Source organism: Dromiciops gliroides, chromosome 1 (genome assembly GCF_019393635.1).
Source record: "Dromiciops gliroides isolate mDroGli1 chromosome 1, mDroGli1.pri, whole genome shotgun sequence".
Taxonomy (NCBI): domain Eukaryota; kingdom Metazoa; phylum Chordata; class Mammalia; order Microbiotheria; family Microbiotheriidae; genus Dromiciops; species Dromiciops gliroides.
Window position 1 is genome coordinate 52,326,740 of NC_057861.1, and position 142,869 is coordinate 52,469,608.

Below are 142,869 nucleotides of genomic sequence, written 5' to 3' on the forward strand. Positions count from 1 at the left end.
TGTGAGTTTCAAAAGGTCATGAGGGTGGGTCACCAGGAGGTCTGGGAGTAGAGTCCATGCCAGAGTCTATGGTCAACCAATCTAATATTGAGGCTCTGAGTATTGAGAAACAACCTTTAGGACCTGGCTCAGTGGTAGGTGAGTCATGAGTTCATCTAGCAGCATTGTTATATTTGGACATGAACTTGGTGGAACCAATGGTACTATGAAATGACCAATGAAACTGTGTAAGTTTGAGCCCACTCTCCCCAGAAGCAGAGATGGTATAGGGGACAGTCTACTCTATTATATTTTTGTTCTTGTTACATCTGCAAAGTGATATCCCTTCATAAAAGCTAATTGATGTCAATTGATTAAACTAGGGTGCTAGTAATTTGGAGGTTCATGGGGGGACCACACTGAAATGGGGGCTCAAGTCAGTAGCATTAGATAAGGCCTCAAGCCCTAAGGGGTACCCCTAGAATGGTTAGAGGGAGATTTATCTGGCCTTCCTCTAGGAGAATGAGGCCAGAGAATACTTGCTCCATGCTAGCTTCAGATGGGGAGATTCCAGGCCCTTGTCCCCATAGCATCATCTTTCTCTTCTCACTGGACGCCATCAGGCAGGAAGAAGTCACCTGAAGAGAAGGGAACCACTATTCCACCAATGACTTCTGAATGTATTCTCAGCTCTGTTTATATGGCGAATCATATGGTAAGTGGACCCAAAACTGGTATGGAATGTCTATGCATACTCCAAAGCATCTACAAGATTTTTCCATTATACATCACCCTAACCCTCTCCAGGAAGCAGCCTCCACAGGCTGTTCTATGTGAAGAATTACATCTGGTACATTTTATAAATGCTTATCAGTATTGGGCTCAGTAGCCAGTCTACTATTGTGTGATGTCGAAAATCTAAATGTGGGTCCTAACCTGCCCCCCCCCTGTTTTTTTGGGGGGGAAGCTGGCCAAAATCACTGATAAATTCAGTAAGAGTTTAGGCTTTTAAGGATTTATTAAAGTGTATTAGAAGTTAGTGAAGAGACAGTTGGTATAGCCAGAGAGAAATCCTTGCTTTTCCTAGTAGTCCATGTGAAGTTCCTCACCATGCCAAAGTCCTGGACGGAAAGGGGGACCCTCTTGTTCTCCATCTCCCACCACCAAACCAGTTCTGGACGAAAAAAGAGGGAGATCCAGCGAGCCAGCCTCAACTTCCTAGTTCCTGTCTCCCTCCCCAAAAGGGGAGGTCCTTCAAGCTGATTGGTTGAAGGTCGTCTCTGGCTGACCTCAGTAGTCCACAGCCTCTGAGAACAATACCCCCCTCAGGGCTAGCCAGGTATAGTGTCAATCATTCTTTTTTTTTTTTTTAAGGCATTGGGGGTTAAGTGACTTGCCCACAGTCACACAGCTAGTAAGTGTCAACTGTCTGAGGCTGGATTTGAACTCAGGTACTCCTGAATCCAGGGCCGGTGCTTTAACCACTGCACCATCTAGCTGCCCCCAATTTAATCATTCTTAAGTAGGTACTCTGTCAGTTTCTCAGTCTCACCCAATTCAATCAATTCTAAATCATCTTCAGGTGGGGCCCCTGGGCATCTGCCAAGTCCCATTATTTTATCACAATTGTAACCATCTACCTACCTATTGAACATAAATATATATAAAGCAAATAAATACAAATATATACAAAGTAGTTGGGGAGGGAGGATGCTAGCTTTAGGGGAGGGGATCAGGAAAAGTTTCATGCAGAATGATACTCGAACTCTGTCTACTCTCTGATGTGGAGGTTAGGAGGGATTCTCCTATTTTAGGCACGGGGATGGGCGGTACAAATTCAGAGATGGAAGATGGAATGTCATGTGTAAGGAATAGAGAGGACCAATTTGGCTGGATTGCAGAGTACAGAACAGTAGAGTAATTTTTATTAAAAAAAAAATTAACTAACAAGTATTTCTTTTGTTTCCCACTTGCACCACTAGGAAAAAGAGAAACAAAGCCTTTGTACCAAACATGGAGTCGTAACAAATTTCTGCAATGGTTGTGTACAAAAATATGTCTCATTCTGCATCTTGAGTCCCTCTTCTTTCTGTCAGGAGTTGGGTAAGCAAGTGTCTCCACTGGTCTTCTGGAGTTGGGATTAACTACTTTATTGATCAAAATTCTCAGATCTTTCGAAGTTATTTTTCTTTGAATGTAGTTTTTGGAGAAATTGTTCTGTTTTTGCTCACATCCCTCTTGGGTTTCTCTGAAACAACCCTTTTGTCATTTCATACATGACAAGGGTATTTCATTTCATTCATAAACCCTAATTTGTTCATTGATTCCCTAATTGATGGGCACTCCGTTTCTAGTTCCTTGCAACTACAAGAGCTGTTATAAAAAAACCTTGCATATACATGTATAACCCATATCTGATTGTTTGCCGTCTCAGGGAGGGGGGAAGGGAGGGAAAGAGGGGGAAAAATTGGAACCCCAAACTATAAAGTTTGTTAAAAAATAAATTTGAAAAAATATTTGTATATAGGAGTTTTTTCCTTCTTTCTTTGATCTCCTTGGGGAATAGGCTAGTAGTTGTACTGTTGGGTCAAAGGACTTTGGGGGCATAGGTTTAGTCTGCTTTCGCAAAAGGCTGGACCCATTTACAGCCCTACCAATGGTGCCTGTTTTCCTGCAGCCCCTCCAACATTTGTCATTTTCCATTTTTGTCATCTTTGAGCAAATATAATTTATCAGATCAGAGAAATTGAGAATCTGATTAGTAAAAATTAGGTAATAGTTAGAGATAAGATAAAGTTGGAGATAGCAGGATGACTTGAGAACAGAAAAGATAAGGTAAAATACTCACTGATCAGGGTCACAGGGCTGGTACCTTTGGTTCTTGGTGGAGTTGGAAGCTGGAGAGCAAGGATGGTATAGAGATGGTTGGGAGGGACAGAGTACTGGTATTATGAGAGAACACATTTCAGAAGTTCTCAGAATTCAGTGGCAGGAAAATTCTGTCTTTGCTGGTGACCCTGTTTGGTGTTGGTTTTTGTAGCACTCTCCCATCTCCATGTGCACAGGTAGTTGGGGCTCCAGAGCTCAGCTACCCATCCCCTCAGGGTTCTAAGCTAATGCTATATCCCATGATCCCCCACTGGTTGTTCCCTTCTCCCCACTGGTACAGAGCTCCCTCCCCACAAAGTCTGTGAAATACTGGGAGGAGACAGAGACCAAGTCCTGAGCTGATGCTGGGGCAAGGACTCCTCCCAGTCCCCAGCTGGTTGGTGTCTTGCTTGGTTTTGCTGAACTGAATTTGAAAATCTTTATTGCAAGAGATAGCTTGCTGTGTAGGGGAAGGAGGAAGAATATATTTAGAAGTGGATGTGATATAATCAATAAAACATCAATAAACATTAATTTTAAAAAATCTAGCTACTTAATACATGCTTCTTGAATTGCCAGAGAATTCAAGTGACATTTACACACCTATGAAGTATCAGAGCTGAGATTTGAATCTCGTGTTTTCCCCCATTGATATTCTACTGATTTCCCACTGAATTTGGAGTCAGAACTCCAGAATTCAAATTCTTCCTGCTACTTGCTTTTGGGCATGTTACTAAACCTCTCTTGGGTCTCACATGCCTCTTCTGTAAAAATGAGGCAGAGGATGTTGGACTACACAGTAATGATTGACATATACAGCATCTTAAGGTTTTTTTTTTTTTTTTTTTTAGTGAGGCAATTGGGGTTAAGTGACTTGCCCAGGGTCACACAGTTAGTAAGTGTTAAGTGTCTGAGGCTGGATTTGAACTCAGGTACTCTTGACTCCAGGGCCGGTGCTCTATCCACTGCACCACCCTAACCTTAAGGTTTTTAAAGCACCTTATATGTATTCATATCATTTGATCCTCACAACAACCCATTTGTAGATGGGGAAGCTGAGGCTCAGAGAGGTCAGGTGACTTGCCCTTAGTAGGGTCACAAGGCTAGTAAATGAGGCAGGATTCAGAGCCAGGTCTTTTTTTTTTGTGGGGCAATGGGGGTTAAGTGACTTGCCCAGGGTCACACAGCTAGTAAGTGTCAAATGTCTGAGGCCAGATTTGAACTCAGGTACTCCTGAATCCAGAGCCAGTGCTTTATCCACTGCGCCACCTAGCTGCCCCCTGAGCCAGGTCTTTTTTTTTTTTTTAAACAAGTTCAGTGCTCTATTCATTACTCCATACTGCCTCAGCTTCTTTCTACCTAAAACTTTACTCCACACCCAAAGGTCCAATTTTATATAAGCTAGAGCTTATCATAAGCCTTATAGAGCAAAGAACAGATACAGGGTTCTCTTCAGAGGCACTTACAGTTAGAATTTCCAATTATCTGTGGGCCACTCCTGGATATTTGGGGGTCAGTCTCACTTTCTCTCATAGTACTGAAGTAATACTAGCAACCTACACCAGCTTTTGACCTGTCTTCTCTTGGCCTACAGAAAGACAGTATCACTTTACCATTAACCAGAAATGGGAATGTAGTTATAATTTTGCCCACCAGGTGGCACTCTACTCCACCCACCATCTCAGTGGTTGATGTAAACACCAGGCAGCCCACCCTAGACAAGCTAACAGCTTGAAAAGGCCTAGAAAGAAAGAAATATTCACTGATCTGGGTAATGAATGAACACAGGGCACGAGAAAATGTTACTGCATAGGATTCTAAAAATCAGATTGTTAATGGCATTAGTGCCCCCATCTTCACTCTTTAGGATATAGCCTAGCTCAATCTCTCCCCTCTAGGTCGATATTACAGAAGTAGTCAGCTTTTCTGTAATTCTATGGTTAATTAAACATAGTAAAATTGTAAGGAAACCATGAAGTGCTCCCCTCTTGGGATTCACTTTGCCATATTGTCATCTCTACCCCCTCCCCTGACCTCCTCCTGTCCCTTCCAAGGCTATAAAAATGAGTAAGGTGTGTGTGTTGGGTGGGGGGGGTGTCTGTGTGTGTGAAATGGGATGAATGACACAAGTGGGGGGGCTGGCCTTGGCAGAAAGGTTTACCTCTTCTTTCAAGCCTGGAGCAAACAGGAAAGAAAGGGGAATTCTTGAAGGGATTAAAGAACTGGGGAGATGGAGCTTGAAAAAGAGGGTCTTCCATTTTCTTGGTAAAATGTGTGTGATGTTCAGTCGAGAGGACAAGGTGAGGGGTAGGAGTAGGTGTCTTGATAGAAGAAAAGAGGTGGGGGGGACCAGGAAAGACTAAAAAGACTGGGGGACAGCAGTGATTAGATAACATATACTTGGATGGTCCCACACTGAATTGTGTAACTTTCTCTAGCACTTGAAGCAGGAATGGAAATGGTCAATGGTGGAGGAGTTATTCAGGTAGGGCTGAGGAAGATGGAGATGAGGAACAAGAGTGGCAGCAGGGGAAGTGGGTTTTCCTATAGCCAGCAACTCTCAATTGTGGGAATTTGGAGTGGAAGAGTGTGTGGTAAAGGATCACCATGGGTTATCAGCTTCCTCCTCCCTTACTCAGTCCTTGAAATCTAGAGAACATAGATTTAGAGGGGAAAGAGACCTAAACCTAACTCCTTTCTTTTACAGATAAAAGAAACTGAGGCTCAGAGAAGTGACTTGCCCAGGTTTGGGATTTGAACTCAGGCCACCTTAAAAATAAAAATTTATAAGGAAAGCGGGGGTGGGGTGGGTTGTTAAGTATTGCATTGACATCTTTTATTTTCATATCATTTCTATTTCCAGACTGCTCTAAGCCATTCTTTGTAACAAAGAATAAAAAAGAAAGGAAAAAACCCAAGAATTTATCAAAACCAACCAACATTTCAACCAAGTATTACAATCATTCAGGGTTCCATACAAGGTCCCCTATGTCTGGGAAGATGGGAGGGAAGGATGTTTTGCATCTCTTTTTCAGGATCAAATTTGATTATATTTATACAGAATTTAGTTTGCTTATTTGTGGTTTTTTCAAACGACATTGTTGTAGTTATTATCTATATCAAAACTTCTTAAACTGTGGGTCTCAAAACTGAATGTAGGGGTCACAAAAAATTTGGCAGTGAATGTTTAATTTGTATACCTATTTTATATACTTATATAACCAGAGTTGCATAAAAATTTCTCAAGTGAAAAGGGGTCGCAAGTGAAAAGCCCTGGTCTATATGATTTTCCCGGTTCTGCTCACTTCACTTTGCATCAGCTCATATAAATCTTTCCATTATTCTCTTTATTTTTCATATTGTTTCCTATGCTGTAGTAACATCTCATTTTATTCCCACACCATGGTTTGTTTAGCTGCTTCAGAAACCATGGGCATCTAACTTTATTCTTAGGCCTTTGCTACTATGAAATGTACTGGTGCATTTGGAACCTGTGGACTTACGTCCTCCTAAGTCCATGTTAAGAATTCCTAATGGGGCAGCTAGGTGGCGCAGTGGATAGAGCACCAGCCCTGAATTCAGAAGTACCTGAGTTCAAATCCGGCCTCAGACACTTAACACTTACTAGCTGTGTGACCCTGGGCAAGTCACTTAACCCCAATTGCCTCACTAAAAAAAACAAAAAAACCCCCCAAAAAACCAAAAAACAACAAAAAACCAGGATAACAAAGGATACAGACTTCCATTACATAAGGGATGACTTACTAGGGGTGTGTGTGTGGAACATATATACTGAAATTAATATAACAACAAAATGTATCAAAAAATAGTTTTGGGTTTTTTTGCGGGGCAATGAGGGTTAAGTGACTTGCCCAGGGTCACACAGCTAGTGAGTGTCAAGTATCTGAAACTGGATTTGAACTCAGGTCCTCCTGAATCCAGGGCCACTGCTTTATCCACTGTGCCACCTAGCCGCCCTAAATAGTTTTTTTTGTTTTGGTGAGGCAATTGGGGTTAAGTGACTTGCCCAGGGTCACACAGCTAGTAAGTGTCATGGGTCTGAGGTCAAATTTGAACTCAGGTCCTCCTGAATCCAGGGCCAGTGCTCTATCCACTGCACCACCAAGCTGCCCCAATAGCTTTTTATTTGTTTTTTTTGTTTGTTTTTATTTTAGTGAGGCAATTGGGGTTAAGTGACTCGCCCAGGGTCACACTGCTAATAAGTGTTAAGTGTCTGAGGCCAGATTTGAACTCAGGTACTCCTGACTCCAGGGCTGGTGCTCTATCCACTGCGCCACCTAGCTGCCCCCCCAATAGCTTTTTAAAAGACTGAAAATATCCCCTATCCCTTCTCCAGTAGCCCCCAGTATTGTGGGGCAATGGAAAGAGTTCTAGATTTGGAGTCAGAAGAACAAAGTTCGAATCCCTGCTCAGTTATAATTAGTACTGGTGTGGCCTTGGGTAAGTCATTTCCCTTTCTTTGAGTGGTTGTTCCCCCTTTGTAACATGAGATGTATGAGGGGGTCTCAAGGTCTCTTCCAGTTCCAAACGTGATGACCTTATGACTTCTCCAGAGCTATCTGGGGGGCAGGAGCACATTACATGACCTGGTTGCAGAGCAGGTTGAAATAAGAGACAGTCAGGGACGTTGGCGCATGACTACTTGTCAGCTTCTCTTCCGCTGTGCAGCTACACATTCTGGACAAACTCGATCACAGTTGGGGAGCTTACTTAAGCCTCAAAGCCCCATAATTAGCACAAACCAATCCAACCAGTCTCCAAGGGGACACAAGGGCTTTTTTTTTTTTTTAAAGTACAAGGTATAACCTTTATTACAACTTTTTTTTTTTAAATTTTCATTCATAGGTATACAACATCTGAGAGACAGATATGGAGGAGGGGAAGGGAAGGGATATTATTATAAAATGTCACATTTATTGCTACATTACTGTTATATACAAGACAGTTCTCAAAATCTACTTAAAAAAGTTAGGATTATTTAAAAATTCCAAATAATCCAGCCAGCTGTTTTGACACTTGTATAAAATTACTTTTTTTTAAAAATGAGAAACAAAACAAAAACCATTCATCTTGAGGCACTCAGAGACACAATTTCCCCCTAATTGTGAATTCCCCTCCCCACCCCTCCCCATTTTTTTTTCCTTTTTGCTGGGTTAGGAATATATATATATATGTGCATGTATATGCATACATATACACACATATGCACACACACACGCACATATATATATGGGATAGTTAAAAACTATAATATGTTATCTGATTTAAGCACAAGGTTCCTCAGTCATGAAGCACATCTGGATTTACACGCAGGCAACATCAACACCACAATTGGGACCCAAAGACGACGCCCAACAGAACAAAAATACATGCTCCCCTTCCCCAACAAAAGATTATGGAGGGAAAAACCCACAAACAAAACTAAAGAAAAAACCACTGGTTTCTCAGTCTTCCTCCCCCCAGTTTTTCTCCTGAGACCTGGGCTCCCAAGAGTTCATGGGCTGAGTGACTGGAGGGGAAAAGCTCTGTGTGTGTGTGTGTTGGGGGCAGAAATTGGGGAAGTTTTGTTCTCTGCTGATGGTCTCCACTCTCTGGCTAGGGAGGAAGGAGGGAAAAGAGGTAGGGCTCGAAGGGAGATTATCCATTTTGTCCCGACCCACTGAAAAATGAGGCAAGCAGCATTGAGGGCAGCACCCCCAGAGGGAGGTGCAGCTAGGGGACAGAGGGTATCTGCTTTTTCAGGGGGTGGAGTCAGGTTGGGAAACACTGGCAGACGGATGATGGTATTTTCTCTGACCCCTTGTTCTAAGTACATCAAAGTAGAAGAGATGCCAGCATCTCCTTGCTTCCCAACACCATGAGTGGCAAGGGAATTACTGTTCCTCCCTCCTCTCCTTGCCCCACCAAGACTTTCAACTCCTTTCCCACAGTTTAGCCCAAAACATTCTTCCACACCTAAAATGGCTGAGTGACCTGTGCTCCCCCATCCTTTGGTAAAGACAGCTCACCTCTGATGGCAAGCCATGAAGCCCACCCATGGGGAGACATTTCTAGGGAATAGCTTATTATTCACTAGCTGTGTGACCTTGGGCAAGTCACTTTTTCTGGGCAGCAGTTCCTTTATCTCCTCTGAGATCCTCCCCATCTCCAGATCTACTAACCTATAATTGCCTGAACACCACTGGGACTTAAGGAGTGGCCCAGTGCTAACTGTCCTTAAAGGAATTCCCAGACAAAGTCCTGACCCTCAAGAGTCAAGATAAAAATGGAAGGTTGGTTCCTTTTATAGGCAGTAGTTTAATTCTCTGCTCGGGCTTCTCTCCAAGGTGTCCAAAGGGGGAAAGAATGGTGGGCTTGCTCATTATTTCCTGGCTGACACAGACAAGAATTCCTGCAAGTAGAGGGCAAGAAGTGGCCTCTCTTTTTCATTGAACAGGGCCAGGCTCCTTGTCCCTTCCTGACCATGGGACAGTTAGAATGTCCTTCAGGCTAAATGTATGCATGCCCCGACTTGACCCAGAGAAAGAAGTCTAAGAAAGGATAAGGAAGGGGCTCCCCTTTAGTCTGGAATGGTGGGTCCGGCCATCCTGGACACAGAACCGTGGGACATGGGGACATGCTCACTAAGAGATCTGAACAACTTCTGTCTGGATAAGGGTGGGTGGGTATTTAGGGGGAAGGAAAACAAGAGAGTTATTAATGCTACAAAGCCAGATCACAGACTCAACAACTCCTACTTCCAGGGTTCTCTCATTTAGCAGGAAAACACTATCCAAGGGCATATCTTATGGTGGCCTTGGTAGTTCTGTAGCGGCCAAAGGCCTCTTGGGCCGAGGCCAGAAAACAGCACTGTTCTTCTCTTGGTGGAGCCTCTGGGGCCTGAGCTGATCCAGAAAGCAAATGCGCATTCTAGGAACTGGACCAGGCTGGGCTTTGGCATGACTGGGCCCTGAGAACTTGGGGTGCTCTTCCTGGTTTTGTGTGTGTGGGAACAAAGACCGATTGCTTCTATGGTCTTGTCTATTGGGGAGTAAGGGTCATGAATGGGTGTGGGAGGAGGGGGAGGTGTGCTCATTGGGCATAGTCTTTGGTGTCCCTACTGGGTGTTTTCAGCAGAGGTGACCAAGCAGGGTCAGCCATGGGAGACCGGGTGTGCCTCATGTAGGTTAGTTCCACATGGGGTTCATTCTTCATCCAGGGGGATCTCCCAAGATTCCTTTCTTCCAACTTTCCTCCCACAATTCCTTTCTCCAGGAGTCTCTAACTCTTCCCTGAAGAGATGTTTTCAAGGGCCCTGATGACTGATTCCTTCTTGGGAAAGCTATAATAACGAACTGTTTGGCAACCTACCTATACCCCAGGGTCATCCCTGGCTTTCTTGAAGGGAAAGGGGTAGTGGGGAGAAAGCTAAACTACTATTCTGAGAGACTGATGGTAGGGGCAGAGAAGGTAGCCATCGCTGATGTGAAGATCCCCAGCAGACCTTCATAGGAGCAAGCCTGGAAGCAAACTCTCTGATGTAGGCTGGGGTAGGTCACACTGGGTAGAGCTTTCTAGCCAGGAATCAAGTCTGATGCTCTCTCCTGAAGCCTGAATCTAGCATCCCTGTCGGAAACTAGAAGGCCAAATTTCTCTGCTGGGTACTACAGAGCTTCCTGGCTTAGTATCTTGCCCTTGCCATTCCTCCTCCTCACTCAGGTGGGTGACCCTCCTGCCTGATCTATTTCCACATCCTCATCGAGGCTCTTTTCCATACCAAGTCAGGGTCTCCTTTTTTGTGGGATATGAACAGGATCCTGGACAACTCCCTCTAGAGCCACTGGACGCTGACATCTTTTCAGCAACTTATAATCTCAGAACTCAACGTGGAACTGGCCAAAATGGCCTCTAGATTGTGACTGGGTCTATGATTTCACTGATTTAGAGAAACCATTACTGAGGCAGGTATCTTCCTTTTCTGCACCGCAGCACGAGTTGCCTAGTGACTTGCCCTGGGACACACAAACCAAGATGGGGATAGAAGTGGGATATGAGCAAGGCAGCCAGGTGTAGCGGATATAGGGAGGACTATGCCAGTTATACTTGTTTTGGTGGGAAAGGGAGGAGGGAGAGAGAAAGAGCAGCAATGTTTGTGGTCCCCCCTCCCAGCCCCATCTAGTCCTGAAAAACTCCCTACACCAAGAAACCAGGGAATGGGGAGCCTCAGGAAGCTCAGACCTCTGGGAATCCAGGGGAGGGAGTAGGGAAGAGAATGGAATCGCTCCCTCTGCCCCCTCCCTTCCAATTCGAGGTGGCTCAGAGCAACCAAGTGTGTTCAGTCCATGAACTCTACATGGAAGATAAATGTAAGATGTAGGGAACACAAGACTTCAACAGCTGGGGGAGGGAGGGGGGAAGGGGGGAAAGCAGAAGGGAGCCTCGGAAGAAATTTGAAAAAGAACAACACAGGAAAAAGTCCTCTAAATAAAACCACTAAAAAAAAGAAAAAAAATCAAGCCCAAACAGAAAACAAAAACAAAAACAAAAACCCCAAACCCAACAACAAAAAAAAGCCAACAAAACAAAACAAGATGAAACCGAGAAACACCCACATGGCTCCATTCACACTGAGAGGCTTCCCGAGGAGTCAACCTTGCTTTTTAACCCAGTCTCTTTTTAATACAACTTTTAATAATCTGGTTGATCAGAGAGGCAACATTTAACTATAGAAACAGCAGCAGAAAAGCATGGGACACAAGACGGTTTTTTTTATACAAAAAAATTTGTCGCTTACAAAACATACGCAAAAGAAGCTTTAAAAAAAAAAACCCCAAAGGTATCGCTATTTTCTTCTACATAAAAAAATCTCATGACTAATGTTCTTTTATTCTCTTTTAAAAAACAAAACAAAAACCAGCAAACAGAAAATATTAAGCTTAGGCACAATTTGCTGCTGGCTGTTTGTGAACAAGCCAAGTTTAATACAGCGTCTCCCCTTCTTAACTGAGTGATATGTATTGACTCTTCCATTCTTTATACTTAAGGCAATTTTTTTTTTGACGAAGTGTTTATTTTCTTTCCTTCTTTCCTTTTTTTTCTCCTTTCTTTAAAAAACAAAACAAAACAAAACAAAAAACAAAAACCAAAAACCAGAACATTGCTCCTTACGGCGTGTACCAGAGTCTCCCATCTCAGGCACAGGCGTCGGCAGAAGAAGGGCTAGGATTTTCCACTTTAGGAAGATGGGCAAGTCACAAGGCTTCCTGGGGTGGCAGACCTAGGAGAGAAGGAAGGAGTCAAAGATCCTGGTGAGATGGGAAGGTTGGTGTGTTGTAATGATCAAATAACAGCATGGGGAAGATCTTTTTCACATGGAATTTCAGAGTTGAGAAGGGCCTTGGGGTGCCAAATGTCAGAACTGGAGGGGGAGGGGCCATCCTGTTGTGGTTAGACCACATTTGGAGAAGGGTGGTCAGATGCAGAGGCCCTCCTTTGGAAAGGGTAGTGCTAAACTGGAGAGAGGCCGGAGGAAGACAACCAGAACGGCTCTAGGACTACGAAAGGACCTTAGAAATCATCTGGCTCAAGCCCCTTAGTTTACGAATATGGAAGAGGTGGTGAAAGAACTTAGATGTGGGTTGCATAAGAACCAAATGAAGGAAATGGGAAGGGGGGTTCATTCTTTTTTTGTTTGTTTGTAGGGCAATGAGGGTTAATGACTTACCCAGGGTCACACAGCTAGTAAGTGTCAAGTGTCTGAGGCCAGATTTGTTTGTTTTTCTTGTGGGGCAATGGAGGTTAAGTGACTTGCCCAGGGTCACACAGCTAGTGTCAAGTGTCTGAGGCCGGACTTGAACTCAGGTACTCCTGAATCCAGGGCCGGTGCTTTATCCACTGTGCCACCTAGCCGCCCCTGAGGCCAAATTTGATCTCAGGTTCTCCTGAATCCAGGGCTGGAGCTTTATCCATTGCGTCACCTAGCTGCCCCAAGGAGGGGAGGGTTCATTCTCAAGAGGAGACTAAGGAAACATGGTAGCTATGTATTGGGAGGGCTACATGTGGTAGAACTGGGAGTAGCGAGGAGGTGGCTAAAAGGCAAGTTTAGACTCCGGGACATCAGGCAAAGGTTCCCCAACAAATCAAGCTCTCCACACATGGATTGGACTGCCATGGGAGGTGGTGGGTTCCCCTTCCTTGGAGGTCTACAAGTCAAGGCTGGATGGCTACATAGCATTGTTGTAGCAGCACTCTTGCTAAGGTACAGCTAGATGACCTTGAAGATGCCTCTCAACCCTGTGGTTCTGTGACCTTTGAGAATATACAATGTTGGGGCTGGGAAGGACGTGAGAAGCGAGGCAACGTGGTACTACATTCAGAGTTAGAGGACCTGGGTTCAAATCTCCGCTCACAACCCTTACTAGCAATGAGACCTTGGGCAAATTATTTCACTTCCTTGGGTCTGTTTCATCTACAAAATGTGTGTGTGTGTGTGGGGGGGGGAGGGTAGGGGGCTGGACTTGGGAGCCCTTCAAGACAGGACCCTATATGGGGCAGCTAGGTGGCACAGTGGATAGAGCACTGGCCCTGGATTCAGAAGGACTTGAGTTCAAATCCAGCCTCAGACCCTTGACACTTACTAGCTGTGTGACCCTGGGCAAGTCACTTAACCCCAAATGCCTCACCAAAAAAACAACAAAAAAAACCCCAGTACTAATACAGGACCCTATATGATAGATGTGGAAGTGAACCCAGAGGTCCTGCACATGAATGGGCACTGGACCCTACTGTGCAAATATAAGCAATTGGCATTTCTGGGTTACGTTTTGGAAATAACTGTGCCCATGTCGCGTTTCCACTTCCCTTCTGTACTATGGCTCACCTGGGCTCTGGGCTCTCCTCTGGGGCCTCTGGGGGTGGTCAGAGGGTGGAGCTAATCTCTCCTCCCAGAGAATGATTCAGGATCCCAGGATGACGGATGCCTCAGGGCATAGTGGCAGTAGGGATGGAGGTGGGTGTATTGGGACAGAGATAGCTTTGCTTTGGACCCAGACCAAGAGCTGGCTGTGTTGTGGCCAATGGATACAAAGACAGTCCCAACAATTACCCAATCTCTTCTGGGTTTGATTCTGACAACTGTGAGGTCAGAAATTCAGACAAGAGAGGGAGGGGACAAGGTGGGCAGGTGGGTGTTTGACTCAATAGGAGCTGTCCAAAAGTAAAATGAGCTGGGTTGGGAGGCCGAGAACTGTTACTGAAGACCAAGTGGTGGCAGCATGATCTCTCGTCTGCCATGTTGTAGAGGTAGCTAGGAGGTGCAGTGGATATAGCTCTGGACCTGGAGTCAGCAAGACCTGAGTTCAGATCTGACCACGGACAGTTTCTAGTCATGCGACTCTGGCCAAGTCACTTAACTTGTCTGCCTCAATTGCCTCAGCTGTATAAAAATACCATAAAAACTGTAAAAAATAATAGGACCATCACCTCCTGGGTCTACGGTGAGGATGAGATAAAATTTGTAAGGTGCTTTGTAAATGCTACTTGTTGTTATTTGCCCCCTGCCTCTGGATCTATGCTGAAACCAAGATGGCTGGTTGTTCATGGGATTCTCATTCTTAGGTCTGGAGGAAACTCTCTGGTCTGGGATGGTAGAGCAGACGGGATTGGCCTTCGAATCACCTGGGTAGTAGGCAGCAGAGTTTTGATTCAAACCCCAATCCTTGGGTTCTGAATTTGGGTACCACTCTACCACACCTGGCTGGCCTGCTTACTTTTTCAAAGGAGGGGGAAAAAAGGGGAAGAAAAAGATCTGGGTTCAGTCTGAAAGATCCTAATCATGTATTTTTATTTGTTTGTTGCAGGGCAATGAGGGTTAAATGACTTGCCCAGGGTCACACATCTAGTATGTGTAAAGTGTCTGAGGGCAGATTTGAACTCAGGTCCTCCTGAATCCAGAGCTGGTGCTTTATCCACTATGCCACCTAGCTGCCCCATCCCATGTATTTTTGAGAAAGTAATTTCTCTCTAAGCCTCCCTCTAAAAGGGGGTTAATACAGTGGTGCAGTGTATAGAGCACCTAGCTTGGAATCAGGAGGACCTGAATTCAAATCCAGCCTCAGACCTTAACTGTTTGCCCCTGGCCAAAGTCACTTAACCTGTCTGCCTCAGTTTCCTCACCTATAAAAGGAGCTGGAGAAGAGAATGGCAAACCACTTTGGTTTCTTTGCCAAGAAAACCCCAAAAGAGAGTCATGGAGAGTCAGACATGACTAAAACCAACAGAACAACCATTCATCATTCTGTCTATATTGGCTGAAAAAGAGTTCTTAAGGAAACATAAGCCAGGTAACATGGATGGACAAAGTAAGAGTCCCGAGTTTGATTCTTGGCTCTGGTATTTAATAGATGAGAGCCCACATAGATTCCTTTATCTCCTCAAGCCTCAGTTTCCTTTAACCTGCACTTCTTACCTAGGAGTGCCACTGAACAAAGAGGAATCTGTCAGCTGGAAAGCCCTTCAGATATCGGGTTGTTGTCACTTATGTCAGCTCTGGTCACTAGATTGGTTCTAGACTTCACGTCACCCCCAGAGTGAGGTCTGATTCAATTCATTCTTCCCATAAATGAAACTTAGCTCCTTTTACTCAATCCACAGGGGACAAGAGCAGCTTAGGTTGGAGTCTCGAGACTTGTTTTGGGGCTGGCAAGCAAACAGCCGGGGGGCTCTGAAGGAGGGGGAGGCCACCAGCTATCTGGCATCTCATCTAGCAGCTGACCAAACAAACAAGCCACTGTGCTGTCCCTGAGGGAGGAAGAGACACACCCCAGCAGGAGTCGCAGGCTATTGCTCCAAGGGGCTGGGTGCTGTTCTACATACCACAGGGATGTGTAAGGACCAGGTGCTTTCTGGGGCCATGTTTTCAAATGACGGCTTGTTGTTATCTCTTACCACATACAGACTCTTCTCAGTTATCTGAGATAGAGATAATCCCAAATACTCAAGGATCCAAACTAATGGTTTGGGAGAGAAGGCAACCTCAGCTCAGAGAATGGCCCTTCTAGAAGGGCTGTCAGAGGTTATCTAGTTCAACCCTTTCATTTTACTGATGGAGAAATTGAGGCTGAGAAAGGGTAAGTGGCTCTTAATACCATTATTGTCTCCAGGAGCCCACACTCACCAGTCACTGATAAAGGGCCGGTACAGGGGCAGCTAGGTGGCACAGTGGATAAAGTACCAGTCCTGGATTCAGGTAGACCTGAGTTCAAATCAAGCCTCAGACACTTGACACTAGCTGTGTGACCCTGGGCAAGTCACTTAACCCTTATTGCCCTGCCCCCCCGCCCCCCAAAAACTAGTCTGTTGATGAATTATACTCCTTTACTTGAGTCTCAGGAATGACTGAACATAGCTTAGTCTTTACTGGATGGCACAGAAAGTTGCATCAATAACAATAGGAGGGGGCAGCTGGGTGGGGCGCCGGTCCTGGATTCAAGAGGACTAGAGTTCAAATCTGGCCTTGGACACTTGACACTTACTGGCTGTGTGACCCTGGGCAAGTCACTTAACCCTCATTGCCCCACGCAAAAACAAAACAAAGGAAAAAAAACAAAAACAAAAACCAATAAGAAATGTTTATATTATAGCGCTTTACAAATGCCATCTCATTTCATCCTCCTTGGGAGGCAGGTGCAATTATTGTCCCCATTTTGAGGATGAGGAAACTGAAGCAGACAGAAGCTAAGTGACTCATCCAGAGTCACACAGCTAGTAAGCCTCTGAGGCTGAATTTGAACTTAGGCTTTCCTGACTCCAGGTCAGACACTATCCACTGAACCACCTCATTCTCAACATCAGGGCTATAACATGAAGCCTGTAAGGATGTTTGTTCCTCCCCTGAATATACCCACAAACTACTATTCTTTTTGAGTTCTCATGTATACTTTTCTTTTCTTTTGGTGAGGCAATGATGGTTAAGTGATTTGCCCAGGGTCACACAGCTAGTAAGTGTCAAGTGTCTGAGGCTGGATTTGAACTCAGGTCCTCCTGACTCCAGGGCCAGTGCTTTATCCACTGCACCGCCTAGCTGCATCCCCCCATCCTTTTTTTTTTTTTTGGGTGGGGCAATTGGGGTTAAGTGACTTGCCCAGGGTCACACAGCTAGTGAGTATTAAGTGTCTGAGGCCGGATTTGAACTTCTGAATCCAGGGCCGGTGCTCTGCCACCTAGCTGCCCCTCCCCATCTTTTTTTAATCTATGCTTTTCAGAGGCTGCCTCAGACCCTTATGAGCTGTTTAATCCTTTCTCCTCATTATAAACATTCTTCTATGTCCTACCTCTGACTGTTATCAGTTTAATGACATCTAGCATTGGTCCCCAAGACCTTTCCCAACTGACTGTGGGCTCGGTAACCAGATAACCCAGCTGGTTCTATCTCTATGTAAACTAAGAGTAAACAGGTCCCTGAAGATCTGGCTTTCTCTTGAGAGTGTCTGCACTTTGGTGCAAGGCCTTATACCCCATTTGGCTGTTGCCCATAGGGATTTCTGGTGGGGTTCCAGATGGGAGAAATCACCAGATGAGTGAGATATTAATTTATTATTTATAATCAGGTAATCAGTATGACAAGAGCAAGGTTTGAAGGGTTTTAGAAGGTCCTCCACACTGACTTCATGGGTTCCACCCATGTGAATGGATGACGGTGGCTTGCTCTCCTTGACCCCACAGGGCATTGCCATCCATTGATATAGGTATTATGCCTTTCCTGAGCTGACAAAATGATGCACAAAGAGCTTTACTCACATGATTCCAACTTAGCCTCACAAGCAGACTGGGAAATGAGCACGACTGGTATTTTTATGTACCTAGAGTGGGACTGGAAGCTGGGCTTTCCCCCCAGGTGGCATCCCCCGTGCAATGAGGCTGTCCCACTTCTGCCAAGAGCGGGCCAAGGCCGCTCAGAGTTAGGCCAGCTGGCCAAGGGAAGGCTCCCGGGGTAGGAGAGTTCACAAAGGGGCCCAAGCAAAACAAGAGAAACTGAACTGGAAGGGACCTGGGACCTGCCACTCCCTCCCTTTCCATGCCAGGACCAGCAGTCATCCAGCCTCTATTTAAAGAGCCCCAGGAAGGGCCAAGGAATCCATGACTTCCCAAGGCGACCCATTCTGCTTCTGGGTAAGTGGAATTGGTAGGATGCTCCCCCCAAGGGCAAGCCTAAATTTGCCTTTTTCTAGTCCTTCTTTCTCATGCCTGCCCTTCAGATACCAGAAAGACAGCCATCATGTGCCTTGAACTATCTCTTCTCTACCATTGTACACATACTACACATGTAGTGCACACACAATGCCATATCACATTATGGTGAAGGTGTGGTGCTCTCAAATTCACTTCCAGGCTTTTTTCAGACAAACTGTCCTCCCTGTCACTCTCTTCTGTGATTCAAGAAGTTGACTTTTCGTTCCCAGGTGTGAGGTTTTCCATTTAGCCCTATTAAATCCCAGCTCAGTAGATGTGGTTCATTGCTCCAGCCTTTTGGGGAGTTTGGCTCTGGCACCCAGAGTGTCCAACCTGAGTCACCTCCCATGGCAGCTATCCAGATAAGCATATGAACCAAAAGACGGCCAATTCTACAAACTGGACAAGCTCCACAGCCAGCCGTATAACTGCTCCAAACAGTGTCTGGACACTCAGGGCATGAGACCAGGTCCCGCTGACTTCAGGGGAGGGGGCAGGCACTATACCTTTACATGTGTCCAACGGGGTTATGACCATCGCCCAGGCCCGGATGACCAGCTGAAAGCGTCATCTGAGGGTCACCAACTACTCCGGATACTTTCTCTTCTTCCCGACGTTTCAAGCAAGCAGCTTTGGGGTTCAGATTGCGCTCTGTTGAGAGGGGGGCAAGAACACAGACCCAATGGGGAGGAGCCTGAGGGAACAGCAGGGACTGAGAGCTTGGCCAGAGGTGGGGTAGGCCAAGGTAGATGTGGGAACGAGAAAGTGAGACTGGGACAGAGTAAGCCAAAGACAAGGTGGGGTTGGGGACTCTGCCTCCAAATGAGAAGAGGTTGGTGGCAAGGAAGGGAGGAAGGAGGGAGAGAAGGAAAGAAGGAAAGAAGGAAAGAAGGAAGGAAGGAAGGAAGGAAGGAATCTGTTCTTTGGGCTACTCTCCCTGGGGGAGGGGCTCCCTCCCTCCCTCCCATCCATCTAAAACACTTCCCCCTCCTGTACCCTCTGCCCCAGGGGAGTTAGCCTTGGGGGGAAATGAAGATAGCTACTTCATTCTGCACCAAAGAATCATCATCCAGAGCTCCTTGAGTCTGACCCTCTCATTTTAGACAAGGACACAGAGGCCCTAAGACACACAGAGAGCCAAGGGGGTCGAGTGGGGATCCCTACTCAGATGCTCTAACTCCAAAACCAATGGCCAATCCACTGTATCATGCAGCATGGCCTGGTCAAGAGGCATTGAAGTGGGGCAGCTAGGTGGCGCAGTGGATAGAGCACCGGCCCTGGAGTCAGGAGTACCTGAGTTCAAATCTGGCCTCAGACACTTAACACTTACTAGCTGTGTGACCCTGGGCAAGTCACTTAACCCCAATTGCCTCACTTAAAAAAAAAAAAAAGAGGCATCGAAGTGCCTACTATGTGCCAGGCACTGTGTTATGCCCTGGTGACGTCACCAGGTCCAAGGAGAATGCTACCGGCTACTGTAGCCGTCCCCTCGGAGACAGTCCTCCGTGTAGTCCGAGGCAGGTGAACATTCTGGCGTCCACTGCTCTGCTCAGGCCCCATCAGGAGTGTGGCCTTCACATCTCCTGCATCTCAGGAAAGCCAGGGACAAGCTGGCAGGGGGTGCAGATGATGAAAGAAACGGAAGCCAGGTGATATGTAAACAAAGTAGGGCCTTTTAGTCTGAAGACAACAAGACTTAGGAGAGATGTTCCACTATTTGACAAGCACCCTCACTCTGGGTTCAGACACCATGAACCAGGTACCCAAAGGGAAAAGACCAAAACTAACCCTGACCTCAGGGAGCTTAGGGAATACATACACAGACAAGATATGGTGGTGAGAGAAGGGGCCAACACCAAAGTGTGCATAGAAGGGAGAGTGAAGGGAAAGGTCGAGGGCAGACCCTGCCACAGAGAGGAGGGCAGGGGGGGCTTCATGGAGGAGGGAGCTCTGGAGTTTTCTCCCTCCTGTCTTTCCTTTCTCCAAAGTCCCCTTTACTCCCTCCGTTGATTTCCACGTTGCCTTTCCCATCAGACCATGAGCCACTTGAGAACAGAGACTGTCTGTCTGTCTTTGTAGCCTGGGCATTTGCCATTGTGCCTGGAACATACGCATTGTTTAGTAAATGCCCATTGACTAATGAGAAAAGATGGGGACATAATCAATAGAAATGGGGGTGTCTTTTTTTGGAGGGAGAAGATAATGAGGTCAATATTCTGCCACTGAATCAGAGTTCCCACTGGCATAGCTAGATAAAGATGCTTGGGGTTGGAGCTGGTCATAGACAGGCACCAAGTAGGAGTGATAACTGAAACGGGGGGGGGGGGGGGGGGGGGGGAAGAAAGCAAATGAGATATGAGGGGAAGGAGAGGAAAGAGAGAAGAGGAAGAAGGCTCAGGATGGAGCCATGAGGGATGCCCGCGCTGAGCAGGTTAGACGCGGATGACGAACCAGCGGCTGGAAAGGAATAGTGCACACACAGACGTACACACCTCTGGACACACAGGAGAAGCGCATGCGCACACATGCGTAAACACACTGATACACAGAGACACACACACAGACAGGCAGGTGAGCGTCTCTGGGCAGGAAGGGCTCCTGGTGGTGAGCGAGGGGTGGCACCCGCCTCGTACCGTACCTCGCACTTGCTGTTCAAGGCCTAGAATGACCTGCACGGCTTGCTGAAGGATGATCAGTTTGGTCTGTGCTTTGTCCGATTTTAAGTGCATCTGACACATGCGTCCCAGTTCTTTGAACGCTTCGTTTATGTCCCGCACGCGCACCCTCTCCCTGGCGTTATTGGCCATCCTCCTCTCCCGGTCCCTCAGGTCCTTCTCTTCCAGTGACAGGGCCTCGTCGGTACTGCTGGGTTCACAGCACCAGAGGCATTAGTCAGGGAGGGCAGGCTCTCTGAGGGGCTGGCTTGGCAGGATGGGATGAGGCAGGACAGGGCAGGGGAGGAATCGGGGTTGGGGGGAGATGGGGCCCGGCCCAGCACAGCCGGCACCCCTGCCTTGGGGCTAGCTAAGGTGCTGTCCAGACCTTTGGCAAGGACCTGGCTGGGCCGGGTATGGGGACCAGGAGGTCAAGGGTAGTACTAGAATTGGGCCCATGAAGTAGACTCCAGCCTGCAGTTTTAAGGAACAGTGTGTTGGTGTATGTTCATGCCCATAAATGTGTGCGTACCTACAGACACACGTGTATGCTTGGAAGGTGCTTATCCCCATCTGAGAATGCTTCTGTACATATGGATAAGTGAAGATTTAAATCAGGGTTCAAGCCCATGGCAATGTTAAGGGAGGCAAGAGGCAGGGAGGCTGGCCTCAACCAGGATATGACCCATTTGCACAAACATGGCCGACTGAGCCCCTTCTTTCTCAGTTCAAGGCTAACTGAACACAACCATCTGGCAGAGAGCCGCTCTTAGGGCTGCCAACTCCTGCAAGAGACTCAGCTAGGGGATAGAGGAGAGGGCTGCCACGGGCAGCCTCCTAACCCTACAGATCACTTCCTTTTTCCTGGACAACATTTCCCTCCCAGAGCAAAATTCTTGCTAGGATTCACAGCCTTGGCATGGGCTATAGGTTGTTCTACCACACGGAGCGTAACATGCCTTTTCGGGGTAGCTTCATGCCTGGGATAGCAAAGCCTCCACAACTGGAACGTGTGTTGTAGTTCAGGGGGCCTCTCTGCCTAGCAGGAAGAGGGGGTGGACTAGACTGGATTGTCAAGGTTGGAAAAACTGGGGGGAGGGGCTCACTCCTTGGCTGCTCTGTGGATCTCAGAAGAGACAGAGAAAAGGACATCCTCATCGTCATTACTAATATGAATCACTAGTATAATTATTGCAGGGTCGGCTTTCAGCTCACATGTGAGCCTGGCCCAAGAAGAGTCCAATAACGGATCACAGCAGCAGCAGAGATCCTGGGACAGGCACAGGATTGGGAATGCAGAGCTGGACATCGGAAATGACGGGGTCAGCCAGCAAAATCACAAATCACAGACCCCCCTGGAACATGGCCTGCAGCCTGTAGGGGGCGCCTCCCAAGATCAACTGGAGAGCTCCAGACCAGGATCTGCATACAGGAAGCTGATGGCCATCTGTCTACCTGTTCTTATCTGCAAACTGTCCAGGGAGACTGGATCCAGCTTGCAGGAATTTGGGGCCTTTGAGTCAACCTTCAAATCTGAAGACCATCTTAGCCTGTATCTTCTTGGTCCAGCTGGCTTGAGCTCCTGGTAGATGGGGTGGGGGGACCCCCATACCTGCCGGCCTCTAGCTGCTAAGGTGAGGGTAGAGGATGACATCCCGCCCATGTCCCAGCCAACACCCTTCCACATGTCATCTTGGGAAGAAGGCATAAAATAGGACAATAGCAGAAGACCAAAGTGATCATGGCCGATGGTGATTTGGCCCTGGTCTGGATCGGTTCTCTCTGCCCCTCCCCCACCATCCCTTGTTTTGGAAGAGAATTTAGGTTTGGGTGCCTGGCCCTCAACTTCGATCCTGCCCCAGGTCCGGGCTCCGTCTCCATCAGCAAGTACAAGGTAGGGAGTGGGCCACCGGGGGGTCGGCTGGGGACTGTCTGTGGGAGATTGGAAAGAAATCAACGGGGGGAAAGGAAAAAGAGTGGGAGAGAAGAAGAGGAGAAGGAAGAGAGGATGAGAGAGAGAGAGGTGAATGAGCAGGGGTGGGGTGGGGGCAGGGATTATCAAACACACATTGCAACAAGACGCAAAATATTACAAAACAAGAGAGGCACAAGTAAAGTCCAAATGCCATGATGGGACAGCGGAGGGCAGGCAGAGGGGAGGGAGGCTCAGGCCCCAGGCCTGATATTCCAATCCGAGCAAAAGTGCTGCAGGGAAGAAAGAGTTAATGCGGCAGAAGGGATTTTTTTTTGGGGGGGGGAGTAGAACCCAAAAGGAGAGGAAGGGGTTAATGCTGAAGCTCATAGTTCCAGACTTGAAAGGCAGGGGAAGATAGAGATGGAAAGGTAATTGCTCTAGGAGATGGCATGCTGATAGTGGAAAGAACTCTTCTTCTAGAGTTAAGAGTCCTGGGTTCAAGTCCTGGTTCTGATGCTTACTGAGAGACTCTGGTCAAGCAATTTCACCTCTCAGTGTCTCAGTTTCTTCCACATGTAAAATGGGGATAAGGATGCCTAGGAGAGGCAGCAGCATATAATGGGAAAAGACTTCAATCTGAAGTCACAGGACAGAAGAGTTCCCAGCTCTGCACCTTATTAGCTGTGTAATTCTGAATAGGTCAGTTTTTCCCATTTGTAAAATGGGTGTATTTGGATGAGATGACCTCCCAAGTTTTCTGCTATGATCTCTGCTGGAGGCCAGAAGAGTGTCTGGCCAGGTCAGGGAGGTGAGAGCCCTCAGGGGAGAAGAGTAAGAACACCATTTCCATGACCAGGAATGAGACTTGGATGGGCCTAGTGTTTTGGGTGTGTGTGCGTGTGTGTGAGCTCAGACACTCATTTAAAGTTTCTCATGATGTCAAGGACCTCATTCTAGGCATTTTCTCAAGGGTCTGGTGGGAGAAGACAGGGAGAGAAGCAGGGGTGGGAGGGGGAGGGAGTGCACTGGGGAAGGAGAGACGGGAAGCAATGAAGGGGCTGGGGAGGCCCCCGGGGGGGTGGGCCCAGGAGCCGCAAGACAGACAGACAGCCAGACGGACGGACAGACAGACAGACAGCCCACGCCGGCCGGCTCCGTCCCAACGCTGGGCCCCCCCAGCACCGCGGGCCTCTCACTGACCTCGCACTTGCTGTTCCAGGTTCAAAATAACCGACACGGCCTGGTGGAGAATTAGAAGTTTGGTCTGCGGTTTTTCACTGTTAAGGTGGAGTTGGCACATTCGGCCGAGCTCTTTAAAGGCCTCGTTGATGTCGCGGACACGGAGGCGCTCACGGGCGTTATTGGCCACCCGCCTCTCCTTCTCTCTCTCCGCTTTCTGCTCTGGGGGGAGAAGTTCGTCCTCCTCATCCTCATCTTGACTAGGGGGTTCCGAAATGAGAGAACGAGACAGGGAACATTCTCCATGGGTGCCCTTTGGGCTTGGGGCAGGGGAGCCCAGGCATCCTGGCCCGGCACCCAGTTTGCCGGGACTTTGAACCCCGGTCCTGTTGTCCTCCCCACCTCCTGAGTGCCTCCTGCCATCTTGCCATGGGAGAGTGTGTGTGGATGTGTGTGTGATTGTGTGCGAGTTTAAGCATGTGTGTGTGTGTGTGTGTGTGCATGGGGGTGAGGGCACCAGTACAGGTAACCAGGGACAGCCACCTGACCTATGGAGGAATGTATGTGCATGTGTCTGAGGGCACTGAGCAGGTAGCCAGTGGTGCCTGGGTAGGGCCCAGGGTCGGGGGAAGCTAATCTGGGATCCTTCTGACATACTGGCCTTTGGCTCTTGGCTGAACAAGGGTTAGGTTACCACCCTCCCCTAGGGGCCATGGAATGTGGCTAGGAAGGGGTGGGGGGGTGGGGGGAACAGGGGCAGGGAAGTCACACAGAGAGGGATCAGCTCTCAGGGGGCACCTTGTTCTGGTCCGGGAGGGCTTCATCTCCTTCTTCTCCTCCTCTGAGTTGTCCGCCACGGATGTGTTCTCTTCATCTTCCTTCTCTTCCCTCTTGATCTCACTAGTTCCTGAAGAAGCACCAGCTCTCCCTAGCCCTGACGTCAAGCCTGTAGTGTAGGTCAGGGACCCAGTGAGACACAAAATACTAATTGGATGCTGCTTCTGCGTCTGACCCATCCGAGACAACTTCACAGAAAAGACAGAGTGCCTTAGAGTGCCTTCGTCTTGGAGGCAGGAGAATTGGACTCGCAACTCAGCTGCTTAGAAGTTGCGTGCCTACTGGCACTTCATCTGATCCATCCCAATCAATCAAGCACCGTGCCAAGCACTGGGGGTACAAAAAGAGGCAAAAAGCAGTCCCTACCCTCAAGGAGCATACAGTCCAATGGGGAAGACAACAAGCAAAGGCATATATACAAAATAAGCTCTATACGGGATTAACAGGAGATACAAAACGCCTCCAGAGATGGAGTGTCTTGTTTGCAGAACAGCCAGGAGGCCAGTGCCCCACACCCCGCAGTGGTTGCTCCAAACATCCTCCCCTCACTCCTCCCTCAGCTGAGAAACCTTACGGAGAAAACCCCCACCACCTCCCGAAGCTGCCATCCTATACCCCTTGTCCTTTTCTCAGCCAAATCCCACGACACAGCTATGTTCAATGCTTCCCCTTCCTCTGCTCCCTCTTTCAAATCTTTTGAAATCTGCTTCTATCATTCAACTTAAATTGCCCTCTCCAAAGCTGCCAATGATTTCCTAAATTACCAACTCCAACAGGTCTTTCTTCAATCTTCACCCTTTTTGACTGATCTACAGCACCGGATGCTAGTGACCACCCTTCCTTCTAGACACTCTCTTCTCTCTGCTATTTTGTGACATACGCCCTCCCAGCTGGTCTCCCTCCTTCCTCCCCGACAGCTCCCACTGGATGTCATGCCCATTAACTGTGGGTGTTCCCCAGGGCACCATTCTGGCTCCTCTTCTCTCTACTCTCTCAACTGGTGATCTCAACAGCTCCCATGAGTTTCATTATCATCTCTTCAGAAGACTTCCAGAGATATATGTGTACACGTACACATACACACACACACACACACATACATCCAGCCCATATCTTTCTCCTGAGTTTCAGTCACAGATCACCAAAGGCTTAATAGGCATTTTGAACTGGATATCCCAAAGACTCCTCAAACTCAACAAGTCCAAAAAGGAGCTCAACATCTTTCCACCCAAACCCACCATTCTTCTCCTAGTCAACTTAGGTAACATCCTGGAGTCTGCACTTTAACTCATCCCACAAACATAGCCAATCCATTGTTAAATCTTGTATTTTCGGCTTCCACTCACCCCAGTTTAGGCCTTAATCACCTCTTGGTTGGCCTCCTAATTGATCTCCCTGCCCCACTCCAATTTATGCTCTGCACAACTGCATAAGTGATTTTTCTGGATATACATGTCTGGCTATGCCACCACCTTTCCCTAGAAACACCAGTGGCTCCCCATTACCCTTAGAATCAAATGAAGGTACCTGGCATTTAAAGCTCTTTACAGCCTAAACCCACCATACTCTCCCATTTTTTCACGTTATTCACCCCCTGTGCTTTCTATGGTCCAGCCAAACCAGCTTTCTTACTGCTCCTCTTCTATAAAGCCATTTCCCATCTCTTCACCTTCACACTGGTTGTCCCCTCTGCCCAGAACGCCCCCCCCCCCTTTCACCTCTTGGAGTCCCTGGTTTTCTTCAAGAATCAGTTCAAGGTTCACCCACCTTCTGTATGAACCCCTTCCTGGACCCCCCCTCCCAAGCTTCTCATTCTCTCCCTCCCTCATATTCATTTGAGTATCTGTCCATCCATTCTCCTTATGTACACGGTTTCCCCTACCCGTCATTAGAATGTATGCTCCTTGAAGGCAGGCACCATTTCACCTGGGGGTGCTAGCACCGCCACCTAATTTTCTGGCTTGAGACAGAAGGCCCTTTGCCTCTCGAGGCCTTCTCCTCCCCTCCCCTTGTACTCCTCCATCCCCGCTTCTAGCCCTCATGGTCATACCGCTATAGGCATCCTGTTGTCGAGTGAGGTCGGGGAGTGAGCCAGGCTGGGAGGGGAGTGACACATGGTTGTGAAGAAGACTGGAGTTGCTGGGGAGGCCATCCTCGGCGTGACTGCCCCCTACCTATAGGATAGTCAGAGGAATGCATCTGAGAGCTTGATCCCCCCCTCCCCCCACTGTCCTTACCCATGACTAAATGCTTTGGCAACAGTTTGGGCAAAATCCTTCCCCCACCCATTCCAAATGGAGCAGGGGATGAGGGCTCAGGTTACCTCTTTATCCTCCACTTCTCCTAATCTGGGAAGGGGGTTAAAAGCCACAGCAACACAGAGCAGAGGGAAGCAGACGAGAAAATGCGAATTAGAATCCCAGTGGTCACTGTGTCCACTTGGACAGGTTTGGACAGACCTAATAAGGCCTCTCACTATTGCCTCTTCTAGCAAGTGAGGAGGCTAAGTCAGACCCACCCTCTACTGTCTGTCCTCTTCTAAGGGGGGGAGTGAGATGGAAGATGTGGAGTTAATCTTCCCGAGAGACCAGATCTGGGGCATGTCCCCAGCCAGCTCTGGGTTGGGCACCCACCCTGCCTCATTTGGCCCCTGCTTACCAAGTTTGAGTGCCGCCCCACCAGGGGCATGACAGAGGTGGAGAAGGCCTGGCTGAGGGCGCCCACAGCCCCACTGTGCCCTGGAGTGCTCCCCAGAATGCCATGCATGTCTCCCGTCTGCCCCACAGCATGACTCCGCAGCACATGGATGGCTTCGTCTAAGTGATCTTCCATCTTGTTTTGCTGTTGGGGGTGGAGAAGTCGTGAGATGAGGTAGGAAAGAGGAGGAGGAATGAGGGTTTTCCCTTCTGCCTCCTCCCCATCCCCTGTTATCCTGCTGAGGCCAGAGACAGGATTGGGCTGACTGTCCAGCATGGCTTATTTCCCTTTCGGGCTCCTGGTTTTTGGCTCTGGGAAAGAGAATCTACAACTCTCAGGGGATGGTCATTTCCCTAGGCTGGGAAATGACAACCCTTCTCTCCCTCTGTCCACCTGTCCATCCATCCCTCCCTCCGAGAAGCCAAGAGAACAAAGGAGAGAGCCTTTACTAAGGGCCCGATGCTCCAGAGAGGTCCCTCTGTCTCACATCCCCCCACTCCTGCCTATTAATGCCTATCCAAGTATACACTCCCCCACCCACCTGACTACCTCTATATATACACAAACGCCGGGGAGTGGGGTGTCTTTGGGCCACAGGGTCCCTTTTTATGGGCACTAAAGTCAACCACATCTGGAGGTGAGATGAAAGGGAGCCCAGGACAGTCCCTATGAATCCTCTATAGCTCCCCAGTCAGGTGGGCATACATGTCTTGGGGTAAAAAGAGTGGGTGGGAGAGGAAGAAACAGGGACACTCACTAAATTGTGAAGAGTTCCTTCGTAGCTGGGAGATAAGGCACCGGGTGCTCCTGTTCGGGGCCACTGGGATGTGCCTGAAACACAAGACTTGAGTTCAAATCCAGACTTTATTTTCGCTTAGCTGTGAGACCCTGGACAAGTCACTTCCAGGCCTAAGTTTGCTCATCTGTACAATGGGAGGATTAGATGATTCTTATAGCTCATGGCACACAGTAAGCACTTAATAAATAAATGCTTTCATTTTTTTCATTTTATTCATTTGCTCAAAGGTTCCTTCTAGTTTTGATCAACAATGTTCTTAAGCATGACATTCTGTGATCTAGAAGCAGCAACAGCCCGATTTGTAGTCTAAGGGTTCTGGGTTAAAAAACCAGCTCAAACATTTACTTACTAACTGGGTAACAACGGGGCAAATCACTTCCCCCTTACCAAGCCTCAGTTTTCTCCTCTGGAAGATGGGGATTACAGCACCTGTATTACCTAGTCCCAGAGTGGTTTTCAGGAAAGTGCCTGGTGTTGGTACAACCTGAAGGGGCATGGAATTTCTGATAATTTATCATTATGACCTTGAGATGCCTGCAGTGCTGACTCATGCCACAGGGGGGAACCATCCACCCAACAAAATTCAACGCTGATCAAAAACTAGCCCAGTGAGTACTAAGAGGACTTTGGGGGTCCCTGGGGGAGTGGGGGACCCACCCTTAAGGAGAGTGCATCTCTCTCCTTAAGTCCTTCCCATCCAGGTCTCCCCCAATTCATCCAGGCAAGAATCAAACACCAAAAACAATGCCTCCACTAATAAGACGTAGACTGTGAGGGATTAGGATGGAAAACGGGAAAAATCTGAAGGGGACAGAGAGGGGAATCAGAGGCACACATGCCAAAGCCAACAAAGCAGAGGAAATCTGGAGTCAGACCACCTGGGATGAGCCTGACTCTGCTCCTTACTTACCATGGGACTCTTTGGCAGAGCACTTAAGCCTCTCTGGGACTCAGTTTACCCACTTGCAAAAAGAGGGGGTGGGTCTTGCTCCAAACCCTATGATTCTACACTACAACTCAGGACACTGGGAGCGGGAGGAAGAAGAATCACTGTCCATTTTGTGGATTAAACTTCATCTCCCTTCAGGCCCCAGTAAAAGAGCCACCATCGGGGGCTGTGTGTAGGAAGCCAGTTTCCCAGGGCAGGGGCAGATGGGAGAGGGACAATTTGGAAGCAGAGACATCAATTCCCCTGCTAGCTGACTCTAAGGAGACTCAGGAAGGCAGCAGCCCCAGGATAGAAGCATTCACCTGGAAGGATAGTCTGCTTGAGTAGCCAACAGCCTCCCTTATCCCCGTCTAGCGGTTCTCAGGGTTGCGGGGCCTCTTTAGTGAAGTGAGAGTCATCAAGGCTTGCAGTGAGAGCGGGAGGCATTGACATGGCTGGTGGGGACCCCACCTACTGGGGGCCCAGAAGTATTTTTAACTTAACTGCCAGCCCTTCCAGAAACCCCGAGATTTCACTTCCCTTTCCCTCCAGCTGATCCTGGGGGGTGGGGGGCGGTATGAACAAAGCAGGACACTGATCACACACCTACAAGCTCCTTCTATAAAGATATCTGTATGTATGTGGGGGAATGGGGGAAGAGGGAGGTAGGAAGGGAACAGAGGAGATGGGAGGGAAAGGAAAGAGGCACAGGGAGGGGAGGAAGAGAAAAAAGAAGGGGGGAAAGGAAGAGGAAGGGAAAAAGAGGGAGGAGGATGAAGGGGGGGAAGTAGAGAAAGGAAGGGAGAAAGGGGAGGGAGAGGGAAAGGTAGCAACATGACCACTTATGAACATACGTGTCCATCTGTGGGGGTGTTTTGCGTGTGGGAAGGAAGGAGTATGAGTGAGAATGTGTCTGTGTATAAAGAAAACATGTATGTTTACCGGACAGTGCGTATAGGCACGAGGAGGGGTAGATATATCAACTGGAAAGGTACTAGGCTTGGAATCAGGGAACTTGGGTCTAACCCCAGTTCTGCCACATACTTGCTGTGTTCACCTGGACAAGTCACTTCCCCTTGTCCGGGCCCAATTTCCTGAACTGAACACTCCTTTCATCGACTCCTCCCCTCAAGGCTCAGCCCACTCCAGGCCGGGTGTCTGCAGCAGGGGAGGCAGGTTTGGGTGGACCCGGGGCATGGGAGCCAAGGGGCTCATGTGAGAATGGGAACCCATGCATCTGTGTGTCAGAGAGCATGGCAATGAACACAAACAGGGATGTGCAAGAGAGAAGGAACAATGGCATGGAAAGGCGTCCCGATGGCCTCGTCACTGTGTTAAGCACTGGTGATACAAATCCTGGCCTCAAGACGCTTACTCTCTCATTCAGGGGAGTGAGCGGTGCCTTTGGTCTAGGAGTCGGGGGCATGCTGAGGACCCCAGGTAATGGCAATGTTGTTTTGATGTGTTTTTGAAGCAAGAAATAAAAAAAGAATGGCTGAGTGTGTATGTGGAGGAAGATGGGTGACTAGCTAAGGGGGGCTTGCAGCCACAGGCCAGCCCGGCCCTGGGTCATGTGATCACCCCTCTAGGGCGTCACTCATTCATCAATGGGTATGTATGTGGGGGAGGTGTGTGTGAGTAGGGGGAGGTAAGATTGTGGTGGTGTGTGTGTTTGTGTGTACACATGGTGGGTATAGGTGTAGGCTCATTCACAGAGGCGTGAGGCTGTTCATTAGGGGATGGATCTGTGTGCCAGCCCAGGACACCTGGATTCAAACATCCCTTCACTTATCTGCTGTGTGACCCTGGGAAAATCACTAAACCCAGGTACTCCATTTCCTCTTCTGTTAAACCAAGGATAACACCTTTAGCACAAGCTACTTCCCCGGTGTATGTGAAGAAACCTGTAGATGTTCTAGAAAGAGGAGCAGAAATTATATGTGTATAGGAAGGAGAGGTGTATGTGAGCATGGTGGGGATGAGGGGGAGGGTGGAGCTGAGCCCAAGTGTGAATATGAGCAGGTATGTGTGCAGCAAATAGCCCATTTCACAGACCTCCCCCTGTAACAACCTTCAGCTTGTTCTATGAAAACCTAACACCTTGTCTATTCTTGGCTTTGTAGTGGGGCCCTTTCCCTTGGCTGAGACATTGCCTCAGCTCTGAAGTCTAACACCAGGACTAAGGGAAGTGGCCAAAGGCACCAGCTATAGTTATGACTGCGAAGTTCATTGCTCATCCTGCCTGGTGCTTGGGGAGAGGACGGGGAGGACAAGGGGAGCTGACAGTTCTGACACGGTCAAATCAACAGTATTCATTCATTCATTAAGTTTTTTTTTAAGTGGGGCAATGAGTGTTAAGTGACTTGCCCAGGGTCACACAGCTAGTAAGTGTCAAGTGTCTGAGGCCAGATTTAAACTCAGGTCTTCCTGAATCCAGGGCTGGTGCTCCATCCACTTCGCCACCTAGCTGCCCCAACAGCATTTATTAATGTGCATGTGCTAGGCAAGGGAGAGGCAAGGAGAGGTGGTCTGGCAGTGGTAATAGTTCTTGCTGAGTCAGAAGACTGAGTCTGAAGGCAGGCTCAGAGTCTTATCACCTGTGAGGCGGCAGGTGAGCACAGGACCTCAATATGATATAGGTGCCTTGCAAATGTGCTTTGGATTAAACAGGTGAGTTCCCCACATGGTCACCTCTACAGTGGGCAGCTAGGTGGCGCAATGGATAGAGTAGAGTACCAGGCCCAAGTCAGGAAGAATCATCTTTGGGAGTTCAAATCCGGCCTTAGACACTTACTAGTTGTGTGACCTTGGGCAAGTCACTTAACCCTGTTTGCCTCAGTTTCTTCATCTGTAAGATGAACTGGAGAAGGAAATGGCGAACCACTCTACTATCTTTGCCAAGAAAACCCCAAATGGGGTCATGAAGAGTTGGACAAGACTGATATGACTGGCCAGATATGCAAATGGGATGACTGAGAAGAGCAGATGCTGTTGGGTCCCAATCCATCACACCCCTCCCCCAATTCCCCTAGATCACATACCTGCAAGTCCCTGAGGGGAACCCACCGGGGTTGAGGGGTTAGAAGGAAAGTTATTGCTTGAGTGATCTGGGGAATAGATCTAGAGGGGGAGAGAGAGAGACAGAGACATCATTCAGGTAGGCCCCCTGCACAGGTGAGACATCTCTCTGTCAGCTGGGGGTCAATGGCCTGGTATTTCTCTCAATGTTGGATCAGAAAACAAAACACAGCAGGCAGCTTCTCACTGATGGCTGGTCTAAAGCAATATTGGATGACATATCACCATTATTAGGGATTTCTTAGGTGTAGTTACTGATAGGAAGGGCAGGGACACTCAAGGGGACTTGGGTCTGAACTCCTCCCGTTATGATCTCAGATGACCCCTAAGGCCTCCGGTTCTATTGTCGGAGTGAATCCAGTGTGGTGTGAGTGGACACTCTAAGTCGGGAGGCCCAGAGGTTCAGACTGGATTCTTGACATTCACAGATCACCTATGCTTGGTACTAAAGTCCCTGGCAGGGCTGGCACAGAGTGGGGGGAGGGAGGCCTAAATAAAGGTTAACTTCCCAACTTCGGAGCTGCTGTAGCCCTGGAGGGTTAAGCTCGGCATCCTTGCTCTGGCTGCCCCCAGTGTGACAGCTAATGAATGAGGCCAGGGCAGAGGGAATGAGAGGAGGCCCTATAGAGGCCCGGGGGACCAGAGTGGCATGGCCTGGAAGATGCTCCCAGCAGAGTGTCCTGGACATGGGCTAGGGAAATCAGCTCCAGGAAAGAGACTCTGGAGGCAGAGGATCTCAGTTCAAATCCTGCCTACCCGGGGCAGCTAGATGGCGCAGTGGATAGAGCACCGGCCCTGGAGTCAGGAGTACCTGAGTTCAAATCCGACCTCAGACACATAACACTTACTAGCTGTGTGACCCTGGGCAAGTCACTTAACCCCAATTGCCTCACTTAAAAAAAAAAAAATCCTGCCTACCCAGGTGAACTTGGAGAAGTGATCGCTTCCCTGGGCCTCAGTTTCCCGGCATGTAGAATATCTCTAGAGCTTAGATTCGATGAAGGGCCTGGGTGGCACCTCAACCCTCCCCTCTCCTTCATCCCCATCCCTGCCATACTCATATGGGGACAAGAATGGAGGTCCTTGGGCTAGGGTTCGGATGAGGTCTGGGCAGGCTGTGGGAGGTTGGTGGCCCAAGGGAGAGAACAGTGAGGGAGGGGTTTTGGTACAGTCCTCGAATGTGAGCCGCCCCCCCCCCCCTCGTGCCACAGTTGCCACCATGCCTTTCGCTTCCTGGCACATACACCCGGTGCTCTCAGTTTCAGCCACCTTGGAGTGACTGTGGTGAGGCTGTGGGGGGAAGCTGTGATGGGGGGTGGGGGGGAGTGGAGAGAAGGAACAGGACTACCTACAAAGTGGCAGAGCTCAAAGGCAGCCTGAGTGAGCTGCTGGGAATATGGGCTCCCAACCTCAGCTGAGGGGAGCAGGAGCGCGAGCTTCTGCCGCTGTCTCCTCTCTCGGTCAGTGGACTCTGGGAACTGGGGCAGGGAACACTGGTCGGGGACCCAAGAGAACAGAGATGAGAGAAGACACACTTGAGGAGCCTGGGAGCCCCCTTCATGATCCCAGCACCCCCCTTTCTCCCACCATCTGAATGGTCAGCTCCCTGCTGTGCCTAGTGCAGGGCCAGGAGTCACACTTGGGAGCGCTCTCCCCTCTCAAGCCAAGGGGAAGGGAAGCTTGTTACCAATCCTGCTACAGGGCAAAGGGAGGCCTAGAACCTGCAACAACTCTTCCTGGGCTTGTGTAAATCTGCCCCATGGACTTCCTAGTCTTGCTCAGCAGCTCTTACCGAAGCCAGTGCCTTTCCAAGTGCATCCCCAGAGCTCCCAGCCGTAGTTCCTCTGTTACCTGTGACAGAAAGAGAAAAGGAAGGCACAAGTCACCCACCACTGCCATACCGTAGGAGGACAGAAGCCTCCTACTGGACACGGGGCATTTTAAGCATTGGGAGGGTATCTCAGAACATGTAATGTTGGAAACAAGAGGGCCCCTGGAACCCAGAAGGTCAGAGTTGGGAGGGCCCTTAGAACCCAGAAGATCAGGGCTGGGAGGGCCCTTAGAACCCAGAAGATCAGGGCTGGGAGGGCCCTTAGAACCCAGAAGGTCAGAGCTATCAGGGCTCTTAGGAGACCTCAGAGAGATGAAGTGATTGGATTTGTCTACTATCAGACAGCCATGACAGAAAGGGGAGAGGAACTCAAGTTTCTTGACAGCAAACCCAATCATGCCTTCCTCTCCTCTGCTGACTCAACTTAAAGGGGCCAGGGTCACAGCTGGGACTAGCACCTAGATCTTGATTGATGCCCCTGCCTCCCACCCCTGATGTCAGATCTTTAAAACGTTCTGTTCCATCCCAGATCCACCGAGGCTGGGGAACTTAAGAGTGAACCTTAAGAGAGCCTTGGAAGGAAAGGCAAATCCAGTGGTAGGGAAGAAGCAATACCTACCCATGATGCTCTCTGTCCCGCTGATTGGTGGCGTATGGCTGGAGACGCCATAGGGAGTGGTGGAGGAGGAGAATCCGGACACAGATGGGATCCCACCATTTACTTCCCCTGAATGCATCTGGTAGTTCTTAGGAAGACCCCGCAGAAGCAGAGGGAGAAGGAGAGAAGGGGTCAGATGGCTGAAGCCAGGCACGGACCCCAGACGCGGGGTCTTGCTCAGGGCAGGGAGGGGAGAGGCTTCCTTGGGGTCTTCTCTTACCATTCGTTCATGCTGGTGTAAGTTACTGAAGCCACCACTCTGAGGGAGAGGGGAAGAGGAGCTGCCCAGCATGGGGGGGGCATAGTTGGACTGGTTCATGGTTCCCGATGGGCTCCAAAGGTCCGCTGAGTTGTGTAGTCCATCTGGAGGGAGCACAGGGTCACCATGAAGTGAGGTGTGCGTGGAATTGCAGAGGTGGCCCCAGAGCACCCTTTGTATGGAGTTTTTTCCCACTCACACACCATCTCAGCGGTCTGCAGCCCTTGGCCAGACTAGGGCCTGAGCCCCACAGACCCCCCTCCCACCTCATGCAAGCCCTGATCTCCTAGGCAGGAGTATTGACAGCTTCCAGTCATCCAAGCCCAGCTGGTGGAAGCCGAGTAGCTAGGCCAGACCCATATAGGAAACAAGGGCATCTTCCTCCCTCTTCCCAGCGTTCTACCCCAGGAATCATACCTGGCATGTAGAAGGCTGCAGGGTACACAGTACTGGCAGGTTTGGAGGAGGTGTATCCTGTGGGGTCTCGGCTGTAGTCATCACCTGAGTTGGAGGGATACACCTACCAAGGAAGAGAGTCAGTCAGGGAAAACTGCCAAGTGTCCCCCACCTTCCCCAAACAGCCACAGTGAGCAGAGTGCTGGCCTCAGCCACTGGAAGAGCTCAGCAAGAATCTTGCCTTGGACACTCACCACAACTCCAGGCAAGTCATTTACCTATTCTCAGCCTCAGTTTCCTCTTCTGAAAAAAAGAGGCTAATAACAGCACCTATATATTACAGGGCTGCTGGGAGGCTCAAATGAGAGAATTTATTCTTTGCAAACCTTAAAGCCCCATAAAAATACCCAATGCTGCTTCTGGGCCCCACAGACCTGCCGGCCCCTGGGGGAAACAGACTTTCCATGGTGGCCAGAGTTGCAGGATTTCCAACTTTCCCACAAACTTCTCTGGAGTCTGGGAAGATTATTGGGAAAAGGAGTGATAGGTGATATGAGGCCCTACCTCCTTAGGAAAGAAGCAGGGAAGGGAAGGGACAAGGAGGAAAAGATGGAAAAGGAAAAAAATGGAAGAGGAGACATCAGAAAAGGAGAGTACACTGTGGCAGAAACTTGCTGAGACTGGAGTCAGGAACCCGAGTTCTAGCCCTGGTATTGGTAAAACTCATCAGATGAGTGTAAGGTCTACTCTAAATTTCAGTTTCCTAATGTGACATTCCATGTTCTAAGGGCTCTCCCAGCTCTGCCCTCCTATGTTCTAAGGCACAACTCCCCCATGTGTACCTCCTGGGCTCCAGTTTCTCAGTTGTAAAGTGGAGCCCAAAGCACCTGTAACACTTCCCTTGAAGGTTTAATAGTGATGAAGCACTTTGGGAGAGTTAGAAGTGTCAGTATAAATAGTAGTGACCATTATTCTTTAAAGCTCCAACGTGAAGGGAAAGGAAGGACAGGGCCCCAAGAGCGCTCTTCCCCTCAGCTCCCTTTGTGGTCTGCCTTCCCTCAGAGGGGATGTGTAATAAAGAGGAGTTCAGAATAAAGACACCCATAAAATGTGCTGGCTCAGCACCCTGGTGCCCCTGCAACCCCTTCTCCGGGCCCAGCCTTGAAGTGGCTAGGTGGGGAACAGAGGCAGTGGCCTGGGTGGGGCCCAGAGGCCCAGTTTCCTTCCCTGCCCCTCCCCCACCTCCAGGCCCCTCCAGTTTGGGAGAATGGGAGTGAGTGCCCCTGCATGGGGCCTCCTTCTGCTGTGGGCGGGGGGCTGGGGTGGCCCAGATCCCTTACACGGAGATTCAGTTACATTTTCAGCAGATGGTAACCTAGGTTTTAGAGGCCTCAGTAAGGGTGAGCTAATAGTGGTGGGTTTTTTTTTCCTTGTGGTCTCTGGAAAGGGTGGGGGTTGGGGTGGGAAAGGGAGTGGGATTTCTTTTTTCTCTTTCTGAGGACCCCAACACACCTTCCTTAAGCACGCTCTGGATCGGGCTGGGGCCTGGGAACCCCTCCCCCTCACCCCACCATTCACAAAGTTTCTCTTTCCTTCCTCCTTTGACGAAGGCTATGAAAGTGAATTGGCCGACCCACTGGACCTGGGACTCCCCCTGGGCTTGGCCAGATGCAGAGAGGAAGCTGGGCTGGGTTAGGGCCAGGGGAGGCAGGCAATGGGGTGAGCTCGGCCCTGGCCAGCTGGGTCTGGGCCTGGGCCATTTCTGAAACCCAACCCCATGCATCGGGCCTAGGATTCCTTCCCCTGCTCTGGACCCAGTGAATCACGATGACAAGGCCCATTTTCCTTTGGAAAGTCCTTTCCTCATAAACCTGTTAGGTGGTTTGGGAAATATCACCTCCCCTTTATGGAGGAGAAAACCAAGACCTTCGCTCCCATTCTCATTTTGCCCGATGCAGGCAGAGACACCTTTAATGGAGGGGAGGAGGAACTCGTCTCAAACTAGAGCCAGGACATCCCAGGTCTTCATTCAACCCATCACCATCTTATCGGAAGAGCAGTGGACCAAGAGTGGGGCTGGGAGTCAGGAGACCCGAGTTTGAGTCTAGCTATGGCCCTGACGAGATATAGGACCCAGAGCAGTCCCCCTTCCTTTTCTTTTCTTTTTTTTTTTCCAGGGCAATAAGGGTTAAGTGACTTGCCCAGGGTCATACAGCTAGTTAAGTGTCAAGTGTTTGAGGCTGGATTTGAACTCAGGTCCTCCTGAATCCAAGGCCAGTGCTTTATCCACTTTGCCACCTAGCTGCGCCCCCCCCCCCTTCCTTTTCTTGGCATTCAATTTATCCCTCTGTCAAATGAAGAGGCTGGACTAGGCCCTCCCAGCTCTTCCATCCTGTGTTCTAAGGGCCTATATAGTTTTAAAATTAGCTGATTCTCCAAGGTGGCTGGCAAGGAGAGAACAGAAAACTTGAGATTTAAGAAGGGGAAGAAGAGACCTCAGGTGGGTGATGTGTAGGCCTGGGCCAGTTTGGGTGGGTAGGGGGAAATGAAGCCTCCCTTCCTCTGGCAGGGAGGTAGGGGGGAATATGTGGCGCCAGGGAGCCCAGAAATGAGGGGAATGAGAAGGGCTACAATGAACAAGAATTCAGCAAATTGACTTTTTCTCTAATTTGATTAAATAGCGGGAGCTGGGAGAGCGGAGCCTGTCTAAGAGCTCTGTGCCATCTGTCGGGCCCTGGCCCCCCGCCAAGGCTTCATGCAGCTGTGCTGCAAGGGAGGGGTGGGGGGATTGGGGAGGGGAGAGAGCATGTGTTTGTGTGTGTGCTGCTCCTGGTGCTGTTGGGAAGCTCCTTGATGTGCAGATGTGGGGGAGGCAGGGGAGAGCCCCTCTCCTCCACTATCGATGCTTCCTTCCCTCCCTCCCAGGCAAGCTCAGTGACTACTCTGGGGTGGGGAAGGGGGGTGTCAACGGGGGTAGGAGTCAGGTTTCAGGGCCCGGCCATTCTCCCAAACACATTCTCCCCTTCCACCCCTCCCAATCCTTCTGTCCGGTGCCTTAGCCCGCCCCCCCCCAACCCCTCCGGCCATCAATAGCCCCCTGCTTTCCCAAATTACAAACTGGTCTTTCAGCACAAGACCTGCTCCTTTCTCTGGGACTCAATGCCCCCCCCCCCCGAAACTGACGTCAGAGTAGATGGTGGGGAACACTCCCAGAGAAGATATTCTCAGATCCTCTTTGGTTCTCTGAAGAGGCAGTGGGAGGCATTAACTGAAGACAGAGGACCCAGGTTCCATACCTGGCTGTGCCCATGACTTGTCACCTTGGCCAGTCACTTCTATCCCTGAGACTCAAGTTCTTTATCTATAAAATGGTAGTTGGAGGGGGGGGGGAGGGGAGGAGAAGGACCAAACAGTGGAGTGGGAACGTGGGATTTGACCCTATCCCAAGAATGGGGCTCACGGCTGCCTGGGCTGGAAGACACTGGGAAATCAGCCGCCATTTTACAGACGGACATGGGGCTTAAGGTTGGGGGCTGGGGGAGCCTGGATTTGACTTCTCCTCATTTAACCCCAGCCTGGCCATCTTTCCTTTACAGCCCAATCTTCAGGAAGAAGACAGAGATCCTCACCTGTCCTGGAAAGCGGAGATAATCGCCTACAAGGAGGCCAAATTAGGTGGCCAGTACTTCCTTTTTTGTTGTTTTTGTTTTGCAGGGCAATGAGGGTTAAGTGACTTGCCCAGGGTCACACAGCTAGTAAGTATCAAGCATCTGAGGCCGGATTTGAACTCAGGTCCTCCTGAATCCAGGGCTGGTGCTCTATCCACTGCGCCACCTAGCTGCCCCCAAAGCATCTTCTCTTAAAGCAACTTTGTCATGGAGAATAGGGATGGGCAAATCATAGTGAGGTCATTTCCTTGTCCCTGACCCCGTTAGCCGGGCTCTTACCTACACGGCCATCACTAGTGACTGTTCTCTGCGTAGCCCAGGGACCTCCTCCAAGAGGAAGGCCGGCACAGAGAGAGGCCCAGGGGAGGCTCCAAGCCTCTAGAGACAGCTGACCAAAGGGTCACACAAGGCCATGCACAGGCCAGAGCTCAGAGAACTGACTCTCCTCTGGAAAGGCTCTGTTATGGCCCCGTGTCTCAATAAAGACCGTGCTACTGTAGAGTTATTCCCCCTCTCCGGCCTCAATTTTCTCATCTGCAAAATGGAGCAGGTGATTTCTAAGCTCTTAACTCTAATAATAATTCATGGTATCTATCCTACAGGCTCTGAGATCGTGGCTCCCAGGGTTCTTCCCCACCAATTCTGATGTTCTGAGCAGATTTTCTATCTATCACAGGATGATTCTTTGAGTATATCATCTCTCTAGGGTTCTCAGACGGAGGCATCACTTAAGGTAACACACCAGGTCCACATTTAACTATCAGCTAAAGAGGGCCCTGAGGCTTGGAAGTAGGTGCCCATGTGCGTGCCACAGTCTCAGATTGGGCATCTCCTGGGGTGGGAGAATGGTGTTAGGACCCCTCCCCACCCCAACCAAGACCTGTAGAACAAGATACCCATGTCCCCACATCCACCAAGACCAGCCTACTCACCGAGGAGGGGAGTCCCGGAGGCACCTTCCGGACCTTCTTAGGTTGCCCATCTAGCCAGGGAAAAGCAGAGGAAAAGGAAGGGGAAGGGAAAAACAAACAAAAAAACCAACGAAACGTTAACCTTTGCTCATGCAAAGCAAATAGGATTTTAAGCCCCCTGTCAATGCCTCCCAACCATGGTCTGGAACATCCCTCCCTCCATCCCTCTCCATCAGCCAAACTTCCCTTTGTCCTTCAATGCCCAGTTCAAGACTCCCCTCCTTCCAAGAAGCCCCCTGCCAGCCCATCCTACGGCCTCAGACAATACTCAGGGTGGTCCCACATGTTTGGGACTTGGCTGATATATAACCTTCCATTGCCTTCTAATTATTTCAAGGCTTATAAACCACTTGTGTCAAGTTCTCTAGTGACCTTAGCTCAGTCATATGTAAAATGGGGATGGAGATAATTGTCACCCTCACTGGGGGCAGGCAGAGGGCTTGTAGGCAAAGGGCATTCTCTACAGAAAAGGAAATGTTAATGCTGTCACCACCGTTGCTATCTCTGTAGCCAGACTGGGAGCAGCCCAGAAGCACGGTCCAAGGAGCCTCCTTCTTTCTCACCCATAGTGCCCAGCAGAAGGCTGGGCATGTAGAGATGGGTGTGTGGGTGCGCACGATGCAAGATACGGAGCATTAGGACACATAACACGGCCTAGCTCCTTATCCCTCATGGGGCTAGGATTAAGAGCAGACACCTAGACTATATCCCTTATTTTACAGATGAGGAAACAGAAAGCCAGAGCTGAAGTGACTCATTGGTGGTCACACTGGTAATAAGTGTCCGAGGCTAGATCTGAACTCGGGTTTTCCAGATGGCAAGATGAACTGGGATTCAAACTCAGATCCAGTGACTCTGAAAGCCAACACTTTCCACTGTACCACACACCTCTCCAGAGTACGCGAGCAGTCCAGGCCTGAGGTCAGAGCAAGCCTCACTGCCCTACATACCCTTGGCCGGCTCAGCCCAGTGCCACAATCGCAAAGCAAAGGCAACCACAGATGCTCAAGTTAAAGCTAGCCTGGGGCCCAGCTAAGGCTCAAAGGGGGTCCACCCTGCCATTTGCTCACGGTTGTTCAATGAGCACTCACCGAACCAGTGTGGACCAGCCACACATCTGGGGCTGTGAGAGAGGGAGGGGAAGCCCTGGCCACAATGCTCTTTATCATTCTGCCCTTATGGAGGTCACACTGGTTGAGTCTGGGCAGCCTGACAGAAAGGCCACAACTCACCTGTCTCATGTGGCTGTGAGACTAGGTTTCATCTATAAAAATGGAGACTGTAATATTCACACTTGAGGCAGTGGGCAGAGTTCTGGACCTGTAGTCAGGAAGATCTGCGTTCTAATCAAGCTCTATGACCCTAGGTAAGTCACTAAACCCCTGCCTGCCTCACTTCCCTCATTTATCAAATGGAGGTAAAGAAGCACCTCCCTCTCAGGGTTTGTTGTGAGGACACAGTGACATAATATTTCTAAAGTGCTTTGCAAACCATGAAGCATTATGTAAATATTATTATACTTAGTAGTAGTGGTAGCGATAGTGGTGGTGGTGGTAGTAATAGTAGTAGTGGTAGTACACACCACCACCATCTCCCCCAGAGTTAACAGGAGCAAAGATGTACCTTGGAAATGGAAGCTTTGTTGTTCTTATTCCGGAAGCACTGAGACCTCAGCCCAGTTCGAGAAAGTGTGCATGGTCAGGGAAGGAGTGGGGAGAAGGCCCCAGAAAGGGAGCCCGACCTGGGGAATCCTCCCCAGCACACTCAGGGGTGCAGAGCAGGGAGACACATCCTATAACCTGGTCTCTTCACTGCCCGAGGATGGCAAAGGGACTTGGCCAGGCAAGCGTCTCTCCCCGCAGTTAGCTTCTTCTGAAAGAGGAGGGACGCAGAGCAATTTCCAAGGGGTGGGGGCGTGGCTTCCCTGGGAGGGGATCAGAAAAGACTGTACCATCCCTGCCCCTGGAGCAACACCCACTGGGCAGCACCTGATAACCGGGGGCCTCTGGGACACACTTGTCCCAGCTTCACCCCTGGGCTAGGCTGGGCGGGTGGTTATTGGGAAAAAGAACAATAGCTAATATCTTTATGGAGCTGAAGGACAGGCTTTACATATATATTATCTCACTTGGGGAGCCTTACAACAACCCAGGGAGGTGGGTCCTATTATCACCCCCATTTTACAGATGAGGAAACCAAAGACTGAGTGTAGCTAAATGCCTTACCTAAGGGTCATTCAACTAGGGCAGGATCTGAACTCAGGTCTTCCTGACTCCAGGCCGTGCCCATCATCTACTCCAACATGTTTGGGGAGTTTTGAGAAGGAGTCCTCTTGGGGGAACGAATGACAGGAATGATCTTCAAGTGAGGGGGATGGCAAGAGCCTTGGACTGGGGCTCTGGAGACCTGGACCAGCTGCAGGAACTAGAGATGGGGGTGGGGGAGGGGAATCATTCATGACATCCATCTCCCAGTGATAGAAGGGTTGTTGTGTGGAAGGATTAACGAGCTAGTTCTTCTTGGCCCCAAGGGAAGAACTAGGAATAGTGAGGGGAAGCCAAATTCTACAGCCCACTAGAAGGGAACATTCACCCATCATCAGAGCTGTCCCCGAGTGTCCCGGGCTGTCCTTAGGTTCTTGAATGATGATGCTAACTCTTCTGAGGTCTCCTAGTCCAAATTCCTCATTTTACAGATTAGGGAACTACCTTGGAGAGGTGAGGGGCAGAAGATCACATGACCTGTCTCAGAGCAGGAATCCCCTGTGCGATGTAGCTCAGCCCTTATTAGGCATTTGTCAGCAGGGGGTCCATCCCAATCTGGGAAGAGGGGAGTCACCGTCGCCCACCATGGGATGGTTCTAACCTTGTAGACCGCTCACTTATTTATTAGAATCTTCTGAGACATGCTCCTTAGCCCAAAGAGGGGGAGGCATGGTGGGATTTAAGGGAGGACACGTCAGGAATATTGGCAAGCTAGATTCAATCCTATGTCTTCTGATGGCGAGCTTATGGCTATTATATTGATGTCTGAAAAGGGCTTTATGTAGTTATTATCTCAAATGATCCTCACCACAACCTTGGAGTCAGGTGACATTATTGTCTCCATTTTAGAAATGTGGAAACTGAGGCTAAAAGTGGTTAAGTGACTTGCTCAGGGTCCCATAGTGAGGAAGTGTCTGAGGCCACATTTGAACTCAGGTCTTCCTGACTCTAGGCACAGTGTTCTGGCCCATGTACCTTCCATCCCTGGAGGGGAAATCCTTTTCAAGTTTAGGTGAGACTAGATGCTCTTTTTGCTTGTTTCCAGCTGAGATTTGGGCTTTCTGGTTCTAGCTAGGACTCATACTCACTGGCTGGGTAAGCTCTTCAGCTTCAGCTCCCCTGCTTCGGGCCATCATTGCCCCTTCTACTAAAGGGGGATAAGCATTTCTGGCCTTCTCCCTTGGCTGTTGCTAAGAGGGATTGGGGTGAGGAAGCCCCCATCTGAGTGACTCCCGGGCTCTGGTTGGGAATGAATCTTCCCGCTGGGTTGGGCGGGCATCTGGACAAGACAGGAAGGCAGGCAGGGCAGGAGGCAAGATCAGAGCGTTCTGAGCATGAAAGTTTATTGCTCCACTGATAAGCATCTCTTGGCAGTTGGAATCACCATAGCTGGACACAGCCCTAAAGGCACCCAGCAGCCGGCGTAAGGACTGGCCCCATTTTTAAAGGAGGGAGAGGGAACCAAAGGGACAGAAAACATGGACTACAACCTGGCCACCCCACCCCACAGCGCCATCCATCTGATTGGTGAGGATCTCCTGGCTGGTCATTGGTCAGTCAGAAATTAAGAGTGGAAGGGCATTGGCCTGGGGCCATGTGGAAAACCTGGGAGCTTGCAGCCCGTGAGTTTGGGGGGATCAAGCTTACATCAAGGTTCTGGGCTGTCCACAATGGCCCAGATCAGAAGTTAGGAAGACCTGGGGTTCAAATCTCCCCTGACACTTCCTATCTTCGTGATCCAGGCAAGTCACAGAAAACATCTCTCAGCCCAGAGTTTCCTTGTCTCTAAAATAGAGATAAAAGCAGCACCGACCTGGTGGCGTGGAGTGGTCACCTGGCCCCAATGGGACAATGTATGGTGAAGGCCCCTGTACATGTGGGTCATTTCCAATATTACCCAAGACAGTGGCGCGTCATTCTTGGGACCCCTTCTTTTCTTCCTCTGGCTAAGGGTCTGACCAGCCTTGTGTCACCACCTGTTGACATCCCTTAAGGCCTGGACATCACAGCCTCCCATTCTGTGACCTGGAAGTCACCTCTCCCTCCTCAGCTCTTGAGCCCAGGGAGCTATTTGTCTGGGAATTCCTTCCGCCAAAAACAAACGGCAGGAACTGCTCTCTAATTTATCAGCGTTAAGAAGCCGAGGGGAGCCTTTCCCTGATCCCCACTGCTGACTTCCCACCTGGCACTGAATTTGGATGGCCTTACCTGGCTGGACACTTATTCATGCCCTCCCCTCCCACCTTTCCCCAGGGCCCTGCTCCATTAGGGCTATTCAACCTACTACCACTTCCCAAGGGTCACTGGTTGCTTATGCCCCTTGGGTGAACAGAGATGGCTTCTATTGTTTTTGTTTTTTAAATACCTTTTTTTCCCCCCAGGGGCAATTGGGGTTAAGTGACTTGCCCAGGGTCACACAGCTAGTAAGTGTCAAGTGTCTGAGGCTGGATTTGAACTCAGGTCCTCCTGAATCCAGGGCCAGTGCTTTATCCACTGCACCACCTAGCCACCCCTTGTTTTTGTTTTTTAATGAGGCAATTGGGGTTAAGTGACTTTCCCAGGGTCACACAGCTAGTAAGTGTTAAGTGTCTAAGGCTGGATTTGAACTCAGGTCCTCCTGACTCCAGGGCTGGTGTGCTATCCACTTTGCCACCTAGCTGCCCAAGAGATGGCTTCTATTAAAGATAGAAGACCACCAACCATGAGGTCTTAATTCTCTGCCCTGGTACTGCCCCCTAAGGTCCATGGGATCTTATCACTTATCCCACCACTACGAACCCCCAGGCAGTTATTCTCCTTGCTGCTAGACCCCCAAGGCCCCTCTGGGCTTTGCCCCCCTACCCAAAGGTCTTCTGGGCCTTTCCATCCACACCACAGCTGAGCCTTGATATACTGTCTCCCCTAATTAGAATGGAAACTCCTGGAAGTCAAAGAAGGCTGGCTTTTCTATCTGGCCTGTACATCAATTACAAACTCCAGTCATTACCAATGATAAGGCACAGACTAAAAAAAAAAAACAAAAACCCCAAAGTCAAAAGTGAATGTAGTATAATTATAATGGCTGAATTTGAATAGAGTCCCTTTTCCTTTCCTTTCCTTTTTTTGGGCCACACAATGAGGGTTAAGTGACTTGCCCAGGGTCACACAGCTAGTAAATGGCAAGTCTCTGAGTCCAGATTTGAACTCAGGTCCTCCTAAATCCAGGGCACATGCTTTATCCACTGAGCCATCTAGCTGCCCCTAGAGTCCCTTTTCTAGAGGTGAGGGACTACAGGTATGAATCACGACATACACTCAACTCTAGTGCTACCTTCTTCCTGAAGCCTTTCCTGATTCTTTCCATCTACTACTGACTGCCTTCCTCTTCACAATTACCTGGTGTTGTGTGTGTGTGTGTGTGTGTGTGTGTGTGTGTGTGTGTGTGTGTCTATTTGTGCATGTGCATGGGCATATGCATGTCACTTCTTGTCTCCCATGATCAAATGTAAGTTTCCTGAGGGCAGGAACAATTTCATTTTTATTTGTTTATCAGTGTCCAGCACAGGTCCTGGCAGCATAGGGGAGGAAGAGAATGAATGCTTGTTGGTGGTTGCTTTTTGTCAAACTGTCTTTCCCCCTCATCTTTTTATTTTATATTTTTTCTTAAAAAGGATGGCTGTCAGGGGGCAGCTAGGTGGCGCAGTGGATAAAGTACTGGCCCTGGATTAAGGAGGACCTGAGTTTAAATCAGGCCTCTGACATTTGGTAGCTGTGTGACCATGGACAAGTCACTTAACCCTCATTGCCCTGCCAAAAAAAAAAAAGGGGGGGGGGGAGGGATAAGTCGGGCAAATAATACCAATCACAGGTCCAACAGCATGGGGATGGTGCTTTAAGGTTTGCTGACACAATCTCGTTGGATCCTCATAATGACCCTGGGACTTAAGTGCTATTATTACTCCCATACTACAGATGAGGAAACGGATGAGGATGGATGACTTACCCAGGGTCATCTGGCCAGGAAGTATCTGAAACAGGATTTGAACCCTGGGCTCAGAGCTCTTATCCCCATGGCCACCTAAGCCAGTGACGTAAAAAACATTCTACTAGACATTTTTTAATAAAAATTTAAAAAATTAAAGTAAAAGAAATGGGAGATTTAGAAAAGAAAAATAACTAAGAGGGTGGCCATCCTGGAGGTTACAATTGGCTTCTTCAATGTGAGTCCTACCCTGGGGGGGGGGGGAAGGGGGACATGAGCACAGAAGCCCAACATCTGAAGTCAGGAGACCCTGAGCAGAGTAACCCAGGAGGCAAAGGGCTAGACTCAAGATGTGTGAATCTACCTATGACATTAACTAGCTATGAGACCATGGCTAAGTCATTTCACCACCAGGAGCCTCAGTGCTCTTCTCTGTAAAATGGGTTGATTTTGATACTACCTGGAATACCAAGCCCTCACAGAATTGTAGTGAGGCGCAAACTGGAATGTGCATAAAGTGTTTCACAAATTTTAAAGCACGAGAGAAATGCCAGATGTTCTCATCAGGCCCGGTCCTGAAGATGCCTTTGCATGATCTCCAGTTGCTTATCTAAGCCTCAGTTTCCTTATCTGTAAAATGGGGCAAAATCATACAAGACGGCTCCTACCATCCTTGCCAACTCCCCAAATCCTCTGTTTCATGTCCTGATGTCCCACACTTAGCTCAGACATTCTGACTTCCTCAGGAGTCAAGGGGACCTGAGTCTAAATGTTATGATCTCTATGCAAATGGCTCCCAGATAGAGAGCAGGCTCTGGTCTTGCTCCAGAATGCCCGCCAAGTCGCTGATGGCCTGTTGGAGTATTCTGGGTCCCATCACCGCTCAGCAGCTTCCCCCTCAATGCCCTGTTACACTCCTGAGGGTCACGCGGGTTGACAAGCTCGGGTCACCTCCTGCTGCTCACTCTCACCCCACACAACCAATGGCTGGCCAGCCTTGTCATTTCTCCCTCCACCTTAGCACATCTCTCTTGGATTCCTTTGAATCGGCCTGCTGCCTGCTACACAAAGTTATTTCCCTAAAGCCTGGGGCTGACCACACCACCTCAATAAACTCTGGTCACTTCCTAGAGCCTTTAGAATCAAAGAGAAGCTAATTGGGGGCATTTAAAGCTCTCACAACCTGCCAAATCCTACTCTTCTATCCTTCCTTATTCTCCTCCAGGCACTGTACAGTCCAGGGATACCGGCCTCCTTGCTGTTCTTCACAAACAAACCTCGTCTCCCACCTCCACAACTTTGTATTGGCCATCCCCCATGCCTGATATGTTCTCCCTCTTCCCCCTCTTGAAGTTCTGTTTTCCTTCAAGACTCCAAGGCCTTCCCTTACTTGCTCCTCCCTCAGCTTTGCTAGTGCCCCCTCCCACCCAGGATTCATTGTGGATGCGCTTATACATGTGCAGGTTGTCTTTCTTGTTAGTGAATTCCTTGAGAGAGAAGACTCTTGTATGTTACTCTTTCTATTCCTAGTAATGAGCAGTGACAGGCATGGTCAGAGCTTAATAAATGCTTACTGATGAGTGATTCTCCGTTCTAGAAGGCACCTGGGGCAGAGGAGACACAGAGCTGGCCTTGGAAAATCCAGAAAGATCTGTGTTTAGATCCAGCCTCAGGCACAGCCTGGCTGTGTGATCCTGGGTAAGTCATGTAACCCCTGGACCTTGTAGAAGATGTTCTAAAAGTTGCAGAAAAGGTGCAACCTCAATGGGAAGAGGGAGTTTTCTTCCTAATGAAACTCAGGTCTAGTCTCTACCCCTGAGTTCTAGGGCCCTAACCAGCTGACAGTCGATAGTGTGTGTTCTGAGGCCCTACCCAGCTCTATTATTCTATGTTGCACGTCCTAAGGAGCCTTCAGACGGATATCCTCCCCAAAGGTTCTTTTGCCCTTTCTTCCCCATGCCTGTACAGATCTGGAACACCTATGGGACTCAGGCAAGCTTGGTTGCCTGGGAGATGAGAGACTAGGATAACTCGCCCCTAGGATGCCACTCACCAAGGTTGCTGTCGGCCGCCCTCCTTCGAGGGTTGTTGGGATACGAGTAATACTGCGAGCCTCCCTTGACCCCTGTGGGGGACAGCGTGCTTGGGCTGCTGATTCCCAGCTCACTGGGCAGGAAGCCAGCCTACAAGGGAAAAAGAGCCATAAAATGCCTGAGGCTGCTCTCAGATGCCCCCCTCCCCCACATCCCTTCCCCACTCCCAGGGCAGCCCCGCCCAGTCTCTTGGCCCAGTTCGTGGGCCATGGCACAAGCCTGCTTGCCAAGCGTGCACAGACTGCCCCCAGTGAGCCTGTATCAGACAGAGCCTGGCCCCTGGTGGAGGCTGGGCTGTGTTCTAAAAGGGAATCCGGCAGGGCCACCTATTCCCAAGCAAGGTCACCAGTAAGTCTACTGATGACTCAGTGCATGCTCTCAGCTGAGCCCCTTCCCCATAATGGGGGGCAGGGGCTTCATTTTCTTTCTTTCTTTTTTTTTTTGGCGGGGCAATGGGGGTTAAGTGACTCGCCCAGGGTCACACAGCTAGTAAGTGTCAAGTGTCTGAGGCTGGCTTTGAACTGAGGTCCTTCTGAATCCAGGGCCAGTGCTTTCTTTATCCACTGCACCACCTAGCTGCCCCCGTTTTCTCATCTAGAAAACGAGGGGCTTGGACCACATCAGAGTTCTCAAAGCATAGGCCTCTAGCTCCCTCTCTCACAAGCTAACAATTCTCCCCAAGGGCCAGGATGACCCTCGACCAAGAATAACACGGTGCTGTGAGCAAACAAGAGCTGATCCCCTCTCTGATCATTCTTAGCTCTGATAATCTTTGGTCTAAGGTTCCCTCATTTCTATTAGTCTATGAAAGACTACCTCCACATCTGTTTCCTTTAGGTTAATGTGGGAATGGGGCAGCCAGGTGGCTCAGTGGATATAGCAGCAGGCCTGGAGTCAGGAAACCCCAAATTCAATACTTAGGAGCTATGTGACCCTGGCCAAGTCATTTAACCCTGTCTGCCTCAGTTTCTTCCTTTGTAAAATGAGCTGGAGAAGGAAATGGCAAAACATTCCAGTATCTCTGCCAAGAAAACCCCAGATGGGGTCACAAAGAGCTGGATACAACTGAAAATGACTCAACAACACTCGAAAAGAACACTGTAAGCTGAAACAAGAGCAGTTCTAATTCTACAAGCAGGCTAAAAGGCCTGAGGCCTCCTGGGGAGGAACCCTATGGTGGGATTCCAGACTCTGGGGAATAGGACAGCACGGCACTCTTAGGATGCGAGTTCAAACTCTGCTCATTGTCAAAGAGGAAAAGGACCCAAGAGGGTCACTGTACTTGGCCCAGATCCTGGGACTCCCAGGAAATAAAAGAGCAGATGTTGCTTGGGAAAGTTCTGTAAGTCTGAAGTCCTCTGGGCCAGGAAGCGGGAAACCTGCTCCATCACTGAACAGATGTGCAGCCTTGGCCAGGTCACTCGTCCTTCCTGGCTGGGCTCCTGTTCTGGCAACAGTTCAGGAGGGGAGGGTACCATTTTTCTCCAACTTTTGAAAGAGAGGATATAAGTGGGAACATTGGAAAGGGCACTGAAACGGGAACCAGAAGGTAGAGGTTTGAATTCTGTCCCTTCAACTTACTAGACCATAGAGCCCAGACAAGTGATAATTCTTCCCTAAGCCTCAGTTTCCTTATCCATATAATGGGGATATAACAAGAACAGTAATAATGATGATACCCTCACATAGTACTTTTTTTTTTTAAGTGAGGCAATTGGGGTTAAGTGACTTGCCCAGGGTCACACAGCTAGTTAAGTATTAAGTGTCTGAGACTGGATTTGAACTCAGGTCCTCCTGACTCCAGGGCCGGTGCTCTATCCACTGCACCATCTAGCTGCCCCCACATAGCACTTTAAAGGAGCATTTATGGAATATATAAAGCTTGCCCTGGCTCCCTCCAAGGAAATGAAATAAGAAAGCATTTTGTAACCCTCTAAGGGCTATAGAAATGGAATCTATTATTTTATTTGATGCATTTAAAATCATGGTTCTGAGAAGAGGCCCAGGGTCGGCCAGTCCGCCTGACCGCTGCCAATGTTGGTTGGCAGCTTCTCTGAAGTTTGTAATCTTACTAAGTATAACCCATGTCAAACCGGTTGCCTTCTCGATGGGAGAGGAGAAGGAGGGGATAGAATCTGGAACTCAAAGTTTGGAAAAAGAACATTAAAATTGTTTTTACATGTAATCGGGAAAAAACAATTTTTTTTTTAAAAGAAAAAGAAACTTATAGTCCTAGCTGCCTGGAACACTGAGGGGTTAAGTGGGTTGGGTGGGATCACACAGCCAGGATACATGAGAGACAGGATTTGAACCCAGGTCTTCCAAGGTTCAAGTCAGGCTATCTACTAAGCCTAATAATAATAAAAATAAAAACAAATGACAGAAATGCTGGTGTCTGGACGATGGCAAAGAATCATGAATTGGAAACCCCACAGTTCTAGGCTCCATGGTGGGACCAAGGCGCCTTCCCATTCCTTTTTTTTTTTTTTTGGGGGGGGGGAGAAGATCTCCCTGCTATCCAGGCCTTCCCCAGCCCCCAAATTCAAACCTCTGCCAAATGACAACATTAAAAATAAAAAATCCCCCCTCGTGGGCCTTTGGCACCTGTCCCGCTGCTATTTTCACAGCTTCGGTGGTAAATTAAATTCACCGCGGCCAGCCCTGGAGCCAGCGCAGCTGGCGTAGCAAAAGGAAATGTTCTCCGTTCAGAGAAGAGGAAATTATGACAAATTTGTGCAAAATTAAAATAGGGGCTTAAAAAAAAAAAAAAGGGAAAGAGGGAGTTACCTAAACCTGTAAAGAGCCGAGCAGACAAGGTAGAGAGTGAGGCCGGGCCAAGGGTAATGGCATCTGGAGGTGGCATTGGCCACTGGTGCCTAAACAAGACCCTTCCCCCTTTCCCTGGTTCTTTCAAATCTCCAAGAATCCTGTCTTTCCATGACACTGTGTTCCATGGCTCTTCTCTCTTATAATTTTCCTTTTAGCTTCAACACTGTTCCAGGAGCTAAGGGCCTTCCCAGCTCTGCCATCCTGGGTTCTAAGGGGCCTCTCAGCTCTGCTATCCTGGGTTCTAGGGGCCCTCCCAGCTCTGACTCTGTGTCCAAGGACAGGCCCCTCCCAGTGCATGAGCTAATATCCTTTCCATCTCTCATATCCTATATTCTAAAGGTGGCAAATTGCTTTAAGGAGGCCATTTTAGAAATCTGGCAAACTCTCATCTTGATGTGAGGAACACAGTCCACAGCTCCCAATCCCAGCTCAAGCAGCTCTCTGGTCACCCCAGTGAACCCCACCTCCCCCGGCCCCCAGTCCCTTGGTTCTATTCCAAGCTCCACACTGGGATGCTCAGCTCCAGAAAAGAGGACGAATTGTCACTCTCCCCTTCCCCACAGTCCTGGAAAATCTTGATCCAGGCTGTTTCTGGTGGTTGGGAACCTGAACCCCAGAGGTGCAGGGCTACTCCTGGCCCCAAAGAGGAAGGAGGCCGCAGAACTGGTTGCCAGATGGGTCCTTCTCCTCGGACCCTCCAAAGCTACCCACTGCCTTGGCTGAGCAGGCTCCCCTAGCCCTGACAGCCTCAGGGCCAGCCAACCATCTTTGGGGGAGGGAATGAAGGTGTTGGCCCAGCACCCGAGCCCTGATCCCAATTTTCAGATCATCTCCCTCTGATCTTCTCCCATGCAGGGCCCAGGGTGCAGGGCTGAGCTTCTCCCCGCACCCATCAGACAAACCAGTCAGATCTATTGCTTCTTCTCCCGTCACTTACCTGACTGAGTCCAGGCATCCCAGGGTCTCTCCCAAAGGCTGAATATGAGGCTCTCTCACTGTTCTTCCCTAGAGGAGAGAAAGCAAGTTCCCTGGTGAACATCAGTGGGCAGGACGGGGCCCCTGGTTCTGTATGGCAAGGCGAGCTAGCCTGGCTCAAAGTCCTAGGGGAGGCTCATGATGGGGACAAGGACTCAGCTGGGTTGGCCTCCCACCCTAGGGGAGCATCAGTGGCTGCTCTGTCTCTCCACCATCACCTCAAGCCCAGGGTAAGAAGTAGAGGCCACCTTACAACAGGAGTCAGGAGAAGCCTGCCCGCCCCCCACTTTTAGTCTCAGATTTGCCACCAGTGTTCCCCATGAGTCACTGAAAAACATTTCCCCTCTCTGGGCCTTGACTGTCCCATCTGTCAAATGAGGAAGATTGGACAAGATAACTTCAAAATTGTCTTCCATGTCCTAAGGGCCCTCCCAGCTCTGACATCCTGTGTTCTAAGGGGCCTCCCAGTTCTGATATCCTGTGTTCTAAGAGACCTCCCAACTCTGTCATCCTGTGTTCCAAGGGACCTCCCAACTCTGTCATCCTGTGCTCTAAGGGGCCTCTCAGTTCTGACATCCTGTGTTTTAAGAAACATCCCAGGGGGCAGCTAGGTGGCACAGTGGATAGAGCACTGGCCCTGGAGTCAGGAGTACCTGAGTTCAAATCTGGTCTCAGACACTTAACACTTACTAGCTGTGTGACCCCGGGCAAGTCACTTAACCCCAATTGCCTCACTTAAAAAAAGAAAAAAAAAAAAAGAGACATCCCAACTCTGACATCCTGTGTTCTAAGGGCCCTCCCAGTTCTACAACAAGTTCTGCCTTTTAAAGCATGGGCTGGAGAAGGAGGAGGAAAGGCAAAACCAGCTGGGGTCCTACTCTATCCCCTGCATCCACCTCCTCTTTTCAAACTGTCAGTGAAGACTTGTGGTCATGGCAACCTATTATCTCAAAATACAAACCGATGCAGGAAATCAGCAATCATAGGTCAGGACATATATGCATGCATGCACACATGTGAGTACACATGCACACACGTGATAACCATTCCATGATGGGTTGGCTCAACATGACACAACCCATAAAGTACAAAACAGGATCTCACCAAGCTAGCACTAATTGGTATCTTAGGGGCTCAGAAGCAGAGGCTCTTTGCCTCTGCAGGCAGTGGCTGCAGAGCCACTTGTGTCCTTTAGGGTCCCACAAATACGTCTCTCTAGCCTTCAGAACCACATGGACTTCCCTACCCAGAAACCAGCTTCTAGCAGTCGCACAAGGCTTTGCACAAAGTGGGTGCTTAATAAATGCTTATAGATTCAGTGACTGCCATTGACTGAATGATTGTAGATTCATTCATTCAGCAGAACAACTGATCCACCACTCTGTACAAGGGGAAAATCTGAGAGTCAGTCAATGAATGAACATTTACAGAATCAAGACTTAGAGAGAGAAGGGACTTGGGGCCACTGGAGACTGTAGGCAGGTATGGGATGGAGATGGGAGGGACCAAACCACCAAAAGTGGACACCCCCCCTTTAAAAATATATATTTCAAATAAAACCAACCTCTCCTCCCCCAAGCTTTCTCCAGTCCACATCCTGAAGAAGCCTGTGGGGTATGTACACTCTGAATCCTATGCAACATGCAGCAAGGAAACTGGCTTGTCACTTACTATGAAGTGAATAGTTCTTCTGTAATGGGAAACAACTCTGGACTGTGCGCCTGTGATCTCTGCCCAGCAAGTGTTCCTTCTGAGGAACAGGCCAACGTATGTCAACTGGGGCCGAGGGGCTAGAACATCCCAGGTGAGATCATCTACGTTCAAGTGCTTTGCAGACTGTCTACACTGGCGGCCATTCTACTGGCTTTAGCAGGATTTGGAACTAAATTCCAAACTCTGGAGGCCGGTGAAGCCATAAGCCATGCCTTTGCAGCCTCTCTCATCTGTTACTTGGGAGGGCCACAGAACTCGAGATTTAGGGCTAGGAAGGGTTAGTCTGACCCCCTTGTTTTACAGATGGCAGAGGTCAGGTAACTTGTCCAGAGTCACGCAGAGAGTGTCTGAAGCAGGATTGGAATTCGGGTTTTCCTGACTCTAAGAGGCCTCTGGCCACTGCACCCACTACCATTAGTGGAGAGCCCTATTTGATGACATCAGCCACAGGGTGATCTGACACTGCCACAAAGTGAATTTAGGAGTGCTAAGAATCTGCCAAGACCAGAGACTAGAGGAGCAATATGGGGCCTTGGGCTTTTCTTCAGTTCAGTCATGATGATGATGATGGCGATGAGGTGGTGGTGGTGGTGGTGGTGGAGGAGGAGGAGGAGGAGGAGAAAAACAACAGTGGCAGTGCAGAGGTGTCTAACAGGATCTAGATGAAAATGGAATCGGAAATGTTTAACAAATAAGAATACAATGCAGATCATGTTGATTTGCAATTTTCTAGGTCAGTCAGTGTGTGGCTAGCAGAGAACAAGTTTTATTTGTGTTTGATGCCACGGGACAGTGGAGAGACAACTGACCTCTAAACCTGAGAAGTCCTGGGTTTGGGTCCTGCCTGAGACAGGGCCGCAGGCAAGTCCAAAGGATAACATGCAGGAAGGGCACTGATCTGCAATGGGAAAGGGCACTTCATCACGGGGAGTCCCACAGGTAGGCCCAAATAAACAAAGCATCAATGGGTGCTTACACAGTCATTTAAAATGTACAAAGCACTTTCCATGATCTTTTCAGCCTTGACAGAACTCTATGAAGTCACTATTTATATCCCTCACTCTTCACCTCACTAAAGTGTAGACAGTTGAGGCGCACAGCCTGTGTGTGGCAGGTGTAACAGAAGCATTAGACAGCAGAGGTGCCACGGGAAGCCTGGGTCTTCCTAACACCAAATCCAGCGCTCTGGCGTCATGGCCTTTTGTCTCCATTCTTTCCACCAAGAGTTCTTGAAATAATTCCAGGAGGTGGGAGGTGCAAAGGCGTTTGTCCCCATTTGACAGACTCGAGGAGTCTCAGAGAGCGAAAGGGATTTAGAGTTAACCCTTACACTTGGTCTTGTCCAAGATAATGACTCCTCCCATCGAGTGTCAGGAACAACTCACACAGACACAGACACAGACACACAAGTAAGGAGGAATGGGAAGGGCACAAGAAGGAGGAAGAGCTATACAATAAGAAGATAGACCAAAGTAAGGAAACCTAGGCCACAAATACCAGGAACAAGGAGGAGAGCATTTGGGTGAAGACCAACAGAGGCAAAAACACAAGAACTCCAGCCCCTGGTACGTATCACAGACCAGACCACTTAGGAAGCAGACGAGAAGCACAGGAAGCTGACTGCTAGCCTGACACAGAGGGTAGTGAGGGAGGCCCTGTGATCACCCAGATGTCCGCCAGAGCCCAAAGCAGAGCAGCCACTTGCTTTCTTGGTTTGCCTTCATGAGAATTTCATTCTTCAAAAGGTGGAGGAACTAAAAGAAGGAACTGGGATTTTGGACCCGATTCTGACCCACAAAGAACTGGTGTGTGTGGCGGGGGGGGGGGGGGGGCCCCCGCAGATAAGATGGGCCTCCTGGGGGTGTGAGGACGTGACCACAATGTCTTAAGAATCTGTAGTAATGAGGAGCAGATGAAAGCTGGGAGCTGTCACGGCACCTTTGATTTGAGGACAGCAGGTCTGAGGAGGTTCCATGAAAGTCTGGATCCCATATGGACTGACAATCTACAGGGGAAACGCTTGAGAATGAAATTCTGAGGCAAGACATGGAGAGAGAACTTAGATGAGAAGGAAAGATGGGGGAGAGACAGAGGGAGGGAGGAAGGGGGGAGAGACAGAAAGAGGGGGAAAGGGAGAGAAAGAAGGAGGGGAGAGTGAGAAAAGAAGGGGGGAAAGACAGAGGGGGAGAGGGAGAGAAAGGAAGGAGAGAGAGAAAAGAAGGGGGAGAGAGAGAGAAGGAGGAAAGACAGGGAATGGGGGAGAGGGACAGAAAGAGAGGGAGACAAGAGAGGAAGGGGAGAAAAAGACAGAGAGAGGGAGGGAGACAGAGACAGAAAGGGAGAGGGGAGGGAGAGAGAGATCCCCCAATGACTGTATCCTGCACTGGTGCTGAGTGGTGCTTGGAGGGGGGTGAGGAGCCCCTCCCCCTGACTCACAGGGCAGCCAGGACTCCTGTTTTCAATCTATACCACATGGTTTCATCTCCCTTTTCAGTTTGAATGGGCTTCAGAAAATTGATTGGGGGGGGGGAGGTGGTGCCGAAAAGGAAAAGGGGAAGAGAAGGCCTTTTAAGAGTAGAGGGCAACGGGGATATAGAAGGAAGGGAAGCTGAGAGATGGGAGAGAGCAGGGGCAAAGGAGAGAGGGAAGGGAAGTCAGATGGAGAGAGAGAAAGGAAGAGGTGTGGGAGAAAGGGGAGATTTAGGAGAAGGGAAAGATGGAGACAGGAGAGGCAGGGAAGTGAGAGGGGAGGAAGCTCCCATTCCCCCAGGCCTCCCCTGAACGTTTTTCATGGATGCCCAGGTGTGCCCCCATGGGGGGAGGGAGAGGTTCCTGAAACTAGACTGAAGAACATCTCAGATCCTGAGAAACCAGGGCTAATTTCCCAGTCAATTAACCCAGGGAGCTGGAGGCAGGGTGTTCTGCCTTGGCCAGAGTCTGACGGACATCAAGAGATCCTGCTGCAGGAGGGGGCTTTACTGGGGATGCAGCACTGGGCCCCCCACTCAGCCAGCCGGGGCCAGAGGGTTTTCTAGGAGGCTGGAGGAAAGGGAGAGCTATCTGCCTCCCCCAGGCCCTGGTCGATGGAGGAAAGGAAGTGACCAGAAAATGCCCAGTCACCTCTGTCCAGGGACCCCCTGCCCAGACCCTGAATCCCCATCTGTGCTGGTGAGCCACAGCCTTCCTCAGAGAGGAGGAAGAAGCTGGGTGGTCTGTGATGAACCCCAGAACACAGGAGCCCTAACAGTTCAGGGCTTAACTCACAGAACAGAGCCACGTGGGCAGTCATGCTGTCCAGCCTGACACTTAGCGGAGCAATCCCTGCAAAATCAGCCTTGAAAGGCAGTCACCCAGTTCCTGCCTGATCACTTTCAACGATAGGAGGCTCACTACCTTCCCAAGGCAGGCAAACATACATCTGGTCCTTCTAGTGCTAAACCCTTCTCAGTGGGAAAGGGATCAATTTACAAGAAAGGAAGTGGGGGGAAGATGAGAGGGACCCAGTAAGGTTTGGTGATTGCCCAAAGTCACAAAGGCTTTCAGGGATCCAAGCCCAGGTCCTTTCACTCAAAATCCACCCCTTCTCTCCCAGACCACCCTGCCCCCTGGGTCCCATGTGCCCCAGTGCTGCAGGGAGTCTGCTTCCTCCCCTCAGGACAAGGGAGAAGGGGGCCCGAGACAGCTGGAGCTGCGAGAGGGAGTACGATGCAGACTTGGGGGGATAAAGAGGCTCACGCATCCACGTGGGGCAGAGCCAGCCATCGACTACCTTCTATGTGATGTGGTACGGCCTTGGGGAAAGCCCCCTACATTCAGTCAGAGCAGGTCAGAGACAGTTCCTGTCTTTCCAGCACACTAAGGTTTACACAATGCTTTTCCCAAACAGCCCCGAGAGGCAGGAGTCAAGAGATCCAAATGTCAGTAAGTCCACTGGTATCCAGAAGCCTGGTTGCTTATTTTTAGGCAAGGCATTCCTGTTCTTTGAACCTCAATTTGTTGTTGTGGATCAGTCACGTCTGGCTTTACATGAAAGTACACAGGGTCCGGGCAGCTAGGTGGCGCAGTGGATAGAGCACCGGCCCCGGAGTCAGGAGTACCTGAGTTCAAATCTGGACTCAGACACTTAACACTTACTAGCTGTGTGACCCTGGGCAAGTCACTTAACCCCAACTGCCTCACTTAAAAAAAAAAAAGTACACAGGGTCTTCTTGGCAAAGATACTGGAGTGGTTTGCCATTTCCTTCTCCAGTGTGAGAAAAAGATAAATAGGGGATAAGTGACTTGCCCAGGGTCACACAGCCAGTGTCTGAAGTCACATTTGAACTCGGATCTTTCCGACTCCAGGTGCTCTATCCACCAAGCCTACCATACTGCCTCTAACCTCAGTCTAGCTATCTGTAAAATGGATAGAACACCATCTACACCAAGTACAGAATTGTTTCCAGTCAAGTGAATAAATGCAAATTATCGGTATCAACAACAACAGACAGCATGGAGTGGTAGCTAGAGCCAGCCTCGGTGCCAGGTTTGTCTCACCTCTGACTCCCATTCTGTGACCCTGGGCAAGGCAAGGCAGTCACAGGGAGAGCCAGGTCTCAGAACATGTCCAGACAACCTCCTTTTCCCCATCAGCTTTTTTGGAGGGGACTGGATCTCCCTATCTTGCCCAGACTGGACACTAAGTGGCCATTCACAGGCCCAGGCCCACTTCTTTGGCCTATTCCATTTCTGACCTGGGTTGGCTGTTAAATTAGCCCGGCCCCTGACCGTGGGGGGCTTAACCGTATTACTGGAGACGCTCCTTGGCTCAGCTCATTCTAGCGCACGACTCCCAGGGGCTCCAGGGATCCCACTAGGCTCAGCCAGTGAGCCAGCAGGGATCCCAGGCGTGTGTGCCACCACGCTTGGCCAACCCCATGACACTGCAGATGAGAAAACCGAGGCCCAAGGAGGTTCTCTAACTTGCTCAGCATCACGAAGGGTGTCAGAGGCTAGCTGGATGTACCCAGGTCCTCTGACTTTCTCGCTTCAATTCCCTTCTCAGGTGTCTAAGACATAACTGCCAAGTGAGTGCCGATCTCTGCTGGCGGAGGAAGTTTCCTAACTGGGAGGTCTTCCAGTGACATCACAGGACTGATCACTCCCCAAATTAATTAATATTGATGACGACGATGTCGGACAGTATAATCAGCAGTGTTTTCTTCTTCTTCTTTTTTTTTTTAAACCATGGCCTTGGGCAGTGATGTACCTACCTACCTACGCCTCTGGCCCGTATACCTGGTTCTGTCTAGCCATTGCCCCTGCCCCAAATATCAGGGGCACACAGTGGAGGGGCCAGAGCTGCCTCCATCAGGAAGTAAGGACTAAACCCAAGTAAAATAATAAAGAAATAAAACCATCAGGGACCTTATCTTATCTCTATTCCCAAGAGCCTAATGGGCCTGGGCCTTAGCCAGGGGTGGTGAGAGGGGAGGGAGGAGAGGGAGGGGGAGGGGAGAGGAACGGATCCCCTACTTCTTCAGCAATAACACACCCCCTGATACTGTGTGGGAAGCAAATTTGTTTTTAACCGTTTCAAAAGCTGGAAGTGTTTAAAACTGACTGGGCAGATTTGCATTTTTAAGTGGCTGGGGGAAGTGGGGGGGGACACTTGTAGGGTGCAGAATGGACTGCTGGGAACTCAGTTTATGATTCCCACTGACCTGGTGTCAGACACATGCCGCTGTCTCGGCCTCACTGTGCAGCTCTGTACCCTGAACCCGAGCCGGGCCTGGTTCCTGGGTGGGGTGCTTGGCTTGGTGCGTGTTCCAAGATACGAGGTTCTGGCACCCATAAACTGCTCCCAATGATATGGCCTTTCTCTGGAAACTAATCCCAGCCCCCACCCTCTTAGCAGAGGGGAAAGAATATAGGATCAGGGAGTCAACAGGAACAAATTCCCAATCCTCCTCCTGCTGCCTGAGCCCAGGGGCAGGTTGTTTAATCTTGTGGAGCCTCGGTTTTTCCATCTGTAAAATGGGAGGTATGTGGACTAGATAGCCGCTGGAGAGAACCTATCATGCTGTCTGTCTGTGACCTTTCCCCTCCCTCTCCACTCTTCTGGAGCAACTTCTCTCCCCCCCCCCCCATCTTTTTGTTTGTTTTGTTTCTTGGCACGGCAATGGGGGTTAAGTGACTTGCCCAGGGTCACACAGCTAGTAAGTGTCAAGTGTCTGAGGCCGGATTTGGACTCAGGTCCTCCTGACTCCAGGGCCGGTGCTCTATCCACTGCGCCACCTAGCCGCCCCTACCCCCATCTTTTTTTTAACACACAAGGAAACTGAGGCCAAGAAAGGTTAAATCCCACCAGGAGTTAAGTGTCAGAAGGGGGAATCTGAACCCAGATCCTCTGACTGTCCCACTGCACCACATGGCTTCTCACGGGTGGCAATAACACAAATTTCTGCAGAGCTCTAAGACTTGCAAAGTACCATCTTCATGACGTCGTTGTGAAGTAGAATCCGAGTAATTATCCTCAGTTTATAGATGAGCAGACAGACTCGGAGATCAAATGACTGCGCCAACATCACACAGGTAGCAGGTATCCAAGGTTCCATCTGAACCTTGACACCCATTAGACATTATGCCATACTGTCTTAACAGTCTGCTTGGGGGTCCCCGCCAACCAACACTTCTGTGCTTCCAGGCCTCTCCAAACTCAGAGTTGTACGTTCTAGGTTTCAGCATCCTACCTTGATGTTCTACAGTTCTATGCTTTTAAGCCAGCCCCAGCCCAGGGAAGTTGGGGGAGAGACGCTATATAGAATGGAAGGTCCCAGGAAGCAATAATTCCCCTATGAAATGACCTCCTAAAAGGGGATGCAGGGGCAGCTAGGCGGCACAGTGGATAGAGCACCGGCCCTGGAGTCAGGAGTACCTGAGTTCAAATCCGGCCTCAGACATTTAACACTTACTAGCTGTGTGACCCTGGGCAAGTCACTTAACCCCAATTGCCTCACTAAAAAAAAAAAGGGGGGGGGGGATGCAGCTCACAGCAGGCGCTTCATAAATGCTGGCCAATTGATTGACTTAAGAAATGACTGAATTTAGCTTGGCTGTTTCTTTGGAGTTGCTGAGAATGGAACGAAGAAACACAAGACGTAAGAGCTAGAGGGGATCTTAGCTAGAAGGAGGGAGAAAGGGAAATACTGATTCTTGTTGTTGAGTTGTTTCAGTCGTGTCCACCTCTCCATGACCCCATTTGGAGTTTTCTTGGCAAAGATAGAGGAGTAGTTTGTGATTTCCTTCTCCAACTCATTTTACAGAAGAGGAAACTGAGGCAAAGAGAGTTAAGTGACTTGTACAGGGTCACACAGCTACTAAATGACTGAGACTAGATCTGAACTCAGGTCGTCCTGGACTGTGTCACCTAGCTGCCCCCTTACTCAGTCACACAGTGAGCCGATGGCACAGTCAGAACTAGAACCTGGCTTTCCTGACTCTGAGGCTGCTAGGTGAAGCAGTGGAGAGAGTACTGGGCCTTGAGTCATGAAGACCTGAGTTCAAATGTGACCTCAGGTACTTTCTAGTTGGGTGACCCTGATTCAGTTACTTAACCTGTTTGCCTCAGTTTCTTCAACTGTAAAAATGGGGATAATAGCACCTACTTTGCACAGTAGTTCTGAGGGCCCAGTGAGATAATATTTGTAAAGCATTTAGCAGAGGGCCTGGCACACAGTAGACGCTAAATGTTTATCCCCTCTCTTATTCCTGGACTCTTTCCACTTCATGGAGTTGATCCGGCATACTCAACAGTTGGGGATGTCAAAAAAACACTCCCAAACAACCTGAGTTCAGGCAGGATGGTGGAGTGGACAAAGGTGTGGACCTGGAAACAGAGGCCCTGGGTGCCTTGGCCAAGCCCCCAACATCCCCTGTCTCTCCCCATTCTAAACCCAGGCACACTTATCTCCTTTCCTGGTCTTCTCTCCCCCTCCCCTCTGACTCAGTTTCTGACTTGAGAAAGCTGAGAGGGCCAAGTGAGGTTGTGTGGGCCCTATCTACTGATTCATCACCACAGGAAAGCAGGTGCAGGCATGGCTCTGGGGGCCCTGAGGAAGGAGGGAGGGGATACCACACACGGATGGTCTCCAATTGCTCCATCCATGGGGTCCCTGGAGGCTCCTTCTCCCTCCCCTTTCTGCTCCCTGGGGTCCTGAACTCCAACAAGCTGAACTTGTATGCTTGGGGCTGGGCTGGGCCCTCCCAGGAGCCCCCAGGCCCATAAAGGCGGCATCAGCAAAGGCTTGGAGGGGCTTAGGGATGGAATGAGCTGGTGCCGAGCTCAGGGAGGGAGAGAGGGAGTGTCTGAGACGCACACCCAGATAGAAATAGCCACTCTCCTTAATATTTTTTTTTAAAAAGGATGTAAAGATGTGACTATTGACAACTGAAGCTCCACGGGCAGATTAAGCCATTGTCCGGGACGTACCCCATTCGTTGCTGTGCACAATACACACAAGATTAGAAACCTGCCTCTGAAAAGAAGCTAATTACTAGAAATAATTAACTAGAAAGAAATCTGTTATGGTTTATCAGTTTCCCTGCTGTTTAAAGCGTCCCATTCCTTCCTCCCCACCCCCAACCCTCCCGCCGCCGGGGAAGGGACGCCATCAGGGTGACAGATTTCAAGGATTCAGTTTTTTTTTTCTTCCCCTGAAGAAGGAAAATTCCCGTCACAGTGCATGCATACATGTGTTTGGGTCAGGCTGTGTCTGGGAATGGTCCAGGACCTATGTAAGTCAGTGTGTGCAGCCATGTGCATGTGGGTATTGGAGATGTCACCAGATCAAACCCAATTACCAGAGTAGGGATGAAATCTGGAGAAAGGAGATGGAGAGGAAGAAGACAATACTTAGGGTGCTTCTAGGTTCTATGATGCAGCCCTGACTGCAGAGTCTTAACCAAGGCCCCTTGGTTGAAACTATGGCCTTAACAAGCATTAGCTGAACTGTCCTAAGCAAATCACAGCCCCTTCTGCGAGTCAGTTTCCTCATCTCTGAAATGGGGACATTCTTCAGTGTTTTCTTTCTCTTGTAGGGCTGTTATGAGGAAAGCATGGGAGTGAGTAGCCTTATCAAAGAAAGAATTGGGGTTCTACCCTCTTCCAGAATCCAATCCAATTCAACTGAACCTGCAGTCCAGCCTTGGCTCTGCTCAGGGGCCCCTCTAACTGGTTCCTTGTATTACCACTCTGACCTCTGCTATCCTGCTCTTTCCCAACCAGTCTACCCGGAGGATTCCCAAAAAGATCCCTGGAAGAAAGCAGACCTAAGCAATCACAGGGTGAGCTGGGAGCCCAGAAGGAAGAAGCAACCCCTCTCCGCTTACACTAACAAGGAGCAGAGAGGTGACATTCAAGTGGGTGATCCTGTAGGCAGAGCAGGGTAGCTAGGTGGGGCAGGGGATAGAGGTTGGGACCTGGAATTAGGAAGATTCCTCTTCTTGAGTTCAAATATGGCTGCAGACCCTAGCTGTGTGACCCTGGGCAAGTCACTTCACCCCATTTGCCTCAGTTTCCTCCTCTGTCAAATGAGGTAGAGAAGGAAATAGCAAACCACTCCAGTATCCTGGCCAAGAAAACCAAACGACAGAGCATGGGTTAGGGCCCAGCTCTCCTGACTCCGAGGTGAGGGCTGTTTCCAGAACACACCAGGCTCATGGCAGTCCAGGAATAGCGACATGTCTGTCCCACGAGACCTAGGAGGTGTGTGCTGTGACAAACAAGTGCCTCAGACCAGTAAACAGGAGCCCCTGGTCTGTCATCCACTTAAAATGTGCTCTTGATACCCTTCTCTGGACCTCGGTTTCCCCTTCCATAAGACAGGAAGGAGTGAGGGTCTGTGACGAGGCAGATGGGAGGATGGATGCACAAGAGTTGCATTAAACAAGAGGGATTCTATCAAAACACTGCAAAGAAAGAAGCCAGGCCTAGGAGGGCTCTGATGACCCCGAGCCTGGGGCAGGGGCTGGGCTGGGGTCTCTTTGGGCACTGACCTCTACATCTGCCAATCCCTGAGAGGCCTTCAATCCTGTGCCGGCGCCGCTAGTCCCCAGCTCTTCCCGGGAGGCGCGGAGCGGATGGTATTACTAGATGTGATTATCATTACTGCATTATACTTATTAATACACTCCCTCAAGAAGGCCTCCCAGGAGCTTGGTCGCCATCACATCAGCAGCAACCACTGCCTTCCAGGGACCCCTTGGGCTCAACTCTTGTTTGGGCTCAACCAAGGGTTCTACTACTTCTTTTCCAGGACTGGGGCTCAGGGTGGGAGGACCCTAACACCACCAAAGAGCCTCTGGGGTACAGGGCTTAATGGTGATTCTAGTTATCTTGGGACAGTCATTGCTTCTACTGTGCCTCAGTTTCCTTATCTTTAAAATAAGTGATCATAGGAAAATAAGATTAATGATGTAAAGGGACTTCCAAGCCCATATTGTCCAACCCTCTCATTTTACAGATGAAGAAACTAAGGCCCAGGGAATTTCAAGTGATTTGTTTATGGACAAAAGATCTGAATCTAGGTCATCCAGCTCAGAGGCTGTTCTTTTCACACAGCTCTGCCTTTCTATCCTCTAAGAGTCCTCCCAGCCCTGATATCTTGTGTTTTAAGAGTCCTCCCAGCCCTGATATCTTGTGTTCTAAGAGTCCTCCCAGCCCTGATGTCTTGTGTTCTAAGAGTCCTCCCAGCCCTGATGTCTTGTGCTCTAAGAGTCCTCCCAGCCCTGATGTCTTGTGCTCTAAGAGTCCTCCCAGCCCTGATGTCTTGTGTTCTAAGAGTCCTCCCAGCCCTGATGTTCAGCAGTCCCAGAAGAGGTCCCATGGAGACAAGCACTCTGGTCGAGAGGGCACAATAAATGGCTGCGCACTCACTCAAGAGGGATGGAGCCACATGTGAGGGGACAAGGAGGGCTGGTAGGAGGTGGGGCAAGTGTGCTCACTCCAAGAGGAACTGAAAAGCCCATCGGGGTGCCAATCTGACAGGAGAAACCCTGACAGCAGCTTGCCAGTCCCTGTTGTATCCTGGCACTTTCTGACCTGAGCCCACTGGGGCTCTCTAGCTGCAAGCCCTGGCCTACATAGACAACCTCAATCCCAGGCCCCCCTACCTTGGTCAGAGCTTGGGAAATGAAGCTGTCTCAGTGGGACTCCCAAGGCCAAGAGAAAGCCGAAAGTGGCGCTGACTGTTAAGTGCATCACGCAGACCCTCAGGGAACGTCCAATCTGACTTGTCCCCGGGGAATGGTCCTTTCTACTACACTGCCCAACGAGGAATCATCCAACTTCCACATGAAAGCTTCCAAGGACAGGAAGCTCACTGTCTCCTGAGGCCGCCCATTATACTTTTGGATGACTCTGGTTGATACAAAATTTTTGTTTATATCTAATCCAACCTGACATACCCGAGTATCACTTTCCACAACATTCCCAACAGGAGACAGCTGGGCACAGCAGATAGAGTGCTGGGCCTGGAGTCAAGTAGACCTGAGTTCAAATCTGACCTCAGACAAGTCCTAGCTGTGACCCTGGGCAAGTCACTTAAGCTCTGGTTTGCCTCATAATGGCACCTACCTTGCAGGGTTGTTGTAAGGATCAAATGAGATATTGAGGTATGGCTTAACACAGTGCCTGACACATAGTAGGAACTATATAAATGCTCGTTCCCTCCCTCCCTCCCATCCCCAATAATGGTTGATGTCCAGTCAAATGACAAAGAGCATACTAGCAAGGTAGGGAAGGAGGAAGGAAGGAGACCAAGACACAGAGAAAGTCAACACAACAGCTCTCAGGCCTGATTTCTAGTCACCTCCCTAGTGGAGTGTAATTAAATCTTGGCCCTGCCTGACAAACTGCTGTGTCAAACCCAGGTCTAGGGGATAGGACTCCTGGGTTCACTCCTCAGTGGAGCATCTAGCCTGCTGCAATTGGTCCCAATTGTGGTTCCAATGTGGCCCCATTTCCCTCTGCTAAGGAAGTGTGTGTGGAATGTGGGTTAGGGAAGGAGGCTAGGACAGGTGTCTCCTGGCCTTACTGGGCCCAGCCAACAAAGGATTTTCACTTCTGACAGTCTGCACCCTTGATGGCTGTGTGATTTCTGACAAGTTATTCTTGCCCCTCCAGACTCAATGAATATTCTGAAGATCTAATAAAGAGCATGACAGCACAGTACTTTGCAAAGATTTGCACATGAGAGATTATTCTTATCACTATTTTCCCTCTATACACTCTGGGTGTGGGTCAAGATGAATGACTTTATGGACAGAAATACACACTTTACTTGCTAGCCTCTGTGCTTTGGAAGCAATGCTCCCTGAGCCTCAATTTTATGCACTATGTTAGAAAACTGTCCATTTTGTCTTGTGTCATCTTCTTTTCATTTATTTAATCATTCCGTATCCACACATCCACAAGATAATTTCTTCCCTGCTCCTCTAATTTATGATGTAATATGTGTGTGTGTGTGTGTGTGTGTGTGTGTGTGTGTGTGTGTGTGTGTGTGTGTACACATATACAGACATATGGGGAGAGAGGGGTCATTTATCTACTTGGAGCTTCTCTATCGTAGTGTATGGTGTGAGGTGTTGATCTTAACCTAATTTCTGCCAGAATATTTGCTGTTCACTTTTCCCAGAAATGTGTTAAGAGTTTGTTATGAGTCCTTCCCCTTACTTGGGGGGGGTGGGGTGGGGGGGCAGGGAAGACTTTAAGAAAAGTATGCTACAATATTTCTTGCTTCTATATGCTGTATATCTAATCTGTTCCACTAATAGATTTCTTTTTTAACCAGTACCAAATCATTTTAATGATTACTGCTTTGTAATACAGTTTGATATTCGATACCTTTCTCCCCCCAACCTTTTTTATTACTTTTCTTGTGATTCTTGTTCTTCTGTATGAATTTTATCATTTTTCCCAGAGCTATAAAATATTCTTTTGGGAGTTTGATACAGTATTGGATAAGTTTTAGTTATTTTAATTCAGGTATATATAATTTAGCTAGTACTGTCATTTTTATTATATCGGCTCATCCTAGCCATGAGCAACTAATGTTTCTCCAGTTGTACTTCCTATGCCTTGAATACCCATCCCCCATCTGCATCTGCTGAATTCCTATTCACCCATTAAAGGTCACCTCCAATGTCACCTCCTCCAGCAAGCCTTCTCTGATTGGATTAAGCCTCATTAAACTTCAAACAGCACTTTATTTCTAGCTCCTACAGTACATTTAGCAGGTGTAGGTTAGTACAGATCAGTTCTCTGGGTTTACAAACTGAGTTTCCTAAGCACACAAGGATTATGTCTTGTTTTAACTTTGCATTTTCCCTAGTGTCCAGCACAATATTCTATATAGGATAGACATTTAATAAATGTTTGTTAATGAATGAATGAATGATTGGGGATAGTCATAAGCCTATAACTAAAGGGCTCTACCTTGAAAGTTCTGGGTAGGAACAGACAGAATTTCATTTATCTTTGTCCGCTGCTACCCCCACCCTCGGTGGCTTAGAGTGCCTGCTCTGTAAATGTTTGCTGAATGACTGACTGACCAGAGGCAAGATCCCTTCACTGGCCAGGAAGAGAGTCAAACCAAATGACATTTCTGCAATGAACTTAGGCTGGGCACTCTTACTCCTGACCAGAGGCTGCCCCTCTCCCCTAAAGCACACCTCTTCCCTGACCCCAGCCCCGCCTAGCTACCCACTTGTGGGGACCAATGTTTATACACACTGGAGGACCACTCACCTACGAGTCCAGATCCCAGGAATGACGTTGAAGATATGCTATTGTGAGAGGCGAGGTCTCGAGGCTCTGTGTAGTGAGAACCTTCACTGTAAGCCTGGTGTAGGGAAGACAAGGGTGGGAAACAGAGAACGTCCCATGAGCTTCACACAGATAGATACACGTTTGGTCCCTATGCCAAACACTAGTCTCAAAGATGCATGGGAAGTTAGGAGCGGTCATTTATTTAAGTAGACCATCTGCCTAGTTTAATCATATTAAACCTTCCAAGTCTTTTAAAAAATAGGTTCCCTTTTTGAAGGAAAATGGGGGAGTGAGGTTGGAAGAACACTGAACTAGTCTTAGATCTGCCACAGATTTGCTGCATGCCCTTGAGTAAGGTCACTGAATATTTTCTGGTCCCTGTCTCTTCTTCTGCCAACTGAGGAAGAACAGAAAAATCCCTTGTCCATCTCCCAGGGATACATTCAGTTTGGGACCATGCTCAACCTTCCCAAAAGCTAGGGCTAGAATTAGGACCAAGGTCCAGGTGGGCTAGTGCAGATCAGCTAGAGAATGGCTAGGCTGGGAGGAGCCAGAAAATGATGAGGCATTAGAGCCTTGGAGGGGAGTGGGGGGTGGGTGGAGAGCTTTGGATGGGAGTTCACTCTTCAGTCCATGCCCTTTCAAAGGCAGGTTAAGAGAAAGCTTCCCAGCATGGAAGCCAGAAGTACTGAGAAACCGAGTCACATAAGATAGGGCCTTACCCTTCCTTGGTCGAATGAGGAATTGATTTGATCTCCTGTTGTTCCCCATGACCCAGAGCCTGTTCTCTCCTCCAAACCTACCAAAGGGGGAAAAAAAAGAGGGGAAAGGGTTATTCTTAGTATCAAAATTTCTACTGTCACATCTCACCTAAGGCACTGTCTCCCCACTCTTGCCAGTGAGTCCATCCTTAACATGCTCGATAATAAACAGAGCTAGTTGTTCAGTAGAGTTTTAACCAAACTGGACTGCCAGCTACTCCTCAGACTCCACACTCTCTTTCTCAATCACCCCTGTGAGTTCACCCAAATTTCTGCCTCTCTGAATCTATTTTCTTTTAAGGTTCATCTCCCAGCTACTACCCTCTCCATTTTCCTGGCACCATAACTATTTGTTTTTTGTTTTTTAAATTAATAAAGTATTTTATTTTTTTCCCTGTTACATGTAAAGATAGTTCTCAACTTTTGTTTATACAAGCTTTCCAATTTCAGATTTTTCTCCCTCCCTCCCCATATAACTATTTGTAAAACTGTTGTGTCCTCCCTGAAGACAAGGACTGTCTTTCATCTTTGTGACTCTAGAGCCTAGTACAGTGCTTAGAACACAGTAGCCACTTAATATCATTTAAAAAAATTAAATTTAAATCAATGGCTTCTCGTTTTTTATTGAAGAACTGGAAACAAAGTAGATGCCCAACCACTAGGGAATGACTAAACAACTTATTGGGTATGGACAAAATGGAATATTACTATATCTTAAGAACCAATGAATATGAAAATTAGAGAATCATAGAAAGACTTCTATGAACTGATGCAAAGTCAAGTAAGCAGAATCAGGAAAAAAATACATACACTGATTACAATGGAAATGGAAAGAACAAAAACAAACAAAACTGAACTTGGTGAAATTATAAAGACCATGTCTGGTGCCAAAGAAGAGATATAGCTCCTTCCTTTCTTTACAGAGGAAAGAGACTTATGGGTGAGACTTTCCCAACTACTACCAAATTTACTTGAGAAGTTGTTTAGTTTAGCTATTTTCTGTCTTTGTCCTTTTCCAATTTTTCTTCTTGTCATCTTATGGAGGGTAGGTCTTTGGGAAGAACATATATTTAGAAATGAAAGTATGTAAAAATGAAAAATATCAATAATTTTTTAAAAAAAGAAATTGATGGCTCACAGTTGCACAGATTTCAAAAGCACTGTGTGAGCTATGCTTCTAAGAAGCCTGCCATGGGGAGGTGAGCAAAGCAAGGATTATGTCCCCATTTCACAGATGAGAACCTTGGGCTTAAAGACAGCTTGCATTTCTATAGTGTTGATCACAGCAGCCTGGGAAGGCAGTTTGGCAAGGTTTATTCTATGTCATAGATGAGGGTACTGAGGCTTAGACAGCTGAAGATTTCATGATAACCTACCACCAATGAGGTCATGAGTGCCACTTGTCATCCCCATTTTAGAGATGAGGAAATTGAGGTCCAGAGTTGGGAGGTGGCTTGCCATAGACCCTTCAGTAAATGAGTGGCAGAGTGTGGACCCAAAGCCATGCCGCCTGATGGCCAAACCAAGCCCACACCTCCACCCTACTTTGGTGTCTCAGTACTTATCAGCTAAACCAGGACTAAAGGCCAAGAACATTTTCAAGAGAATTCTAGGTCAAGAGTTCTTGAGTTTCTGCCCCAGGGCGGGGCACACAACAGGGTCAAACGGTCCCCACTGGTCTTAAAGGGATTGAAGTGCAGCTTCAGTCCCCAAATGCTGTCCTTTGTGATTCAGAGTAATAGGAAAACACAGGAAGAAAGGGGGTGGGGAAAGCTGGGGGAGGGAGGGGGAGAGAGAGAGAGAGAGAGAGAGAAGGAAAAGGAAAGGAGGATGAGGAAGGAGAAAGAAGGGAGGGAAAGAGCTGAAGAGAGAGAGAGGGAGGGAGTAGGAGGGAGGGAGGGAGAGAGGGAGAGGGAGAGGGGGAGGGGGAGGGGGAGGGGGGGAGAGAGAGAGAGAGAGAGATCAGGATCACACATGTGCATGTGGAGTGGGGGGAGGGCAGAATTCTTTCCTGGCTGGCTCAGAATCTGCTTTGAGGCCCCAGCCTCTCCACCACCATATACACCAAGCGGCTACCACCACCACACCCGGCACTCCACAAAGATAAGCAGGAGGCTGACACCCCAGACCCCAGCTAGTAGACTCGTTAGAGTCTGTTTTCAGGAAGGAGCCTCCTTAGCATTTTTCTTCCTTTGCCTATGATATCTGGCCACCGCCACCCCCCAATTCTAATTCCCCTCCCTAAGCACACCTTTACAGTTCCAGAATGTTGGGGCTGGAAGGGGCCTGAGCAAAGAGAAAGGGATACCAGAGTTGCAAAGCACCTTTAGACACAACAGGCATATGGACCGTAGAAAAGGGAGCAGAGACTGTCCTCACAGCAGGGAAAGGAGAAGGGTCCCTGCTTCTGGGCCTGGCTCTTCCACCTCCCTTCCTCCCAAACTACCCCAGGGTGGGGTCAGAGTTGGGGCCGGGGGCAGCGCCAGGGGTCCAGCTGGGAGACCAACCCTCGTTATCACAGCCCACATGGTAACGGCTGCTTGGAGAAAGGACTGAGCCACCCAAGACGCATTTTGGCCGCAGGGTTCAAGGTGACACACATCAACCCCATCCCTTTCCATGAGAAAGTGTATCCCCAGCCCCAAGGTAATGGCCTAGGAATTGTCATGCCCATTTTAAAGATGGAGAAATGGAGGGCCAGGGGTGGGAGAGTGATTTGATTAAGGTAACAAGGTGTACCTCAGTCCCTCTTCTGTAAAGTGAGGGTGCCGGGCCCTTGAAGCCCTTCCCGGCGCCTCATCATTCAGCCAGGTCAGGGCTTCAGGGGAAGGAGAGAAAGCTCTCTGGCAGCCGATTATCACAGCAAACACACTGGATCTGTCTCCCCAGTGCTGCTCACTGCTCATTTCACCAGAAACTTCTTTCAAATTACATCCTTCTATTTCGGTGCCTTTGTGTTAATCATTTCCCCAGAGAATTGGTGTTTAATTGCTGTCTAATTTGCATAATTATGCATATTAATCTCCACACCTAATGAATATTCATACTTCTCATTTAGATTTTGTTTTCTAATCAAAAATTTCCAATGTGATTATGGTGCGGAGCAGGATGGGGCGCTAATAATACCGCGGGTACTGGGGGACGCTGCCAATTCTCCCACCGCTGACTTCCCACAATCAACTTTTGCTTTGCTTATGTGTTTTCTAAAGCAATTCATCCTCAGAAAGCCGGCAAACACCCATCCAAGGCAGGAGACAAAAGCCTCTGCTCCCCGTTCTGCAGCCCAGGGCCTCCTCCCTGCTTTCCTTTGCTCGACTTCCCTCCCCAGTGCTGGCCCTTTAATTCCCTGGCCCCTCTGGGTTCTGAAGGAGCTCTGGGCTGCTCCACCTACCTTACTTCCATTCTCTGAAGGCAGGTCCCTGGCCTGGGGTCTCTCCACCCTTCAGTGCCCCAGCTTCTGGCTCCCTACCTCTAGCCTGCTTCCTTCAGACCCTTCTCCATTCTCTCCTCTAAGGGAGAGAATGGGGGCAGCAAGGCCCCAGGCCCAGAACAAGGGCCCCCTAGGCCTTCTGCTGGAGGCTAGCTGTCAGCTTGGCCCTTATCTTCCACACCTGCTGCAGGTGCTATCAGCTTGAACCACAATCCTGGGAGTCCAGGACCCAAATTTTAAGGAAGGAAAAAAAAAAAAAAGCGAACCCTTTTCCATACCTGGCAGGCCTCCCTCCCTATTCAGATGGTACAAAAATAGGGACTTCCTCCCCCCACTCCCATTAATACAGTTATTAAAATCAAAACCCCCACAGATTAATTATGCATTTTAATAACTCAGGTCATGAATATTCATAATGCGTTTCTTGCTCATGTTCTAATTAAAACGTACTAATAGAATAAGATGTAGCTGTCAAGAGTGGAATTTTTTTTTTTACTTCTTCTTTTTTTTAATGCCAGTACTAAGGAGAGCTGATATATGATAATCCTTGGATTGGCCCAGCCCAGTACAAAGAATGGGTCTAGCTCAGTCTGCAGAATGGTTTAAAGGTTCCTCACCTCCCCAGGTTGGCCATGCTGTTTGCTGGGCTCTCCCTGTGATGGAGGGATGGTGGTGGGGGGGGGGGGGGTTGGAGTCCCTGCTATCTAAGCTGCCAGCTTCTGGCTTGGGAGAGGGGGCAAGAGAAGGGACAAGAGGGAAGAACCATGTTTAGGGAGCTATCAAGTTTTCTTTTTAAGGTTTCCTGGATGCCAGAATGAGCAAGGGCCTTTGCCTGCCAACATCGAGGTCTGCTTGGGCCCGGGCTATGAGCCTCTGACCAGCCAAACATGCACTGGTCCGGCCTGCCTCTGCATCAGATGCCGATTTTACACCTGCCTGAGGATGGTCCTTCAGCCAACATCTACCAAACTGGCCAAAAGCCACTGGGGGGCCCACCTATCTCAGAGCCTTTGTCCATGCCTGGGATGCCTGCCTGCCTTCCTCACTCCTCTTTCCTAGATATTTCCTAGTTTCCTTCAAAGCCCAGTTCAACTACCACCTCCTCCAAGGGGTCTTCCTGGATTTCCCTCCCCACCCCCCCCCATGAACTTAGCTGTACTTACTTTGCACATAGCCCCATGTTCCCCTAATAGAATGTCAGCCCCTTTCCCAGGGCTCATCAAACACACAGTAGGTACTTGTGGCCCGATCTCTTCCAGATCCATGGTTTGAGGCCTTTCCCAGCACCTATTCTTTCTGGGAGAGAAAGGAAACAGGAAAAACCTGGCCCCTCCCACTCAGCTCCTTTCATGTAGGAACAACAAATACTAGATAAGGCCTCACTTTGTGCACTGAATTCCCTCCTCTTGGATCACCCCCCCCCATCTCCTGCAGATTCCCGGATGACATACATATTAGGGGGAGGGGGGGAGGGCTTGCCCAGATCCCACTGGAAGCTTCCTGACAAAGCGTTAGAAAATAAGCCGATTTGCTGCTCTGATCCGCTCTGACTACCAAGGCTGCACCTCCCCACTCACCCTCCCCCCCAATAAGGTCAAGGGGGATTTGAAATGAAACACTTTGTGATCAGAGGATTTGGGAATGATCTAGTCCGATCCCCTCATTTTACGGAAGAGGAAACTGAGGCTCAGAGAAGGTTAAGGACTTGCCCAAGGCCACCCAGCAAGGTAAGCAGCAAAGATAGGACAAGTACATCAGCACTCTTTCCCCAGAATGTTCGTAGGCCTTTGAGCCCTGTCAGACACAGACGGTTTCCTTTGCCCAGCCCCAGGACTGGCTCTTCCTGAAATTGTCCTCCCCGACTCTGGAGGACCCCCCAGTAACCCTATAAAACTTAAGCAGATTTGAAATGTCTTCCCAAACCTGCCCCCTCTCCCACATGTCCAGCCCTGGGGTAAATGTTGTGGGAAGGACAAGTCTCTGGTGAAAAGTTGGGAGAGGAGAAAAAGCAAGAGCACCCCCCCCCCCCCCCCCCCCCCCCCCCCCCCCCCCCACCAAGAGACCAGAGAATGAGGGAATAAGACTGCAGGTCCTGCACACTAGGGACCCACAGTCCAGAGACAGAGAAGCCAGTGATGTCCACATCACTAGGAGTGACCAGGAGGAGGCCGGACAAGCCCTTGGAGATGATACAGAAGGCACTCAGGCCTCTGCCCTGGAGCCTGTGTCCTTAGGAGGTCCCTTTCTCTCCCTGAGGGGATAAGGGGTTCTAGAGGAAGTAGTACTTGTGTGCTTGGGGGGGAAGGTTGGGCAGGGGCTTCATGCCAATCGATGTCACAGTTAACATTTGGTCTGCCTACCCAGTTAGTATTCTGCCTACTGTAGGCTTTTGGCGGGACCAGGCCGAGTGGCTACACTATTACAAGCTATTCCTCCCCTTTCTGGCTGCTACAATCACACATTTAAACATTGTTGCTCCCATTCTTGCTTTTCCCACCAGTCAATGGGCAAGCTGGTAGGCTGGGAGCCTAGCAAGGGGCCTGCCTTCTGGGAGTCCAGGCACTAGCTTGGGGCCTTTTCCCTTCCTTCTGTGTCTTGGGCAGGTGTCAGTCTGCCCTTGTCTGTGGACCCCTCCTCCCAATTAGGACTTGAAATAACAAGCAAACAAAATGCTTCATTTCAGTGAGAGATTAATGAAAACAAAACTAAGAGAACCCATGAAATCTTTCCACAGACCTCTTGGGAAGGTGTGGACCCCAGCTCTAGCTGGAGGGGACACAGATAACTATAGGCCAGTGTGGCTCAGACAGTGTCAGGCTGGGCTGCACTGGCACTTGAGCTAAGCCAGAGATGAGGAGGGAAAAGGCCCTTCCAGCCAAATATCTTGCCCAGACCCAGAAGTCCACCGGTCTCCCTTAGGGCAGGGCACCCTCCGGAGCCTCAGCACAAGCCCGCTCTGTCTTAATCTTGTCCCAGCACTAAATTAACCCATTGTGCAGCTCACACCTTCAGGGTGCCTTGTACTTGCAAAGTATTTTTATAACCGTCTCATTGGAGTCAGACACCACCCACCCCTCATTTGGGAGATGGGGCCATCTGCAAAATGGTGATGACACCTGGCCTGCCTTCCTCATAGGGCTGCGGTGACACTCCAGCGAGATGGCACTAAAACATTTTGTAAGCCATAAGGTAGCTGGATACACACGGGTACTTTAGTTGGCACACTAGTCACTGTGTCCATTATACAGATGAAGGAAACAGAATAAAGCGAAGAACTGACTTCCTCAGGGTCACAGAGCAGAATCTGGCCTGGACATTAGCAGTGACAGTCACAGAACCACAGCTTGTCCTTAGGACATGCAGAGTAAGGGCTAAGAGAGACATTAGAGCATGGAATGTCAGAGCTGAGAGGGCCCCTAGAACACAGAGTATCAGAGGTGGGAGGGTCCTTAGAACACAGGATGTCAGAGCTCGGAGAGTCCCTAGAACACAGGATGTCAGAGCTGGAAAGGACCTTGGAAATCATTTAGTCCAATTCTGTGACATTACAGAAAGGGAAACAAAGGCTCAGAGAGGAAAGTGGTTTTCTCCCAGCTCTTGGTCCAGGGTTCTAGCTGGCATACCATATTGCCTTGGGAAGTCAAGAGGTTCCATTCCATAACTTCAAAAGTGGAGGCGATCATTGGGATACTCTGCTCTAGGCTACAATTTGGAGTCTATGGCCACAGTTTCCCATATACCCCATCAAGAGTTTCTTGCCCAGGTGAAAGGCTCTTTGAGGCACTGCCTGTAGAAGCCTGTTTCTCCAGTTCCCAGGACTGTCTCCCTCCAGCCTGGGCGCACTAAGGGAGGCCAAGCCCTCCTCTTGCCATCCTCTGCATGTGATCTGGGGCACAGGGACAGAGGCCGGCCAAAGAAGGGCATCGATAAGTGCTGCTACAGAGAAGCCTTCCCTCTGCTGTTGTCCTTGGCTCTTGTTGGCCAGTTGCATCATCCCTGTGGCATCCCCCGGCTGTGGGCTGACAGGCTCGCCTCCGCCAGCTAGGTGAGGAAACTGGGTGGTGGACAAAAGGCTACTGTGTCCTGCCTTGGGGTCAGAGGGTGATCTGAGCCGTGGGGCTTGGCCTGGTGGCCCTTGGAACACCCAGCAACCTGGCATTCCACAGGAACACCATGATTGTGGTGCAAGGCTAGAAACAGCACCCCTTCCCCCATCCCCATCTCCTCTGGCCAGGAACTTCCTTACTTCTCTAGCATTGCTCAGAGATGGCCCAAGACATGACAAAGCTCAGGTGCTTTGTGGGATTTGGTTCCCTAGCAAGGTGTTCTATAAGGTTGATCCCTTACCTTTCCAACACTCTAAGTTCTAAAGGTCCTCCCAGCTCTGACCTTCTGGGTTCTAAGGGCCCCACCATCCAGGATTTTCTGTGTTTTAACATACTTTCTAGGTCTGATGGGGTGTAATCTAAGGTCTTTTGTTGGCCCTAACCTTCCATGTTCTGAAATCCTTTCCATGTTCTGGTTCATTTATGTTTCTAAATAACAAGTAATCCCAGAAAACAAAGTTGATGAATTCAAGACCATAGATCAAAAACAAAAAACAAAAAAGCAAAAACAAAACAGGGACCAGCTAGGTGGGTTGTAGTGGATAAAGCACCCACCCTAGATTCAAGAGGACCTGAGTTCAAATCTGACCTTCAGACACTGACACTTACTAGCTGTGTGACATTGGGAAAGTCACGTAACTCCCTTGCCCTGCAGCAACACCACCACCACCACAAGATTCTATACAATACAAAGAAGATAAACAAATAAAAAGAAGGGGGTTGGGGGGGACGGCTGCATTTCCTTGGCCAAGGTGTCAACTAGTCCTGTCTGATAGACTTGTGTGTTTTCTAATTGGGTGGGTTGAGGTGAAGATACGAGGCTACGCACATGACATGATGTAAAAACTGAAAATAGCATCAATACATCTTGTGAAAAGATAATATTCTTTCAGCAAAAGATAAAAGGGAGGAAAGGAATATAATGCATGAAAAGATCTATACAAATGAAAAATAATCACCTGAAAAATGTTTAACTTCCTTAATAACAAAAGCAAGAAACTAAAGCAATTCTGAGCACCACCACACATGTGCCAAGTAGGGAAAACTCTAATGTGGATAATGCTTTGGGAAATCCTGAACTCCCAGGGCACTGCTGGGGAAGGGGGGAGGCCCCTGCTAGCATACACACACATGTGAGAGGGAGGTCCAGCTAGCACACCTACTGCATACACATGCTCATACACGAGTTATAAAAATAACAAGCAGCTCTCCCCCAATCATGATGTTATTGGGAATGTACTCCAGCCAAAGGGGAAGGGAAAAGGAAGAAGACTGTTTCAAAATCTGCAGCAGCATTATCTGTATCTACACCAATGACATCATGCCTCTTTTAAGATGCTAGGAGTTTGTGTCATTATGACAAACCCACTAACAATCTAAATGTCACCAACTAGCTGCCAAAAGGTGAAAGGAAAGAAACAAAACCATCTGTGAACATCCCAGAATATCACAAGGTGATCAGGAACAACTAAGGATATGAACCACAGCAAGCTTTTATAGAAAATAATGAGACATGAAGAGGAGAAGGCAAAAAAAAAAAAAAAAAGCAGAGCCACCTCAGTCTGTGACAACTTAATACCTGGGTGAAGGGCCCCTACAATGAGGAATAACTGATAAATCCTTGCAGATGCCAAAAGAGTAGAGTTTAGACACCAAGGACTTGAGCTCCCTTGTTTTAAAAAGGAGGCAAGGAGGCCCAGACAGCTGATTTTTTTTTTTTTAGTGAGGCAATTGGAGTTAAGTGACTTGCCCAGGGTCACACAGCTAGTAAGTATTAAGTGTCTGAGGCAGATTTGAACTCAGGTACTCCTGACTTCCAGGGCCAGTGCTCTATCCACTTCGCCATCTAGTTGCCCCCAACTCCCCCCGACCCTTTTAACAGATGAGGGAGGACTGAGTCCTCACGAGGGAAGGGACTCCCCCAGAGCCACACCGGTGCTGTATGCAGCCAAAGCAGAATTCAAAAACAACTCCACTCCAAATGTGATCCTCATTTCTCTAGACCACATAGCCTCAGTGGTCATGCTTGGCTCAAGGGGGAATAAGTGATGGTAAGATAAGGTGGGGGAAGCAAGGGAGTCAGGTTCTTGTCTGCCCAATGCCTTTCTATATGTGTCACTATGGGTTATCACCCCCCCCCCCCTCTGGGCCTCAGCTTCATGCCCTTTCCAGGGTACCTTGCTGACTCTGAGTAATCCTAGAGAAGGAGGAGAGACGCCTCCAGCCCACTCCCCTGGAGAATGGGCCGCTTTGTTCTGGGATCCAGCCATCCTGCCCCACCCCAGCCTGGTGAGGCAAGGTGGCCTGGGGCCCATGGCCCAGGAGGGTGGGGACACCACTGCACGAGGGAGAGGGTGGAGCACTGGCCCACACCTGGGCCCACTGATCCCATCTCGGCCAGGGAGGCAGGTAACTTGGATTCCAGACCTAGGCCAATCACCTGTCCTTGAACAAATCCTGTCCAGTCTCTGGGCCTCAGTCTTTCTAGCTGTATAAGAGGTCTAAAAGCCCACCTGCTCTCAGTGTTTATTCAAGTGAAGAGTCAGGGAAGTCATGGTTGGGAAAGCCACTTTTGGAAACAATAATAGCAGCAGCTCCAGTTTCGTAGCCAATTTATTGCTTCTGAAGGATTCTAAATGCAGCCACGCCCACCTTTGGTGAGCACTATCTCTCTAACAGTCAAAGGGACCCTAGGGCCAATAGGCAGAGGCTCCCAGGAAAATTAGAAGACTCATTCAAGCCTAGGGGCTGATGGTGCAGAGAGCCTGCCCCCAAGGCCCCAGCCAGGAAGTGGCAGACTAGAATAGAGACATCTGATCCAGGAAGGCCCTTAGAAAAGAGAATGTCAGGATTGGAAAGGAGCTTAGAACACAGAACACCAAGCTGGGAGGATCTTAGAACACAGGATGTCAGAGCTGAAAAGGCCCCTAGAACAAAAATGTCAGAGCTTAGAACACAGGATATCAGAGCTGGGAGGGCCATTAGAACCTACCAAGGGTAATAGCTGCCCTTCTCACTGAGCCTCGCCACAACCCTGGAAGTTTGGCAAACACTTAGAGTAAGAGAAAGAGCCTTGTCCAAGGTCACCCAGTGAAGTCAATGAGAAAGCCGGGCCACGACCCCAGGCCCAGGGCTCTTCATACTCTACTACACAGTCCCCAGGGTGCACAATAAATGTTCTTCCCACGTTCCCAGGTCACTGAGACCAGGTGGATGACAGAAGGGTTTCCCACCCAAGAAGATGGGAAGGTGTGGCCGGCTTCTACAGCTCCCAAAGCTACAGGTTCTTGAAACCCCCGAGGCCCTAAAGGTGCTCCAACCACCGGCTGCAAGATGCCAGCCAAGGTCTGCTGCTTCTCTTGGATGTGATATCCCTGCAGGTTATAAGGGAGGAACCAGCTGGTCTCACTCAATGCTCCGGGCTGAATCAGCAAATCTCTCTGTTCTAGTTCCTCACAATTTCCTGCAGAAATGTCCAAAATGGGGTTTGGGGAGACAGGGATGTGGGAATCACTGACCACACGCTCCTACCTCATAACCTCACATCTAGATGAGGAGCAAGAGTTTGGTCCAGGTTTGTGGGTGGCTGAAAGCCAGGTCCCCCAAGGGCTCTTGGGATACAGGGGGACTTTCCCTCCCGCACAGGCCCTTCTAGCATCTGTCTTTGGCCAGCTGAGGCTAAGCCCAGGGTGGCTGCATTCTCCTCCACATTAGATGCTGAAGTGGAAGGGAGCTTGGACACCATCTAAGATACAGAGGAGGAAAATGAGGCTCTGGTCTGATCAGAAAGGACACATAAAGGTCACCCAAGTAGAAATAACTTGTATTTCTAGAACACCTCAAAAGGTATGCGAATGACTACCTTTACAACAAGCTAGTGAAGTATAAAGGGCAAATATTATTACCCCCATTTTACAAATGGGGAAATAGAGGCCAAGGCATTAAGTGACTTCCCTGGGACCACACAGCCAGTTAAATATGAGACATGATCTGAACACAAATTGCTTGACCAAAGGTCAAGGCTCTTCCCACCAAGCCACAGTCTCTGTTGATAGGTAGCAGAACTGGGTTCTAACTTTAGATCCTGACTCCTGGCCTTCTTTCTGATACCTTATACTTCCTCTGCCACTGACTCTTCAGGCCCTAGGAGCCCTTGGGGAGAGTGGGCTTAGAACCACCCCAGGGTTCTAAGATGGGGAAGATGGTCCAGCAGAGGCTTTGGGGGAACCTCTCTCTGCGAAGGCCCCCAAACCAAAACTTCAGTTCAGGAGCCCCCCTTCCTCCACCACAGGCCTCTCTTGGCTCATCCAGCCTCTTACCTCATAACCTCCTCCTGTTTACTTGGGTAAATATTTGTGACTTACTTGGGGAAGGGGGTCTGGGAGGTGGGGCTGAAGGCAGGGGGATTTCCACAACATCAGATAGTCTCATTATTCCCAACAAGTCATCATGCCATTGTATACTTCCTCCAAGGGAGAGGAAAAAACAGCTCATGGCCTTGTTGGGAAGGGAGGGTAAGGGCGGAAGGCAGAGGGGGATGATGGGGGGAGATGATGGGGGGTTGGGGGGCACAAGAGAGAGGTAAACAAGGGGATTGGTGCTGTCACCAGGGACAAGAATGGGAGGGGGAGGAACAGAAGAGGCCAAACACAAGAGACCAAGCCTGAGAGGGTGAGTCAGTTCCCCAGGAAAAAGCATCTAAGACAGCCAACCCGGTCCTGTCCCTCCACAAGGTGGGGGGGGGTGGGGGAGCTTTCCTGAACGACTTCCTGTCTCTGCAGCTGGGCCTTGTAGGGGCTGAGGGCCCAGGGAAGGCTTCCCTCTGGCCTATTCTCAGTGGTCACAATTAAAGCAGTGGGGTAGAGGGTACAGGGGTGAGGAGGGAAGGGACTGCCTGAGTTTTACCCTCTGCCTCCAAGAGAAAAATATCCAACTGTTTTGCTACCTGTCTGCTTGGAGGAGGCCACAAGGCTGAGCTGCATGTCGCCAAGATCTCTCTTGGGATCAGACATCCAGAGCTGGAAGGGAACCTCCAAGGGCAGACTGTTCGACCCTCTTGAATTCCAGAGGAGGAAAGCAAGGCCCAGAGAGGAGACCAAGGTGACTACCTCAAGGTCACATGGCTTAAAGAGGTGGGTTTTGAACCCAGGGCCTGACTCAATAGAGTGCATAGAGTGCCAGGCCTGGAGTGAGAAAGGCACATGTTCCTGAGTTCAAATATGGTCTCAGACACTCACTCCTCATGTGACCCTGGGCAGGTCACTTCACCTTGTTTGCCTCAGTTTCCTCACTTGTCAAATGAGCTAGAGAAGGAAATGGCCAATTACTCCAGTACCTCTGCCAAGAAAACCCCAAATGGGGTGATGGAAGAGTCAGACATGACTGGATGACTGAACAAGTGGCACCTGACTAAATCCAGAGCTCTTTCCACAGCACGGGATTACACTGTAGAGCCTGAGGATTCATTTAGATTCTCGGGTCCTGAGATTTTGAGGATGCCAGTTGGGGATTCACAGAATGCTAGATAGAGCTGGCATGGAATCTGACACCCTCAATTTACAGATAAGGACGTTCTGGCCCAGCATAAGGTAGTAGGAAGAAGCCCGGATTAGGAAAGGGGAGATCCGGGGCCCAAATCCTGGCCCTGCTACTCTCTTGCTGTGTCATGTTGGCTAACTCAACAAACTTCAATTTTCCCTATGGAAAACTTTTTATAAGGCCCTAGCCAGCTCTAAATCCTTCGAACCTATTGTTTTAAGCTTTGAGAGGATACTTCTCCTCATCCAAATTCCAATGAGGAGCCATTCTAATAAAAAGGGCCTCCCTTGTGTCATCACTCTTCAGACTGAACCAACACCCAGACTTGTCCATCCTGAAAACTATAAACCTTTTCTCTTCCCCCTTGTCTCCCACCGGCCCCCCCGGCGTGGCTCAGACTATCTTTGGAGAAGTGTGTGGGAGACCCAAGACCCAAGAAGCACCCTCAGACACACACAGGGGACTGTTGCTCTTTCCTCAGCCTGGCCTGAGCAGTCAGCCCTGATAGGAAGCCATCGAGCAGCTTGTCAAGGACAGATGTGACCTATTTCTGAGTCTGCCAAGCACTTCTGGAATCGGGAAGGCCATTGATTATGTAAAATCTTTGCCTAAAATGGAAAGAAGGGGGCCTGAAAGTGAGGGAGGAAGAACTAACCAGTCTCTCAGCTCTCCCAGTGATCCCTGAGCTGAGACACCCAACCTGTTCTCCAGGGCCCCACAATTCCCTGCACAAATAGGGACTTGGGGATGCAGGGAGCAGGAATCAGGATGAGTGTAGCATGGGATAACTTAGCTCTCCACTCCCAAAGAGCAGCCAGATACGGAGTCCTAATGGTAGACCCCCTGTCTGTACCACCCCAAGCACCTCAACTTCTTGGGTGGTGGAAAGGGAATGAGAGAAGAACACATCCCCAAAGTAAGCCAGGCCTACTGTCCTCTGGGCGTCACCTCGTGACACACACTGGCCACAGCAGGTATTCTTAGCCCCATTTTATAGATGAACAAAGCTAGGCCCACAAAGAACCCTTCAATCTGCCCCTTAGTCATTACTTAATGAACACTGAACACCTACTGTGTCCCGCCCTCAGTCAGGCACTAAGTGAGATACAAGAGGGAGGGGGTCACTGAGGATGGAGTAGTCACAGCTGACTGTATGTGAACAGTTACAAGTGGTCAGAGCATTTTCATCACAACATCGTGTAGTTCTAAAGGCCTGCCCAGTTCTGACACTCTAGGTTCTAAAGAATTATCCAGCCCCAGCATATTAGGTCCTCAGGCCCCGCCCAGATCCAACACAGTAGGTCCCCAGGCTCTGCTTAGCCCCAGCACCCTAGATTCTAAGGTCCCACTGACATTCTGAGAGTCTGAGGCTGGATGGCCAGAGGGGGAGGGCTAGGGTGGAGGGCCAGAGACAACAAAAGGCTTGAGGTGAGCCTCTTTCCCCAGCCCCCACTGGGAGGCTCCATACTATTTATGAAGCAGAGCACTCTGGGCTTCAGCTCTGAGGACCCTGGCCCCAACCCCCCTCCCCAGAATCCTTCTCCACATCAAAGCCCAGCCCAGCCCAGCCCAGATGGGAGCTGGGGACAAACTTCAAAGGGAACTCCATTTGCTCTCTCTGCTCCCACCCCAATCCCAACCCCATCTTTTCTAAACAAAGGTTTCCAGCTCTCCTCTCCCTCTCCAGGCTCAAGCCCCACCCCAGCTCTCAGGCAGGATCACTAAGCCCCTGGGGACAGCCTGGGTATAGTAAGAAAGAGGCCTGACATGAGAGTCAGGAGCCCTGGATTCTAGTATGAATGTGACCACATGACCTTGGGCAAGTCATTGCCTTTCCTCTGGCTTTCACTTTCCCCTTCTGGAAAATGGCAATAACAATTGCCCTGCCTCCCAGGGATGCTGTCAGGACCACATGAGAAGTTAAGTGACTGGCCCATGGACATCCTTTTCAAGCACAACAGAGAAAGAACCCTGAGCCAGGAGCTGGGAAACTTGGGTTCTGGTTCTGGTTTGAGCAGGTCACCTGTGTGACCGAGCCAAACTCCTTCCATTCCCCGGACTTCAGTGTTTCTATGTATAGAATGAGAGGAGAATCCTGGATGATACTCCATTCAGTCTAGGCTCTGAAGTTGGCTATGGAAGGCCTTAGCGAGCGGCTGAGATGGACCTGGGTCTCCAAGTCCTTGTCTGTGTGGCCCCTGGTCACACGCCTCAGTGACATCAACCAACAATACTCTGATGGCCCGTACAAGTCCTCACTCTCGAGGATCCTTGCTGTCCTCACCTCCAACGCACTCCACTTCCACGTGCCCTCAGCCTCTCACCCCTCCCTGCAAACAGCTTCCTGGGCGAGATCTCCAACCAAGGAAACAGCATCTGCTTGGTGGTCATCTGGTAGCCTTTTGTCTCACCCACTCCTAGTTTCTCTGCTCTGACCTCAGAGATGATCTAGACTGAGCATCTTGTTGCCCGCCCCCCATCTTTTCTGTTTGTACAATCACTTTTCTAATCCTCTTTCCTCTTCTTTATATGTTCAGTGAAGGCAAAGACACCCAGTACTCTCCAGGTCTCATGCCTTGCCCAATCACCAAGGGGATACTGCATAGAATTAAGCCAAAATAATGAAATTCACATCGAGCAATATGAGATCAAGCAGGGAAAGGCCTAAAATGAAGAAGCCAAGTTAGGGGGAGGATGTCGGATGTCCAGAACTCCAGGTCTTCCACTGTGGGGCACATCCAATCTTGAGCTTAAGGGATACCCATGTGCCCACTTCTCCAACAGCTAAGGGACAGGTAGGCAGCTCACCAGGCCAGGCTGTCACCCCTGAAATGGGGCTGCAGTGGGTTGGGAAAGGCAGTGTCCAGGGAGGGAAAGCACCGGTGAGAGGACAACCCAGGTCAAAGATCCCTGGGTACTTCCTGTAGTGTGTATGTGTGTGGGGGTGGGGGGGCAGAAGATTCCTCCCAGGAAAGCATGGCAGCGACCTTGATCCCTCTGCTCTGCTCTAGGTCCTGCTGGGAGGTAATGGGGCATCACTGAATCTCTCAAAGGAAAGGAAAGGAAAGGAAAGGAAAGGAAAGGAAACCCAACCCTACCCAACCCATGACTGATAAGGAAGCTTCTCCCTAAGGGGTAATATTCGCCCGCTGCCTGAGGCCCTCAGGGGACGGCACCCACCAAGGCAACCCCAGGACACTCCTGGACAACTGATCATTAGGAAGGTATCTGTTCTAAACCTCACATGCCACACAGCCACATGTCTGGCCAGAACCGACCTCTCTGCAGCGTTCCTACCCTCAGCTATCAGTCCTGAAGAGGACAGGAAGGAAGGAGAGCTGAAGGGTGTTGGAGGTCACCCAAGTCAACCTTTTATAACAGGGGAAACTGAGGCCTGGGGAGGGGAAGTGACCTGTCCAAAGCTACCTATGAAGCAGAGAGCGGAAGCAGCATTTAAACCTTGATTGTGTCTCCAAATCCATCTTTCTTTCCGCTAGCAGTTAAAAAACTGCCCAGGCCTGAAGCATGAAGACAGTGTGTGAACAACGGATGACAGGGCACCAGCCCTGGATTCAAGAAGACCTGAGTTCAAATCCGGCCTCAGACATTTGACACTTACTAGCTGTGTGACCCTGGGCAAGTCACTTAACTCTCATTGCCCAGAAAAGAAAAAAGGAAGAAAGAAAAAAGGACTCGACTGGAAATGAGGCACTTTCCCCATGGCCACGAGCAAGTGTGGCTTCAGTACTAGTGACTTGCCCTTTCACCCACCTGATCATTGGTCACTTGTTTCCTCTCCATCCCCAAGCTTCTGACTCTCAACCTAACATCATTTCCATTCATCCACAGCGGTCTCCTTGCTACTCAGTCCCACCTTAATGGTACCCTAGAATGCCTCCACCTTTTTCCCCAGCTGCCCATGGCTGATCCTAGAAACCACACATTCCACAAGCAAAGGTTCTAACAGAATTCCGATCCTCCAAACTCCACTGAGCATGTCTGGCCCTCTACTCTAGGCTCCCAGTACCTTGCTTTCTTTTTTTTCTCCTTTTTTCTTTTTTTTTGGTGAGGCAATGGGGGTTAAGTGACTTGCCCAGGGTCACACAGCTGGTAAGTGTCAAGTGTCTGAGGCCAGATTTGAACTCAGGTCCTCCTGAATCCAGGGCCAGTGCTTTATCTACTGTGCCACCTAGCCGCCCCAGTGCCTTGCTTTCTTGAAGCCTTTCCCAGACAGACAGATACTTCTCCATCCTATCATGCCACTCCCTACCTATATAGATCACAACCAAATTCCACGTCTCACCTGGAGAGAAAGAAGCCTCATCTTAGGCCATGGCCCCAGACTTTCCAACGATGCTGTTTGCTCTCCGCTGAATGCGTTACCTCCCCTCCCCAACCTGGTGACATCCAGGAGAATGTGCTGGCTTGCAGTCAGAAATACCAGGCTCTGGTTCCAACTCTGCCCCATACTAGCTGTGTCAATGTGGTCAGGACACTTTTCTACACTGGACCTCTGTTTTTCTTTCTTTCTTTTTTTTAGTGAGGCAATTGGGGTTAAGTGACTTGCCCAGGGTCACACAGCTAGTAAGTGTCAAGTGTCTGAGGCCAGATTTGAACTCAGGTACTCCTGACTCCAGAGCCGGTGCTCTATCCACTGTGCCACCTAGCTGCCCCTGGACCTCTGTTTTTCAAGCTTCAAAATCACCACACAAATCTAGAAGGAACTTTAAGGTTTACACTTTATGAGAAACCAGACTTCTCCAAGGTTCTATGAGCAGGATTGAGAAGCAGGACAGATTTCTTCCCGCTGCATCAGGCCTGCCCTGTGGGACTGGGCCAGGTGAGTTCCAAAAGCCCCTAAAACAGCAATGCAGTTCAGTCAGCACCAATGCTGTCTCCCTCCATCCACTAGCCAGAAGCAATCTCCTCCTCCTCTGTATCCTGGGAGCCTTTTCATCTGAGTTGCTCCTCCATGCACCTTGTCTCTGACTAGACTGGAAGCTCTCCAAGGGCAGGGTCATAATCTTTTTCACTTCTCTCTCCCTCATGGGACCTAGTGCTTAACAGCATTTAGCTGTCTGAATGAACAAATGACCTAATCTATGACTCCTCCCGTCACCATAGCATGCAGGAGCTGCTGAAAGGGGCCAAACAACAATTACACACACATCACTGGCCCCAGGGAGACCCTCCCCACTATTTGGAGGATTCTAGATTTAGAGCTCAGAGGCCATCCAGGAAATGCCTCTGACTTTACAGATGGGGAAACTGAGGCTTCTAGAGAAAAAAGTAATTTCCCCCAGGCCAGAGGAAAAAGGCAGCATAAAGAAATAATAATATAAACTACAGACCCAGAGACCCAGTGGCCCAGAGGGCACCCAACAGGCAGCAGAAGAGAAGAACACCTGCCTGATGCTCCCACTCGTGTTCTCATGCCCCCATCCCATCCCCAGGCCTCACTTTCTCTCAAGACCCGAGGGAGGGGATGAGGGGGAAGGGGGGTACCTGGGCTTACCCGCTGCTAGGACAGGTCTTGGCTGTTCTCTCTGGCAGGAGGTTCCAGCTATTATTTCCATGGCACCTGCCCAGTTGGAGGTTAGGAGAAGATGGGAGCTGAGACACACTGACCAGAACACCAGCAAGCTGCCTGGTCCCTGACTCTTCTGCTTAGGAAGACCAGTTCTCTCCCCACTTGCTCCTCCCGGCTAACTTAGTCCCACTGCGCTTCTGGGGCTGACCACCACCAGCTCATACTCCTGGCTTCTGACGGGACAATGTGACACTTGGGAGAAAAAGCCAAGTTGTTAAGGGTGGATTTCTTTTTTTTTAAACAGAGGGGGCTGGGAGACAGCCTTGGCCTCAGGAAGTAATCCCATTATCCTGTTGGAACAATGGGTCCAGAAACTAGGGCTGAGCTAAAAGCTCTTAAGTGCCACCCCCAGTGCCTCAGGTCCTATCTGCCCATGACTCACAGCCCCAGGAACTGTTACCCAAACAAGGATATACACAAACCAATAGTCCCAGGACAGGCGGAAGGATATTAAAAAAAAGAAGGGGGGGCAGGGGAAGGGTTAATGCTGTGGTCCAAGAATATAATAGAATCCCTGCTGTGCTCTAAGAAATGACTAATGTGATGAAGACTGAAAAGCGTGGAAAGAGTTCCACAAGCTGATGCGGAGTGGAGTGAGGAGGACTAAGACAACAGACCTGCTCAGCGCACACGAAGGTGTAAACAAAACCACCAAGAAAATCAAAAGTGAATAATATCACAAGATGATAAATAACATGGGAGGCCCCAAAGAAGAGAGATGAGGACACACTCACCCCACCCCTTTGCAGGGTTGTACACCACAAAGATTTTCAGACCTTTTTGATAGATACATCAATTATCCTGATTTCCACGCCACCCCCACCCCCACATCCATTCATTTTTTGTCATTAACAACTTGTTGTTGTTTGTCCTTCATTCTCAAAGAGGACCATGGCATTGGGAGGGTGATGTCACGACTTGCAGTGAACTGGATTTAAGTGAGTGATGGCTATGCAAGGCCACCAACCTCACTTTCTCCTCTCCAGAACCATCTAAGTCCAGTGGGAGGATATATATCAGGACGACTGGAGATGGCCCCAGATGTTTAACAACCCCTTCCCTGGCCCCCCACACACCAGACTCGAAGGCAGACAAAGAAAGTGCTGAATTTGGAGTGAGGAGATAAGGATTCTGGGTCAAACATCTACTGGCTATGGGACCTAGGGTGAGTCACCAAGCCCCTCAGAGCCCCACTTCCTCTACCTATCATTTAGGACAGGGGTGCTTAACCTGATAACTGCATTTCAATATAACGGGTTCATCAGAAGTCTTATGGATTTTTTTCTTTTATGCATTTAAAAGTATTCTGAGAAAGAGATCCATGACTACCCCCCCCCCCACCAAAAAGGGTTAAGAACCTCTTAGTCTACAACACCCCCACACCCAAGATACTTCATGGAAATTGGAAGAACCCAAGCTTAGCATTCCAAAGACATAGGTTCTAGTGCTAATTCTGTGACCTGGAGCAAATCTTTGAAATCTGATTTCCACCTCTCCAATGAGGTTGGATGCTCATGGGTGGAGGCAGGAAGGGTCTGATGGGACTCCAAGAGTTCCGCCTTTCTTCTAGCGGGGCACCACTACACAAATACTGCTGGATACTCAGAAGCAAAATACCAGCCAGAGGGCAATGGGTGGTGAGGGTCAGGCTATGAGGGGATGTCGATGGGAAGGGGCCTTTCACAAGCCTTTGAAACAGAGGGCCTTGGTGACATCTGTGATGGGTAAAACTAAATGAGTGCGGTCACTTTACCTGTTCCCTGTGTGGGGAAAGCTAACTAGGACAACAGTTTAGGTATTAAAAACTTACTCAAATATATTAAAGGTTAACAGAGAGAACAAGTGTCTCTGAAAGAACAGGAAAAACCCTTAGGAAACCCCTAACTACCTCGGAGTGAAGACCAGAGTGTCGCCTCAGCAGGGGGCACACATCTGACCATTGGAACTAAGGGGAGAGGGATAGGAACCACAGAACCATGAAGTCTTAGATGAAATCTTACTCAGAACAAGCACTAGAACCTCAAAGCTCTAGAACGTGGAGCCATAGATCGATCCCTAGAGTATCATGTTACCCCAGAAACCTTAAAAATGCAAACCCAGGAAACCCTCTAATCTTAGAACCTTAAAACTGGAGGCTCTCTGGACCTAAACCAGCCTCCTTAAACTATAGATGCTCAAGTTCCAACAGAACTAAGGTCCTTTCTAATGGCCTCCTGCCCAGTGCAAAAAATCTTCCCTCCAGCGTCCCAGACACATGGACATTCAGCCTCTGCTTGAACATCCTTGGTAATGCAGAGCTCTTCCCTCCCAAGTCAGCCCAAGCTGGGTTTCTTTAGACATCACTCCCAGAAAGAACGGAAAAATGTCTGGGGGTAGGGGAAAGGATGGAAAAGCAGGGGAGATTTATAATTTTACTGTGTTTGGAGTCAGATGGGCGGGTAGGTGGCACAGGAGATAGAATCATGGGTCTAAAGTCAGGAAGATTCATAGTCCTGAGTTCAAACCTGGGCTCAGATACTTACTAGCTGTGTGACCCTGGAAAAGTCAATTCACTCTATTTGCCTCAGTTTCTTCGCCTGTAAAATGAGCTGGAGAAGGAAATGGCAAATCCTCCAGTATCTGCCAAGAAACACCCTCAAAATGGAGCCACAAATAGTTAAATATGACTGAAACGACTCAACAACACTGTAGTCAGAGGATCTGAGTTCAAATCTCACTTTCTCCCTCTGCCATGACACCCTGCCCCATCCCTTTGGTTTTTTTTGTTTTTTTTTAGTGAGGCAATGGGGGTTAAGTGACTTGCCCAGGGTCACACAGCTAGTAAGTGTTAAGTGTCTGAGGCTGGATTTGAACTCAGGTACTCCTGACTCCAGGGCCGGTGCTCTATCCACTGCGCCATCTAGCTGCCCCTGCCCCATCCCTTTGTAACCATAACCCATTGAGTCCCCTCGGGTTGCACTTTCCTCATCTGTATAATGACAGAGGAGTTGCACTTGGTGACCTCTAAGAATCTAGTCCTAGAGATCAGACCTATGGCTTGGCATTGGCTCTGCCACCTTGAATGAGCAGCCTTGAGCAAACTGTGTCCTCATCTGTGAAGAGGGGTAAAAACAGAGAAGTCTACCTCACAGCCCTCTTCAGAGAAGAAAGGGGGTGCCATCGAAAAGACAAGCACCAAGGGGGAACATATGGTCAGCTGATGTTGCCCCTGATGGGGGGAGCAGGGAGTAGGGGCAGACCAATCCTTCTAGAGCCGGCCACTGAAAGCAGGTACTAGAAGGCACATCTCCAGTGCCCCCCCCCAGAGGTACCAGGCTGAGCTAGTTCAGACCTGGGGAGCAGGGACTTCAATGATCATATATCAGATTTATCACTGCGGGGTCCAGAGATCACCTGCTCCCAGGGCCTCAATGTGCAGGTGGGGTAACAAACTCCCAATGTGGAGACTTCCCACTGGGAGTGAAGGTGGCTGAAATTGGGACCGACCCAGCTCCCTTGACTTTGAGACACTCCATTATCCCTTAATATGTTGGCTGAGTTTAAATGCCAGGGGGCGCCCAGATCCCCCACACTGCCAGGCCTAAGGAGACTGATATAAATGGGATAACCTGGGTGCCAAAGAATTGGAGTCATCCCTTAGGCAGCTAGGTAGGGTAGGTAAGAGAGCTGGGCCTTAAAGTCAGGACAACCTGAGTGCAAATGACACCTTCAGATATTTATTAGCTGTATGACCCTGGACAAGTCACTTAACCTGTTTGCCTCAGTTTCCTCAAGTGTAAAGTGGGGATGATAATAGTAGCATCTACCTCACAAAGTTGTTACAAGGATCAATATTTGTAATGCACTTAGCAAAGGGGTTGGCATATAGCAGGCACTTAAAAATGCTTATTCCTCCCCTTCCCCACCTGCCCTGGTTTCCTAAGAGGCCCAAGGCCATTTTAACTGATTTGGGAGGCTGGCAAAGGTAACGGCTCCCATTTCTTTTTACAACAACCACATATCCCAAACACCTGATGAGTCTTGGGAGAGGTAAGCTGCCTTGCCTGTGGTCACCCGGCTATTACGTCAGCAATTATCATTACCTCCACTTTACTGATGAGGAAATCAAGGCTCCAAGTGAAATAATGAGCTCAACACTCAACACTCTCCACCAGCCATCCCCAGGGACGAGCAGGGAAGGCCAAAGCAAGCCGGGGTAGCTAGGTTTCCCGGAGGGAGACTCTCTTCCTGGAGCTGTGCTATGTATGGGCCGTGCAGAGGGAACATGCCCCACAGCACAGACAGCCCGCCTCCCACCCAGGGGGACACCGGGGACCCAGGGTAAGCCCCACCCTGAGCAGCCAACAGGCCCAGCTGCTCCCAGATGTGGGAGGCCCGGCTTGTAAGAACACAAAAAGCCAGAGCTGTCTCTTGCCTTGGATGGGTGGAGCTTATTTCCCTGGGGCAACAATTTACCAGGGCAGGATTAATGAGAAGTAGAGGTTGGAGGAGGGAAGCAGAAAAATACCTTTTTATAAGGTGCCATTTTGGGGGGGGGGGGGACACTAACCCTGGGCCACGGGCAGAGGGACACCAGAGGAGGAGCTTCTTTCTCAAGGAGGGTCCCAAGATCACGGGGGACACAGGGAGGCCCAGTTTCAGCCCCCTTTTCCTTCCTATCAAACTACAGTAGCAGGGATTGAGTGGGAGGGTGGGGAAGAGGAGGTCCCCATGGTGCCCCAGGAGACAATGCCCATGATGGGTGACGCCCTCTACCAGGAGACAGGATATTTCAGCTCCAGTTCCAGCTTTGTTATGAACTCTGTGTGGCCCTGGCAAGAGGCTTACCCTTTGGGCCTCGCTTTCTCTACTAGTAAAGTGGGAACAATAAAAGCCAGCCCTGCCTACATCACAGGGGCACTTCTAAGAACTCTGGTAGCAGATGGGACAGTACTTGGTCCTAGAAGCCAGAATATCAGAGTTGGGAAGGACCTTAGGACAAAGAATGTCAGAGCTGGGGGCAGGAGGGAGGGGTGGGGCGCAGTGCTTAGAACCCAGGAGGTCAGGGCTGGGAGGGCCCTTGGAATCCAGGATGTCAGGGTTGGGAGGGCCCTTAGAACCCAGGTATTAGAACTTTATGAGTTGCCTTTGAGTCTCTAAGAAGAACCACTGCAATTTGCTGAAATACCAAGGTTTGGGCTGGGACTTTCTTTCAACTTTTGCCTTTAGAACACAGAATATCAGAACTAGAAATAACTTTAGAACCTTTAATGCCAGAACTGGAAGATACCATTGGTGACAACTACAGTTATCCCTTCCCCATCACAGTTTTGACATATTGTGAGTTGGCATAAGAAATCAAACAGGAATTTGGGGGAAGTTTTGCGGAAGCCACAGACAACATGTGAAGGCCAACAGACGACACAGAAAAAAGTTTAGAAACTCAGAAATGCCTAATATATGTACAGTATTGTCTAATATCCACCTAAATTTTAGAATAAGGCACTATAAACACCCCATAAAAGAAAAAGAACAAAAATGCAGGTTTCTTTTCTGGTGTAAAAGTAGGACCAAGGCATTTTAGGCAAATTTTCTAGATCCCAGGGAGTGCTGCACCCCTCATCCCCAAGATGGAGAAGGGATAACTGGAATCTAACCTTTTCATTTTATAGGCTCAGGCAGAGGAAGTGACTTGGTCACAGTCACACAGTGACTGTCATACCCAAGTCTCCCAAGTCTCTTTCCATGCAGCTTCTGTGGTGCCTACATGCCCAGAGATTATCATCATATCCTCTCAGAGAGGTATCACTGAATGGCATCCAAGGGACTGCTGGCCTGGCCTGGCCCAACTCCCACCAGAAACAGTAGAAAATGGCAACAAGCACAACCCACCGTACCACCCTGCCCTGGCCACAGCACTGTCCTGCCATTCTGCTTTCCTTCCTGTGCACTCTGGATCAGCACTGAACATGACAGTGCCTCTCTACTGGGCAGATCGAGATGAGTAAGACACAGTTCTTGTCTGCAATGGAAGATGCACCATGAGAACTGAGTCTTCTCTCTGAGCACTACTGCCTTGAGGGGTCCAGTGGAAAGAAGACCATGCCAGGAGGCATAATTCAAGCACCAGGAAGTGGTACCTGGTCATTTATTAATCGAGTGACCTTGGGCAAGCCACTTCTGTTCCTAGGTCTCAGTGTGCTTATCTGTAGAATGGTGATACTTCCTACTACAGTACAATTTTACAGGATTATCATAAGGAGCAACTGAGATCACCATAAACTTCAAATCATCTGTTATTGCTGTTATTACTATAACTCCTTCCTTCAGCTCTGAGCTCTTGGCCTGGCCAGGGGCTTATCTGTCTATTACCTAGTTCACCTGGCTCTAGAGTAGGGATTCTTAACCCTCCCCAAGTGGAAGGTACGTAGATATCTGAGAATCTGTGAACTGTGATGGGGAAAATCATCTCATCTTTATTTTCACGAGCTTCGGATGGAAATTTAGCATTTTCTTCTATCATGAATGTAGGCAACCCACATGATTCTGAGGATACCAGAGGTTTTTTACCAGACTGACCGCCAAAGGGGTCCAGGACGAAGAAATGATCACAACCCACTGGGGTCAGAGGGCAAAACCGTAAGTAGGTAGAGGTAGGAAAGTCATCACAAGGCCAAGCAGAAAGAGAGGTACACCCTGGGACCAGAAGATCAATGCACCCCTCCCTGTCACCTTTGACCTCTTCTTCTAAGTCTCCCTGATAGGAGCCAACCAATATTCTAGGATTATTCTTATTCAATATCCTAAGAAAGATGCCAATATGCAAATATTCTAAGACCCTGAGTCTTACAGATGCTCTTCATAGCTTGATTATAGATTAAGGGAGGGGTCTATGTGTGTGTATGTGGGGGGATGTATGTGTATGTGTCTGTCTTTGGTGGGATGGGGTAGGTGGCAAAGAAAAGGTAACATTTTATTTGTTTGGGTTTTTTTGTTTGTTTGTTTTGTTTTTTTGCAGGGCAATGGGGGTTAAGTGACTTGCCCAGGGTCACACAGCTAGTAAGTGTCAAGTGTCTGAGGCCGGATTTGAACTCAGGTGCTCCTGAATCCAGGGCCAGTGCTTTATCCACTGTGCCATCTAGCCGCCCCCCAAAAAGTAACATTTTAAAAAGCAGTATTTTGTGCCCAAGATTTGTGCCAGCCTTTCCAGAGTACCCCCGGGGCTCTCCCATTGCACTCCACTCTGCTTTTCTCTCCCTTATACAAACTATGGCCTTGCTGCCCTGGTGATAGGGAAATGTCTCCCAGAGTCACCCATCACTGAGCTTCTGAAGCTCCAGGCTGAGATGGGAAGCTGTGCTTACTGTTTGGAAGGGGAGCAGGAAATGGAAGACCCTGACCCCAAGGAGAAGCAACAAGGCCATGCTTCTTTCTTCCTTCAGCCAATCTCCAAATGCGTGACGGAAACTCCTTTCTTCTGTGGGCTTCTTGGGGAGCTCCCATGATCCCCTCACCTCCCTCTGCACAATGGAACTTCTCTGGTTGGTCTAAAGCCTTCTGCAGAGTAAGGACGCTCAGCAGAAGGAAAGAATGCTACCTGGCAGGTGGCAAACACCCCTTACTCTAGGCAGCAAACAGGCAGTTTTCTCTACCTCTTCCTTCCCAGAGAACAGGAGGGAAGAAACAGAAAGAGCATAGAAGACTTGGGTTCAATTCCCCAAATTCCCAACTCTGATACTATCTACATGACCTTGCACAAGTCACCCCCCCCAAAACAACAACACCCTCTTTGGGCCTCAGTTTCCCTTACTATAAAATGAGAGTTGCATTTGGGTTCCTTTACGGTGCCTCCAAACTTTAAATCTGTATTCCTCGGGGCGCCTGGGTGGCACAGTGGATAAAGCACTGGCCCTGAAGTCAGGAGGACCTGAGTTCAAATCCGGCCTCAGACACTTAACACTTACTAGCTGTGTGACCTTGGGCAAGTCACTTAACCCCAATTGCCTCACTAAAAAAAAAAAATAAAATAAAATCTGCATTCCTCTCAGAGTTCTAAGACCCTTTCAGACCCTGAGATTCTATGATCCCAAGGTGTCAAAGCCAAGAAATCTTCCGCTATTCACTTCCACCTAGAGCTCTAAGGCTAAGCTTGGAGGAAGGGCGTTGGGGGACATGAGGCTCTCCAGGGGCCCACAGTAGGGCTCTGAGGGCTGGTGGGGAGCAGGCCCACAGAGAGGCATTTTTATGAACTTAGCCAAAGGCCTCGTTCTGATCAAAGGGAGGCCTTCCACAGTAACCCTTCATCACACACTCCTGCGAAATTCAGGGAACGGGGCAAATACAACAGGAAGTGGGACGACCACAAAGTCCCAGCAAAGGGAAACATCACCTGGGGCTGGAGCCCCCAGACTTTCTCAGGCCAAGATCAGTTCCAATCTCACCTTCAGCAGACGTTCCCAGGACTCCCCATTGCTGCTGCCTCTCCCACTGAGACTATCTCCCATTTCCACTGTCAAGAGCCTGCACGCCTAGGGAATTCCAGGCTGTTCCCCATTAGTACATGACCTCCTCAAGGTCCTCTTCCTTTTCTTAATTAATGACTAGCACTAAGAACCTTGGAACTCTAACCTGTCAGGACCAGGGGGGATCCTGGTATTGCTTACCACAGGGAGAATGAGATAAACCCAGAGAATACACAAAGAGGGATAGGATCTTTGGGACCTCCTTGGGTTTGGATGCCAGCATCAAATCAACACCTATTGGGGCAGCTAGGTGGAGCAGTGGATAGAGCACCGACCCTGGAGTTGGGAGGACCTGAGTTCAAATCTGGCCTCAGACACTTGACACTTACTAGCTGTGTGACCCTGGGCAAGTCACTTAATCCCAATTGCCTCACCAAAAAGAAAAAAACAAATCAACACCTACTAGATTAGACGAGTCACAGCCTCCTGTGAAGTCTCAATTTTTCACTTCTCTAAAATGGGCATAATCACCTTTAGGCCACAAGGTAGTTGTGGGCAAAAGACTTGGTGAGTTTCAGCGATCTGAAGGGTTATTAATTCAGGGGGTCAAGCAGCTTGTCTAAAATCTTACAGGTGGGGGGGGGACAGCTAGGTGGCACAGTGGATAAAGCACCGGCCTTGAATTCAGGAGGACCTGAGTTCAAATCCAGCCTCAAACACTTGACACTTACTAGTTGTGTAACCCTGGGCAAATCACTTAATTCCTCATTGCCTTACAAAAAAAAAGAAAAAAAAAGAAATGAAATAAAATCATCCAGGTAGAAAAGCAGCAGAACGGGGATTCAAATTCAAGTCTGGACTCCCAATCCTGTATCAGGCTGGGTTCCCCAAGGGGGCAGTGTCATTTATGAGTAGTCAGGGCTAAAACACAGGTCTCCCAATGGTTAGCCGGCTGGCCCACCACCTTCCCCTGAGGCCATGCTGACCTAATGGCTCCCTAATGTGGCCTGAGAGCTTTTACCCAGCCTGGGCCAGGGGCACAGAAAATCCAGCCAGCCAACTCAGCCCTCCAAACCAACTGCAGGGGCAGGACAAAGCTGTGCTCTATCACAGCCAGAAGCTTAGAATCCACAGTATCAGAACTGCAAGGAAACTTAGAACATAGGTCAGAGCTGGGACGGACCTTAAAACACAAAATATCCCAGCTGGGAGGGGCCTTAGAATAAGTCATCAAGGATGGAAGGGCTCTTAGAACACAGGGTGTCTGAGCTGGGAGGGGCCTTAGAACACAGGATGTCAGAGTTAGGAGGGCCCTTAGAACCTAGAATGTCTGAGCTGGGAGGGCCCTTAGGATATGGAATCAACTAGCTAAAGCACTTGTTTTACTATCAGGGAAACTGAAGCTCACTCACTTTATTGCTCTCTCAAGTCCCCTACTTGCTGCAGGAATCCCTTCCACAATAGCCCTGAGCACAACATACCACTTCCAATGTCTCTATGATGAACTCCTCTGTTCTATGAGCTCTAGCTTGTCAACACATCTCCTACAGCGTGATGCCTAGACCAGAACATGATATTCCAGCCAGGGTATGACCAGCGTTTAGGACATTTCTCATGTACTGTATTCCTACTAGCTCACCCTAAGTTTATATTAGCTTCATAAAAAAATTTTAAAGCAGACAAACCTTATAAGTAACTCATTCTAGGGTCAAGGTGCACTTAGACCCCCAGATCCTTATTTAAAAAAAAAAAAACACCTCTTCCAAAAGAAACGTTAACCAGGCCAACCAGCTTTCTACTCATCTGGTTCTGCTTCATTCAGATTTCTGCATCTACCTGCAGCATTTTGCATTTATCCCTGTCCAGGCTCCAGGTGTTTAATTCCTTCTGAAGTCTACTCTGTTTTCAAGATTCCCCACTTCCCAAAGCCCACACATTATAGACATTTCCCCATCTACAAACAGCACACAGGGAGGAATCCGTTCTTTCACAGGACTCCCCCCATCTCCATTCTTGTTCCATAACCTATGACAGCACCAATGGCGACAAAAACAAATGGGGTGGCAGCTAGGTGGTAGAGTGGATAAAGCACTGGCCCTGGATTCGGGAGGACCTGAGTTCAAATCCAGCCTCAGACACTTGACACTAACTAGCTGTGTGACCCTGGGCAAGTCACTGAACCCTCATTACCATATGCAAAACCAAAACAAAACAAACAAAAAAAAGAAATATTTAAGGGGACAGATAGGTGGCGCAGTGGATAGAGCACTGGCCCTGGATTCAGGAGGACCTGAGTTCAAATGTGGCCTCAGACACTTGACACTTACTAGCTGTGTGACCCTGGGCAAGTCACTTAACCCCAATTGCCTCACAAAACAAACAAACAAAAAAAAGCCAAAAACGAATGGGGCTTTGAGATCTGACTTGTGTCTTTTCATTCCATTGAAGCCCTGATCCACAGGCAGAGAAAATGGTCCCTAGGACAATCTTCCCCCCTCCATGTCAACTCCTTCACCCCAAAGGAACAATTTTCCAAGAGCCCCTGCAAAGACACCTTGGGATCACTTGGCAGGGGACCAGGGAGGAGCCACTTATCCAAGGCTGAAGTGGGTGGCAATTTCCCAGGGAGGGCCCAGTTTCCCCAGGAGGAAGCCACAAGATTCCTTGCTTTCACCTTGTTCCTTCACTGATCTCTCCTCCCCCCCACCCCCACCCCCCACTTAAAAAGTTGTTCCAGGAGTTGAGAGCTCCCAGTCCTTCTCATCTCTATGTCATCAGACAGCCAGAGACCAGGGGGTGGAAAAGACAGGACAGAGTAACAGTAACTCCAAGCAAGAAGCTTGCTTGAGGGCAGGACAATAGTACACATTTTGGTTTATTTCAATATCTGACGAAACTATAAGAGTAAAAAAAATCACAATACCTGAGCCTCCAAACTGAGTGCTGGTCAACGTGGTGGGCCTGGACTTTCCATTAGCCACTGGTAGCGGGAACATCTAGAAAACAGAGTGACAGAGGCATAGAGGGATAGAAAGAGATAGAGGATGTAGGGAAAAAAAGAAAAAAAATTGGGGTGAGATTTTGTGTTATAGATAAAATTAATAATTCATTTTCAATTCTATGTTGAAATGGCTTCTTGGTATACAGTGTAAAATATGCTCATTACCACTCTAAGTATAACTACAAACACATACATTCATACTTAAAGGATATGTGATTTGGCACTAGTACCCCATTTCACTAATGCACACCACAATATTTCTGTAGTCGCTTAAGTCAAATTGGAGAATTGGTTCCCTTGGAGAGCAACCTTTCCTCCTGGTTAGTTAACAGTTGAATAAATCAGGGAATGTTTCACTCACTATTTTTTATATGCTTTCTTCCCTAAACCTTTATGTCCCTGTACTCTACATATTCTTGCATCTTTCTATGCAGTCCTTCTTCCTATTGCTGTCTCCTGAACATCATGAGATTTTGTTGTATGGAGTGGGACTTAACTTTTGGTATGGGGGTAGGGGAAGAACATCCAAAAAAAATCTTTTCAACCTGGCGCTGATTTTTTGTTTGTTTGTTTTGTTTTGCGGGGCAATGGGGGTTAAGTGACTTGCCCAAGGTCACACAGATAGTAAGTGTCAAGTGGCTGATTCTGGATTTGAACTCAGGTACTCCTGAATCCAGGGCCGGTGCTTTATCCACTGCGCCACCTAGCTGCCCCCAACCTGGCGCTGATTTTTTAAAGAAAACTATACCATTGAACCTTGGAGCCCCAAAGTACTATAGACTCAAACCGCTCATCGGGGAAACTTGAGCACAGAAAAGACTTGCCTGATGCTTCCTAGCAAAATCAGTAGCAGAGCTGGGTCCAGAGCCTCTAGCCCAGGTCTGCATCCAAAGAGAGAGAGATGCTAGGGATTATGGCTGAGTCTAAGGGGCCTCACTTCCTCTTGTATTCATGGCCCTGAGGTATGAGTCATGGAAAGCCAGTAGAGGATGGTCAATGATTCTGATTCCTACTAGAGAACCAATGTCATGCCAGACTAATGGAATATCCCTTTTCCTGACAGGATTACTAGACCAATGGGGAATAGCCCAGCACTCCTGATTTTCAACAAGGCACTGTGACTCAGGATCAACTTATGGGCAAGACGGACAGATGTGGACCAAATAATAGCAGTGGGGTAGATTCAGAACCAGTTAAACAGTAGGACCCAACGAGAAGTCATTAATAGGTCAATGCCAGAGCAACTAGGTGATGCAGTGGTTACAGCACTGGCCCTGGAGTCAGGAGGACCTGAGTTCAAATCCGATCTCAGACACTTGACACTTACTAGCTATGTGACCCTGGGCAAGTCACTTAACCCTCATTGCCTCATCCCCCCCCCCCAAATACTTTACAAATAGGTCAATGCCAATTGAGAAGGAAGTCTCTAGTGCTCCACTCCTAGGGATGTGTCCTTGGCAGTGAGCCATCTAAATATTTTAATCCACAACAATGAGGCCAGTAATAAGCATTTATTAAGTTCCTGCTGTGTCAGACACATCAGCACCTTTTACATATATTTGCATTTGATCCTCACAACCACCTAGGGAGGTAGGTGCTATTATGACCCCCCATTTTACAGATGAGAAAACTGAGGCACATTAAAATTAAGTGATTTGCCCAAGGTCACACAGGCTGAATTTGAACTCAGGTCTCACTGACTCCAGGCCTGGTGCTCCATCTTGTGTGTCACCTAGCTGTTGTCCTCTAGAATGGATAGGCTAACTTTAAATAAAGTAACATTTAATAGGCAGACATGTAAAGTCCTATACTTGGATTCGATCAACTGGCCACACCCAGAAAGGGGAAGGCATGGCCTGACAAGAGTTCCCATGAAAAAGATCAGGGAGTGTTAATGGTCCCCATGCTTCCTAAGCCAACCATGAGATATAGCCATTATATGGTTATTGCTATAGAGTGTGTGTGTGTGTGTGTGTGTGTGAGAGAGAGAGAAGTGTAATGGAGGGGCATTTAGGAAACTGGTCTGGTAGACCAAAGTAGAGAGTTTGTTCATCTAAAGGAAGGGAAGAAGAGAAGGCAGCTCTCAAGTCAGAAGGGAGCTCAGAGCTAAGTGCCTGGCACCCAAGGAGTAGAGGGGCTAGGTGAGATCTGAACGCAGGTCTTCTGATGTGACTGGAAAAGGAGACTGGGGCCAAACTAGGCAGGGGCAGGAAAGGGGCGGGGAGTGGCTTCTCAGAGTCACTAAAGGGGTCTGAGTAGGAGGAGGAGAGGAGTGTTGAGGTTTGTACAGGGGGCATCGCAGGGGAGGGGGCAGGAAGCGTGTGTGTGTGTGTGTGTGTGTGTGTGTGTGTGTGTGTGTGTGTGTGTGAGATAGAGAGAGAGAGAATAGAAAGAGAGAGAGAGAGAGAGAGAGAAAGAGAATAGAAAGCTGCCGTAGAAACCCAGCAGAGAGATGAACCCTGGACAAGCCTGTCTCCCATTCTCCCTTTATTCCTTGTCTCCTGGTACCTGAAAAAAAAAAACAAAAAACAAAAAAACAAAAAAACCCTGCCCGGGTATTTTAGTTCCTCAAAGATTTAGCAGATTAGCAGCATTAAAAAAAATCCTAACAAGAGAGAAATCAGCCCATCCCTCTGGGGCTGGGATCCCTCTTCCAAAAAGCAGCTGCTTCTGCTCCCTCCTAGAAGAGAAGGGGCCCCAGTGGGGTCTCTGCTTTCTGCAAACAGGATAAGGCCTGAGCCATCACTGGAGAAGAGGACCTCTGAGGGGTGTAAGGAAGCTCCTCCTACCGAAGCCAATCACCCCTTTCTCTGCAACTTGTAGTCTCAAGAGAGCTGCCGACAGCATGTAGATGTTAAGTGACTTACCCAAGGTCACACACACACACACACACACACACAGAGCCAGTATTGGTGAGAGGCAGGACTTGAACCCAGATCTTTTTTGGCTCTAAGGCCATTCCTGTGTCTGCTAAGGCCATGATTTTCCCACTCTCAGTGGAAAAGCTCTCACTTAGGGAGCTTTAAGATTTGCAAAGTGATTCCCATACATTACTTAATGGACTCTAAACATCATGGAGTTTTAGGCACTAAAGGCATCCTGTTATCCTCATTTCACAAAGGAGAAGCCTGAAGATCAGAGAGGACCAGTGATTTGCCCAGAGTTACACAGTGTGAGGGGGAGGATGCAAACCCAGTTCCTCTTGACTGCCAAGCCCATCACGCTTTCTACTAAGGGCACTGGAGATGAAATCTGACAGTGAGAGTTGGTTAGTGAGAGAGACACCTCAGCTATGTCTTCTCCTCAGGGGGGAGGTCACACCCCCAAAGCCATCGAAAGCCTCTGGGCTCCAGCTCCAGACTCAGTGGGCTACGCCCCCCTCCCTGCTGTGGGTGCCAGCCTGCTTCAGCAATGGCCTGCTTTTAAGCCTATGCCCCTGCTGGGAGTGGCTACATTCCTGCCCACCTCTAAGTCTGATCGGGTGTGGAAAGGTGACTCCAAGTCCTCCAAGAAGACTAAAAGATCATTCTTCTCCAATGCTTTAAGGTTCTCCCAATACCCATTTCACAGGAGGCCAAACGTCAGGGGACTTGCCCAGGGTCACACAAGACTGGTACAGTGGTAAAAGCGCTGGAGCTAGGGGCAGCTAGGTGGTGCAGTGGATAGAGCACCGGCTTTGAATTCAGGAGGACCCGAGTTCAAATCCAGCCTCAGACACATAACACTTACTAGCTGTGTGACCCTGGGCAAGTCACTTAACCCCAACTGCCTCACTTTAAAAAAAAAAAAAGGGGGGGGAAGCTAGGTGGCGCAGTGGATAGAGCACCGGCCCTGGAGTCAGGAGTACCTGAGTTCAAATTCGGCCTCAGACACTTAACACATACTTATTAGCTGTGTGACCCTGGGCAAGTCACTTAACCCCAACTGCCTCACTAAAAAAAAAAAAAAAAAAAAAAAAAAGCACTGGAGCTGGAGGCAGGAGACCTCTGCTCTGTTCTGTGGGATTTCTTACAAGTCTCTTCTCAACTCTGGGAATCAGTTTCCTAATATGTAAAATGGGAGGTAAAGTGGGGAAGGGGGTGCACTAGATGAGGAGCTCTTATTCTGGGTTCTTATAAACGTTAATTTTTTAAGATGATAACTTCAAAACACTTGATCTTCTTTGAAAAATCCTATGAATTTTGCATTTAAAAACCATATTCTGAGGAGTCCGTGCATAGGCTTCACCAGATGCACACCCAAAAGGGTACAGGCCAAAGAAGGTGAAAAGTCCCTGGCCCCAATGCTCTCTAAAGTCTTCTCTGCCTTGGAAAGCCCAAGATCCTGTGAGACCGCTAGCTACCACCCACGAGCCCAGGATCTGACCACCCAGGCCCTTGAGGAAGGGGCTCTTCTAGCACTCCTCAGTCCACACAGCAGAGTAGTCCCCTCTGTCCTCTGGGAGGGCAGGGGTGGCACTTCACATTGGGGTGCCCTCCCTCCTCATCCCTTGAGCCTGGCCAGGAGGAAATAGTGACTGACCAATTGAAAGAAGTGCCGTGACTCTTATATAGCCCAAAAGGCAACAGGTGATGGTATCAAGGGTCCTAGAGCAAAAATTGGGAGACCTGGGTCCCTGACCTCATTCATTTTCTCACACACACACAGAGGGATGGCTGATCTTGGGTAAATCACCTCCTCTCTCTGAGCTTCACTTCTCCCCACTATAAAACGATGGGCTTGGGAACCAGATGATCTCTAAAGGCCTTCCCAGCTCTGACATCTATTTAAAGCTTCCCCAGGCTCTGCCATTCACTGTTCTGATGTGCTTTCCAGCTATTACATCCAGTATTCTAAGGTTCCTGCCCACCAACTCTGACACTGTTCTAAGGAACCTCCTAGCCCTGACAGTTGGGGTTCTCAGGGCCTCCCCACTTCTGACCTTCTGGGTTTTCAGGACCCTCCCAGTCCTGACATTCTCTGTTCTTAGGGTCAAATAACCTAGTCTGAAATCTATCACTGTGGAAACCTGACCAAGTTATTTCCCAGCTGAAGGTTCCTGCCTCCCAGTTCAGGGATCTCTCAACTGTACTCCATGTGATTTGGGGTACGGCCTTCTACCCATGGTTAAAAAGCAGGAAACGTTGTGCCTCAGGCTTCCTCCTGTACTTTGGGACAGCTTAGCTCCAGAATTCAGTAACTGGAAGGAAGTTAAACAGGCCCAATTCAACGTCTCCATTTTACAGATGGGGGCGTCACTTGCCCAAGGTTACAGGGCAAGGCAGAGCCAGGACTAGAAGGCAGGCCTCTAGACTCTGAGGCCAAGCCTTTCCACAATGTAGCACTGCATCCCTGAAACGGAGCCCTGGCTGTTGGCACCTCAGAGGTGCTAGCGCGTAGAAAAGAGTTCAGATGAATGAACCCGAGTTCACTGAGCATCGTCTCCTGTTTTGTCTCGCTGGCGGCCCTTTCTTTTGGGTACGCTTTCTGCTTTGGGGGCTTCCACCCCCTTGCTATTTATAGACCTGCTTTACAACCCCTCTGCCCACCCACACATCTCCTAGGGGCGGTCCTGGAAGACACCCAGGCCCCCCATTCTGGGATCCCTCCCCCTACCTCCTGATAGACACAAGAGTTCTTCCTTCCCCTCTCCCTCTGCTTTGTGGCAGGAGATGGGCTGTGAGGCCCCCAGCTGACGTGTCATTTCTCACACACACACACACACACACATCAAAAAAACAACTTCTCCCCCTCCCCCTCCCTCCCAGCCTTCCTCTGCTCTGTTCTGCTCTGAGGGGTAGGAAAGGAAGAGGAAGGGGTGGGTGTTGGGGTGCCATCTCTACCCCTGCCTGTCTGTCTTCAAAACCATACTCTGCCTCTCCATATCTTCCTTCCAAATTTTCATATCCTAACATGTGGAAATTGGGTTCAGCAGAAAAAGCCATAAGTTGGGGACTCAGGAACCCACCTTCTAAGTTTCAGTTTTGTTACTAATAAGAACAGGTACCATATCATTCTTTTTTCAGAAACAAGAAGAATAAGGATCAGAGAAGTTAAGTGATTTGCCTGGAGCCACATAGTAAATATCAGAGGCCAAGTTCTTTCTGACTCCCAAGTCCAACACTCTACTATCCTAAGTAATGGTTTACAAAGCACTTTCCATATAGTATCTCATCTAATCATCACAACAACCCTGGTGAGAGGTAGCTTCTAACTTCTGTGTGGTTGAGGACATATCATCTTGCCTCTCAGTCTCAGTTTTGCCATCTGCAGAATGAAAGTCACACTAGAGGGCTCTTCTCCCCTCTAACGTCGAACATTCTGTGTTCTATGGTCCCTTCTGGCTCTGACAATCTATGAGGCTACACTGTTTTTAACTTAAAGGACCAAGGACAAAGAATACACCTACCAGCTTTATTTTACTGGTCTGAGGCTCAAATGTCGCTAAGGACTGAGGAAAAGAAGTAGACTCTTGGTGGGACCTGGCCAGTGTTTGGGGCCCCTGACCACCCCTGGTAGGGCTCCAAGCCAGTGATCTCGGCAAACCATGCCTGTTATGGGCTGATGCCCTGGGACATTTCAGTTTGACAAAACAACTCTGAAAAGAAACCCAAATTACTGAAGCACAGAAAAAAAAACTAAAAACTGCCTTAAAAATACCACTCGCCTTTCCGGAGGCCAAGTAGAGTTGGTTCTCCTTGTCAGTTGTTTTCTGAGAAAAGGAGTGTGTTCCATGGAGTTTTAAAAAATGTTTGGGGTTTAACTGGATTTAATTTGAAAAATGAGGAAAGGGTCCTGGATTCTATTTCCAGTTCTGCCACTGACCTCCTGTGCGACCTTGGCCAAGTCACTTCCATGCTCCACACTTACCCAGGTGTTAGTTTCTTTCTCTATAAAATGGAGATGTTTAAAAAGTAATGCTTAAACATCAGTCATGTGTGGAGCTCTGTGCTAAGATATGAAAGAAAGGAAGAGATGGCCGGAGCCTTCAAGGTTCTTACAGAAGCAAAGAAGTACGGCGGACTTAAGCCAGAAATTGCTATAAAAAGAGGCGGTGGGAGATAGAGGCAAGAGCCCTGAGTTGGGTGGCACAAGACCTTGATTTACATCCTCCATTATGATGCCCTCATTTCCTCAACTAAAAAACACAAGCGGATTGTACTGGGTAGTCTAATGATACTGACAGTGAAGCCGCTGTGTCTAAAGAGTTTTGTGTTCATTCTGTAGTGTACCCTCACAACCACCTGGGAGGCAGGTGCTCCAGTCATCATCATTCTCATGTGGCAGCTAGGTGGCACCATGAATGAATCAGGGACTGGAATCAGGAAGATCTGAGTTCAAATTCAGCCTCAGAAACCTACTGTGTAACCTTGGGCAAGGGACTTCCCCTCTGACAGCCTCAGTTTCCTCATTTGTAAAATGGGGATAATAATAATAACATCTCCCTCCCAGGGTTGTTGTGAGGTTCAAATGACAATATTTGTAAAGTGCTTTGCAAACCTCCAAGTGGTATATCAATGCCACTTGTACTTCAGATGAAGAAGCAGGTTCAGAAAGGTTATGGGGTTTGCCCAGGGTTGAAGAGCTAGTAAATAGTCTCCCTGACTCCCGGGTGGACCACTCTCAATGCACATTATCTGCAAGCCCATTCCTGGGATACTGGGTGCTGATCTGTTCTGTCATATAGCTTCACTATATGTATGACCTTAGGCAAGTTATTTCTCTTTCATCAAGACTCTGGTGGAGAGCGGAGCTAGGAATGTTCTCTCCCTTTAATAGATAGATGAATCTAGGCCTTTCTCTCTCTCTTTATCAAATTCTTATTCTCCTTAATAAATGCTTAAAAGTCTAAACTCTTGCTAAAGCTTATAATTTATTGGCGACCACTCATTAGATATTTTAGACAGACTAGCTAGAATTTTAGCCCCTTACGCAAGCCTCCCTCTCTCAGGGGGCTCTGTAGGATCAAACAAGACATCACACTGGATACATTTGTTTAGAAAACTCCAAAGCCCTCCTTGATACAAATCTGGGCTTTTACCGACCCCCCTCCCACTGGATCTACTCCAGGGTCTCCCTGTTGCCTCCAGGCTCAAATATGCAACCTCCTGAAGCCCTCCAGAAATATGTATAACATAGCTGTACATATATAACCTATATCTGATTGGGAAGGGAAGGGAGAGAGAAAAATTGTGGAACTCAAGATCTTACAAAAATAGGGGAAAAAAAATAAAAATACTATTTAAAATTTTTTTAAAAACCAAAATCTCAAGGCCTTCCAGAAGCTGGCCCCTTCCTATCTTTCCAGTTTTCTAACATCTTTCTCTGCCCTGTACCTACTCTTTCATGCATGACACTGGCCTCCTGGATGGGCTTCACATAAGACACACCATCTCTATGCTCTCAGACTCTTCCCTGGATGTACCCCCATGCTTGAAACATTCCTTTCTCCCCGTCCCGGATCCTCCATAATGCTAGTGCTTCCCTCTATCGACTACCCCAATTTATTCTGCCTAGATTATATCTTATTTGTCCACAACTAGTTGCACGTTGTCCACCCCCCCCCCACCCCCCCAACTTAGACTGGGAGTTCCTTGAGGGCAAGGACTGTCTTTTGCCTTGCTCTGTATCTCCAGGGCTTCACAGAGTACCTGACACATAGTAGGTGCTTAATAAAAGCTATTTGGCGGACTGGCAGAAATCGTGCCAAACAGATTATTCTCTGATCCTTTACACCACTGGACATCTTCCAATGTAGTAAGAAAAAAACTGACTGGACCTGGAATCAAGATCTGAGTTCAGATCTTGCCTTATTCCTTCTGTGAAGACTGATGGTGGGGGTTGGGATGGGGCAATTTGGAGAGCATAGTTCAGGAGAGCTCCCAGACCCAATAATAATAGTAATGGCTAACATTTAAGTAGCCTTCAAAAGTTTGCAAAGTACTTTATGTTTATTATCTCATTTGAGCCTCCCACCTACCCTGGGAGCTGCTGGTGGTGTTCAATTGTGTCCAACCCTTCATGACCCCATTTGAGGTTTTCTTGGCAGAGATACTGGAGCTGTTTGTCATTTCCTTCTCCAGCTCATTTTACAGGTGAGGAAATTGAAGCAAACAGGTTTAAAGGACTTGCCCAGGGTCACACCACCACTAAGGGTCTGAGGATGGATTTGAACTCAGGGAGCTGAGTTTTCCTGACTCCAGGCCTGATGCTTTATGCATTGCACCACCTAACTGCCCATGGGAGGTAGAAATTCTTATTTCCATTTTACAGATTAAGACACTGGGAGTAAACAGAGGTAAAATTACTTGCCCAGGGTCACACTGATAGGAAGCACTTGAGGACAAATTTGACCTCAGGTCTCCCTGAAGCCAGGGCCAGTGCTCTGTTCACCTCAACCTCAAAGCCATTTGGGCAGCCAAGCTAAGACTTGAACCCTGATCTTTAGACTCCAGTGATCTTTCCATGATACCACATTGCCTTTGTTACAGATGGGGAACCTGAAGAACAGGTCAACGGACTTGCCTCCATCATCCAGCTAGTAAAGTCTGTGTTGAAATCACTATCAGTAATAAGAACGCCTGACATCTATACAGTTGTGTTTTCGGAAGGGGGGGGGGGCGGGATTTGGGAGGAAATCAAGGTTAAGTGGCTTGCCCAGGGTCACACATCTATTAAGTGACTGAGGCCAGATTTGAACTCAGGTCCTCCTTTTTATTCACTGTGCCAGCTAGTTACCTCCTCATTTATATAGTTCATAAGGTTTCTAAGATGCTTCATACCATCAGTTGTCATCTCAACCTCCTAACAATCCTATGAATTAGGGTTTGTTTTCTCCCATTTTATGGATGGAGAAACTGAGGCTCAGGTAGGACAAGTCACTGTCCCATATTCACAGAACAAGGAAGATCTCAAGCCAGGTCTCTGTGGTGCCTCACTCAGTCCTGCTATGCCAGGCTGATCCTACCAGGTGGGCCAGCCAGGATGCAGGGATTGACCAATGGAATGGCCAGTGTGTCAACAGATCAGGGGGGCAAAGGGGGCTGGAAAAGGGCAGTGGAACCAAACCCCAGGCCACTAGTACCCACCTTGTCTCGCTTCCAACCAGGCCTGCCTCCCTTCAGACTGCTCAGTTAGTCAATAAGCACTTAGTTCCTACTGTGTGGGGCAGCTAGGTGGTGCAGTAGATAAAGCACCAGCCCTGGATTCAGGAGGACCTTAGTTCAAATCCAGTCTCAGACACTTGGCACTTACTAGCTGTGTGACCCTGGGCAAGTCACTTAATCCTCATTGCTCCACCCAAAAAAATTGAGTATGAGTTCCTACTGTGTGCCAGACATTGGACTAAGTGCTGAAGATACAAAGAAAGGCCAAAGACACGCCCTGCCTCTCCAAGGGGAGACAGCAAGCAAATCTCTCTGCACAAGGCAGAAATATGCAACAGGGGACAGACCCTGAGGAGAGCTTCATGCAGAAGATGTTCTCTTTCTGAAAGGAGCAGCCTCTGCTGAACCTCCAATGCCTCCTACTTGAAGGCAGTGACCTGGTGAAAAGAACCTGGATTTGGGGAAACTGGGGGAAGGAAGAGACACAGGTTTTGATCCCAGTTCTGCCAATATTTTGCCAAAATGACCTTGGCCAAATCATTCCACTTCCTCTTCATCTCCATTTTCCCAAAACTAAAGTTCTTAACCTGGGGTCCATGAACTCAAAAATAAAATAAAATTTGCTAACTTGCATTTCAATAGAATTGATTTCCATTGTAACTGTAGGTATTTTCTTTTTTGCATCTGCTAACCTTGTTCTGAAAAGGAGCCCATCTATGGGCTTCCCAAGGGGTGCAGGGCCAAAAAGAGGTTAAGCATCCCTGGATGAGCAGATCTCTCCAAGGGCCCTCCCAGCTCCAAAGCTGAGGACCTTTCCTCACCCAGGACACACACTCCTCTGCCCACACCCTAACTAGGAGTTTGACAGTCTTTTATTGGGGGGAATAGGGACAGTGAATTTCTTGACTAAACAGCTTTTCTCCTTGAACCCTGAACTGACTGGAGTCTGCAAACAGCCTGTGGGTGAGGGAGGGGCAGAGGTGAGAAAGGCAGCAGGAGGCCCTCAGGAGCAGCCTCTGAGAAGAGGGAACAGCAGCCCTCAGCTATATTTGGCTTGCAGGGGACAGGACACTTGAGGTCTTTACTGGGATGGAACAACATCGAGGGCAGTGGGTGTTGCTCAGAGTTGAAACAATCAAGTTCTCCCCACAAGAAGTTGACTTTTCTCTCCCTGTGTCTTGTCTTGCCCTGGTCCCTGTGGAGGCCATGCCCACTTGCCCCCATTCCTTCCTCCTCTCCGAGAGGGGCTGGGGAGGGAGGGAATCGTTAGGAGCCGGTTTCTACATCTGGCAAGTGAAAAGGGACAGTGAGCAGGGAAGGCCCCAGGGCCTTCTCCACCACAGATCCAGGGCAGAGGCCTGAGAAGTTGGGGGAGGGGGAGGGACAGGACAATCAGGTCCTCGGGCCCTTTAAACAGCCCCCAAAGACTGCTTACCATGCTGAAGTCTAGCAAGTCACTGAGTTCTTTGTCTGTCCCGACTGCAGCCATCCTGTGCTGCTGATTCATACTCCCACAGACTCAACAGCGGCAACAGCTCCGGAGGGCCTGGAGACACTGTGGGGGATGGGAGGGGGAGGGACAGAAGAGATATACACATGTGTCCGATGGGGGGGAGAGGTGCACAAACGCAAGAAGGGGGAGAGATTGAATAGTGAGGAGAGAAACAGACACAGAGGGTAGGGCCAAGGGAGGCAGAAAGGCAGATTGGGTGAGAGGGGGAGAGAGAGAGAGAGAGAGAGAGAGAGAATGACATGCACAGAGACAGAGATGTGAATCAAGGCCACACACGAGGAGGGGGGAGGACAGGAGAACAACATAGATGGGGAGAGACATACCCACAGAGAGGGGGGGAAAGAGACAGAACCACAGAAAAGGGAGAAAGACAGAAGAGGAGGGGAGAAGGGGGGAAGACCCAGAGAGAGGAGGGAGAGAGAGACAAGAGAGGGAGAGAGACCCAAAGAGAGGAGGGGGAGAGACATAACACAGAGAAGGGAGGAGGAGACACACATACCCAGAGATAAGAGGAGGGGAGAGAGAAGTCCACAGAATCGGGGAGAAGAGACAGATCCAGAGAGCAAGGGGGAGGATAGAAAGAGACCCATACAGAAAGAGGAGGGAGATAACACAGAGCAAAGGGCAGGGGAAGAGACCCACAGAGAAAAGGGGGAGAAGACATAAACCCCAGAGGAGAGGAGAGACATAGATAATGGGGGGGGGGGGACACAGATCCAGAAAGGGTATGTGTGTGTGTGGGGGGGGGTGTGGTAGAGACAAAAATCCACAGAGAGGGGGTAGAGACACACAGGGGAGAGATACAGACCCAAAGAAAGGTAGGGGGAGGAGGGGGGGAACAGAAGAGGGGGAAGGCAGGGGGAGAGAGAGAGAGCACAGAGCTTTTAATGAAGAAGGCTGAACTCCGGAGGGTGGGGGCGTTGACAGATGAATGTTTTGTAAACGCTAAAAACCCTGGCAAATCCTTCCCATCTCAAAGGGGCCCCTGGCCGGCTGGGGGCCAGTGCACATGGCGCCCCGGGCGCTGAACAAGTTCCCCATTCAGGTTCACACTCGGATGTTTGTTTTGGGGGCTGCCAGCCTCCCAGCTCTGCTGGGGGTGAAGGGGGGGGGAGAGGCGACCAACCAATGAGGAAAGGAGAAGAGGGAGGAAAAATATGGGCTACTCGACATCCAGGGTGGAGGGCCAGTTATCGCCTTTGGGGGATCTTAAAGGGCCAGCTGGGCCCTTCCCCCTCTTAAAGGGCCAGCCCACCAGGCACTAAACAATGCAGGGACACCCAACCACCACTAATTTAATTCCCCAAACTCTCAGGAGCAGAGAGATCCAACTATAAAAATAAGAACTGTAGGTATGGGCTTTCCATCCGGAAATGAGAAGCAGAATTATTGAGGGGGGGCGCCCCGGCAACTAAGGCTGCTTTCCACTCCAGGATCCCGCCGGCAGACGCTAGGGTGGGGGTGGGGGGAACCGGGACGTGCACTGCAGAACTCACTTTGCACCTACGGCTTGGGCTCAAAGGTGGGGGGTGGGGTGGAAATCGAAATTTCTCCCCCTTCTCCGGGTGGCCCCCAGCGCCAGATGTCAAGACGCATTTCAATGAAGTGCACAACACACAAGCGCGCGCGCGCACGCACACACCCCGAAAAAAAAAGTTAAAAAAAAAAAATCAAACGAGTAAAACTCGGCTCCTCCCCCCCCCCCACTTCGGTGGGGGAGGGGAAAGGGTACACGAGAATTTAAAGCGGGTATAGAGTAGCACCTAGCATACAGCCGGCGCTTAATAAATATTTGTTGAGTTGAATATGCTCCTCCCCTAGAAAACAACAAAAGCCAATAAAGGCTTTTTATTTAAGGTAACTTGGGAAATAATTGCTCCCCTTCCTCGCCAGGCAGTCCTCGACTCTCCCCAAGGGTCCCCCGGGGGAGGATACCCGCACAAAAACAAGAAAGGGAGGGAGAAGGGGGTTGCGTGTGGGGTGGGGACGGAGAAGGGGGGCGTGGTGTGGGGAGAACTATCCACCTGACTTCGGCTTAGGGAAAAGAAAATGGGGGGCCATTGCCCCTGCCCCCCCCAAAATCTCCTGAGATGTCTTTTTAAATTAACACCCCACTCCAGGCGCGAAACGTAAAGGAGAAACTGACCTTTTCCACCTAGTCCAGAAAAAGCCGTAACTTCATGAATGAGAATAATAACTTTTCTCTCCCCAACCCCCTCTCAAAAGCTAACTTGGAGTAGCTCAAGGGAAAGGGGGGGTCGGGGTGGTGGTGGAACTGACTAGGATGGGGGGGGGGAGAGAGAACAAGTGAAATCGATGAGCTCAGACAGCGGCTGCCAGTCTCTTTCCTCCCCCCCCCACTCCCCCACCCCCGACCTCGGCCAGGGCACGGGGAGCCCGAGCGGTGGGGGATCCCTTTGAAGCCCACGGAGCGGCCGGGGCGTGTTATGCCTCAATCTGAAATCATTCACAGCAGTTTTGCCGCCGCATGCCAGCGGAGAAAGCCTTTCCCCGAGTTAACGCGGAGCAGATGTTCCACCGTACCCCTCCCCACCCCCGCACCCCCCTCCCTTCTCACCCCCCACCCCATGTACTTCAACCTGAGACACCAGTTAGGAGAGGCACCTTCTTGCCTTCAGACAAAAGGGCTTCCCCCCCCACTCCCCCGGCCTGTTCCCAAACTCTGGGCCGGGGCCTGCAAATGCCAGCTCTTGGATTCCGCCTCCCCCATCCCACCCCCCCCCCGCCCCACTTACACACTCACTCCACCAGGGGCAGGCCCCGCTTAGGGGCTCTGGGGGAAGGGGAGGAGGGTGGGGGAGAAAGAACACGAGCCCCAGCCAAGCCAACCAAACTTTGAAGAACAGACCAAGTTGGAGCGTCCCGTCCCGTTCTCCAACGCCTCCCCCCCACCATCCCAGTCTCTAAAGTTCAGCAAACTGTATGCACATTTGGGGACGAAAGAGGACCATAGGGTAAAGGGTGTAGGGGATCGGCCTTTCAGAGTACCCCGTACTCTCCCTCCTCACCTTTATAAAAAAAGGGGGGGGGGACCCAGCCTCTCCCTCCCGGCCCTTTAAACTTGGCTAGCAGAACAATGAGTCCCCTCCAGCTGCCGCCTCCACCCCTCCCCCCAACCAGTGCCCCAAAGCTAGTCCCCAGGAAGCCACGGGGGCCAGACAGCAAGACTGGCCGAGGAAAGGGGGGAGCATTCTGCCCCACAACCTCCTCCACCTTCCCAAAGCACCATGCGTCCCCCCAAACTTCCTCCCCTGGAAAGAGAACTAAGCCCAACTTTGTCGCGGCTCCGGTCCGGGGTGCCGACACAAAGCCCTTGGGAGGGGGCGAAGAAGCCCCCAGCGCGGTGCGGCGCGCCCCCACCCCACTTCTACCCAGTCGTTCCCCCCCCCATCCCCCCCGCCCCAGGCCGGCGCAGGCTGTTTACCTTCTCGGTAAGAAATCGCATCCGGCGGGCGGGAAGCTGCGAGCCAGGGTCGCGAGGGTCGGGGGCATGAAACAGCAGCGGAGACGGCGGCGGCGGCAGCGGCGTCCCCCCAACACCGCCCGCCCGCCCGGTCCTGCACCAGCCCGGCTCCTCGGGCCCGGAGGCGGCGTGGACAAAAGCGGCGGGGTCTGGCCGGGCGGGCTTCCCCGAGCCCCCCGCCGCCGCCCCGCGGCCCCGCGGGCGGCTGCTTCCCAACGACTCGCGCGTGGGCGCCTCGTCCCCTTCTCTGTCCCCCTTCCCCCCCCAGCCCCTCGGCCGCCCCCTTGCTCCGTAGCTCGCGGGCGCCTTGGGCCCCGCAAGGCAGCGGCGCGCGGGGCTCCCGGGCCGCGTTCCAAGCGCCGCTACAATGTATCCGCCCTGGCCGCCGCCGCTGCCGCCGGCGCGCGCTCACATCCGAGCCCTCCGGAACCCCGGGGCTCCGCTACAATTGTAACCACTTCATCTTCCTGCGGCAGGAGACATGTTCCAACCCTTCCCCCCCCCCACCCCCCAGCCGCCCCCACCTCCACCTCTCCCTCCCAGTCTCCGTCCCCTCCCCCTTCCACATTGTCACCGCTCCGCCTCGGATCCCCCCCGCTCCTCCCACCCCCTTCGTATCCTTCCGCCGTCGCTGTCCAGCGGCCCCGTGAGCGGGCAGGCGGACAGTAGTGAGACCGGGCTTCGGGGTGGATGGCCCCGGGGGCCCTTGGAGGGCGCGAACTCCTAGCGCTATAAGAGCGCTTTTCCATGATAGTCGGAGAAAGGAGGGGGAATTTTGCGAAAGCAGGGAGAATTTCCCTCCCCCTAAATTAAAAAAAAAAACCCACAAGTGATTTTTAGAAGACTCCCTACCCCTCTCTTTTGGGCTTCTTTAAAAACTCCTTGTGTCTGTTATTCGGCTGGTTCCCTGGCCCTCCGTCTCTGAACCCGTTCCTGCCATGAGCTCCCTGGAAGAGTGGAAGAGGGGAGAGGGTATCGAGATGATGACCGGGAAAGACCAGAGAACCTGTGTGGGGCCCGGGAGGGGGAAAAGGAGAGCCAGGCCGGGGCGGGGAGGGGTGGGGGGGGGCAGTGCGGGAAGTGGACTATGTTTCTTAGCGGAGGAGCACGTGTGAGTCTAGATTTAGCAAGAGGGAGGGAGAGAGGAAGAAGGAGGCATGACGACACAGGGAGGACCAAGAGATGGAATGATAAGCCCGCAGGGCATCATCCAACGAGAGGGTGCGCCGAACGTGATTGACAGTCCGATTGACTAGTCCTATGCAGGGTACCGCCTCCATTCCTCTTTTCTCCCTCCTCTCCCCTCCCCTTCTCTCTCTTCCCCTCCTCTCCCCTCCCTTGGCCCGGCCCGTCCGGGCCCCGCCTTCCTTGCTCTGCCCAGCGCCCACTGTGGAGGCCGGACTTTCTGAAGCGAGAGGCCGCGAGAAGCGGTTAGGGGGTGGGTTAGTGGGTTGGTTTTTTTTGTATGTGTGTTGTTTGTTTCTGCTTTTGGGTTCTCGTCTCCCTCCCGCACGCAAGCTTCCGAGCCGCTTGCTTTACGTTGGTCTAGGCTTTGCATGGAGGAGGGGGCGGGCCTGGGGCTCATTTGCAAAGTGTCCCTGGAGGGAAGGGGAGCCATTTGCCTGGGGACGGGGGGGGGGGGGGGGGGGGGGTGCAGACCCGGCCAGGAGGAAGGGAATGAAGCCCAGAGAACCACTTTACACTTTTCTATCTGTCTCTCTGGGGACTCCATGGAAGGGATCTAGAGCCACTGGACAGAGGAGCAGAACGAGGCCCAGGGAGGGCCCTGAGGTCACAGGTCACTGAAAGAGTTAGTGACCGAGTCAGAAGAAGGACTTAGGTGTCCTGCCCTCCACTCCAGGGCTTCTTCCAGGGCATTACCTCTCCCTGTGTGATTCTGTGACTCTGGCTCAGTTTGTTAATTGAATTTTGTCTGACTCTAAAGTGGGGATTGGCCTCCTGTGGAGTTGCTGGATTGTAGAATTAGAACTTCAGAGCAGGAAAAATAATCAGGCACATTTCTCTTGCACTTTTGGGTTTACAAAATGTTTTCCACAACAACCAGCTGGAATGGAGGTGTGCAGTTTGGTTCCTTTTTAATTTTTTTAGTTTGGTTACATTTTAAAAGGAACTTAGGATACAGAACGTTGGGTCTGGGTGAAATCTTAGCACAGTGTCTGGAACATAGATTGTGTTGTTGAATGAATTATTGAACATTAAAAATAGAATTTCCGAACTCAGAGAGACCCTATAGCATAAAATGCCAGTGGCAGAAGAGGCCTTAGAACTTCAAGCATGGACTATTGGAGCTGGAAGGGACTGTATACATAGAACATAGAATGTCAGAGCTGGAAAATACCTGAGTGATCATCTAGTCCTCATTTTAAAGATGTGGAACTGAGGACCAGAGAACTACAAGTTGATGACCCTGTGTATGGCACTGGTGTTGAAGAGATGAGATAAAGTTTAAGGTTCCTCACATCTCTGACACTCTCTGTACTAATATTAAACATGCTACCAGCTCTGATAATCTAAGGGCCCTCCCAGTTCTGACACTCTGTGTTCTAAGGGCCCTCCCAGCCCTGACATTCTGGGTTCTAGGGGCCCTCCCAGCTCTGACCTTCTTTGTGTTATGTTCTAATATCCTCGGTCTATGTGTACCCATTTTGTAAGTCACGACATCCTTGAAATGTCTGGAGAAATCAAAAATCTCCTGCATTTATCTTAGGTAGATGGCCTTTGGTGAACTTTCCAGAGTACATGGTCAAGGAGTAGAGAGTGGAATAGGGATGGATAGGTTGTGATCTCTGTCAATGGCAGGAACTCCAGGAGCTATAAAATCATGGGTCTGTTTGCATATTTGAATATAAAATCTTAAATGAATATAATCTATTATTATCATCATTATTAGCCTCCTCCTACCTATGGGAACTGGGAGGTTTAATAGTTTGTCTCTGGGGACTCTACTGGAGATGCTAAGAAAAATAAATTTTATGCAGGCAACTAATGCCTTACTGGAGAGGAAAAAAAAACAACACCAAAAAAGTAGACTTTGCTGCCTGTTTGCTCTGAATCAACAATCAGACCTTTGGGTGCTTGGAATGTGTTCTCCTTTTTAGACAAAGATGACACCCCTGCGGCCCTGGCATTGCAGAGGAGAGGGTCGGGTTTAGGAGGCCACAAAGGAGAGTTCAAATCTTGGCTCTCCCTAACACACAGGGTAACCTCAGTCAAGTTCCCCTCTCCTCTCAGTTTTTTCCTCTGTATAATTCAATTCCATTCAGCAGACATTTATTGAATATATACTATGTGGCATAGAACACTGGCCTTGGAATCAGGAAGACTCATCTTTATGAGTTCAAATCTAGGCTCAGACACATACTAGCTGTGTGACCCTGGGCAAGTCACTTCACCCTGTTTGCCTCAGTTTCCCCCTCTGTAAGATGAACTGGAGACAGAAATGGCAAACCACTTTGGTATCTTTGTCAAGAAAACCCCCAAATGGGGTCACAAAGAGTTGGGCAAGACTCAACAACAACAATAACAACAACAAATATATGAAGCCCCTGTGATAGATGCTATTGCTGGGGATATGAAGATGAAAAAAGGAAACAGTTCTTACCCTCAAGAAGCTTATACTCTATCAAAGTGGAGGTTGGGGGCAAGGAGGAGGATGTAACAGGTGCACAGGTATGACAGAAAGGAAACTGAATGGGGAGAGGGTACCTGCAATAGGAGAGTATGGGAAGCAGGGTGAGCAGCAAAGTTTCATGAAGAAACTTTTTGTTGTTATTATGTGTCTGACTCTTCATGACCCCATTTGGGCTTTTCTTGGCAGAGATACTGGAGGGGTTTGCCCTCTCCTTCTCCAGCTTATTTTACAGATGAAGAAACTGAGGCAAACAGGGTGAAGTGACTTGCCCAGGGTCACATAGCTAATACGTGTCTGAGGCCAGATTTGAACTCAGGAGGATCAGGTTTCCTGACTCCAGGCCTGGCACTCTATCCACTGTGCCACTTGGCTGCCCCACGAAGGAAGTAGGTGGTATCTAAGGTTAGACTGAATAATCTCTAACAGCCAATGAAAGGAGATGGCCCTAACTCTCCTGGTAGGGGAAGAAGAGCTTTCCATGGATGGGGGGCCATCTGGACATGTTCCAAAGGTCCCTCAAGGGAATCTCAGTGTCACATAACTGGGTCATTCCCAGAACAGGTGCCCTCCCCACGAAATGCTCCAAATTATTCACCTTTAGAATGTAAGCTCCTCAAGGGTAGAAACTGGTTTTTTTTCTTTGTATAGCTTAATTAGCCCAGTATCCAGCACACCCCCATAAGTGCTTAAGAAATACTTGGGGGGGGGCAGCTTAGTGGCACAGTAGATGGCACCAGCCCTGGATTCAGGAGGACCTGAGTTCAAATTCGGCCTTAAACACTTAATATTTACTAGCCATATGACCCTAGGCAAGTCACTTAACCCTCATTGCCCCACAAAAAAATGAAAAGAAATCTGTGACTGATTGAGGAGATCCATTTCAGGATTTAACACTCTGTACCTGATTGGGGTTCAGTCTGTGATGGTGTACCAAGCTGGTCTGGAACCAGGGCCCAGAGTCTCAGATCCCTGACCACTGCTATTCCATGGGAGAGCTGCTGATGACCTGTCTGGCACTACCCTAAGATCAGTCTCAGGTCTCCTCCCAATTCACCCCACATTTTCAGCTCCTCAGGCTGCTGGCTACACGAGGGGAGGGGAGGAGAGCAGAGAGAGGGGCAGCCTTCAGAGCTGATTCCCGCTTATAAAAGGGAGGAAGCTACTTCCTTTTATACCCTGCTTCCACTCCCCATGTAATAGGATCTCCTGATCATGAGCTCAGTTTTTCCAGTGCAGAGGTAGGGCCCCCAAGCCTTCCCTGAGTCCACTGCTACCCCTCTCCCTCACCCTAAATTCCCCCCAGGGAAATGGAGTGGATTCCACTTTGGGGGTAGAGAGGATAAATCCAGAGATTTATTTGCCAGGTTCTTAGGCTAGGATCCTCACTTAGTCTGAGCTCCTTGTTCTGGGAACCCTGGCCTAAAGAAAAGAGTGGTTTGCCCAAGGGGGTCACACAAAGAGTTAACAGCAGAGTTGGGATTAGAAACCAGATCTCCCTTTGAGAGGGAGGGCTCTTCCACCTGCACCAAACTCTGTCTTTCCCTACATTTCTCTGCCTAGACCAGGGCTTCTTAAACTTTTCCCACTCGCCAACCCTTTTTGCCTGAGAAATTTTTCCATGACCCTGGTATATAAAATAGGTTATAGATCACCTTTTACTGTTGCCAAATTTTTCACAACCCCCACATTCAGTTACGTGACCCCATATGGGGTCAGGGTCCACAGTTTAAGAAGCTTTGCTGTTGTTGTTCAGTTGTGTCCAAGTCTTCATAACCCCATTTGGAGTTTTCTTGGCAAATATTATTTTTTCCTGACAGATGAGGAAATCAAGGCAAATAAGGTTAAGTGATTTTCCCAGGTCACACAGATAGTGCGTGTCTGAAGCTGGATTTGAACTCAAAAAGATATCTTCCTAACTTCAGGCCCAGCACTTTATCCACTGTGCCACCTATCTGTCCCAATCTGTGTCTGCCTAAACCATAACGTATCTGTCAATACCAGGTGCGCTCTCTTTCTCTCTCTCTCTCTCTCTCTCTCTCTCTCTCTCTCTCTCACACACACACACACACACACACACACACACACACACACATACACACAAAAGCTGCCTTTCCCTACATCAAAGCTTTTTTCCCCTTGCAACCCCTTTTTGCCAGAGAAATGTTTATGCAACCCTGAGTCTATAGGTATATAAAATAGTAAAAACAGTAAAAAACCTTTTACTGTTGCCAATTTTTTTGCTACCCCCACATTCAGTTATGTGACCCCATATTGGATCAGGACCTACAGTTTAGGAAGCTACACCCTACATGACATGCCTGCATCCAGCATATTGCCTTTATCCACACCCCACTACCCCTGCCTATACCACAACACCTTTCTCTAGCATTTTATCTCTGTCCACACCACTCTGTCTCTGACTCTAGCACTCTACCTCTGCCTATGGCCTGCTGCCTTTCTCTGGACCACATTTTGTCTAACTATCCCATCATTGCCTCCATCTATTCCAACTATTCTTAGCATGTTACCTCTCTCTCTATCCCATAGTCCCTGCCTACATCAGTGATGTAGAACTCAGAAAAGAAGGCACCAATACCCACTTTAGGATCCCTGAAGGTGACATATTGACTGAGTTATAAAATGTAATGATAGCCACTATTGGGGCAGCTAGGTAGCCAATGGATAGAGTGCAACTCCTCTGACGTTCTGTGTTCTAAGGGCCCTCCCAGCAACAGCATTCTGTATTCTGTTAGAAAGATCTTTCCAGGGGGCAGCTACGTGGCGCAGTGGATAGAGCACAGGCCCTGGAGTCAGGAGGACCTGAGTTCAAATCCGGCCTCAGACACTTAACACTTGCTAGCTGTGTGACCCTGGGCAAGTCACTTAACCCCAATTGCCTCACTAAAAAAAAAAAAAGAAAGATCTTTCTAGCTCAAACATTCTATGATTCAGGCATACAAAGCCAATCTGATTAATGGTTCATGCCTCCTCTCCTCCACTCCCAGCATGAACCCCCAATTCAAGACATGCCTGAGCTGTCCTCCTTACCCAGGGCAGTCTGGCTGGTCTGAGCCACATGCTCCCAACCAGAAGACCCCAGCCAGGCCCAAGAGCCAGTAACACTGGCTTGAGAGTTAGAGGGCCGTGATTTGTGGTCTAGTGCCTCAATGGCCCTCAATTTGTCCACCTGTAAAATGAGGGATTAGATCACTTCCAACTAGAAATCTCCCTAAATATCAATGAAATCTCCTCTAGTCCTTGGTCTAGGATAAGTATCAATGCCAGCCCTGGGAAACGGCATACTCAAGGCCCAGAGGCTCTCACTCCCTGACCCTCCACACAGTCTCTCCAGATAGGCCAGCAGCTATCCTTCTAATAGCTTAAATCTTAAAACTCTAAAGTTGGGGGCAGCTAAGTGGCACAGTGGATAAAGCACCGGCCCTGGAGTCAGCAGGACCTGAGTTCAAATGCAGCCTCAGACACTTGACACTACCTTTGTGACCCTGGGCAAGTCACTTTAACCCTCATTGCCCCACAAAACAACAATAACAAAAACAATAGATAAAGAAACTGAGACAGAGAAGTTAAATGACCAGCCATACAAGCCAAAAAGTGTCAAAGGAAGGATTTGAACCCAGATTATGTGACTCCATTTCCAGGGTGGTCCCTCTGAATTCCTGGAGCAGTGGACTCTGGCTCCTTGCTATGGGCTCAGCATTGCTAAGAACTCTGCAATGGGCTGAGTTACTCTCCCTTGTGTGCCTCATACTCGGAAGGCTTCTGGGGTCTGGGAGACCCAGTTCTCTACCTGTGAGCCAATAGTCACAAGAGTCTCTGGTAGGTAGTAGAGGAAGCCTTCCACAGGAGCCTGGAGAGCTCACAGGGCTTTTGTCCCCACTCTGCCATTCATTTTCTGTGTGAGATTGGACAAGTTCCTTCCCCTTCTCTTTCTCTGCTTCCTAACCTAGACAATAAGGTAGGACTAAATGAACTTTCCATCCTCTCATTCTGTGACTTCATTTGAGGGCATGTCCCCAGACTTAGGCATAACTAGTTTCCTCCCCAAGATCTCCCAGAAACTCAACAGGTTTCACACCTGCTTGCCTCAGAGTGTTTGAAGGACCCTGATGTATGAAGGAGCACTGCTTAGCCCCCAAATGGGGCCCAGAGCACAGACATCAAGCTGACGCTCGGTGTAAAGGCAGGGGAGATGAACCTGCTCCAATGGCCTTCTTCATCCCTCCCCCTCCTCCCCTTCTTTCTCTTTGTCTCTCATCTTTCCTAGTCATCTTCTCATCTTCTCCTATTCTTCCTTCTCCTCTTTTTCTTTCTCCCTCTTCCTTCTCCTTCCTCCCTTCCTTTCTCTTCCTCTTTTCCCTTTATTTTTCTCCTCTTAATTTTTCATTTCCTTTTCCTCCCTATCCCTCTTCTTTCTCTTATCTTCATCTCCCTTCCTTTCTCTTCCTCCTTTCTTCCTCCTCTCTCCCCTCTTATTCCTTCTCCCCTATACTTCTTTTCCTAGAGGAAGAAGAATCAAGTTGTAAAAGGAGGTGTGTGTGTGCGTGTGTATGTATGGCGGGGAGGGAAAGGGAGAGAGGGGAAGGGGGGAAGAGACAGAGACAGACAGATTCACAAGAGAGAGAATGGAGGGAGGAAGGGAAGGAGAGAGAGGTTCATCCTCAGGTGTTCCTTCTGTTACCTCCCTTTTGCTTCTTTGCCTTGCTGACCCACAGAGTGGCTCCTCAGACATGCTGGTGGTCTCTCTTCTGAGTTCTGTGTTCTAGATCCCCCTCCTCAGCATTGTGTGTTGGACCCATGCTTCATGTCCTATGTCCGTGGATTGATTCCATGTTCCATTCTCTGAGTTCCATGCATCGTTCCACATTCCATTATTCTCGGTTCCATGTTTTCTCCCTCTGTATTCCATATTCAGTGTTCTTCATTCTAAACACTGTATTCTGTATTCCCCTCTTCAGCATTCTGTGCTCCATGTTTCATACTAGATCAATGTTTTGTGTTCTATGTCCATGAATTCCATTCTCCATTTTTAAAATGTTCCTTGTCTGGGGCTCCAGATTCTGGTGTTCTAGGTTCCCTATTTGTGTCTCTATGTTCCATTCTTAGTGTGCTTCATTCTAAACCTTGTGTTCTGTGTCTCCCTCCTCAGCATTCTTTGCTGAATATTCCATGCTGGTCCCATGTTTCATGTTCTATGCCCATGGATTCCATATTCCATTGTGTGTGTGTGTGTATGAGTGTATTCTATGTCCTGTATCCAGTGTTCTAGGTTCCCTGTTCTTGTCTCTACATTCCCTCTTCAGTGAGTTCTGCATTCTTTGTGATATGCCCTGCCTGTGTGTTTCCTATTCTAGGTTCTTGGTTCCATGTTCCAGGCTCTATATTCCAAGCTGGGCCAGTGTAGATACTCAGGGTTCTGTCTTCCATTTTTGGAACACAGAGGGGAAGACTCCTGGTGGGGAGAGATTCCAGAAGCTAACTAGCTCAAGGTATAGCCTCAGTGTGGGAAGACTCCTGGATGTGGAGTCACAAAGAACTTGTTTCCAGTCTAGGCGCCGCTAATTCCCCCTGAGAGCCAGCACGGTGCAGAGGGAACAGAGGATGAGAGCTATGACTGAAAGGGACCTTAGAGGCCATCTAGTCAACCTTCTCATTTTACAGATGAAGACGTGGAGGTCCAGAGAGGAAAAGGGACTTGTCCAGGGTCATAATAGTGCTAGAAAATAGTAGCTCTGGGATTTGTGGCCAGATGCTGTCTCTTTGGCTGATGTTTGGCAAAGTCCCTGGCCTCCTGACCAATCTGGGAGTCAGTCAGAAGCATGGAATTCAAACCCCAGCTCCCACACTTGTGAGCTATGTGGCTCTGGGGAAGTCAATTCCCTGCATTGAGCCTCAGTTTCCTCATCTGTAAAATGGACAAATCACACCTGATAAGGTTGTCATGAGGAAAGCTTTTTGTAAACCTTAAAGCGCCATAGATGTGGGAGTGATTTCTATTGGTCTAATTCCCCCAGACTTTGGGGTGGGCTGCTTGATGGAGCCAGGCTGGGAGGAATCCCTACCTACCTTTCAAACCGATATTGTTCTGCCAAGTTCACACAGGGAAGAACTCAAAGTACAAAATGGGGGAGGTGAATCATCTGAATCCACAAGCCCTAAGTGGCTTCCTCTGGAGCTACCCCCCCTCCTCCACCCTTTTCTCCCCACCAAGCCAAGCCAAGCTCCCTCCAGCTCTAACACCTCTTTGCCGCCTCAAGGGCAAGGGTGCGCCTGGTCCAGAGACGGTGCCAATCTAAATTCAGTTACTCTTTAGAGCCACATTTGTCCTTTAGGGGCTGGGGCCTGGGGAACACATCACGTGACCAAATGGAACTGCTGGGCAACCAGGGGCCAGGAGAACCTTGGGGACCCTACTCAGCCATGCCATGTCCGAAGGCTGAGCCCTGCACCCAGTGAGCTGGATTGTGGTTAAACCAAATGTGACCGATATGAAGATGACTCCTTTAAGTTACCAGGCGAGCACAGGTGTGCCAGCAGCAGGGATGGGGGAAAGGAAGGGAAGAAGCATTTAGGCAGCCCAAGTACTGTACTGATACTGTACTCATTTGATCCTCACAACAACCCTGTGAAGTAGGTGTTGTTATCTCCATTTTATGGATGAGGAAATTGAGGCAAAGGGAGGTTAAGTAATGAATTGCAAAGAACCATCCACACTCCCACCAGCTCTCCTAGGATCAGATCAGCACGGGGCTGATGTCAGGGATCAGGCTGGGGACTTGACTGAGTCTAAGGCCAGCGTCCAGTGTCAGTCCATTGCTGAATCCAAGCTCAGCCCTAATCTGGCTCTCCCAGGATGCAAATGGTTGGGAGAGGTGGTTGGGGAGGATGTGAAGTAGGTGGCTGAGATCCCATATATCCCATGGCCCCTTTCCCCACTTTGGGGGACACAACCCAGATCCCAGGCCTGCTGACTGATGCCGTCATCACTGTACACAAAGGACATACAACCCCATTTCTGGAGCCCAGTTTCTGTAAACACAGAGTGTCATTATTGCCGTCTGTTTCTGTTATTGTTATTTGTAGAATTAATTACTCTGATGTCCTGGATGAAGCTGAGGTTGCTGCTGCTGTTAGTCTTGGCTGGCCCAGACCTGCTTCCCACACTTCTCTGAGCTCCCACTGTATGTGGGCTGTGCCAGGTGACCCATGATTCGACAGTTCCCTGGGCACAGCCCCCAAGGGAAGGCTGGGCTGCCTGGGATTGATGGCCTTGGGCCAGCTATACCTTGGTGTTTTCTCTTCCCTCCACCTCTTCTCCCAAGCCCCACTTCCTTAGAGAAGCCCTCTTTTTTTTTTTTTTTTTTTGCGGGGCAATAGGGGTTAAGTGACTTGCCCAGGGTCACACAGCTAGTAAGTGTCAAATGTCTGAGGCCGGATTTGAACTCAGGTACTCCTGAATCTAGGGCCGGTGCTTTATCCCCTGTGCCACCTAGCTGCCCTGAGAAGCCCTCCTTAACTGCCCACAGTCAGCTTTTTCCATTTGCACCACGCCATTTGGGTATTTACTTGGATACCTGAATCTCAACCCACTTTTCCCTAGTGTGAGAGATTTGTCGCAAGAGGCAGCCTAGTATAGTATTACTATACGTTGGTACCCATTATTACCTTCTATTTTATGGTCCACTTCCACTGGCCTTCTTACTGCTGTTTCAAATACAGGGAGTTCCATTTTCTTCCTCTGAACCTTCCCATTAGCCATCCTCTATGCTTACAGTGCCTTCCCTCTTCACCTTTTCCTATTATAATAACTCTCTTCCTTCAAGACTCAACTCATAGACCACCTTCTACTTGAAGCCTTTCCTTATTTCCCTAGATGCTGTGCCTTCCCCACCAGAATCACCTTCATCCATCCTTCCTTCCTCCCTCCCTCCCTTCCTTCCTTCCTTCTTTCTTCCTTCCTATCTAACCATTCACCCACCTATTATCTATCCATTCATATCTATTCATCCACCTACCTATTATCTTCTATCCATCCACCTATTATTCATCTACCCATCCAGCAAGTCATCCATTAATCTATATATTATCTATCTATTGTCACCCATCTTCTATCCATCTAGATCGCCCATTCATCTACCTATCATGTATCTATGTGTATCTACCCATCCATCTACCTACCTGTTATCTATCCATCCATTCATCTACCTATTTTCTATCATCTACCTATCCAGCCATATCATCCATCCACCTACCTATTATTTATCTATCTACCCATCCATCCATCCATCTACTCACCTACCTATTATCTATCTTTCTAGTACCTACACATGCACATGTCATCCCTCCCCAATGAAAAAGTATACTCCTTGAAGGCAGTGCCTGTTTCAGTTTTGGCAGTTTTTAAATGCAGTAGTTGCCTACTAATTGCTTGTTGAGTAATTGATTGAGTCTAGTAGAAAAAGAGATGTGGGTTCTAGCCTTGGTTCCTTCAGTAAAGCACTGAGTGATCACCAGCAAGTCACTGCCCCTCTCTGGTCCTGAGTTTCCTCATCTTTACAAGGAGAGCTGGAAACTCCTGGAGGTCAGGAACTGGTTTGTTTGTTGTTGTTGTTTGGCCTTTTACCCAGTCCCTTGCACAATGCCTCGATCACAGTAGACAATATTTGGTTTGGGATTGGATTGCAGTGGGTCGGAATACAAGATCTTCTTCTCTTTTCTTTCATTTCTCTTCCCTTTTTTGGGTCCCATCCTGGGATTAGCAGCCAGGCTAGGGTCCTCAGGGTCTTGGGGAGTTGCATGGGGGTAGGTAACTTGCTCATCAGCAGCCAGCTAACATGACCTGGAAGTAAGATTTGAACCCAGGTCTTTCTTCCTGACTTCAAGACTGATCATCGGGGCAGCTAGATGGCGCAGTGGATAAAGCGCCAGCCCTGGATTCAGGAGTACCTGAGTGCAAATCCGGTCTCAGACACTTAATTAACACTTACTAGCTGTGTGACCCTGGGCAAGTCACTTAATCCCAATTGCCTCACCAAAAAAAAAAAAAGACTGATCATCTATCCACTGTACTGTACTGCCTTCCCTCTTTACTAAAAATGCCATTAGAGTAAACTGAGGTCTCACGGAGAGGAAGGATTAGTGCCTTTAGTTGCAAAGAATCCAAGTTTATTGTAGTGGATTAATGTCAAACTCAAATAGAAGTAGACTCCTTGGACTGCATATTGACTTAGAAAACCACAGATTAACATTAGCTCTGTTGTATTACATTTGTATTTATTCTATCAAACATTTCCTGATTCCATTTTAATCTGGGTCAAGCTGCTTTTGGCACCTCTGCAATGGTGGATGGAGAGTCAGAAGACGTAGGTTCCTTCCAGCTGGGCTTCTCCCCTAACCAGCTTCGTATCCCTGGGCAAGTCCCTTCCCTCCTCTGAGTCTCAGTTTCATTTATCTAAAATGGGCAGGTTATGACTGGATCTCTCTCCCAGAGCAGTGATGATGGGAGGCTTCTGGAAAGCCATAGAAATGGGAGCTCTAAGAGCTCAGATGACTGGATAGAGGCTCCTGCTAATTAGTACCTTCTTTATCTGTCCTGAAAGCTAGTGTTCCCTAGGTTGCTTTAGTAAAGATCGAATGGGGTGGGGGGTGGGGGGAGCAGTGGAATAGCCTGAGTCAAAATTATGAAAGTTTCACTGTAGATGACTGGAATATTATAGAGGGACCGGGAGAAGAGAGACCAACATTTCTTTTCTTTTTTTTTTTTTTTTAAGTGAGGCAATTGGGGTTAAGTGACTTGCCCAGGGTCACACAGCTAGTAAGCGTTAAGTGTCTGAGGCCGGATTTGAACTCAGGTACTCCTGACTCCAGGGCCAGTGCTCCATCCACTGCACCACCTAGCTGCCCCCGAGACCAACATTTCTTGCTGCCTCTAGCCCCGCCCCCCCTCTATATATAGGGAGAGAGAGAGAGAGAGAGAGAGAGAGAGAGAGTCCTGTGCCTTCGTTCATCACATTTTTCAATCATCTATTTTAATTATAATGATAAGATGTAACACCTGTATAGTACTTTACAGGCATCAACCTCATTTGATCCTGGCAAAAGCCCAGTGGTATTGGTACTACCATTATCTCTAATTTATGGATGGAGAAACTGAGTCACAAGCTGGTCAGTATCTGAGGCAGCATTTGAATGAATCCAGGTCTTCCTGGCTCTTAGTCCCAAACTCCATCTATTAAGCCCCATTGACCTTTGCCACAAGCTGGGGGGTAGACAATAATACATAAGATAGTGTGGGGTAGTGGAAAGTCCCTCAGTGTTTGGAGACTTAAGCGGTCTGAGTTTTAATTCCAGCTCTGGGTGTGTGACCTGGGACAAGTCACTTCCCCTTCCTGAGCCTCAGTTTCCACAAACTATCAAATGAAGGGGCCTGACTAGATGATGTCTAACATCCCATAAGTCAAAGGTCCCATAGGCTTAAGGTCCTTAGAGCAGCTAGGTGGCCCTGTAGATAGAGCACTGGACCTGGAGGCAGGAAGTCTCATCTTCCTGAGTTCAAATCTGGCCCCAGACACTTACTGGCTGTGTGACCCTGGGTAAGTCATTTCCCCCTGTTTGCCTCAGTTTCCTCATCTGGAAAATGAACTGGAGAAGTCAATGGCAAACCACTCTAATTTCTCTGCCAAGAAAACCCCAAATGGGCTCAAGGAGAATTGGACACAACTGAAATGACTCAATAACAGCAGTAACAACAAAAAAGTTCTTTCTAACCTTTCAATGTTCCATGTCTTTAAAGGCTCCTTGAGCTCCAAGACTCTCAGAAGCAGGGAGGGCCTTGGGCTACTGCAAGTGTCAGTTATGAGGATGGTGCTTCAGTGTATTCAGGAGACTGGCCCTGCTGATAGGAACCTGAATTTGGAAACTGGCAGGATTCTTCTGAAGATCAAAAAAGATAAAGGATATAAAGGGCTTTTCATACCTTCAAGCAGTCGATAAATGCCACTTTATTGGCACACCAGAGCATAGATTTAGAGCCAGAAGGAAACACAGGGCTCATCTAGCCTCATCCCTCTCCTACATATGAGGAAACCGAGGCCCAGAGAGGCTAAGTGATTGGCCTAAGGTCATACAGCTCCTAAATAACCAAATCAGAATTTGATCTTCTGGCCTTATATTCTCTAACCAGTACTCCTGTTATGATTATTAGGAGGAAGCTTTGAATGGCTAGGGAGGCCAAGAGGAGGGGGGGGGTGCTCAGTGGCCCCTCTGGGAGATGAGCCAGGGCATATGTTGGAGAATGAAGATTTGTATTCAGTCACTGAATGAGTCACACATTCCAAGCTGAGGCTGCTGAAACTTTTCAGGGCTGACTTTGTGTTTCTCAGGCCATCTCTGTGTGAGTGTGTGTGTGTGTGTGTGTGTGTGAGTGTGAGCATGTATGTGATACATATGTGGGTGAGTATGTGGATATATATTTTCATTTGTCTGGGTGGATATGTTTGTGTATTTGTGTATATATGTTGGTGCATTCGTGGGTGACTGTATCTGTGCATGACACTGGGTGTGTATCTACATGTGTTTCTATGTAGGTAAAGGACAACCAGTATATACTTCTAAGTGTGCGGTCATTGGGGAAGGAGAGAGAAGGAGACAAGCATTTATTAAGGGACATAGTAATGTGCCAAGCACCCACTTTGTCTCTCTCATTGGACCTTCACAACAACCCTGGGAGGTAGGTGCTATTATTAGCACTATTTTACAGTTGAAGAAATTTAGGCAGAGAAAGGTTAAGTGACTTGTCCAGGGTCACACAGCTAGGAAGTATCTGAGGTGGGATTTGAACTCAGTTCTTCCTGACTCCAGATCCAGAGCTCTATCAACTCACTAGATCACCTAGGTGCCTCCACTGGGCATAGGTTGGTGAGTATTTCTGTGGGTGAGGGGAGAGTAGGACTGGGTTGGTTCGTGTTCTACTCAACAATTGTCTACTATTAGCAAACTGATGAAGTGCCTGCTTCATGCTCCTCTTTGAAACAAAGGCCTGATCTTCTTGAAACACTGAGGTCCTTTTTTCAGTGCATTAGAACTGCAAGTTGTGGAAGCCCATGGTCTTTGAAGAACTAATCGAGGCTCTCCCAATAGACTGTGGTGAGGTACACAGAATGTACATGAGTAGGATGCAATATATTGCAAGTGACAAACTAATCTCCTTGGAGAAGAGGTGCAATAGGTATTATCAGAAAGGTATCTGATTAGAAATAGGTGGGCCGCTCTCTCCCCTCTCGCGCACAATGGCTGATCAGCTGACTGAGGAGCAGATTGCTGAATTCAAGGAAGCCTTCTCCCTATTTGACAAAGATGGAGATGGCACCATTACGACAAAAGAACTTGGAACCATCATGAGGTCATTGGGTCAAAATCCAACAGAAGCAGAATTACAGGATATGATCAATGAAGTGGATGCTGATGGTAATGGCACTATTGACTTTCCTGAATTTTTGACCATGATGGCTAGAAAAATGAAAGATACAGACAGTGAAGAAGAAATCCGTGAGGCATTCCGAGTCTTTGACAAGGATGACAATGGTTACATCAGTGCAGCAGAACTACGTCATGTAATGACAAACTTAGGAGAAAAACTAACAGATGAAGAAGTAGATGAAATGATCAGAGAAGCAGACATTGATGGAGATGGACAAGTCAACTATGAAGAATTCGTACAGATGATGACTGCAAAATGAAGACCTCCTCTCACCTTTTTTCCCCCCTCTAGATGAATCAAATTGAATCTTTTACTTACCTCTTGCAAAAAAAAAAAGTTCATTTATTCATTCTGTTTCTGTATAGCAAAACTGAATGTCAAAAGTACCTTCTGTCCACAAAAAAAAAATCTGCATGTATTGGTTGGTGGTCCTGTCCCCAAAAGATCAAGTTACACATCAGTTTTACAATATAAGTACTTGTACTACTACCTTAAATGATAAGGAAGCACTTAGTGGACTCCTTAAAGTTCCATTTGCTAATGATTATTACACTGTTTGGGCTGGCCAGTTTTTCATGCATGCAGCTTGACAATTGAGCACAGTCAGACATTTGTATTTAAAAAAAAAAGAAAAACAAAAAAAAACAAAATTAAAAAATGTACCCATGTGGGGTTATCTAGTTCAATTTGTTAGTATAAATTGTCATAGCTGGTTTACTTAAAAAAAAGTAAATACAATAAAGTAAAATTGGTTTACCTCAGGATGGTATGCAGCAAAATGGTTGAAGGATGCAGAATTTCAAGATGTAGCACTAATGGTGGTTCTTCTGTATTTAAGTGTGCTCCAAACCTTAATGATGATCTCAAACTCTGGATGGCATGTCTGTGTTTCTATTGGTTTAGCATTGTCTGCATTGCACTATAGTGAAACGGATGTCAGGCTGTTACCGTTCACACAAAATTTTTGAAAAGAAACCTTCACCAAGGGAGCATCTTTGGACTCTCTATTTTTAAAAACCTTCTGTACCATGACTTGGAGCCGGCAGAGTAGGCTGTGGACTTCAGCACAACTATCAACATCGCTGTTCAAGATATTACAATTTATGTCCATTCCAAGTTGTAAATGCTAGTCTTTTTTTTTTTCCAATAAAAGACCATTAACTTAAAAAAAAAAAAAAAAGAAATAGGTGGGCCAAGGCAGCTAGGTGGTGCAGTGGATAGAGCACCGGCCCTGGAGTCAGAAGTACCTGAGTTCAAATCCGGCCTCAGACACTTAACACTTACTAGCTGTGTGACCCTGGGCAAGTCACTTAACCCCAATTGCCTCACTAAAAAAAAAAAAAGAAAGAAATAGGTGGGCCAGTCACCATTGAGATTGAAGAATGACTGATGGACAGTTTGTGTCCTCCATTTGTATCCATGAAATATCAAGGGGAGGACTTATGAGAAGACATGGAGGAGACCCTCATAGGGTGGGCAGAGATGGATGAATAAGGATCTCAACTGTTAGAGAAAACTGCCAAGTTATTGGGAATTGTTGGAGAGAGTGGTTGCATTGAGATCACAGATCTACTGAAATATCCGAGTTATATGCTTGTGAATATCCAAATGGAGCTGTGATCTCATCATTTTGGAAGTCCTCTCTGTTGATATTTATCACAAGCCATCCATGCCTGCCCATTCTGTGCAAGTTTTGTACAGGGCCTCTCATGAGTTCACTACACAGGGTGCACCCAACATGATAGAAACCTTCTTCATTTCCTGCCAACATCACAAGGCTGTCATTGGAGTGCTCTGCACGTCTACATGCCATCTTTCCCCTGACCATCCACACAGGAAAGACCAAATGGATGAAGATTGTCCAATGCCCAGGTTACAACATGCATTTGGATAGAGCTTGTCTCGATAGGTATATCTGGAAAAGACAGTGCAGAAAGATAATGAGTCGGCATTGGGGTTTAATAGGAGGAAGTGAGTAGACTAGATTCCCTTTGGGAAATTACAAGGCTCTTTAAATAATTCTGAGCTTCCCATGAAAGTGAAGGTTCATCTTTTTGATACTAACATTCTACCATATGGTGAAACAACAGTACCTGGAGCATTGAGAATGGATATCTCAGAGGCCTGTGGTGGGTTTGAGCAGTCAGTCAGTCCATGAGCATTTATTAAGTGCCTACTGTGTGTCAGGCACTGTGCTCAGCAGGCTGCAATTTATAACCAGTGAGGAACTCTGAAGAACAGGAATAGAAACATCAATGATTCTATCATTTGAAGAGAAGAAGGGCTGGTCATGAGGTGAGGGTATGGGGGATACAAAGTAAAAATAGAAATACTCCTGCTCTGGAAGAGTTTACTTTTTCCTGGGGAGGATACAATGTACACATTTATAAATCCCATACAAGATAATCCAGAAGGGAGAGAAAAATTACTGTTAATGAGGGTGTGTGTGTGTGTGTGTGTGTGTGTGTGTGTGTGTGTGTGTGTATATGGTGTGTGGCGTGTGGTGTGTGTGATGTATATTGTGGAGTGTGTGTGTGTGTGTGTGTAAGGTGTGTGGTATGTGGTGTGTGTGGTGTGTATTGTGGAGTGTGTGTGTGTTTATGGTGTGTGGCATGTGGTATGTGTGGTGTGTATTGTAGAGTGTGTGTGGGGTGTGGGTGTGTTTGTGGTTTTGTGGTATGTGGGGGGTGTGGTGTGTGGGTGGGCATGTGGGGGGGTGTCATGTGGTGGAGTGTGTGGGGTGTGTGTAGTGTGGTATATGTGTGCGTGTGTGTAGAGGGGTTGTAGTGGTTGTGCTCATGCAGGAAGGCTTAACTGAGGAGACAGCATCCCAGCTGAGCCTTAAGGAGGGAGCCCGTGAGCACAGAGGCCCTGAGTGTGTTTCCCTGTGTAGCCAGCAGGGAAGAGGGAAGGTGTTTCTGAAGGGGAGTGACCCAACATGTGGATTTGCCTGGCTTTCTGTGGGCTTGCTCCAGCCTTCGGTGAAAAGATCTGCCCAAGGTGATTCAAGGACTAAAGAGTGGCCGGATTTGACCTGGACCCTTGGGCTCCACAGGCCCTTGTTGTGGCTTCTCCTGGTGTGCCAGCCAGAGCAGCCGCGGCCCGTATGGGCTCCTTTGTGGCCAAGCAAGAACAGCCGGATGGTTTTGTACGTTTCCAGACATGTGCAAGGCCCTGTTTGTATGTTTCCCCGTGTTCCATGAGTGTGAGGGTCAGGGGAAGCTCTTTAGCTTGGGCATAGCCTGGGTTTCTGGTTGAGGCCCTCAGCAGCCAGGTACCTGCACCAGGGTCTGTGTGATAGTGTGGGTGGCAGGCAGGCTGCTGGGCCTGTGTCTCAGGCTTGAGAGTGTGCAGTAGGGGCTGGTACCCCAGAAGTCACTTCATGGATGGGGGCCCTGGGCAAGGGGGAACAGACAGCTGTGTTTTGAAGAGAGGAGGGGGCAGGGTGGGAGGACCTTGGAGTCTCTGTAATTTGAGAGAATCCTGTTCCTCCAAACTCTGGAAGCCAAGAGACCTTCCCCCAGTGTCCTGAGGAGAGGTGTGTGTGGGGGTGCATAGTGAGGCCCAGGGGGGAAAGGGGGAGGGGAGAGAATGGCACTGAGGGCCAGCAGGGCTGTACCTCACCCTGGCTGCCCTTGTTCCCTCTCCGAAATCCACACATTCCAAAGTATCACAGCTGGGATAGCGCTTTAGCCAGGAAACAGAAACCAAATATGAGCCTGGGGCTGGGGGCGGGGGTGGACATGGAGGGGAAGAGAGACAGAACTGGGCGAGTGAGAAGGGGGAACATGGGGAGAGACAGAGACAGAGAGGGAGGAGGGAGGAAGAGAGATGACAGAGACAGAGGGAGGAGGGAGAGTGAGCAATCAGAGACAGAGACTGAGACAGACAGAGAGGGAAGAGAGAGGATGAGAGATCAGAGGGACAGACAGAAACAGAGAGGGAAGAGGGAGGGAGAGAGATCAGAGAGACAGAGACAGAGAAAAGAGGGAGGAAGAGAGATCAGAGACAGAGACAGAGAAGGAAGAGGGAGAGAGAGATCAGAGAGACAGAGACAGACAGAGACAGAGAGGGAGGAGGGAGAGAGATCAGAGAGACAGACAGAGACAGAGATCAGAGAGACAGAGACAGAGAGGGAGGAGGGAGGGAGAGAGATCAGAGAGACAGACAGAGATAGAGGGGGAAGAGGGAGGGAGACAGAGATGTGAGACAGAGGGAGAGGCAGAGACAGAGAGAATTGCCTAGGATGGGAGAACTTAAACTCTCCCAGGAGAATCCTTTGAACATTCAGTCTTTCTCAAGAACTTTCAGTAGTCTCCAGGGCCTGTAGGTTGAAGGCACAGAACCATATAACACTGGAGCCAGAAGGGACCTCGGAACTAAGAACATAGAATGTCAGAGCTAGAAGCGACCTTAGAACATAGAATGTTATAGGTGGGAGAGACCAAAGAACATAGAACATAGACTACGAGAGCTGTAAGGAATCTTCTAATATAGTGCCTAAAATGTTAGAGCTAGAAAGGACCTTAGAACATAGAATGTCAGCTTTGAAAGAGCCTCAGATCACAAAACATCAACCATCACATTTGAATACCACAGTTGAAAAGGCCTAGAACCTAGAACTGATGGTGGAGCTTGGAAAGGTGTCAGAGACTTCCTAGTTCTGTCTCTTCATTTCACAGATGAGATGGTTGAGGCTCAGAGAAAATCAGCAGTGGCATTCGAAGTTCTCTGTAATTTGGTCCCTGCATTTCTACACATAGCCATAGCTGCAGCTGGACCACTTTCCCCTTCTGTCTTCTCATCCAAATACTCTTCTGCACTTTTGCTTGTGATTTTGCTTCCACATGTTTCTACCTCATCTTTCAAGATCCAGCTCAAGTCCCACCTCTTCCAGGAAGCTTTCCCTGATCACCTACAGTGATCTCTCCTTCCTCTGGATAGATTCCTACAACTCTAACCAATCCTCCCTTTACATAATTCAAAATTATTCAGTGTTCCTTTAATTGAATTGTCTTGTTCATATTGTACTCTCCGAATGGATTGCAATTCGTTATGAGCCTGGGGGACTGTGAGGAAGGTAGGGTCATGGATAGAAACTTGGCTGAATTGTGCATTTAGAAGGGCTAGTTGCCTCACCTAAGTGAAAGCTTGGATGGAACCTCTGAGGATTTGGGCAGCATTCTCCCAGGTAGAGCATTCTTGGAGTACGTAGGAAGCAGCCTGGATCTTGGATCCCCTGAATCTCCAGAGTGGGAGGAATTCCTTGGCCTGAAGAATCCCCAGGCACATACTGGAGAAATGATTACTCTTAGTAAACTGAGTCCAAGGTTAGTGGGAGGGCTCCCCTGGGATCCCTCCTGTGTGTTTGACTTTGCTTCTCTTCTTCACCCCTTTCCCAGCCCACTGACTTAGGGACCCCTTGGGAATGAGCTGGGGCGGAAAGACCTGGGGTCATCTGCCTAGAATTCTAGCCACAGATTCTATGCTCCACACCCAGGAAGGAAGGGGAGAAGAGAGCAGGAATCCTGTGAATCTATTAGAGAACCCTAGATTTAGGATCTCCGAAGTGTGAAACTTGAGAACCTTCAAATTAAGAATCTTGGAATTAATTAGCACCAATCAATAAAGGTTTATTATTTAGAGGCATCTGGGTGGCACAGTGGATAGAGGACCAAATCTAGATAGAGTCAGGGACCCCTGAGTTCAAAGATAGCTTCAAATTCTTACTAGCCATATGACCCTGGATAAGTCACTTAACCTCTGTCTGCCTCAGTTTCCCCATCTGTAAAATAGAGAGAAAAGTACTCACCTCACAAGGTTCTTGTGAGGATCAAATGAAAGAATATTTGTAAAGTGCATTGCAAAACTTAAAGTGCTATGTGTGTTAGCTGTTATTATTATGAAGTACCTACCTGTGCAGAGTACTATACTTTAAGGGAAATACAAAATGTCCATAATTCATGGTCCCTTAGCTTAAGGAGCTTACAGTCTAGTATGGGAATAAACACCAAAAGGCATAGTGAAGCTACACAATATAACTTGGATAAGTACATTGGAAAGCTAAAAAAAAAAAATGAAGTGTTATGTGATATCTAAGGGGGAAGATTCAATTAGGGGATCAAAGAAGTCTTCCTGGAAGAAGCAGCATTTGAGTTGGGCCTTCAAAGGTGAAGAGTGGGGGGAAAGGGCAATGCAGGCGTAGGGAACAGACTGAGCAAAGGCATGGTGGTGAGAAGGTGATGCACAGTTTTGGGAGAGTTTGGGAAAGAGAACCATCCAGGCCGATTGGAGAGAGGCAGAGGAGAGTGTGTGAAAGGAAGTAATAGGAGATAGTCCTGAGCTGAGTAATAGGAGATAGTCAAAAGCTTGTAGATTCCCCAGCCTGAGCTGTCCCTGAGATCCTGGACAAGCTGGGGAGATGATATATGGGTCTTCTTCGTAGTCTAGCATCATCAAGGGTCATAGAGGGAGTCTAATTAGACGAAAGGCCTGGGATAGGTTTTGTTATGTTTTGATGATCTTAAAAGAAGAATGGGGGCAGCTAGGTGCCGCAGTGGATAGAGCACTGGCCCTGGATTCAGGAGGATCTGAGTTCAAATCCGGCCTCAGACACTTAACACTTACTAGCTGTGTGATCCTGGGCAAGTCACTTAGCCCCAATTGCCTCACACACCAAAAAAACAAACAACCCCCCCAAAAAAAAACCCAAAACAAAAGACGAATGGAAAGGGAGAGGAGGAGGAGGAATAGCTAGGGGAGAAAGGGAGAAGGTTAGGAAAAATTGAGGTGCACAAACAGAAGCCTGTACAAACAAGAAGGAAGAGGTAAGGACAGTGATTGATACTTGAACCTCACTCTCATCTGAACTGTTCAAAGAAAGGAAGAATAGACGCAGAGATTGGTACAGAAATATATTTCAATCAATAGTGAAACAGGAGGGAAATAGGAGAAGGGAAAAGGGGGAATAAGGAAGTAAGTTTAAGGGAGGAATTAGTTCTAAGTAAAACAAACTCTAAGAATATACAAAAATAACAGGGTTTTTTGTGATAAAGAATTAGAAACTTGTGTGAGGGGGTGCCTATAAATTGGGAAATGACTGAACAAGTTATGGTATCTAAATATTATGTAATTCTATTATTCTATAAGAACGAAGGGGATGGTTTCAGAGAAACCTAAAAAGACTTATATGGACTGATGCAAAGTAAAGTGAGCAGAACCAGGAGAACAATCCAAATAATAATAGTATCATAAAAGCAAGTAGTTATGAAAGACTTGGGAACTCTGATCTACACAGTGACTAAGTATAATTCCAGAGGATTCATGATGAAACACATTACCCACCCCCTGACAGGGAGGGAGGGATGGCTCAGGGTGCAGATTGAGCCACAATTTTTTTTAAACATGACTACTGTGGGAGTTTGTTTTGCTTGGTTATACACGCTTATAAACGGGATTTTGTTTTTCTTTTTTCATTTGGGAAGGGGGTAAGAGAGAAAGAGAGGCTGAATTTTTGCTGATTAAAAATTAATTTTAAAAGAGTACATATATAAAGTGCCTTGTAAACCTTAAGACAAGAAATAAATGCTAGATATTAGCATTATTATTGTCATTTTTATGTGTATAAGTCTTTCTGAATATGAAGTGAAAGAGTGTGCATGAGTCTATGTTTGTGGGTACCTGCATTTGTTTTGGGGAGCATGTGTTGGTGGAGGAGTGTGTACATGAGGGAATATATGCCTAATGTTGGGAGAGGGAAGGGGTGTGTGTGTGTGTGTGTGTGTGTGTGTGTGTGTGTGTGTGTATGTATTTCCACTAAGATGAACTTTTCTTCCCTCCCCCCTCAGTGGGTGAGAAAAATTGACTTAGGGCTTCATGTAGGCTGAACTCTTTTCCACCTGACTGACCCTATCTAGGGGAAGGGACTGTGCAGGGGAACCCCCCGAAGGCCTATGGGAGAGACCTCCCAGCTGGTCAAGGCAATGTTCTCTTGGAAAATTTCCAATAGGGGATCTTAGAAGAGGGTGGGGAGGTTGGAGGGGAGTGTGGCCTAGGAAGATTTCTCTTAGTAGCCCAGGGAAGGGAAGGGGGGAACCCGGGCACATGGCAGGACTATTGTGACTTAAAAGGGAAGAATGGAGGCAAGCCAAGACCCTCGAGTGCCATGCCAGGTGTTTCTGTCCTCCTGGTCCTCCATAGAAGCCAAGAATTAAATAGAACTGGGTGAATGACAATGGCCTGGTGAGCAAAGCTAAATGAGGTCCCCAGCTCAGGGCAGGTGAACATCAGGTTGGGAGCAGAGATCTTGGTCCTAGTCTATACTTGGCCCCTGACTTACTGTGGGGTGTGGGGCAAGCCCTTTCTGTTCTCTGAGCCTCGGTTTCCTCACTCGAAAAATAAGATTAGAGATGAGGATTTCCTAAGCTTCCTTCCAGCTCTAAATCTATGATCCCATAATCCTCTGATACTCAGTCCTTACATTCTAAGGTCCTTTCTAGTTCTAACATTCTGGTTTAATGTCCTTCCAAGCCATGACACTCCCTAGTCTATGTTATGTGGCCCCTTCTTTAGGGCCATGTGGCTAGAATGGATAAAGCCAGCCTCAGGGTCAGGAAGACCTGGCTTCAAATGCAGCTTCTGGGGGCAGCTAGGTGGTGCAGTGGATAAAGCACTGGCCTTGGATTCAGGAGGACCTGAGTTCAAATCCAGCCTCAGACACTTGACATTTACTAGCTGTGTGACCCTGGGAAAGTCACTTAACTCTCATTGCCCTGCCAAAAAAAAACTTCAGCTTCTGACACCTACTCACCATGGGACCTTGGGCAAGTCACCCTCTTGGAGTCCCAGGACACTCCTATAGCTTAAAAATTGCTGAGCAGATGCCAATCTATATCGATAAAGAGACATTCTTTGCCAGGAGTTCTCTATACCAGTAAAATCACAGGTCTGGTTAAAAATATATTTTCTAGGGGCACCTAGGTGGTGCAGTGGATAAAGCACCGGCCCTGGATTCAGGAGTACCTGAGTTCAAATCTGGCCTCAGACACTTGACACTTACTAGCGGTGTGACCCTGGACAAGTCACTTAACCCCCATTGTTCTGCAAATATATATATATATTTTTTTTTCTAGGTATGAAATGTTATGGCTCCATTAGATGATATTTGAGTCTCTGGAGTGGAAGCCTAAGGTTGGAGAGTGGGAGGTTATAGTCTCACTGTTTTCTTCCCTGTGCAAACTACATCAGGAGTGTTGTATTCTGTTTTGGGTCTAATATTTTAGGAAGGACATTTACCAAATGTCTAGAGAATGGCAGCTAAATGACATGGTGGATGGAGCACCAGGCTGGGAGTCAGGAAGACTTGAGTTCAAATCCAGTCTCAGACACCTACTAGCTGTGTGACCCTGGGCAAGTCACTTAACCCCCTTTGCCTCAGTTCCTCATCTGTAAAATGAACTGGAGAAGGAAATGGCAAACCACTCTAGTATCTTTGCCAAGAAAACCCCAAATAGGGTCATGAAGAGTCAGACATGACTGAACAACAAAAACAACAGAAAATGACAATGGAGAAGATGAGGGGCCTTTTCTCTCAATGTATAGAGTGCTAGACTACAAGTGAGGAAGACCTGAATTCAAATGCTGCCTCAGACATTTACTAGCTGTGTGAACCTGGACAAGTCATTTCACCCTGTTTGCCCCAGTTTCCTCATCTGTAATATGAGGGGGTTGGACTTGGTGGCCTCTAGAGTCTCTTGAAGTTCTAATTCATAATTCTATGACCAATGGAAGGAGCTAAAGATGTTGAGCCTGGAGGAGACAGTGGGGGCACAATAGCTGTCTTCAATTATTGGAAGAGATCTGTCATATGGTAGTGAGCAGAATCAGAGGGATAATTTGTGCAATGACAACAATGATTTTTTCCACTTGTCCTCAGAGGGCGGGACTAGGAGCAATGAATGGAAATTGTGGAAGGGTGGATATCATTTTGATGTAAGCAAAACTTGCCTAACAACTGGAGCTAGCCAAAAATATTTTCTGGGTCTGCCTCAGTTTCCTCACTTGTAAAATAAGGAGATTAGAAGAGGTGATATCTAGGCTGCCTTATAAGGTAGTGAGTTTCCCATCCCTGAGAGGTCAGCAAGCAGAGATGGATGACCTTTTGTCAGGGATACTGCAGAATCAGGTGCAGGTTGGACTGGATAGGCCCGCAGGACCTTTCATCTTTGAGATATAGTGATTTTCCTCCTCCTCTGTATCTTCCTCTTTGTGGGAGAATCGACTCTATGCCCTTGAAGGGGGCCTCCCTACCTGAAGACTTCAGAGTGGGCGTGAGTGTTTCCACTGAGAGGACATTCCCCACCCCCTCTCTACTGGGGAGAAAAGTTCACAGAGTTTCAGATCTATAGATGATCTCTCTGTTTGGGATGGCTGGGGGCTGGGGAGAGGTGACGTATTTTGTCAGCAATTTGCAGGGTTTCCCTTTATCCTCTCTGGGCCTACTTTTGCTTTTGTCTTTAGGAAAGAAAGGCAATATGGATTAAGAAGGCAGAATTCAATCCTTTTTGAGAATCACCAAAAAATATTTCTTGAGTACCTACTGGGTAAGAATACCCACTAATCAAAGGTGAGGCAGAGTCATAGGATCCAGTTTCTTCCATTTGACAGCAGGGCAAATTGAGAGGGGAAATGACTTTGGTCAAAGGTCATGAGTTAGTAAGAAGCAGTAGAGTCCAACGTAGATCCTTTGTTTCCAAATGATAATAGGGCATGAACTCACACACATACACATATGGTGACATTATAATGTAATGGGAAATGTACTGGCTTGGTAGTCAGAGGACCTGAATCCTGACTTTGCTATTGTGACCTTGAATAAGTCACTTGCCTTCCCTTGGCCTCAGCTATAAAATAGGAGAATGGGATTGGATGACCTCTAAGGACCCTTCTAGCTGAAAACTACAGGACCTACCATCCAATTCAACTCAACACTTATTAAGGACCCTTGGCTCAGGGAATAGAGCTCTGGGCCTGGAGTTGGGAAGGCCTGGGTTCAAATCTGGCCTCAGACAATTACTAGCTGTGTCACCCTGAGCAAGTCATTTAACCTTGGTTTGCCTTAATCCAATGGAGAAGAAAATGGCAAATCACTCCAGTATCATCAAGAAAACACTGTCCTGGGGCAGCTAGGTGGTGCAGTAGATAGAGCACAGGCCCTGGAGTCAGGAGGACCTGAGTTCAAATCTGGCCTCAGACACTTACTAGCTGTGTGACCCTGGGCAAGTCACTTAACCCCAATTGCGTGACAAAAAAAACCCCAAAACACAAACTACTGTCCATGGGGTCACAAAGACTCAGATGTGACTCAACAACAGCAACTACTATTACTACTGCTGCTGCTGCTGCTACTCCTCCTATTCCTCCTCCTCTCACTACTACATGCCAGGCACTGTGTCAGTCACTGGAGATACACAGACAAATGTGGAACAGTCTCTGCCCTCAAGAAGCTCCCATTTCGTTGGGGCTCAGGGCTGGTAGGTATCCCTTCCTCCAGGAAGTCTTCCTTCATCTCCCTATTCCATGAGTCATGCGTGAGCCAGCTCTGTCCCAGAATCATATTCTGCGCTCCTTTGTCATCCTTGATCCTCCTCCTATCTCATGTGCTCAACCCTCTGGCTAAATAGGCTGGGAGGTAAAGGAGTATTAAACCAGTCCCTATCCTCCAGGAGCCGGTGAGGGTGATGCTTAGGCACTGGGGAAGAGAGGGAGAATTTCCTGAAAGAATTGGGGGCAGGGAGCTCAACTCCAAGGAAGGGGGAAGATATGGTTGGTTCCACTAAGGGTGGTATTCCATGTGGTCTGGCCTCTAAAGGCTGGAATGAGCAGTGGCATAGGGAAGGGTTCAAGATACTTGGAATAGAGATGGTTTCAGCAGGAGTTTTGAACCTTTTCTGTGTCCTGAACCTCTTCAGGGGTCTGGTGAAACCCTTCTCAGAATAATGGTTTGACAGGCATAGGATTACAAAATAAACCAGTTCTGTTGACATACAGTTATTAAACTATTTTTGAAAAACAAGTTCACAGGACCCATGTTAAGGAACCAGAAGAAAGTGGAAGGGTAGATTTGGGCCAGATAAGGGAATGAATTAGCTGTCAGACTGAGAAGTTTGGGGTTTGCCCTAAAGACTCTTGGGAGGGCTTGCTCTGTAATCCCAGACTTTAGTGCTAGAAGGTTCTGTAGAGATCCATTAGTCTGATCTGATCATTTTACAAATGAGGAAACAGAGCAGGGATTCAAATTTGGGATCATTAACCTCCAATCTAAGGGTCTTTCCGCTATGCCTCCTAGCCCCTCTGGAGCCCAGATGGTGGGAGTGACTGGTGGACACAGTTAGGGCTGTAGGCCCCTAGCTCGGGAAACCTTTAGCATTGATGATCGGCCTTCAAAGTGTAACGATTGGAATGACGCCACCTGCTGGAGACTTACTGTAGAAGAGTTCCGCCCATGAAACGAAGGTCTTTGAGGGCAAGACCAGGAGTCTTTTCTTTGGCGTCAGGAAGTGACGCGGGCAAGTGGGAGGAGGAAGGAAGAGACTGGTGCTTGGTCTCGCGCTCTTTCCTGAGCATGCTGGTGGAGAGGGGAGCTAGAAATGTGCTCTCCCTTTAATAGATAGGAATCTAGGCCTTTTCTTCTCTCTTTACCAAACTCTTAATAAATGCTTAAAAGTCTAACTATTGCTAAAGCTTATAATTTATTGGCGACCACTCATTAGATATTTTAGACAGTTTAGCTAGAATTTTAGCCCTTAACAGAAGGATCATGGGGACCTCCAATACTATCTCTTCCACCTTTGTCATTTTACAGAAAAGGAAACTGATACCTGAGAGTGGAAGTGATTTGCTTGCTCAGAGGCATAAAGTGGCTTCCACCTACCCTAGGACATGCTCCCCCTCTATGGGCTCTCCAGGTGCCCCTGACCACACCTCCCTCTCAGTTCCCCCATGCATTGGGCTGGGTCCTGTGGGCAGGAAGCTAACCATAGAGTGCTCAGGTTATAATTAGTCTCTATAAACCCCACAGCCCAGCTCACCTCAGCTGGGGGAAAGGAGAGAGAAAAAGTGAGGGTCAAAAAAGCCCTGTGGTGGCACAGGCTCTTCCCTTTTCCCAGGCTCCCTGCCTGGAGCCCA

General features: G+C 48.8%; 2 protein-coding genes across 7 annotated transcripts; one reads left to right on the forward strand and one right to left on the reverse strand.

Annotated features, from left to right (window-relative positions):
• Window positions 1–10,988: 10,988 nt before the first annotated feature.
• On the reverse strand, window positions 10,989–114,524 carry TCF3 (transcription factor 3). 6 transcript variants are annotated; one of them, XM_043989524.1, is made up of 20 exons: window positions 114,389–114,524; window positions 109,975–110,094; window positions 98,377–98,449; window positions 68,310–68,386; window positions 67,567–67,660; window positions 52,030–52,097; window positions 48,224–48,353; window positions 39,907–39,956; window positions 35,328–35,430; window positions 34,872–35,014; window positions 34,613–34,739; window positions 33,955–34,013; window positions 32,126–32,204; window positions 28,115–28,188; window positions 27,319–27,501; window positions 26,711–26,834; window positions 24,622–24,769; window positions 23,845–24,083; window positions 18,582–18,726; window positions 10,989–12,124 (listed from the first exon to the last, which is right to left on the reverse strand). In XM_043989524.1, exons 2-19 carry the CDS (start codon window positions 110,044–110,046, stop codon window positions 18,584–18,586), a joined length of 1,986 nt encoding a protein of 661 aa, XP_043845459.1. In that variant the 5' UTR covers window positions 110,047–110,094; window positions 114,389–114,524; the 3' UTR covers window positions 10,989–12,124; window positions 18,582–18,583. The 6 variants fall into 6 exon arrangements, with proteins under 6 accessions (XP_043845459.1, XP_043845467.1, XP_043845484.1 ...); XM_043989532.1 differs by lacking the exon at window positions 114,389–114,524 and adding an exon at window positions 113,498–113,771 and having other exon boundaries at window positions 34,613–34,730; XM_043989549.1 differs by lacking the exons at window positions 23,845–24,083; window positions 114,389–114,524 and adding exons at window positions 20,714–20,937; window positions 113,498–113,771.
• A 14,954-nt stretch (window positions 114,525–129,478) lies between these two features.
• On the forward strand, window positions 129,479–130,302 carry LOC122736977 (calmodulin-1-like). Its single transcript, XM_043979371.1, has one exon. It carries the CDS (start codon window positions 129,494–129,496, stop codon window positions 129,941–129,943), a length of 450 nt encoding a protein of 149 aa, XP_043835306.1. The 5' UTR covers window positions 129,479–129,493; the 3' UTR covers window positions 129,944–130,302.
• Window positions 130,303–142,869: the final 12,567 nt, after the last annotated feature.

Coding starts and splice junctions, on each gene's coding strand:
- TCF3 (XM_043989524.1), bottom strand. CDS start 110,046: ATGAATCAGCAGCACAGGATGGCTGCAGTCGGGACAGACAAAGAACTC. Junction 39,957..48,223: donor GGCGGCCGACAGCAACCTTG/GTGAGTGGCATC, acceptor TTCCCTGGCTAG/ATGGGCAACCTAAGAAGGTC. Junction 24,770..26,710: donor ACAACAGGATGCCTATAGCG/GTATGACCATGA, acceptor CCTACACTACAG/GCTTGACGTCAGGGCTAGGG.
- LOC122736977 (XM_043979371.1), top strand. CDS start 129,494: ATGGCTGATCAGCTGACTGAGGAGCAGATTGCTGAATTCAAGGAAGCC.